Consider the following 131188-nt stretch of genomic DNA (forward strand, 5'->3'; position numbering starts at 1 on the left):
GATGCATATGCATAAAATAAGTATGGTGGTGGATCTTTGATGTTATGGAGCTGTTTTGCTTTCACTGGTCCAGGGTCCCTTGTTAAGTTCAACGGCATCATGAACAAGTATCAGGACATTTTAGTCCAAAACCTGGTTTCCTCTTCCATGAGGCTGAAACTTAGCTGCAAGTGGACAAGACAATGACCCAAAGCACACATCAAAATCCACAAATAAATGGTTAATTGACCACAAAATCAATGTTTTGCAAAGTCCTTGGACTTGCCCCCATTGAACACCTGTGGTTTTAATTGAAGAGTCCATAAGCACAGACCGAAGGATATCAAGGATCTGTAAAGATTCTGGATGGATAAATGGTCTAAGATCCCTCCCAATGTGTTCTCCAATCTCATAAAACATATACAGTGCATTTGGAAAGTATTCAGACCCCTTGACTTTTTCCACATTTTGTTACGTTACATCAATCTACACACAATATCCCATATTGACAAAGTGAAAACAGGTTTTTAGAAATGTTAGTACATTTATTAAAAATAAAAAACGGAATTACCTTATTTACACAAGTATTCAGACCCTTTGCTATGAGACTCCAAATTCAGCTCAGGCACATCCTGTTTCCATTGATCATCCTTGAGATGTTTCTATAACTTGATTGGAGTCCACCTGTGGTAAGTCTGCTAAATGACTAAAATGTAAATGTAAATGTAAGTCCAATTGATTGGACATGATTTGGAAAGGCACACACCTGTCTATATAAGGTCCCACAGTTGACAGTGCATGTCAGAGCAAAAACAAAGCCATGAGGTCGAAGGAATTGTCCGTAGAGCTCCGAAACAGGATTGTGTCGAGGCACAGATCTGGGGAAGGGTACCAAAAAATGTCTGCAACATTGAAGGTGCCCAAGAACACAGTGGCCTCCATCATTCTTAAATGGAAGAAGTTTGGATCCACCAAGACTCTTCCTATAGCTGGCCGCCCGGCCAAACTGAGCAATTGGGGGAGAAGGGCCTTGGTCAGGAAGGTGACCAAGAACCCGATGGTCACTCTGACAGAGCTCCAGAGTTCCTCTGTGGAGATGGGAGAACCTTCCAGAAGGACAACCATCTCTGCAGCACTCCACCAATTAGGCCTTTATCGTAGAGTGGCCAGACGGAAGCCACTCCTCAGTAAAAGGCACATGACAGCCCACTTGGCGTTTGCCAAAAGGCACCTAAAGGACTCTCAGACCATGAGAAACAAGATTCTCTGGTCTGATGAAACCAAGATTGAACTCTGGCCTGAATGCCAAGTGTCACGTCTGGGGGAAACCTGGCACCATCCCTACGGTGAAGCATGGTGGTAGCAGCATCATACTGTGGAAATATTTTTCAGCGGCAGGGACTGGGAGACTAGTCAGGATCGAGGGAAAGATAAACGGAGCAAAGTACAGAGAGATCCTTGATGAAAACCTGCTCCAGAGCGCTCAGGACCTCAGACTGGGGCGAAGGTTCATTTTCCAACAGGACAATGACCCTAAGCACATAGCCTCGACAACGCAGAAGTGGCTTCGGGACAAGTCTTTGAATGTCCTTGAGTGGCCCAGCCAGAGCCCGGACTTGAACCCGATCTAACATCTCTGGAGAGACCTGAAAATAGCTGTGCAGCGATGCTCCCCATCCAACCTGACAGAGCTTGAGAGGATCTGCAGAGAAGAATGGGAAAACTCCCCAAATACAGGTGTGCCAAGCTTGTAGCATCATACCCAAGAAGACTCGAGGCTGTAATCGCTGCCAAAGATGCTTCAACAAAGGACTGAGTAAAGGTGTCTGAATACTTACGTAAATGTGATATTTCAGTTTTGTATTTTAAATAAATTTGCTATAATTTCTAAAAACCTGTTTTTGCTTTGTCATTAGGGGGTATTGTGTGTAGATTGATGAGGGTAAAAAACAATGTAATCAATTTTAGAATAAGGCTGTAACGTAACAAAATGTGGAAAAAGTCAAGGGGTCTGAATACTTTCCGAATGCACTGTATATAGCAAAAGGCTAAGTGCTGTTTTCCTCAAAAGGGGATGGTGAACATTGAATAGTCATGAGCCTTCTTCTTTCCTAGAATCCTAATATGGCCAGATGGCCACTACATCTAATGTACTAATGTACACTCACTAATGTATTCTATACTTATTCAGGTTATTAGTTGTCATTTATACCAGTGCCCTACATTCAATAACCATTAAGCCCGGATGATATTTCAAAACAAGTATTTTGTTTATGCCAGGCCATCCCGTCTGAAATTCAAATCAGAAGGCCCCCTTTCCTCACAGTGTTGCACCCATCTGGTGTGGACTCATAAGAGATGCAGTATTTGGGGCATAAGTAGAAACAGCATTCTACTTTAGCCAAGGACCAATCAGCATGGACAAGATGGTGGCGCAAGTTAGAACTGCTGCTGAGAAACACTTAACCCGTCCAACTAATGTTTCTTAAATGATTATGAAGCTTTTAAAAGAACAGTCAAATCATAACAGACTTGTGACGCAAATGAGAGTTCGGGCACAGCATGACGACAGGGTCACCGCAAACAGTGAATCACAGCACCATAATTACTTAATTATTCACAGTTACTCACTGTAAGACATGACTCACACATGGATGCATCAGTGCCAATCAGCCTGCATTACCTCTTCAAGTGGGTGGTTGGGGTCATTTACATATTTGCTTTCATGTCTGATTAGCGTGTATTGATGTCAGGTGTACATCTGGCCTGGCTGGGACGTGACTGGGATGGGGATTAAAGTGTGTACGGCAGCCATATGCAGTGTCTGCAGCCTCTTCTGGGTCAATCTCATTACCCTTTCCTTGATTCCTTGCTTCCTTTCTCCTCACCTCTGAAGGGAAAAGAGAGGCACTGAAGGGAAAAGAGAGACGTGGTGGAGGATAGGTAGAGAGGAAGGCTGGAGACACCAGCAGTCCACAAAGCATTGGTCATCTTTTGTCAAGGCCTTGTGTGCCGAGAGGCATGGTTGGGTGAGTGAGTGAGTGAGTGAGTGACTTTGGTGCATCTACAATATCTCTACTATAACTCTCTAAAAGGTTATGTGGGGCACACACTGCCTCACAGCTTAACATTGGAAACCCATGTCATCCCTGTCAAAATGTAAACAGTAATGAAAAATCTGCGTACCAGAACAAAGTTCCTCGTTAGTTGTCGCATCCCACAGTCTGTTAGTCTGTCGACAGATGCTACTACCATTTGTGTTACGTGCATCTGTCCACGAGATACATACTGTATGAAGAGACGTCAGCTAAGCCGCTAAGGGATACCGCTGGCAATATGGACGGTGTCCCAAATGGCACCCTATTACCTATATAGTGCACTACTTTTGACCAGAGCCCAATGGGCCCTGGTCAAAAGTAGTGCACTATATAGGGAATAGGGTGCCATTTAGGATGTAAGACAAAGATCCTTGTTCATGCTCTAACCCTCTTTTTATCAGCCAGAAGTTTAGCTAAGGTTGTTAGCGTAACTTGGCAGAAGCACCGGCCCGTGTTTGGTAAGGAGGGTATTGGACACCACCATAAATACATTTACATAAACCGTGATGAAATAAAGAGATTTACACTAACTGAGATAAGACTGAGATCAATCTTCATCACAGGAAGATGCTGCCATGCCCACAGGAGGGGTGAGTGCGTGCATGTGTGAGTGTGTGTTTGTATGTACAGTATGTAGATGTAGAGTGCTGGAATGGTTCCAGAACACATTAAGTACACATAAATTCCAAAAACCGTTAGTTGAGTGTGAACTGAGTTGATACGATTACCTATATGATGATGGATTCAACACACCTGTCACCTGATTCCCTACATAGTGTATTAGTTTTGACCAGAGCCCCAGGTCAGAAGTAGTGCACTATATAGGGAATAGAGTGCCATTTGGGACATAGTCATTGTCTTGTCTTGTCTTTGTTCATGGCTTGCCATTTTCACCTCACAACTCGTTTCGTGACAATTCTGATCCCCTTCACTCTCCTCACCTGTCTTCCTCTATTTCCTCTCCTCCTCTATGTTTCTACACTGAGTGTACAAAGCATTATGAACACCTGCTCTTTCCATGACATAGACGGACCAGGTGAATCCAGGTGAAAGCTATGATCCCTTATTTATGTCACCTGTTAAATCCACTTCAATCAGTGTAGATGAAGGGGAAGATACAGGTTAAAGAAGGATTTTTAAGCCTTGAGACAGATGGGCAAGACAAAATATTTAGGTGCCTTTGAACGGGCTATGGTAGTAGGTGCCAGGCGCACCGGTTTGAGTGTGTCGGGAACTGCAACGATGCTGAGTTTTTCATGCTCAAAAGTTTCCCATGTGTATCAAGGATGGTCCACCACCCCCTTAACTGTCAATCATCCATGTCCCTGCTGCTGTGGGTCTCTGTTGTGGGTTGTATCTCTATCTATAGGCCCTTATTGATAATGTTAAGGAAAGACAAAGAGGCCGTCACTGGCTATGTCAGATGAAGGACAGCTCAGTGACTGGTCAGTGATTGAGAGGCTAGCCAGCTGTTCTGGAGGTGACTGGACGTGTTAGCAAGAGCAGCAGAGTATTTAGGAATCACCACTTTGTTTACATGCTATCAAGTTACAGCAGTTATTTTCAGGCAGTGTGTGTAACCTTGTCCCACTGATCTAAAAATATTCTGTTACTTTCCGCCACATGCATGCACATGCAGGGGCACACGTACACAGAAACACACAGGCACACACGCACACACACACACACACACACACACACACACACACACACACACACACACAATATCTAAAGCAATACTACAAATAGCCAACAATTGATAAATAAATTTATATCTCCAGTTCTCCATTCAATACCATAAATACAGAGAGCTGCCTATATGCCGGCTTCCCTTTCCATCCTCCCAATTAGCCTGCTGCTGTATGCTGCTTCTCTCCTGCGGGGTTGATGGTGAAGCGTTCGTGACAGAGATCGGCTTGGAGGGTAGAAACCACAGAGGGGTGAGAGGGGGAGGGCGGGTTGAGGGGGTTGTTGTTTGGGGTAAGGTTAGGAGATCCATGGGGGAGCTGTCGAGGGCATATGCTAAGTGAGGACGAGCACGCAAAATCCAAATATTTCCGAATGTACATTCTGTTGTTTGTGTGGTTCTCGTCTTATGTATTTATTTCGTGAAAATGTGTTTCTCAGAGTGCCAAATTTTACATTTTTGCATGCATATTTTTGCATACATATTTCTGTATATACTGTATATCTTATGACTAGACACATTTCTGTGCATGTTATCCCATTTCTGGTGAGTGGTCACAGATTACCAGAGAAGATCAGCTCACTCTCAACTCTACTGATTGTCAAACTTGCACAGCAATCAAGATCCAACGACACAGAGAACCATGAGATCTCAAATTACTAGACACCAAAGAAGAACCAAATAATAAATATCCAATTCATCCCGTACTGTAAGCCTTAAGCACCAACCATCTAATTTTAAGGCAACCACAATGATTTGGGAGGAGAGTTTTATGGGTGAGGGTGACCCGAACTAACCTCTGTTAGGCTTAGGGGCTGAAAACCCTACTAGATCTACGGACCAGGGGGGAAGGGGGAGAAGGAAAGTATCCTTCAGGGTGGTGGCTTTCGGCTGCCAGGATGCCAGGTCCACACCAGCAGAGGCTTTGGCCGGGGCCCAGTGGTAAACAAGTGCCCGGGCAATCAATGGCCCTGCTAGCAGGTCATACTTACGGGGTCAGTCCGGGACACCGAATCTCGGCTTGTTTAAGGCGAAGTCCTACTAAGGTTATTCAACGTCAGTAATCGCGGAGCGCAACGGAGACAAAAGTTTAACCCCTTGTGCTTTAATCATACAATCTGAGGATACTGACCCCCTCATTCATCCATATGGTGCCCGAACATAGTGCCAGTGTGGGGTGGGCTTAAATCCACACTGTGATCAGAACAAGGGACTTCACCCAGAGAGAGAGCGAGAGAGGGCGTCAAGGGGGGTGGCCATTTGACACAAGTCCATGGGGACCCTATGACATAATTTGGTTTTAAGGGGACCCTTGAGCTAGCGTAGTCGAAGATCTGTTTGTGTTGCCTTGCCAACTCCTATGGTCATTGTGACACCAAACATATCTGGGACCATGCTACTCTTGGGCCATTTCGCTCTGTATAATCCTACTGAGGAATTATAGGGCCAGTGCTAGACACTTGACCCCCGACCATAACTTCCTCTTCCTGCAAACCTCTGGGATTGGTCTATGGGGAGGGGGTATACAGAAGATAGCCCTATTTGGTAAAAGACCAAGTCCAAGAACAGCTCAAATAAGCAAAGTCCATCATTACTTTAAGACATGAAGGTCAGTCAATACGGAACATTTCAAGAACTTTGAACGTTTCTTCAAGTGCAGTCGCAAAAACCATCAAGCGCTATGATAAAACTGGCTCTCATGAGGACCATCACAGGAATGGAAGACCCAGAGTTACCTCTGCTGCAGAGGATAAGTGTATTAGAGTTACCAGCCTCAGAAACTGCAGCACAAATAAATGCTTCACAGAGTTCAAGTAACAGACACATCTCAACATCAACTGTTCAGAGGAGACTGTGTGAATCAGGCCTTCATGGTCGAATTTCTGCAAAGAAACCTCTACTAAAGGACACCAATAAGAAGAAGAGTCTTGCTGGGGCCAAGAAACACGAGCAATGGATATTAGACCGGTGGAAATCTGTCCTTTGGTCTAATGAGTCCAAATTTGAGATTTTTGGTTCCAACCGCCGTTGCTTTGTGAGGCGCGGTGTGGGTGAACGGATGATCTCCGCATGTGTATTTCCCACCGTAAAGCATGGAGGAGGTGTTATGGTGTGGGGGTGCTTTGCTGGTGACATTGTCTGTGATTTATTTAGAATTCAAGTCACACTTAACCAGCATGGCTACCACAGCATTCTGCAGTGATACGCCATCCCATCTGGTTTGGGCTTAGTGGGACTATCATTTGTTTTTCAACAGGACAATGACCCAACACACCTCCAGGCTGTGTAAGGGCTATTTTACCAAGAAGGAGAGTGATGGAGTGCTGCATCAGAAGACATGGCCTCCACAATCCCCCGACATCAACCAAATTGAGATGGTTTGGGATGAGTCGGACCGCAGAGTGAAGGAAAAGCAGCCAACAAGTGCTCAACATATGTGGGAACTCCTTCAAGACTGTTGGAAAAGCATTCCAGGTGAAGCTGGTTGAGAGAATGCCAAGAGTGTGCAAAGCTGTCATCAAGGCAAAGGGTGGCTATTTGAAGAATCTCAAATATAACATATATTTTGATTTGTTGAACACTTTTTGGGTTACTACATGATTCCATATGTGTTATTTCATAGTTTTGATGTCTTCACTATTATTCTACAATGTAGAAAATAGTAAAAATAAAGAAAAACCCTGGAATTAGTAGGTGTGTCCAAACTTTTGACTGGTACTGTACATATTAACAAACATGATCATCAAAATATAGTGTGCCATAGGCGCAGCACTTGTTCATTAATTAACAAATAACATTGAGTTCATATTTCCTATTTTACCATTATGAGTTCTTAAATAACCAGTTATTTATTCAGGCAGCCATATGCATCAGATGGAATAGGAAGCTTATGATTGTGTAATTACCCTGTATGTGTAGGCTCAATCATTATTATAATTGAAATTACGAATCTAAATGCCTTAAAAACATGTAACACGTAGCCTACCGATTGCAAGGTGCAGCCTGTGTCCAAAACATGGAGTCTGGTCCATTCAATGTGATGGCCTTTAAAACGTTTGCGCCGTTATCCTTATGCACACTTGTTGCTCCTCATTCAGGTCCCAGGCATTCTCTCAACCCAAGAGCAATGTTTTCTCCCGTGTGATCTCCGGGGAAGTAGCCTATGACGTTTGCAAGCACCGACCGTTCAGTTGAAACACCTCATCAATGAAGTCTACTGTCAAACTAATGTACAGTAGGGCTCTGTTGTTTTCCTAGACCAAAGGTCTGTTGTAGTCTCATAGCTTAATTATCAACGTGTGAGCTCTGTTTGAACTTCTCCCTTAATTTTGTTTTACAGTGTTGGGATGGTGACTTGGGAGAAATATGTGCGAGATGGAATCTTGTATCTGTCCTGTCCAGCTTGTTTATCATCTTCTTGAAGCTGTCATTGCTGACTGTGTAAATAGGAACCATTTCTTTGGCTATGTGACATCCACTGAGTATACCAAACATTAGGAACACCTTCCTAATATTGAGTTGCACTCTCCCTTTTACCCTCAGAACAGCCTCAATTCATGGGGTCAAAAGTGTTCCACAGGGATGCTGGCCCATGTTGACTCCAATGCTTCCCACAGTTGTGTCAAGTTGGCTGGATGTCCTTTGGAGGTGGACCACTGTTGAGGCTGAAAAACCCAGCAGAGTTGCAGTTCTTGACACAACCTGTGCGTACTACCTACCATACCCTGTTCAAAGGCACTTCAATATTTGGTCTTGCCCAGTCACCCTCTGAATGGCACACATACACAATCCATGTCTCAATTGTCTCAAGGCTTAAAAATCCTCCTTTAGGAAAGGAAGACCCAGAGTTACCTCTGCTGCAGAGGATACGTTTAATAGGGTTAACTGCACCTCAGATTGCAGCCCAAATAAATGCTTCACAGTGTTGTTTGTTTTTGGTCCCAGTCCGCCCCAGATTGTCAGGTAGGGAGCTTAGTTTAATCGGCTCAAGACACTGAAACAAACACCATCATATCCATGGCACAGTTTTAGACAGACACTCGGCCACGTAAACCTCTTACTAGAACACTTGTTCCAATGTCTAAGGTGACAGGTGAGTAAAGTGGCCCCAATAACAAGTCACTCAGCCCTCGTTGGGATTCTGAACATATCAAAATGTTTACGTTCTAAATTCCCAGAGAATCAAAATGCTCTAAGAACATTATTGAGAAGCGTATGTGTGAAAATGTTGGTTAAATGACGGACAGTAGTTTGAAATCTCATCAGTCACTCGGTCTCACCAGTACATTAATTCTGTTCTATTTCTTAATCATGGTGGCAACAGAATGTCTTGGGGGTAAAGAGGATCTTTTGGTTCTTTGGCCATATTCTTAGTCCTCCATATTCAATGGGAGCTCACTAAAAACAGTCTCTACAATACCCCCTGGTGGTAGCATTCTACACCATTATGTAGAATAACAACATTGTGCCTTCAAAATTAAAAACCATGTTATTCACAGAAAGCTGAAATTCAATAACCATTATTGAGGTAGAATGTGTTTAATTTAGGCAGATTGTAAACAAAGATAAAGTTTTATAATGCTATTCTACGAATTTTGTCATGAGGCTAAGAGAATATGTGGACATATACAGTTTTACATTTCCTGCAATTCTACACTTTTTGCCATTGGGCAGAGATTACTTTTTGGTATTTTATAGCTCATCTCATTTTGTTCACATTTTGCCATAAGGCTAAGATAATTTTGCAGTTTTAAAGTTAATTTCCTAAAATTCTACACATTTTGGTATCATATGCAACAAAAACATGAGTTGGGGGCCCCGGGGCACGTGCCCAGAGTGCCTGTTTGGTCATCCGGCCCTGCTGAACAGTTGAGCTCACTTGATGAGGAATCCCTCTGTATTAAAGTAGAAACTATGTGGGTGTACATACGTGTGTGTGTGTGTGTGTCTGTGAAAACCAACCCCCAACCCCAGGGGAGATTCTCAATTACATAGTCCTCGCCTCCATCTCAAAACCTATTGGAGGAGATGGTCAGAGGGGAGGGACCTCTGGCTTTCTCATCCAATGGGTTATGAGAAGAAGATGAGGAGAGAGGAGGCGAGGAGTATACAATTGAGATTCTCCCCAAGACGGCTTCCTTGTCATCTTCAGCAGGCTCTGGGGTAAACTTTCCCCAAGGTACAGATCTAGGATCAGTTTCCCCTCCCCCAATCCTAACCTTACCCATTTGTGGGGAAATGCAAAATAGACCCAAGATCAGCGTCTTGGGGCAACTTCACCCTACTCCGTTCAGCAGCAGCCCCCCTTGGTCTGCTTGCTGGACACCGGCCCATAGTCCTCCAGGTCTACGGTGGGTGAGGCCTCGCTCTCTGACCTCATCCTCAGGATGGACGGCAGCACCATGTCGAACAGCGTCTCGAATAACACGTCCACGTTGGCACCCGTCTTGGCGCTCGTCTCAAAGCACATCTTCTCTGCAGGTGGGCTCGAACGCTCATCCAGCAATTTGTACCGGAGGATACGCTGGTAGAGTGCCACGGCATCCTCCTTTCGAACCTCTCGGTTGGCCACGGGGGAGCCCGTAGTGGGGGAGACTGGAGGGGTGAGGTGGGAGGCATAGTGCGGTTTGTGGATGGGGCAACCCCCCTCATAGTCTTCTTCTTCATTGGGGGGGTCAGTAAGGTCAGCCTTGTTACCCACCACGGCGTAGATGCAGTCATGATTGGCCGTGTCGGTGAGAGACAGGAAGCGCTCCTCCAGCTCGGCCAGGCTCTGCCAGTTGGTCACGTCGTAGGTGAGGATGACAGCGGACGCGCCCCGGCAGTACATGGAGCCGAGCCCGTGGAACTGCTCCCGACCTGGTAGTGAAACATTAATCATGTTTAGATGGTTACATAGTGTAATGAAACAAGAAGGGAGATTATGCTTGTCCAAGGTGGTCTGCGAACCCTCAACCTTCTGGTCGAAAGACCTGCACGCTGTCAACTGCTCCAAGACACCGATCTCCCTTGGGGGAGTCAATATACGTGTTTATGAACGCAGGGTCACTCTACAATACAGTAAGAACAGACATAAACCAACAGAGATATACACATGGGCAGTCAGAAACTTTTACCATATATACCCATTTTCATTATGCTGTGGGTATTCCACACACAAAACCTACTGATTGCTGTATTGAATGGAAAAATCCAGTTTGGGATTGAGGAGCAGGGTCTAGTGAGGTTTGTCACTCAAGATAAGAGAAGGTTATCTTCAGTGTAGCTCTGTATGCAAAGTAGGCCTAACTACTATGTCAAGCACTAACCCCCCCGCCCCATTCATTCCCCCACTGAAAACAAATCCCCCCCAAAATTAGACATAAAATAAAAGTTCCAAAAATATTTTCTTGAAACCCTACTGTGAATTTGGAAAATATATATTGAAGCTTGGTTCTGTCAACAAATAACTCTTGATGTGTATAGCCTAATTTGTTGCAATTAGTCTGCCTGTGCATTTAAAAATGCAAAATAAAGGTAGAAATTCACACTGCACTTTCCCCATGTGCTATACTAGTAATGAAAATAGAAATAATAGATTTTATCATAAAAAATACCTACCTGCGGTGTCCCAAAGCGATATGTTGTAGGGTCCCCACTGCTTTAAGTAGAACGCACCGCCGACAGTACTAATGGTATCACTTAACTTTTTATCCATGTACCTGTGTAACAGGGAGGTCTTTCCAACGTTCATGTCCCCCAATATAACCAGTTTCACGTCGGGCCTCCTCGCCCTTTTCGTTTCAGGCATGGTTCTTTTCATTCTCTGTCTGGTTACCCGAACAGGCGACAATATCTCAAAAGTGCAATTGACTTTCATTAAAAACCTGTTTGATAAAATTGTCAGAACGCAAATTAAGCTTCACTACTGTTACAGTCTGTCATGTGGCCTTCGGTTTTGACATGCATATAACATGTGTAGGTCTAAAGCGAATGAATGCATAGGATTGACCAAACCAACCGTGAGTCAACTTCTACCCATTTAGCATCCCCCGCAGAATAAAAGGCATATGACTTGTTTCTACATGAACGGATATATCAATGAAATTGTGACACAGCTTGCTCAATGCTCAGAGTTCACTCAGAAAATGACGACTGGGGAAACTTGTGCGAAAGACTGCTGGACGTTTTATAGTATCTGGCCAACGAGCATGCAGGATCAATCAATCAAATAACTGAGATTTGATTGGAAAATGTAAATGTACTCCACCAAGCCAAAAAGGGTTTTCCCTTTATATATGCATGTGTGTAGCTATTGTATTTGTTTTGCTACATTTTAGTCTTGTGACCTTTATTTGATAACAATTAATAAACTGAGAATTGTAATCACAAAGGTTGGCATCCTTTTACTTCTATATTTCCACCCCCTCTAATTATGAAATCAGTAGCAAATTGTATAATGTAGCAACAACAGAAAGACAAATACTGAACAAACATAGCAGGCAAAAGCCATGGTAGAGAAATGAACATTCAATTATCTGGCAAATGCTTTGGTGGACATAACTGTAGTCAGCATGCCAATTACACACTCCCTCAAAACTGCACATTTTAAAGTGGCCTTTTGTCCCCAGCACAAGGTGCACCTGTGTAATAACCATGCTGTTTAATCAGCCTCTTGATACGCCAACCCTGTCAAGCGGATATATTATCTTGGCAAAGGTGAAATGCTCACTAACAGGGATGCAAACAAATTTGTGCACAACATTTTAGAGCAAATAAGCCTTTTGTGCGTATGGAATTTTTCTTGAATTTTCTTCTTCAGCTCATGAAACATGGGACCAACACTTTACATGTTGCGTTTATATATATTTTTTGTGTGTAATAATTTAAATGGCATTTTGCACAGGAATAATGTGACAATTCTGATTTAAAAATATGTACATATTTGATAGTCATTCCCCTGAAATACATTGTACTTTGAATCAAATAGCTTAAGGTGAAAAATATTTTACATGAACACAATAGTTAATACACTCTTCTATCAAGAACTTTCTGCAGACCTCAGTATCATTTATGATGACTTGAATGTCCATTTAAGAAAACAATGCGATCGTATCATATCCATTGCCAGTGTCATAGTCCAACCTGCCCTATGACTGAAATTCCATTATACCAATCCTTCCAAAGTCTTGAGTAAATCGTCAACAACATAATAGCAGCTCCAACCCACAATTCCATGTCTCTCAGTCTTTGTGGTAGTCCTCAATCTTCATCCAAACCAGGACATACAAAACTCAAAATCTAAGCACATTCTGTTTGCAATTCTGTTCTACTTTTCCTTGTCCTGGCCAGCTGACCTCTTCTGAGAAATCTCCCACGTGGAGTTGGGGCCTCTGTCCTGAATCCAGAAAAAAAGAACAACTTGAGTAATATGATGAAGGAATGTCACCCAGTTAGACCTCTTCATACTACAAACACTCACGTCTTCCAAGCAAGCTATAACAGTATGGTTTATTTTGCAATATCAGTACATAGCTAAATATGTTAATTTAATGTATAATAAGGCTTTATTAGATGAATGTGCTTCATTGATGCAGGATGTATTTTTGGACACTAGATGGCATAAAGTATCCAAGTGTTTAAATGTTTTACATTTGAGTAATTTAGCAGACACTCTTATCCAGAGCGACTTACAGGAGCAATTAGGGTTAAGTGCCTTTCTCAAGGGCACAGACAGATTTTTCACCTAGTCGGCTCGGGGATTAGAACCAGCGACCTTTCGGTTACTGGCACAATGCTCTTAACCACTAAGCTACCTCCCGCCCACTACTTGGGTTAGTTTTATCCTATGCTGCAACCTTTGAGGAAAAATATTTCAAGTGTTAAATGTTTTGTTGTTTTTTTCATTCAAATATTACTTGCCTAAAGGAACTCTGACTATTAAATGCTAATTTTTTTACGAGCATGGCCATATTTCTATTACAGCATATTGGATGACTGTCATTCACATTCCATTCAAACAGCTCAATGTAACATCGATAGGTTTAGGCTACAACATGATACTCAAATTTGCCTTATACCCATCATGAGGTTGCTACAACCTTCGGAAAACATTCAGACCCCTTGACTTTTTTCCATATTTTGTTACGTTACAGCCTTATTAAAAAAAATGAATAACATCCTCAGCAATCTACACACAATACCCCATAATGACAAAGCGAAAACCGGTTTTTAGACATTTTTGCAAATGTATTACAAATAAAAAAAGATACCTTATTTGCATAAGTATTCAGACCCTTTGCTATGAGACTCGAAATTGAGCTCATCTGGTTTCCATTGATCATCCTTCAGATGTTTCTAGAACTTGATTGGAGTCCACCTGTGGTAAATTCAATTGATTGGACATGATTTGGAAAGGCACACACCTGCCTATATAAAGGCCCCACAGTTGACAGTGCATGTCAGAGCAAAAACCTAGCCATGAGGTCGAAGGAATTGTCCGTAGAGCTCCGAGACAGGATTTTCTTGAGTCACAGATCTGGGGAAGGGTACAAAAAAATGTATGCAGCAATGAAGGTCCCCAAGAACACAGTGGCCTCCATTCTTAAATGGAAGAAGTTTGGAACCGCCAAGACTATTCCTAGAGCTGGCCGTCCGGCCAAACTGAGCAATCGGGGGAGGAGGGCCTTAGTCAGGGAGGTGACCAAGAACCTGATGGTCACTCTGACAGAGCTCTAGAGTTCCTCTATGGAGATGGGAGAACCTTCCAGAAGGATAACCATCTCTGCAGCACTCCACCAATCAGGCGTTTATGGTAGAGTGACCAGACAGAAGCCACTCCTCAGTAAAAGGCACATGACAGCCCGCTTGGAGTTTGCCAAAGGCACCGAAAGACTCTCAGACCATGAGAAACAAGATTTAACTCTTTGGGCTGAATGCCAAGCGTCAGGTCTGGAGGAAACCTGGCACCATCCCTACGGTGAAGCATGGTGGTGGCAGCATCATGCTGTGGGGATGTTTTTCAGCGGCATGGACTGGTAGACTAGTCAGGATCGACGCAAAGATGAACGGAGCAAAGTACAGAGAGATCCTTGATGAAAACCTGCTCCAAAGCGTTCAGGACCTCAGACTGGGGCGAAGAACAAGTCTCTGAATGTCCTTGAGTGGCCCAGCAAGAGCCCGGACTTGAACCCGATGTAACATCTCTGGAGAGACCTGAAAATAGCTGTGCAGCGACGCTCCCCATCTAACCTGACAGAGCTTGAGAGGATCTGCAGAGAAGAATGGGAGAAACTCCCCAAATACAGGTGTGCCAAGCTTCTAGCATCATACCCAAGAAGACTCGAAGCTGTAATCGCTGCCATAGGTACTTCAACAAAGGACTGAGTAAAGGGTCTGAATACTTATTTAAACGCAAACATTTCTAAAAACCTGTTTTTGCTTTGTCATTATGGGGTATTGTGTGTAAATTGATGAGGGAAAAAAACAATTGAATCAATTTTAGAATAAGGCTGTAACCTAACAAAGTGTGGAAAAAGTCAAGGGGTCTGAATACTTTCCGAAGGTACTGTATGTAAGTTTATAACGTATTAACTTAGGTGCATAGGAGGTTGAGCGACAAAGGTGACAGTGACACATTCAATAATGTATCGCACACTCTTGCCTGCACCTAGCTGATCTAGGTTGTAATCATTAGTCCAAACAGTTGTTCCGTTTTGCAACCAAAACAAGAGTTTATTGTCGGTCGGTCTTTACTTAGGTTTAAGAAATGTTTTGCAACAGAATCGGCAGAACGAATACACCCCTGATCACCCACACACACACTTCACTTTCATAGCAGCCACATTCAAACAGCATCATCACTTTGCTCGATGTATAATTCCTTCTCGCATCTATGAGCTCTCCTTCTCTCACCTTTCTTCTTTGCTTGTGGACTTCAGTGCACAACAGCTGTCTGTGACACAGCAAAAAAAACTCCAAGACAAACTTTCATAACATACCCGCTAACCGCTACACACAGTCTACATCATTGTCACCATATTAGCTAATGTCATAGTCAACATAGCTACTAGAAGTAACGCGTTAGTAAACCCGCTACAATCACGCAGTACAGTAAGCTTGGGCGTTATCTAGATTTCCATTCCGGGATTTACGTTATCACAAGCTTAGCATGCAAGGGGGCGCTAAAAATGCAAAAAGAACATTGGGCGTCTATTACCAAAATGCCAACAAAATTAGCACAAGTAATTTGCACAATTTCTCTTGTTCACTTTCGCTTGTAAATGTCCACACTTCTTTGATTGGTAGGATAACATGTCAGTTCATGTTGCAAGAGCTCTGATATGTTGTCATAATTACTGTGTAAATCTATGGAAGGGGGTGAGAACCATGAGCCTCCTAGGTTTTGTATTGAAGTCAATGTACCCAGAGGAGGACTGAAAATAGCTGTCCTCCGGCTACACCATGGTGCTCCCCGAGAGAGTGCTGTTGAGGCTACTGTAGACCTTAATTGCAAAACAGTGTGTTTTAATCAGCTATTTGGTGTAAATATATTTAGTATAGTTTTATCTAAAAAGGATAACTTTCTTAATGTTTCACTATTTTTATGAAATTCACTGATTAGGATGGTCTTAATCCTTTGAGGAGCCTCCACCGACCTACACACACTAACCCTTATGTGCACTCCCAAAGGTGCAAGGTCTTTCCGCAGGGTGTCGCAGGCCTTGAGGAGGGGTAACCTTTCTGAGCGTGGTCTTTGACTGGCAGGGACAGGCTCTCCAGGGGGCGTGTCTTCCACGGACAAAGCGAAGGCCCGCACGTCGCTACGGAAACGAGCCAACTGCTCCACCACGTTCTCTAGGGTCCCCGAAGAATCTACAGAATGAGCCTCCTGAAGATGAAGAGAGGTGAGATATGGGAACAAGTAAACCAGTTAGGGTTATGGTCCCTTATGGCTCAGTTGGTCATGCATGGCGGTTGCAACGCCAGGGTTGTGGCTTGGATTGCCACGAAAATGTATGTACTTACTACTGTAAGTCGCTCTGGATAAAAGCGTCTGCTAAATGACTAAAGTATGTCAAAAGTAACGTAAAATGGTTATAATTAACCTGATTTTAGGCCCATAATAGGTGCCATTTTAACCACAGAAGAAAAGTGTCACTTGCATCAAAAAGACAACATACTACCCCATACTACCAATAGAGCTGGCATTTACTTCAATGAGATGGTGGCAATCGTTTATGGACATTTACCATTAAAATGGTGCAGACACACAATGTACACAATCATATGTTGCACTGAAATAAGGCCGGATTCAATCCAATCAAGTGGTAGATCCGCGTAATAGTGCTTCTTGATATTTAACCTCTAGGGAATCGAATCGACGGTTGTTGCTCAATATGCGATATGTGACTAAAATGGTGTTGTAAACAACAGCCAACTTTCCAGGACATATAAATATCTTATATGGGCAGAAAGCTTAAATTCTTGTTAATCTAACTGCAGTGTCCAATTTACAGTAGCTATTACAGCTAAAAAAGACCATGCTATTGTTTGAGGATAGTGCACAACAACAAAACACTTATCACGGCAACTGGTTTGGTACATTCACCTCTGAAGGTAAATAATGTACTTACATTCAGTAATCTTGCTCTGATTTGTCATCCTGAGGGTCCCAGAGATAGAAATGTAGTGTAGTTTTGTTTGACTCCACACCCACCCCGCCCGGCCATCTAGATGTGTGAAGGTTAGTGTCTTTTCTGTAGGGAAGCTAATGATCCATCATTTATGACATTCCTTGGAGTGTGCAAAGTTACATTTTGTATTACCATAGCATTTTTGTATGTTCTCTATAGTTATGTACTTGAAAACCAATTCGGCACATTTGGGAAAACTCCTGGCAGACTTCATACAAAATATTGTGTAGTGATGTAATTATTCACTGGATCAGTCTGAAACTTTGCACACACACTGCTGCCATCTGTTGGACAACATCTAAATTACATCTAGAATCCTACATCACTGTCTGGCCTTTCTCTTGCATTTCAAAGATGAAAAAAAAAGTTTTTTGGTTTGTATTATCTTTTACCAGATCTAATGTGTTATATTCTCCTACATTAATTTCACATTTCCACAAACTTCAAAGTGTTTCCTTTCAAATGATATCAAGGATATGCATATCCTTGCTTCAGGTCCTAAGCTACAAACAGTTAGATTTGTGTATGTCATTTTAGGCGAAAATTGAAAAAAAGGGTCCGATCCTTAAGAGGTTTTAAATAGATTTCTGATTGAGCCGACATATACAGCGTTTACTGTGAATACAGTCTCCGCGAACGAGGGAACATTGCCTATAAAAAGGTGCAAAGCCCGATCGGATTGAACCCCGGCCCTGGTGCTGCGCTGAGTATTTGAGGTGATACACTCCTATTGTGTTGTCATGGTGTTGTCATAATGTCAGTCAGCTATGTGTTAACTATGAACTTTAATCTCTGACCTTTCTGTCTAGCAGGTCGACCCCCAGGACCTCAAAGGTTTCCCTGATGTAGGCGAGGATGGCCCCAAACACAGCTGGGGTCCTTGGTGATCCGTCAGGCTAATCAGACAAGGCACAATAAGGAACAATGAACCATTCACCATACAGTACAAGCCATCCCCTTATGAAACACAGGAAAATCTCCATGAGAAATTGTGTCATCTTTTAACAATTCAATGCAATGTGTGAAGGTATGACTAGGGCTGTTGCGGTGACAGTATTACCGCCACACTGGCGGTCACAAGTCATGAAGGCTGTCAAATTCCACGTGACCGTTTAGTCACGGTAATTAGGCTTCTCCAAGCTATGATGCTGCTGATGGTCATTAGTACGCTATCGTCCCTCTAATCACTCTGACATCAATACAAATGTATTCGAAAATCTAAATCAAATACTTAATGAGAGCCCATGAGCTCATGTTGCGCAACATTTCAGTAGGCTATGCAACTGCGCGAGAAAACAGAGTGTTGGCCTCTACTAAAAAGAGGAGGATCAGCTTTCTATAGGCTAGGCCTACTATATTTATTTTTCAACTTTCCTAATATTAAGCACATTGCGTATATTTACAACAGGAGTATAGCCTACCTGGCTGGCATGAAAATAAACCACGGGGAAAAGCGTCCTCCATTCGCTATTTAAGTGCATAGATTACATGTATTTTTTCCCGCTGCCCCTGTTTCGATTCAGGGGTATGATAATGGTCCATTCTAAATCAAAACAAATTTCACACATATTATTTAGTATACGTAAAGACATGATTAAATCAAGAATAGTCTGATGGGTGACAATATTAGCCTATCACTTGTGAATGATGCCCAGCATAAGAAACAATGTCTTTTTTTCAAATCATAGTCGCACACCTTATGTAGCCATATCCCATAGGCCTATATGTTTTAATAAGGTTTATATCACAACTTAAGTGGCCAAATATTTTTTTTTTATTAAGCACATTAATCTGATTTACAAGGGGTGTATTGCCTAACTGGCATACATAGACAGAGCGTGAGTTTCAAGTTTGGGGAAGATAATATTCACCATAAAAATGCACCTTTATAATAAAAGCATTACATGCATAAATTGCGGTCACTTTTGATAATGGTGTTTTCCGCTAATGGAACATTTGCGCTTATAGCCTACTACCATGTGCGCATTGCTGCGCTTATAATGTGAAGAAATAGCCTAAAGGTTTATTAACATTTTAAGCTAAACGTTCTGATCTGTTGCGTCAGCCACATTGCGTAAAAAATGTTTTTTGATGCTAGTGGTTGTATTAATTTGGGATCTATCGCATCCCACAACTGTCCCAGACTATGTTTGGAATATTTATTTCTCGCACAGAATAGGTCGACCTTTGTACTATAGTAGATTGACAGGCCTACTCATCTTGTTGGCTGATGAAAAGTAAATGTGGACAGTACTTCCAATATCTTCAATATGCATTACAGCCACACAAATGGGGATGCCGCCGTGAACTTCTAGTTGCTTGTCAAATTGTGAATGGTGTAGAGTGTACAGCCTGCGCAAAAAATAAAGCAGAGCTCATGCCTTTCAAGCAACTTTTTTCAAATCATCAGTCGCATCATGCAGCCTTACAATGTATTAAAAATCAAAACATTTAGCCCAATGTTTGTAGAACAACTAAAATTACATTAATAACTCTAAATTAATCATATAGGAATACCTACAGTGAGGGAAAAAAGTATTTGATCCCCTGCTGATTTTGTACGTTTGCCCACTGACAAAGACATGATCAGTCTATAATTTTAATGGCAGGTTTATTTGAACAGTGACAGACAGAATAACAACAAAAAAATCCAGAAAAACGCATGTCAAAAATGTTATAAACTGATTTGCATTTTAAATGAGGGAAATAAGTATTTGACCCCCTCTCAATCACAAAGATTTCTGGCTCCCAGGTGTCTTTTATACAGGTAACGAGCTGAGATTAGGAGCACACTCTTAAAGGGAGTGCTCCTAATCTCACCTTGTTTCCTGTATAAAAGACACCTGTCCACAGAAGCAATCAATCAATCAGATTCCAAACTCTCCACCATGGCCAAGACCAAAGAGCTCTCCAAGGATGTTAGGGACAAGATTGTAGACCTACACAAGGCTGGAATGGGCTACAAGACCATCGCCAAGCAGCTTGGTGAGAAGGTAACAACAGTTGGTGCGATTATTCGCAAATGGAAGAAACACAAAATAACTGTCAATCTCCCTCGGCCTGGGGCTCCATGCAAGATCTCACCTCGGGAGTTGCAATGATCATGAGAACGGTGAGGAATCAGCCCAGAACTACAAGGGAGGATATTGTCAATGATCTCAAGGCAGCTGGGACCATAGTCACCAAGAAAACAATTGGTAACACACTACGCCGTAAAGGACTGAAATCCTGCAGCGCCCGCAAGGACCCCCTGCTCAAGAAAGCACATATACAGGGCCGTCTGAAGTTTGCCAATGAACATCTGAATGATTCAGAGGAGAATGGGTGAAAGTGATGTGGTCAGATGAGACCAAAATCGAGCTCTTTGGCATCAACTCAACTCGCCGTGTTTGGAGGAGGAGGAATGCTGCCTATGATCCCAAGAACACCATCCCCACCGTCAAACATGGAGGTGGAAACATTATGCTTTGGGGGTGTTTTTCTGCTAAGGGGACAGGACAACTTCACCGCATCAATGGGACGATGGACGGGGCCATGTACCGTCAAATCTTGGGTGAGAACCTCCTTCCCTCAGCCAGGGCATTGAAAATGGGTCTTGGATGGGTATTCCAGCATGACAATGACCCAAAACACACGGCCAAGGCAACAAAGGAGTGGCTCAAGAAGAAGCACATTAAGGTCCTGGAGTGGCCTAGCCAATCTCCAGACCTTAATCCCATAGAAAATCTGTGGAGGGAGCTGAAGGTTCGAGTTGCCAAACGTCAGGCTCGAAACCTTAATGACTTGGAGAAGATCTGCAAAGAGGAGTGGGACAAAATCCCTCCTGAGATGTGTGCAAACCTGGTGGCCAACTACAAGAAATGTCTGACCTCTGTGATTGCCAACAAGGGTTTTGCCACTAAGTACTAAGTCATGTTTTGCAGAGGGGTCAAATACTTATTTCCCTCATTAAAATGCAAATCAATTTATAACATTTTTGACATACATTTTTCTGTTTTTTGTTGTTGTTATTCTGTCTCTCACTGTTCAAATAAACCTACCATTAAAATTATAGACTGATCATGTCTTTGTCAGTGGGAAAACGTACAAAATCAGCAGGGGATCAAATACTTTTTCCCCTCACTGTATTTCTTTAACCACTCAACACAGAACAGCCGCATGTGCGCACTCCCTCAAATCGTTTGGAGAAAATATCCTTTCTATTTTATTCAGCTTTGTTCAATTATATTCTTCATACTATAAAATAATGCCACGGAATTCTAAGCAAATCTTGTCTGCTAAATGAACTAGTGTAGCCCATAGCCATTTGGCATAGCCAGATCAGGACCTAACATAAGGACAACTCTGAGTATGCTATTCTGTTCTACTGAAATAGACTACATTTCCTTCATATCATGCTTCTTTAGACCTGTATAAAATAAATAATGGATTTTTTGTGAAGGTGTAGGCTATATTACATACATTTATTATACTTTTTAAAATGTAGATGTTCCAAAGGTCAGCATCAGTGGCTTGTAGGCTATGTGTGGAAGCCAGGATATGCTAAATGTGTTTATGTTAATTAACGGTCAATTACCGTGAGACCGACAGTTATTTGCTTGACAATCACCGGCTGACGAAATTTCGTGACCGCCACAGCCCTAGGTATGACTTGTGATTATGTAACATCTTATTCAGGTTAGTTGTGTGATGACATGCTGAGATGTTGACTTTCTTCACCTGAACCTGTTCCTCAGAGGGGTACGCTACGTTTGTCATGGTTCTCATCTTGACAGGTTACCTTAGTGATTGGCTGAAGATGGCAGTTCCCATAGTAAACAAGGCTCATGATGGCATTGACGACCCTCGGCGTATCAAAGTCATCTGCCAGTGCTCTGACGACGTTTGCTTTGGTTTCAGCTAACCTTGAAAACACAGACACCAAGGAATTGGTCAAGGTTTATTTGCTTTCCTTCATGTAAGGAAAATGAACTGTTCAACCCGACTAATGACAGTTAAACATAGATATAAGCGACCCACCTTGTGTAAAATATGCAAGCAAATATATCACCCTGACAAAGGCATCATGAGAACAGAAAATGGCAGTAGTGTCTCAATCAACTGAGAATTCATATGATTCTCCTGATGCTTCCTGATGTGACGTTCCTGCACTAAAATGAACTTGTGTGTATTCAACGCTGTACTACACTGCATATAAATATAATAGCAGAAAGGAGATATAGGCTCTACCTTTCCCATAGCGCCCCCTCCTGCACAGCCTGGCACTGTAGCTGGCCCCTCATGTAAGCCTGGGCATCATGAGTGAAGGCAGTAATGGTTGCCAGGGAGCTCCGGCCTTCGTTCAAGCTGGCGTCACTGTAGTCGATTGCTGTGAACAACAACAAAAATGACCCCGAGCACAACATCACTTGAGTAAAATGAAAACCATTTTACCATCATAAAAACAACCAAAAAGGGTTCAGACCTGATCTGTATTTGGTCAGTAGGCAGAACATCCGGAATTCATTGGCGGAGTAAGATTCTAGGAAATCCTACAAGTGAGAGATATGGATACACATGAGGTAGATATTACCTCAATTAGGAAGAATGCAGACTTGTTATAAAACAAATGACCTTTTCTATAGTGCAAGCCTGAAACCATTTACTGATGTTTATTTATTTAAAAGTAATAAATGTACTGTAGATCAACACTTTACCTTTATCGTTATATAATTATTCAAGGACTTTGACATTTTCTCAGCACTTCCTTTTAGATGTAAATGTCCTGCATAAGAAAATAAAGTAAAAGTAGAAATGCAGATATGAATTGTCTCCTTTTGCCATTCTCCATCATTACCCATGGAGGACTTAAGTAAAGCATCTTCCATATAAGTGGACAACACAGTCATGTTTATTATCTTTCCAACTAAATAAAACTGACTGACAATAAGAAACTCTCCTTTTCGTTTTGCTACGGTGTGCCCTACTGAACACGACCTACGTGTCACAGGACTGTGGAGTCCTACCTGAGTGCAGGAAGTAGTTCCCCCACTGGCCACACTGGTGGTAGGCCTCACACTGGGCGATCTCATTCTCATGGTGAGGGAAGGCCAGATCGATGCCCCCAGAGTGAATGTCCAGCTGACTTCCAAACACAGAGCTGGAGACCAGAGAGGTGAAAGTAAACCTTCAGAAACTGACCTATATGCATTCTCATATACTTTCGGTCCAAAGTGACAGACACCAGGGGGATTATTTAACTCCATACAGTGAACTCATGACATAACATTACAGGGTGATAATAAGATGCATATTCTTTCAGATTAACACAAGCCATCGTAGGTAGATATTTCTTGCTGTGACAGAGAATGAGTTGAAAACAAAAGCAAAGACTTATAATGATGACCTAAAAATAGCCTGCTTCCAGATCTATCTGTGCCGTCTTGCCAACTCCTGTGGTCATTTTCATTGGCAAGACAGCACAAACAGATCTGGGACTATGCTAGACCTAAATGATGAATATAGGGTTATTCTTCAATAAAGGGTTAGTAAAATGAGGTCGGCACCTGGCAATGGTGGAGCATTCGATGTGCCAGCCGGGTCTTCCCTTGCCCCAGGGAGACTCCCAGGAGGGCTCCTGCGGCTTGGATGCCTTCCACAGGGCAAAATCCCTGCTGTCCCGTTTCTCTGTGTCCCCTAGGAAACAGTATGTTAAAGCTTAGTTCCTACCAAAAACATGTATCAGTCAGTCAATCATTGCCTTCCCTATGGTTTTGAAAAAGCATACTGTAGACTGTAGTCTTCCAAACACAAAGGAAGTAAGAGTCACAGTATGACAAAAACATGCCACACTGAAGTGATGTAAACACGTACCAGGCTCACCAGCTACATCTCCAGCACCCATAAGTTTGCCGTAACGGTCCCCGATGGACCTGATATCGAAATACACGTCCCCTGCAGCAGAATGAACACACAGAATTCAGATCCTGCAACTATTTGCAAACTGATCTTGGCTTGAGAAAGTAACAACGAGAACGTATCAACAATGACTTTTACATATACCTTGTTTTGTGGCATAGGCGTGTTCATTTCTGATGATGCCCTCGATGAAAGCCACGATTTGAGGTATATTCTCAGTGACCCTCAAGTACACTGCAGGAGGAAGAACCTTGAAAAATATAAACAAACATGCATATCTTTGCCAACATATCAAATATACACTACCATTCAAAAGTTTGGTGTCACTTAGAAATGTCCTTGTTTTCTAAAGAAAAGCAAATTTTTTGTCCATTAAAATAACATCAAATTGATCAGAAATACAGTGTAGACATTGTTAATGTTGTAAATGGCTATTTTAGCTGGAAACGTTTGATTTTTAATGGAATATCTACATAGGCGTACAGAAGCCGATTATCAGCAACCATCAGTCCTGTGTTCCAATGGCACGTTGTGTTTGCTAATCCAAGTTGATCATTTTAAAAGCCTAATTGATCATTAGAAAACCCTTTTGCAATTATGTTAGCATAGCTGAAAACTGTTGTGCTGATTAAATAAGCAATCAAATTGGCCTTCTTGAGACTAGTTGAGTATCTGGAGCATCAGCAATTGTGGGTTCGATTACAGGCTAAAAATGGCCAGAAACAAATAACTTTCTTCTGAAACTCGTCAGTCTATTCTTGTTCTGAGAAATGAAGGCTACTCCATGCGAGAAATTGCCAAGAAAAAGAAGATCTCGTTACTCCCCTCACAGAACAGCGCAAACTGGCTCTAACCAGAATAGAAAGAGGAGTGGGAGGCCTCGGTGCACAACTGAGCAAGAGGACAAATACATTAGAGTGTCTAGTTTGAGAAACAGGCCCCTCACAGGTCCTCAACTGGCAGCTTCATTAAATAGTACCCGCAAAACACCAGTCTCAACGTCAACAGTGAAGAGGCGACTCCGGGATGCTGACCTTCTAGGCAGAGTTGCAAAGAAAAAGCCATATCTCAAGACTGCCCATCCTAATATTTTCTTTTTATTGGCCAGAATCTGAGATATGGATTTTTCTTTGCAACTCTACCTAGAAGGTCAACATCCCGGAGTCGCCTCTTCCCTGTTGAAGTTGATTTCAAGCACCACCCTCCTTTTAAAGCTTCCAGTCTGTTATTCTAACTCAATCAGCATGACAGAGTGATCTCCAGCCTTGTCCTCGTCAACACTCACCAGTGTTAACGAGAGAATGACTGACATGATGGCAGCTGGTCCTTTTGTGGCAGGGCTGAAATGCAGTGGAAATGTTTTTTGGGGATTAAGTTCATGGCAAAGAGGGACTTTGCAATTAATTGCAATTCATCTGATCACTCTTCATTACATTCTGGAGTATATGCAAATTGACATCATCAAAACTGAGGCAGCAGACTTTGTGAAAATTAGTATTTGTGTAATTCTCAAAACTTTTGACCACGACTGTAGATATTCCTTTTTTTTTTTTTTTTTTATCAGCCGTTTCCAGCTACAATAGCCATTTACAACATTAACATTGTCTACACTGTATTTCTGATCAATTTGATGTTCTTTTAATGGACAAAAAATATGATTTTCTTTCGAAAACAAGGACAAGTGATCCCAAACTTTTGAACGGTAGTGTATGTACAGTAATTAATGTATGCATGGTAAGTACTATATAGTACACAGCTTACAAAAGCTCAAATTTCTTCCACCCAGCAAATATTACATACTCACACACCTTCAGGGCTAACATGTCATTTTTAAATTCCTCCTCGTACATTCTGGCCAGGACTGTAGGAGATATGCTTTTCTGCAATGTCATCAAAAATATAATCAAAGTATGAAAAATACATCAAAATCATCCGCACAACAGCATCTCAATTATAGGGGCTGCATCGGAGGTATAATAAGCCTACCTCCAAAGCTCTTCTGATGATTTTATCATCGATGTCAGTGATGACCATGACATGGATGACATTGATGCCAAAGACCCTGGATAGAACCCTCTGGATGATGTCAAATCTGACATAGGAGCTATGAGCAGAGAAAAGTTCAGCGGTTTCAGTATAGCAAAATCATCTTATGACATTTCATTTTTGTATCATTGAAAAAATACTTTGAGAGTGGGTTACCATGCATGCCCCAGGTGAGCATGGTCATAGACAGTGGGTCCACAGCTATACCTGCAGTGACAGTACAAATAGTTACTACCCTCAATACCAGAAAGGTCAGTAGTAGTAGCTATATGAAATCCAATTTTTTCCATACCAAGTAGCAATTCCTTCCTGAGCCAATACCAGTGGTTCTTTCTGTTTGGTGAGGCTGTTGTAGGTCTTCAACCCCGTGTCGTATCCTGTTGGTCGAGTCCATTTCTTCCCCACCCCTGAACATGATGCACTGGGTCTAAAGATCAGTTTGCTTGGTGACACTAACGTTAGCTGAGTGTCCTTGGAGAAAGCATACCCGCTTCTTAATTTCAATAGAAGCGGCCTACATATTGTTATGCTGGGCCACATGGTTACAACTGAGTGCAAAATAATAGGATTTAGATGGCGGAAGAGCCACGCGTCCACAGTCTCTTGTGTCCAGTGTGACAGACAGATAGCTAGCTAGCTTGACAGTAAGCAATATAGCTAATGTTGATTAGCAGGCAACTCAACTGCCACCTCCAAATGTGTCGTTCAGTCGTCCGTTGTGCCTGAACGCTACGTCGAAATGCTTCAACATTGCATTGTAAAGCGCACGTGTGTAAATAGAATATTGAAAGCTGCTGTACTCAGAATTACAAAGTTCCATTCCGTTCACATCCAGCAGCGCGGTCACAACTAGCCTCGTACGAAACATCCAGATCTTCTTCTTCTTCAGTGGGGTTTATCGGCGGTTGGCATCCAACGTTATGGTGCATTACCGCCACCTACCATACTGGAGTGTGGGCCAGACACAGGGATAAACTAAATCCTACCTGCCAACCCCGTTTCTCTTAAAAAATATAACAAAATATTTGAGACTACTGTTATGTATGGTACGACGTGCTGTACGTTGTACTGTACGTTGTTATGGTTTACGACAGTGTGCTGCTTTACGGATGAATGGGTTGTCAGAATGTGTGGCACATGTCATTAAACGACAGAGTGATGTACAATGTGAAACTGTGCAGATGTCCGTTCTTCTACAGCTAGGCTAGATATAACATTGGCGACGAAGATGGCTGAATTCAGTTTACCACCGCCAGCACCATTCCTCGCCGTGCCTGGCGAACCTCCAGTCCCGTGGAATAACTGGCTTGATAGTTTTAACACTTATCTAGAAGCTATGGACTTTTCTAAAATCTCCGACAAGCGGAGGACAGCACTGTTCCGTCACTGCCTTGGTACAGAGGGACAGAGGATTTTCAGAGCGCTTGGATCGGCTCCTACATTCACTGCTGCAGTCAGCCTCTTACGGAACCACTTCGCCGGGAAAGAGCGAGTGCTCCTCCGACGCTACCGGCTACGGAAGAGACACCAACGGCCGGGTGAGTCCATTCAAAGCTACGTGGCTAATCTGAGGATTTGGCTAGCTCTTGTAACTACGGGACACTTCAGGGACGAGATCATCAGGGATCAGTTGATAGAGGGGACGTTATGCGAAAAGACAAGGGAGAAACTGCTTTTGGAATCGGATAATTTACAACTAGATGGAGCTATTAAAATAGCACTCCAGGTTGAAGCGGCGTTGGAATGCTCTTCTATGCTAACAGACAGCTCTGCAGCATACACTCGGCCCCCAGCCATTCTCACACAGCAGCTTCAGCCCGAGCAGGCGCACTACAACGATCACGCCGCTGCGCACGCCCTCCCGCGTCGATAGCTGCATGGACACAGACACCGACATGCCCGTGCAGCAGGCACACAGACAAACAAACAGAAGTAGCTGTGGCAACTGTGGGGCTAGCTCTCACAATTCAAGGGCTTCAAACTGCCCAGCCTGTGGGAAAATATGCAAGAACTGTTCAAAATACAATCACTTTGCGAAAGTGTGTCGTTCTGCCCCTGCTACTAGCTCCACCCAGAACAGGCCCTTAGTTTCATCTCACTCTCAACATGAACACACGGAAATCCGAACCGTCTCCACCAACCATGTGTCATTCAGGACATGCACTGTGCAGCTGGGTGAGGTGGGTTTGCCTTTGCTGCTGGATACTGGCGCTGCGGTGTCGTTGCTCAACCTTGCCACTTACTACAAGTTTTTCAGTCACCTACCACTCCAACAGCCCTCCACTGCCCTGTGTGGGTACAGTAGATCCAAGATAGACATTGTAGGCACCCTCCAGGTCCCAGTACACTACGGCACCAAACATCTGCCATCATTCACATTTCATGTTGCAAAGCGGGGCGCCAACCTCCTGGGCCTCGATCTCTTCACATGCTTGGGATTCACACTGAGAGATGAGAGTGGGTCAGCTATCTACCAGGTTACCTGCACATGGCAACAGAACTGGCCGACTCTGTTTGATGGACTGGGCTGCCTCACAGCCTTTACTCACAGGCCCCTAGTGAATCCGGAAGTGACCCCAGTCATGCAGCACCTGCGGCGCATTCCCTTTGCACTGCGTGATGACGTCACAAAAGATCTCCAGTCACAGTTGAATGCAGGCATCATTGAGCCAGTCAACGCTGCCCCCTGGATTTCAAACTTGGTCATTGCAACCAAAAAGTCAGGTGGAATCCGGACCTGTGTGGATCTCCTTGCTGTGAACAAGGCCGTTGTCACGGATAAGTACCCCTTGCCTACAGCTGAGTAGCTGACCGCACAATTCCATGGCTCCACGATCTTCACGAAGCTTGACCTTCGTCAGGGTTATCTTCAGGTACCCCTCCATGCAGCTAGCAGAGACCTCACGGCCTTTGTCACACATGCTGGCGTGTTCAGAATACACGCATGCCTTTTGGACTTAGCTCCGCCCCCAGCTGCTTCCAGAAGGTGATGAGCACCATCCTCGCTGGAATACCTGGGGTGGCGGTCTATCTGGATGACATCGTGGTCCACGGCCCTGACCTCAACATCCATGATTATCGACTCCACAGAGTATTCAGTGCTCTACTGCGGAACAACCTGACCCTTAACGGTGGAAAGTGCACCTTTGCAGCTCCAGCCGTCGAGTTTGTGGGCTTCCGCCTGTCGGCCAAAGGCATTGCCCCACTCATGTCGAACATTGAAGCCGTCCACCGGATCCCGGAACCGACCTCAGCCTCTCAGGTGGCCTCATTCTTGGGCATGACAGCTTACTACCTCCGGTTTCTGCCCCACTACTCTCAGACCACAGCGCCCCTTCGCCAGCTCCTCAAGAAGGATGAGCCATGGGCCTGGACGGCAGCCTGCTCAGACGCGGTCCGCTCACTGAAGAGCCAGCTCACCACAGCCCCAGTCATGGCTCACTTTGACCCCGTCTGCCACACCATTGTCACATGTGACGCCTCAGCTGGAGCACTAGGAGCTGTCCTCTCACAGCTGCAGAATGGCATTGAGAGGCCCGTCGCCTTCGCCTCAAGGGCCCTGAGCCCCACAGAACAACGGTACTCTGTGGGCGAACGAGAAGCACTGGCCTGTGTCTGGGCGTGCGAAAGGTGGCACCTCTACCTATATGGCCATCTGTTCACACTCCGAACCGACCACCAGTCCCTCACAACGCTACTGTCAGCATCAGGAACTGGCCACAAGCCACTTCGGCTGCACAGATGGGCCGACCGCCTCAGACAGTATGACTATCAGCTGAAGTTCACTCCGGGGAGGGATAACGTGGTGGCAGACCTCCTCTCACGCTCCTTTGACGCTCCTACTCCGACCGTCTTGCCAGACGACAACGAAACAGAGCTTGTACAAATGTTCTACGCTCCTCTTCAGTCAGTCGTCTCACTGGAGGAGCTGAAGCAAGCATCGGAACAGGATCCCACACTGTCTACCCTGCGCACCTACATACGCACTGGATGGCCAGCACATGTGCCGGAAGAGCTGGCGAGCTTTCGCCAGAGTGAAGCACGAACTTTCTTGCTGGGAAGAAGTCTGTGTCTCTCGAGGGTTTTGCACTGTGGTCCCGAGTGGCCTGCGTGGCGTGTTCTATCCATGGCGCCACGAGGGTCACTTGGGCATAGTGAAGGTCAAACAGCGATGTCGAGACCTTGTGTGGTGGCCAGGCATCGACCACGACATTGAAGCCCTGGTCAGGGATTGTGCTGCATGCCTCCTCAGTGGGAAAACAGGACAGTCCGCCCCACCCCCCTGCAGCCTCTCGCATGGCCATCCCACCCCTGGGAGCACATCCAACTGGACCTCTGTGGCGAGATCCATGGACACGCAGTCCCTCACCATCAGCGCTTCCTGGTGGTGGTGTATGACCTCCACTCTAAGTGGCCAGAAGTGGTTCCTGTCGGAACTGTCACAGCACAGGCCATCGTGGACATCCTAGACAGCCTGTTCACAAGGTGGGGCCTACCCCCTCACCCTTACCACGGACAATGGGCCCCAGCTAACCTCTGCCGAGTTCTCCTCATATCTCAGCAACAAGGGAATCAAACACATCCGCACGGCCTACTACAACCCACAAGCTAACTGAGGGGTGGAACGCTTCAACCAAACGCTGAAGAACGGCATCAGAGCGCACCTGGTCCAGGGGTGCACGTTCCAAACTGCTTTGAATCAAACGCTAATGCACTACAGAGCAAGCAAACACATAACAACACAGGTCTCCCCGGCATCCCTCATGCTAGGTCGTGAGATGGAACTGCCACTGGACAGACTCAGAACACAGAGAGTAGCAGAACCGGCGACTAGGCGCACCCCAAGAACAGCAGGCAGTGACCAGGCACCAAAGAGCAATGAAACAGCGTTTTGACAAGGCACACAGGGTGAAGAAGTCGATCATCCAAGTGTCAGACTGGGTCCGAGCCCGACGGCCTCAGCGGTGCAACAAAATGGCCTCATTCTGGTCGGACCCCTTGCAGGTCAGTCGACAACTGGGGCCCGCCACATTCACGATGAGCAATGGATCACGCTGTACGCCAGCCGCCTCAGAAAAGTCCCTGCCCCTCAAGGAACACGAAGGCACACAAAACAGACATGCAGGCCAGAGACGCCACCGGATGGACCTCCTCTACCACTACCACCTGAGCCCCAGCCTCTGTGGGTTCCCCAAGGGCCAGAGCCACAAGCGGTGGCGGTTGAAGAAAGGCCTATGCGGGCACGAACTTGCCCTGCTTATCTGGGGGACTACTTAACCCAGGGGTGTCAAACTCATTTTAGCTCAGGGGCCACATGGAGGAAAATCTATTCCCAAGTGGGCCGGACCGGAAAAATCATGGTATATATAACTTAAAAACAACAACTTCAGATTGTTTTCTTTGTTTTAATACGATCAACATACAACATAAAGCTGGAGCCTGAGGACAGTGTGTTCAAAATAGTACAAGCACAACATCACTATTAATCATAAAACACCTCAAGTTATTTGAAAGTTCTGAGGACAAAGAACACACAAACACACAATGCCTCAGTGATTAACATAACTGTTTCACAGATCACAGAACTATATCAGGGTGTCATTTCTCAGGCAGAAATGTAGATACAAATAATGAAATCATGTTCCCCAAACAAGTGCAAGAACCACAGAGTCAAGAATAGGTTAAATATACAAATAAAATAAAATCAATTAAAAACAATAGCACATCAACATAAAAACATATAAACATAAAGCTGGAGCCTGAGGACAGTGTCCAAAAGCACAACATCACTATTAATCATAAAACACCTCAAGTTATTTGAAAGTTCTGAGGACAAAGAACACACAAACACACAATGCCTCAGTGATTAACATAACTGTTTCACAGATCACATAACTATATCAGGGTGTCATTTCTCAGGCAGAAATGTAGATAAAAATAATGAAATCATGTTCCCCAAACAAGTGCAAGAACCACAGAGTCAAGAATGGGTTAAATATTCAAATAAAATAAAATCAATTAAAAACAATAGCACATCAACATAAAAACATATAAACATAAATCTGAAAGCGTTGCTCAAACTCCCGTAACAGTCCCGTTATTTTATCTTTGAACCGCTTCATGTCTGCCACATGTTGGGTCGCGCACACATTTTTCAGACAGGGGAAGTGAGCTGCATCACCACCGGCAAGTTGCGTCTCCCACAATGACAGCTTCAACTTGAAAGAACGTATGCTGTCATAATACTGCGTGACAACTTTGTTGCGCCCTTGCAGCTGTTTGTTCAAGTTAATCAGGTGCTCTGTAACATCCACCATAAATGCAAGGTCCTGCATCCATTCTGCAGAATGAAATTCTAACACTGGTTTGCCCTTTTCTTCCATGAACTGTTCAATTTCTTCTCGTAAATCAAACGCCTCAGCACAGCACCTCGGCTTAACCATCTTACCTCAGTGTGGTATGGCAGGCCATAGATGTGGTCTTTCTCTCTGAGAAGGCTGTCAAACTGACGGTGATTCAGGCTTCTGGATCGGATGAAATTAACAGTTTGGATGACCACCTTCATGATGTTATCCATCTTTAATGACTTGCAACACAAAGCCTCCTGGTGCAAAATACAGTGAAAAGTCCAAAAATCACGTCCTCCATTTGCAGATTGCACTTTCTCTCTGAACTTTGTCACAACGCCTGCTTTTTCCCGATCATTGAGGGCGCACCATCTGTAGCCAGGCTGACAGCGCGGGACCAGTCCACTCGACCCTGTCCAGCGCGCTGGCGAGTGCTGGTAACAATATCAGCTGCTGTCGTTGTATCTGTCGTCGGCACCAACTCCACGAACTCCTCGGTGACGGTCAATGTGTCATCAACTCCAGCGGATGAAAATGGCCAGTTGTGCAACATCTGTAATGTCCGTGCTTTCATCAATTGCAACCAAAAACGCAATAAATGACTTTACTTTTTGCTTCAACTGGCTGTCCAAATCCACTGAAAGATTGGAAATCCTGTCTGCAACTGTGTTTCTTGTCAGGCTGATATTTGCAAAAAGCCTGCCGCTTTTCAGGGCACACAATCTCCGCTGCCTTCATCATGCATGTTTTTACAAATTCACCCTCACTAAATGGTTTTGAAGCCACTGCGATTTCATTAGCAATGAGGTAGCTAGCTTTCACTGCAGCGTCAATGATGTCTCGGCTGTGAGTAAACACAGACTGCTGTTTCTTCAGACCCGCCACCAGTTCATTCACCTTCTCTCATCTCAGCTGTCCTTGAAAGTTGTCATATTTGTCGGCATGAAGACTCACATAGTGGCGACGAAGGTTATATTCTTTCAGCTCTGCAACATGCTCTGAACACACCAAACATACAGCTTTCCCATTCAATTCAGTGAATAAATAGGATGACCATTTTTCTTGGAACACTCTGCACTCTGCGTCCACTTTTCTCTTTTTTGACAGAGGCATATTGGGGCAATGAGGGTGCCAAAGCACATAATGTTAAAAGTAGAAGCCGTAATAAATATCGCGGGCAAAACAAAGTAGCTCATTGGCTGCACGTGCTTGACCTACTTGCTCTGCCCCGGTATAAACAGTTTGCTTGCTTAACACAATTGCTATTGCGCCATCCAGTGGACGCAATTGGAACAGCAGTTTATTTTATTGAAAAATTGCAGCGCATTTTTATACTTTACAAAATTATTATTATTATTTTTTTATTTTTTATTTTATTTTTTTCGAAATCATCTCGTGGGCCGGATTAAACCCGTTTGCGGGCCTGATCCGGCCCGCGGGCCGGATGTTTGACACCCCTGACTTAACCTCTTTTCATTCTTAGGCTCCGTTAGGTGTCTTAGTCAACCTCCAGGTTAATGGACTGAACTGGCTAGTTTGGAGAGTCCATCCGTTTAAGGGTTAATGTTTATTTCTTACAGGTATCACTCTAGGTTCTTGCCCTATGGACATTTTATATATGGTACCAGTCCCTGGTTTTGGAAAGGGGGGGGAAATGTTATGTATGGTACGACGTGCTGTACGTCGTACTGTACGTTGTTATGGTTTACGACAGTGTGCTGCTTTACGGATGAATGGGTTGTCAGAATGTGTGGCACATGTCATTAAACGACAGAGTGATGTACAATGTGAAACTGTGCAGATGTCCGTTCTTCTACAGCTAGGCTAGATATAACAACTACATCTAATGACGCTCTACTCAATATACTCTTTAAACTAATTTCCTGTATCCCCTTCTCCCTCATACTAAATCTCATCCTCCACAGTCTCCTGACAATAATCACACTTTCCTGATGGATGCTTTCCTATCACGTTTAATGTCTTATTCAACTGGCTGTGTCCCACCCTTAATCTTGGAAAAATAGCCTCCTCTCTTCTGTCCCTTCCTGCCGTCCTCCCCGACTTTCCTCTGTACTTGAAATAAATGCCTTCCCTTATTATTTCTATTCCACTGCTCCTGCCATCTCTTCACCATCACTGTATATATGAGTCTTTTTGCCTCTGCCTTGCTCATTGACACTTCAACACCAGATCTTCTTCTTCTTCTGTGGATTTTACTGGCGGTTGGCAACCAACTTTAAGGTGCATTACCGCCACCAACTGTGGACTGGAGTGTGGACCAGAGACCGCGAAGGTCTAAATCCTACCCAATAATCTTGTCTCCCTAAGGAAACGAAATACATAATTAAATACTACATCCCCTGAAGATTTCCCCAGCAGTTCACTTAATCCTGGCTCTTCAACCCCATTACTCCTCAAATCTAATAACAATCGCTCCCTTTCTCTCAAATATTTCTGGCACTGAAATAAAACATGTTCCACTGTCTCCATCTCCTCCTGACAATGATCACACCTCCCATTCTGATGTTTCCCCACCACTTTCAATGTACTATTTAGCCTTGTGTGTACCTATCTCAGCCTTGTGACTACACTTTCCTCCATTCTCTCTCGGCCTGAGGACCTCCCTGCCCCCACCATTTCCTGGATCTTATACAGGTGTCTTCCCTTACTCTCCCTGTTCCACAACTCTTGCCACTTATTTTTAACCACTGTTCTTATTAATCTCTTGGATTCTGCTTTACTGATTGACAATTCCATCTCAACATTATGATGTTTAAGAGCCTGCTTGGCAATAATATCCACATCCTCATTCCCCTCTACTCCCACATGAGCTGAGGAACATCACAAATACCCCCATCTGTTTCACCCTATACAAACACTGCAAAACCTCATACAATACATCCTGTCTGCTCTGAGACTCACATTAATTTAAGCTCATCAGTGCTGCACATGAGTTAAATTCAGGAACACTAAAAGCTGCTCCTGTCCTCCCTGTTTTAGGGTCCTTAGATCCATCTGTGAATATATTCAAGAAAGCATAATAATGTGTTCTTAAATGTTCACTTACAACTGACTCTACTCCTTCCTCAACATCTCTTACCCTCTCAAGCAACCCTAGATCTATCACTGGTTGAGGGAGAAACCAAGGTGGGATAGCAGGAAGAACCACAGAGGGGCTAAACTCTCTCCCAAACAACCCCATCTCTCTCGCCATGCAATTGCTTATCCACCCAAAGCTTGTATTCAGATTTTGTCAGTGGTGTAAAGTACTTAAGTAAAAATACTTTAAAGTACTACTTAAGTCGTTTTTTTGGTTATCTGTACTTTACTTTACTATTTATATTTCTGACAACTTTTACTTCACTACATTCCTAAAGAAAATTATGTACTTTTTACTCCATACATTTTCCCTGACACCCAAAAGTATTAATTACATTTTGAATGCTTAGCAGGACAGAAAATGGTCAAATTTGCACACTTATCAAGAGAACATCGCTGGTCATCCCTACTGCCTCTGATCTGGCGGACTCACTAAACAACAATGCTTAAAATGATGTCTGAGTGTTGGAGTGTGACCCTGGCTATCCATAAATTAAAAAAAAGAAAATTGTGCCATCTGGTTTGCTTAATATAAGGAATTTTTAATTATTCATACTTTTACTTTCACTTTTGATACTTAAGTATATTTTAGCAACTACATTTACTTTTGATACTTAAGTATATTTAAAATCAAATACTTTTACTCAAGTAGTATTTTACTGGGTGACTTTCACTTTTACTTGAGTCATGTTCTATTAAGGTATCTTTACTTTTACTCAAGTATGAGAATTGAGTACGTTTTCCTTCACTGGATTTTGTTCATGTTCCCAGCACTCTAGGAGCACCTTTTTTTGTAGGATGTGTAACCTTATGTCCTTGTAGATTTACCCAATATGTCATGGCTAGCTATTGTCTTCTTAACTTTAACGGCATCTCTCCCAACTCTACCTGCATCGCTGCCACCGGGGAGGTCCTGAGTGCTCCGCAACATATTCTTAGGGCTTGGGCCTGGATAACATCTAACTTTTTTAAAGATGTCTGAGCTGCTGATCCATATGCTATACTTCCATAATCCATTGATGACCTTAACAGCGCTATATATATCATTTTCAACGCCATTCTATCTGCCCCCCACTCCATTCCTGACAAGCAACGCATCACATTCAATATTTTATTTCCTTTGACAACTACTCTGTTAATATGCTCCGCCCATGTCATTCGTGTGTCAAACCAGACCCCCAGGAACCTAAACCCTCCCACCCTCTCCAGATTCCTTCCATACAACTTCAAGTATATTTCCTCCCCAACCTTCCTTCTAGAAGAAAACACAGTGTTTTCTCAACTGAAAACTTCAAGCCCCACCTGAGGGACCACTGCTCTACTTCACTAATCACTTCTTGAACTCTTCTGGCTGTATGGGTAATATTTCTCCCTCTCTTCCACAGCGCACCGCCATCTGCAAACAATGACCTCCCAATATCAGGTCTCACCTGAGAGAAGACATTGTCAATCATAATGGAGAACACCAAAGGACTAATGACACTTCCCAGGGGGATACCATTATCCACCTCATAGCTTTCTGACATAGCGCTCCCCACCCTCACTTGTATTGATCGCCCAAAAAGAAAATCCTTTATCAAGTAAAAAACCCTTCCTTCAACCCCCATGTTATCCAGCTTGATAAGTAGGCCTTCCTTCCATATCATATCATAAGCCTTCTCTACATCAAAGAAAACGGCTACCACCACCTCCTTATTTGCCTGTGCCTTCCGTATGACTGACTCAAGGCACAGTACAGGATCCATCGTTCCGATGCCTTTCCTGAACCCACCTTGATCTGGTGACATTGATCTGGCGCAGTGGTCTAAGGCACTGCATCGCAGTGCTAGCTGTGCCACTAGAGATCCTGGTTCGAATCCAGGCTCTGCTGTAGCCGGCCGTAACCGGGAGACCAATGGGGCGGCGCACAATTGGCCCAGCATCGTCCAGGGTAGGGGAGGGAATGGCCGGCAGGGACGTAGCTCAGTTGGTAGAGCATGGCGTTTGCAACGCCAGGGTTGTGGGTTTGAATCCCACGGGGGGCCAGTATAAAAAAAAATTAAAATAAAAAGAATAATGTATGCACTAACTGTAAGTCGCTCTGGATAAGAGCGTCTGCTAAATGACGTAAATGTAAATGTAATAGTAGTAGTCCTCTACTCTCCAGAAAGTAAGTCAGCCTTTCCGTTATCATCCTTTCCCATAAGTTTACATACGTGAGATGTCAATGCTATAGGCCTATAGCTTGAAGGACTAGTAGGGTCTTTCCCAGGTTTCCATATTGGCACCACTATCGCCTGCTTCCAACTTCCAGGAGTTTACATCCAGATCTCGCGAGCTCTTGTTCTTGTTCTCCTTGTTCTTGTTCTTCTTCTTCTTCTTCTATGATATAATGGCGGTCTGCAAACCAACGTTAAAGGTGCATGGCGCCACCTACTGTAATGGAGTGTGTGGTCAATCACGGTTTATAACATTTCTAAATCCTCCTACCTAACTCAGTACTTCTGAGAAAATAAAAAAGAGCCCTACTAACATCTAATAGACCCTCCCCATCCCCAAAATCCCTTCCAACCCCCCCCAATCCCATCCAACCTCAATGACCCTGCAATTCAATCTTTCCCTCTTTTCAACATACTTACAACAATATAACAACACATGCGCCACCGTTTCATCGACCATACACTCCAGACACAAACCATTCACATAGCTTGAACCAGATGTAATGACGAGTTCAAGGTACAATTTCTTAAGCACAATCGAGCAAACACCACCTCTTCCTTCCTAATCTGACCTTTGAATCTTGGTCCACTGATCTTTCTTTGGAGGGCATATACAGTGCATTAAGAAAGTACTCAGACCTCTTGACTTTTTCCACATTTCGTTACGTTAAAGCCTTATTCTAAAATTGATTACATTGTTTTTTCCCCTCATCAATCTACACACAATACCCCATAATGACAAAGCAAAAACAGGATATTAGAAATGTTAGCAAATTTATTCAAAATAAAAAACGGAAATATCACATTTACATAAGTATTCAGACACTTAACTCAGTACTTTGTTGAATCACCTTTGACAGCAATTACAGCCTCGAGTCTTCTTGGGTATGACGCTACAAGCTTGGCACACCTGTATTTGAGGAGTTTCTCCCATTCTTCTCTGCAGATTTTCTCAAGCTCTGTCAGGTTGGATGGGGAGAGTTGCTGCACAGCTATTTTCCGGTCTCTCCAGAGAAGTTTGATCGGGTTCAAGTCCGGGCTCTGGCTGGGCCACTCAAGGATATTCAGAGACTTTTCCAAGAGAGTTTTCATCTATATTTTTCATAGCTGTCTATTTACCACCACAAACCAATGCTGGCATTAAGATTGCACTGAATGAGCTGTATAAGGCCATAAGTCAACAGGAAAACGCTCATACAGATGCAGCGCTCCTAGTGGCCGGGGACTTTAATGCAGGGAAACTTAAATCCGTTCTACCTAATTTCTCCCAGCATGTTAAATGTGCAACCAGAGGGAAAAAAAACTCTAGACACCTTTACTCCACACACAAAGACGCATTCAAAGCTCTCCCTCGCCTTCCATTTGGCAAATCTGACCATAACTTTATCCTCCTGATTCCTGCTTATAAGCAAAAACTAAAGCAGGAAGCACCAGTGACTCGGTTAATAAAAAAGTGGTCAGATGACGCAGATGCTAAGCTACAGGACTGTTTTGCTAGCACAGACTGGAACATGTTCCGGGATTCTTCAGATAGCATTGAGTCACTGGCTTCATCAATAAGTGCATCGATGATGTCGTCCCCACAGTGACCGTACGTACACACCCCAACCAGAAGCCATGGATTACAGGAAACATCCGCACTGAGCTAAAGGGTAGAGCTGCCGCTTTCAAGGAGCGGGAATCTAACCCGGACGCTTATAAGAAATCCTGCTATGCCCTCCGACGAACCATCAAACAGGCAAAGAGTCAATACAGGACTAAGATTGAATCGTACTACACCGGCTCTGACGCTCGTCGGATGTGGCAGGGCTTGAAAACTATTACAGACTACAAAGGGAAGCACAGCCACGAGCTGCCCAGTGACACAAGACTTCCAGGCAGGCTAAACCACTTCTATGTAGCGCCGAGGCAAGCAACACTGAAGCATGCATGAGAGCACCAGCTGTTCCGGATGACTATGTGATCACGCTCTCTGTAGCCGATGTGAGTAAGACTTTTAAGCAGGTCAACATTCACAAGGCCGCAGGGCCAGACGGATTACCAGGACGTGTACTCCGAGCATGTGCTGACCAACTGGCAAGTGTCTTCACTGACATTTTCAACATGGCCCTGACTGAGTCTGTAATACCAACATGTTTCAAGCAGACCACCATAGTCCCCGTGCCCAAGGACTCTAAGATAACCTGCCTAAATGACTACTGACCCGTAGCACTGACGTCTCTAGCCATGAAGTGCTTTGAAAGGCTGGTCATGGCTCACATCAACAGCATTATCCCAGAAACCCTAGACCCACTCCAATTTGCATACCGCCCCAACAGATCCACAGATGATGCAATCTCTATTGCACTCTACACTGCCCTTTCCCACCTGGACAAGAGGAACACCTACGTGAGAATGCTATTCATTGACTACAGCTCAGCATTCAACACCATAGTGCCCTCAAAGCTCATCACTAAGCTAAGGATCCTGGGACTAAACACCTCCCTCTGCAACTGGATCCTGGACTTCCTGACGGGCCGCCCCCAGGTGGTAAGGGTAGGTAGCAACACATCTGCCACACTGATCCTCAAAATGGGGGCCCCTCAGGGGTGCGTGCTCAGTCCCCTCCTGTACTCCCTGTTCACCCATGACTGCATGGCCAGGCATGACTCCAACACCATCATTAAGTTTGCCGACGACACAACAGTGGTAGGCCTGATCACCGACAACGATGAGACAGCCTATAGGGAGGAGGTCAGAGACCTGGCCGTGTGGTGCCAGGATAACAACCTCTCCCTCAACGTGATCAAGACAAAGGAGATGATTGTGGACTACAGGAAAAAAAAGAGGACTGAGCACACCCCCATACTCATCGATGGGGCTGTAGTGGAACAGGTTGAGAGCTTCAAGTTCCTTGGTGTCCACATCACCAACAAACTATCATGGTCCAAACACACCAAGACAGTCATGAAGAGGGCACGACAAAGCCTATTCCCCCTCAAGAGACTGAAAAGATTTGGAATGGGTCCTCAGATCCTCAAAAAATTCTACAGCTGCACCATCGAGAGCATCCTGACTGGTTGCATCACCACCTGGTATGGCAACTGCTCGGCCTCCGACCGCAATGCACTACAGAGGGTAGTGCTTACGGCCCAGTACATCACTGGGGCCAAGCTTCCTGCCATCCAGGACCTCTATACCAGACGGTGTCAGAGGAAGGCCCTAAAAATGATCAAAGACTCCAGCCACTCTAGTCATAGACTGTTTTCTCTGCTACCGCACGGCAAGCGGTACCAGAGCGCCAAGTCTAGGTCCAAAAGGCTTCTAAAAAGCTTCTTCCCCAAGCCATAAGACTCCTGAACAGCTAATCATGGCTACCATGACTATTTGCATTGCCCCCCCCACCACACCCCACCCCACCCCACCCTACTCTTTTACGCTGCTGCTACTCTGTTTATTATTTATGCATAGTCACTTTAACTCTACCCACATGTACATACTACCTCAATTACCTTGACTAACCGGTGCCCCCGCACATTGACTCTGTACCGGTACCCCCTGTATATAACCTTCCTACTGTTATTTTATTTTACCGCTGCTCTTTATTTATTCACTTTTTTCTTTTTTTCTTAAACTGCATTGTTGGTTAAGGGCTTGTAAATACATTTCACTGTAATGTCTACACATGTTGTATTCGGCACATGTGGCAAATACAATTTGATTTAGGTCACTTACCAGATGATAAACTATTCAATGCAGACAGAGAATCTGAGCATACTATAATTCTAACAGGTTGTACGTCCTCCACCCACTGGAGGGCAACTATTATCGCCAACAGTTCAACTGAGTATACTGACAGTTCATCTGTTAGTCTTCTACATATCTGCACATCAAATTAAGGAACGTAAACGCCTGCTCCTGTGCGCCCACTATCTGGGTCCTTGGATCCAGCTGTGAAAAGCATAAAAACGTATACCAATGTAATTGTCAACCAGTTTCCCTAGATCACTGACCTCTGACCAATCGTTCCTTTTCTCTACCAAGGTTAGATCACCAACAGGATCTGGGAGTAACCATGGAGGAACATCCCCTATCACCACAGAAGGGCCAACCTCCAACTCCGTCAAAGGACTCATCAGCAAGCTTTCCAACTGTCCAACCAACACCACTGCCTTGTCTACTAGTACAGTGGCTTGCGAAAGTATTCACCCCCCTTGGCTTTTCTCATATTTTGTTGCCTTACAACCTGGAATTAAAATGGATTTTGGGGGGGGTTTGATTTACACAACATTTGATTTATACAACATGCCTACACTTTGAAGATGCAAAATATTTGTTTATTATGAAACAAACAAGAAATAAGACAAAAAAACAGAAAACTTGAGCGTGCATAACTATTCACCCCCCCAAAGTCAATACTCTGTAGAGCCACCTTTTGCAGAAATTACAGCTGCAAGTCTCTTGGGTATGTCTCTATAAGCTTGGCACATCTAGCTACTGAGGTTTTTGCCCATTCTTCAAGGCAAAACTGCTCCAGCGAGTTTTGGTGGGCGGCCTTCTCTTGGCAGGTTTGTTGTGGTGCCATATTCTTTCAATTTTTTTATAATGGATTTAAATGGTGCTCCGTGGGATGTTCAAAGTTTCGGATATTTTTTTCTAACCCAACCCTGATCTGTACTTCTCCACAACTTTGTCCCTGACCTGTTTGGAGAGCTCCTTGGTCTTCATGGTGCCGCTTGCTTGGTGGTGCCCCTTGCTTAGTGGTGTTGCAAACTCTGGGGCCTTTCAGAACAGGTGTATATATACTGAGATCATGTGACAGATCATGTGACACTTAGATTGCACACAGGTGGACTTTATTTAAGTAATTATGTGACTTCTTGTCACGCCCTGGCCTTGAGAGGCCGGTTGTCTTTAGTTGGTTTGGTCAGGGCATGAGGATCTACAGTGAGGGAAAAAAGTATTTGATCCCCTGCTGATTTTGTACGTTTGCCCACTGACAAAGACATGATCAGTCTATAATTTTAATGGTAGGTTTATTTGAACAGTGAAAGACAGAATAACAACAAAAAAAATCCGAAAAACGCATGTCAAAAAATTTTATAAATTGATTTGCATTTTTAATGAGAAATAAGTATTTGACCCCTCTGCAAAACATGACTTAGTACTTGGTGGCAAAACCCTTGTTGGCAATCACAGAGGTCAGACGTTTCTTGTAGTTGGCCACCAGGTTTGCACACATCTCAGGAGGGATTTTGTTCCACTCCTCTTTGCAGATCTTCTTCAAGTCATTAAGGTTTCGAGGCTGACGTTTGGCAACTCGAACCTTCAGCTCCCTCCACAGATTTTCTATGGGATTAAGGTCTGGAGACTGGCTAGGCCACTCCAAGGCCTTAATGTGATTCTTCTTGAGCCACTCATTTGTTGCCTTGGCCGTGTGTTTTGGGTCATTGTCATGCTGGAATACCCATCCACGACCCATTTTCAATGCCCTGGCTGAGGGAAGGAGGTTCTCATCCAAGATTTGATGGTACATGGCCCCATCCATCATCCCTTTGATGCGGTGTAGTTGTCCTGTCCCCTTAGCAGAAAAACACCCCCAAAGCATAATGTTTCCACCTCCATGTTTGACGGTGGGGATGGTGTTCTTGGGGTCATAGGCAGCATTCCTCCTCCTCCAACACAGCAGATGCCAAAGAGCTCGATTTGGGTCTCATCTGACCACAACACTTTCACCCAGTTCTCCTCTGAATCATTCAGATGTTCATTGGCAAACTTCAGACGGGCCTGTATATGTGCTTTCTTGAGCAGGGGGTCCTTGCGGGCGCTGCAGGATTTCAGTCCTTCACGGCGTAGTGTGTTACCAATTATTTTCTTGGTGACTATGGTCCCGGCTGCCTTGAGATCATTGACAAGATCCTCCTGTGTAGTTCTGGGCTGATTCCTCACCGTTCTCATGATCATTGCAACTCCACGAGATGAGATCTTGCATGGAGCCCCAGGCCGAGGGAGATTGACAGTTATTTTCTGTTTCTTCCATTTGCGAATAATCACACCAACTGTTGTCATCTTCTCACCAAGCTGCTTGGCGATGGTCTTGTAGCCCATTCCAGCCTTGTGTAGGTCTACAATCTTGTCCCTGACATCCTTGGAGAGCTCTTTGGTCTTGGCCATGGTGGAGAGTTTGTAATCTGATTGATTGATTGCTTCTGTGGACAGGTGTCTTTTATACAGGTAACAAACTGAGATTAGGAGCACTCCCTTTAAGAGTGTGCTCCTAATCTCAGCTCGTTATCTGTATAAAAGACACCTGAGAGCCAAAAATCTTTGTGATTGAGAGGGGGTCAAATACTTATTTCCCTCATTAAAATGCAAATCAATTTATAACATTTTTGACATGCGTTTTTCTGGATTGTTTTGTTGATTTTCTGTCTCTCACTGTTCAAATAAACCTACCATTAAAATTATAGACTGATCATTTCTTTGTCAGTGGGCAAACGTACAAAATCAGCAGGGGATCAAATACTTTTTTCCCCTCACTGTATGTTAGTATTTCTATGTTTAGGATCTAGATGTGTATTTCTAGGTTTGGCCGGGTGTGATTCCCAATCAGAGGCAGCTGTCGCTTGTTGTCTCTGATTGGGGATCATACTTAAGTAGCCTGTTTGCCTACCTTAGTTGTGGGATCTTGTTCCGTGTTTAGGCTTGTATGTGTATAGCCTGAGGACTTCACGTTACGTTGTTTCTTGTTTTGTTTATGTTTATTGAGTTTAATAAACATGTTCGCATACCACGCTGCACCTTGGTCTGACCCGTCTCTCAACGATCGTGACAGAAGATCCCACCAAACGAGGACCAAGCAGCGTGGCCAGGAGCAGACATCCTGGACATGGGAGGAGATCCTGGATGGTAAGGGATCTTGGACATGGGAGGAGATCCAAGCTGGGAAGGATCGCCGTCCTTGGGAACAGACTGAGGAAGCCCGGGTAAGAGAGGAGCAACGGCGACACCTACGGTGCCGGCCGAAGAGGAAGCCCGAGAAGCAGCCCCAAGAAAAACATTTTGGGGGGCTCACGGGGTGGACGACGAGGCAGCAGGAGGCTGTGAAAGGGCTGACTAGAGAGGAGGAGGCCGCTATTTTAGAGGTCCTCCAAGTCCTGCGGATCGAGACTCTGAGAGAGGAGGCCACCACGTTACGGGGGCTGTTAGCTCAGAGGGAGCAGGAGTTATCCGTCCAGAGGGAGGCACTACAGGAGGCTCAAAGGGAGAAGGAAGTAGTGGAGGCAAGGAGAAAGGAGCTGGTCAGGCAACAGAAGGAGCGTGTGTTCATAGAGGAACCTAAGTATGCGGAGATAGGCACTGTGTCGCCAGTGCGCATGCACAGCCCAGTGCGTCCTGTGCCAGCGCCCCGCACGTGTCGTGCGAAAGTGGGCATCCAGCCAGGACGGGTTGTGCCAGCTGTACACTCCAGACCTCCAGTACGCCTTCACGGTCCAGTATATCCTGCTCTGGTTCTACGCACTGTGTCACCAGTGCGCCTCACCAGCCCGGTAAGCCCCATACCTGCTCCCCGCACCAAACCAGTGGTGCGTGTATCCAGTCCAGTACGACCCGTACCTGCTCCCCGCACCAAGCCAGTGGTGCGTGTTCCCTGTCCGGCCCGGCCCGTTCCTGCTCCTCGCACCAGACCTGTGGTGCGTGTTCCCAGTCCGGCCCGGCCCGTTCCTGCTCCGCGCAACAGACCTGTGGTGCATGTCCCCAGCCCAGCCCGGCCCGTTCCTGCTCCTCGCACCAGACCAGTGGTGCGTGTCGCCAGCCCGGTACGTCCCGTACCTGCTCCCCGCACCAGGCCAGTGGTGCGTGTCGCCAGCCCGGTACACCCCTTACCTGCTCCCCGCACCAGACCAGTGGTGCGTGTCTCCAGTCCAGCCCGGCCCATTCCTGCTTCTCGGACCAGACCTGTGGTGCGTGTCTCCAGTCCGGTCCGGCCCGTTCCTACTCCTCGCATCAGACCAGTGGTGCGTGTTCCCAGTCCGGCACGGTCCGTGCCCGGTCCACCGGTGCCTGGTCCAGCACCGGTCAGCTGCTCCATTCCGGAGCCAGAGCAGTCCGCTCCACCGGGGTCCAGTTCAGCTCCGGTCAGCGACTCCACTTCAGACCCAGAAGTGAGCCCCTCTCCAGTGTTGGGGCCTCCCACACCAGGGTCCAGACAGGGCTTGGTGCATCGTGGGGGGATTGCCGATCCAGGCCCAGACGTCAACCCCTCTCCAGGTTCGGGGTCTCCCACACCAGGGTCCAGACAGGGCTTGGTGCATCGCGGGAGGATTGCCGATCCAGGCCCAGACATCAGCCCCTCTCCAGGTTCGGGGTTTCCCACACCAGGGTCCAGACAGGGCTTGGGGCATCGTGGGAGGAAGGAGAGGGGAAGCATCGCGCCGAGGTCCAGACCAGACCAGGGGCGCAACGGGGAGGCAGAGAGGGAGAGGTCGTCACGCCCGGAGCCGGATCCGCCTCCGAAGCTGAATGCCCACCCGGACCCTCCCCTAATGAGTCAGGTTGGTGCGGCCGGATTACGCACCTTTGGGGGGAGGGTACTGTCACGCCCTGGCCTTGAGAGGCCCGTTGTCTTTAGTTGGTTTGGTCAGGGCATGAGGATCTATGTTAGTAGTTCTATGTTTAGGATCTAGATGTGTATTTCTAGGTTTGGCCGGGTGGGATTCCCAATCAGAGGCAGCTGTCTCTTATTGGGGATCATACTTAAGTAGCCTGTTTGCCTACCTTAGTTGTAGGATCTTGTTCCGTGTTTAGGCTTGTATGTGTATAGCCTGAGGACTTCACGTTACGTTGTTTCTTGTTTTGTTTATGTTTATTGAGTTTAATAAACATGTTCGCATACCACGCTGCACCTTGGTCTGACCCGTCTCTCAATGATCGTGACAATTCTGAAGGTAATTGGTTGCACCAGATCTTATTTAGGGGCTTCATAGTAAAGGGGGTGAATACTAGGGGTGTAACGATCCATCTACTACATCGATGTATCGATTTATATTCCTATGATCCAACTACATCGATCTGTGCTCGGCGAGTTGGCCTTTTGGACAACATATATCAATCTAACATCGTTTTAAAATGCAATAAATCGATTGTATCGATACTAGGAAATAACCCATTGGATTTAAGCACGTCAGACTTTATATGGATGTTTTTACTTAGCACTTTTAATGATAAAGGCTTTAAACATTACTCGATTCAGTCTGCCTATCCGTGACGTCATCGCCCGCGACCAGCAGCAGCGCAAAGGCGCAAAGACAACAAAACATAGCATGGCCCGGACGACAGAGGAGAAGCCGACGAGCGAGAAATTATCACATATGCACGCACCCACTTTTCCGTTATTTATTTTGTAGAATTTTTTGAAACAAGTTATTTTTTTCATTTCACTTCACCAATTGACTATTTTGTGTATGTCCATTACATAAAATCCAAATAAAAATCAATTTAAATTACAGGTTGTAATGCAACAAAATAGGAAAAACGCCAAGGGGGATGAATACTTTTGCAAGGCACAGTGGGGGAAAAAAGTATTTAGTCAGCCACCAATTGTGCAAGTTCTCCCACTTAAAAAGATGAGAGAGGCCTGTAATTTTCATCATAGGTACACGTCAACTATGACAGACAAATTGAGAAAATTTTTTGGGGTCAAAATGATCACAAGAACGGTGAGCAAAAATCCCAGAACCATACGGGGGGACCTAGTGAATGACCTGCAGAGAGCTGGGACCAAAGTAACAAAGCCTACCATCAGTAACACACTACGCCGCCAGGGACTCAAATCCTGCAGTGCCAGATGTGTCACCCTGCTTAAGCCAGTACATGTCCAGGCCTGTCTGAAGTTTGCTAGAGTGCATTTGGATGATCCAGAAGAGGATTGGGAGAATGTCATATGGTCAGATGAAACCAAAATAGTAAAAACTCAACTCGTCTTGTTTGGAGGACAAAGAATGCTGAGTTGCATCCAAAGAACACCATACCTACTGTGAAGCATGGGGTGGAAACATCATGCTTTGGGGCTGTTTTTCTGCAAAGGGACCAGGACGACTGATCCGTGTAAAGGAAAGAATGAATGGGGCCATGTATCGTGAGATTTTGAGTGAAAACCTCCTTCCATCAGCAAGGGCATTGAAGATGAAACGTGGCTGGGTCTTTCAGCATGACAATGATCCCAAACACACCGCCCGGGCAACGAAGGAGTGGCTTCGTAGAAGCATTTCAAGGTCCTGGAGTGGCCTAGCCAGTCTCCAGATCTCAACCCCATAGAAAATCTTTGGAGGGAGTTGAAAGTCTGTGTTGCCCAGCGACAGCCCCAAAACATCACTGCTCTAGAGGAGATCTGCATGGAGGAATGGGCCAAGATACCAGCAACAGTGTGTAGAAAACCTTGTGAAGACTTACAGAAAACGTTTGACCTGTGTCATTGCCAACAAAGGGTATATAACAAAGTATTGAGAAACTTTTGTTATTGACCAAATACTTATTTTCCACCATAATTTGCAAATAAATTCATAAAAAATCCTACAATGTGATTTTCTGGAAAAAACATTCTCATTTTGTCTGTCATAGTTGACGTGTACCTATGATGAAAATTACAGGCCTCTCTCATCTTTTTAAGTGGGAGAACTTGCACAATTGGTGGCTGACTAAATACTTTTTTCCCCCACTGTATTCCCAACAGTCATCTAGAACAGTAGCAGTGGGATGCTCAACCTCACAGCTTTTCAACCTAACCCAATAAGCTAATGACCATTTTTTTATCTGTATATCCAAAGGCATCTCACCTGCCTCGAATAGTAAGGCACATACAGATGTTGATTTAAATGCACCAATACATATCCTTAAAGCTATATACTGTCCAGCTTCTGAAGCCAAGTCTTCGCCGCTGTTATCTCGCGAGCTCACAATGACACTAGTAACCACATCACTTCGCTGACGTCACGAACGTAGCTGACGGGGGACCTTAGTTAAGCCAACCCATGAAGCGAAGATTATTCCAGACACAGAATTTTAGCAAACATTAGGTACACCTTCCTAATACTGAGTTGCACTCAATCTTTGCCCTCAGACCAGCCTCAATACGCCAGGGCATGCTCTACAAGGTGTCTAAAGTGTTCCACAGGGATGCTGGCCCATGTTGACTCCAATGCTTTATGCTTCACACAGTTGTGTCAAGTTGGCTGGATGTGGACCATTATTGATACACATGGGAAACTGTTGAGCGTGAAAAACATTGTAGCGTTGCAGTTCTTGACACAAACCGGTGTGCCTGGCACCTACTTCCATATCCCATTCAAAGGCACTTAGATTTTTTGTCTTTCCCATTCACCCTCTGAATGGCACACATACACAATCCATGTCTCAATTGTCTCAAGACTTAAAAATCCTTCTTTAACCGGTCTCCTTCCCTTCATCTACACTGATTGAAGTGGATTTAACAAGTGAAATCAGTAAGGGATCATAGCTTTCACCTGGATTCATCTGGTCAGTCTGTCATGGAAAGATGTTTTGTATACTCAGTGTATATGAATAGTCATGGAAAATGCAATAATTACAGCAAGCTGTAAAATATTTACCATAAAACGTGTATATGACTCCTTTACTAATAAACAACCTGAAAAGGTTTCCTGTGTTGTTTCAACAGATTTTCATCCCCAAATAAGGTCACAATTGTGTTGCTGCACTGGTGCCCTCTTTTGTGTTTTATACTTAACTAGTTCTGATATTATTAGCATTACATTTACATTTACATGTTAGTCATTTAGCAGACGCTCTTATCCAGAGCGACTTACAGTTAGTGAGTGCATACATTATTTTTCATTTTTCATACTGGCCCCCCGTGTGAATCGAACCCACAACCCTGGCGTTGCAAACGCCATGCTCTACATTTACATTTACATTTACATTTTAGTCATTTAGCAGACGCTCTTATCCAGAGCGACTTACAGGAGCAATTAGGGTTAAGTGCCTTGCTCAAGGGCACATTTACGTCATTTAGCAGACGCTCTTATCCAGAGCGACTCACCAATTGGTGCGTTCACCCTATAGCCAGTGGGATAACCACTTTACAATTTTGGGGGGGGTAGAAGGGATGACTTTATCCTATCCCAGGTATTCCTTAAAGAGGTGGGGTTTCAAATGCCTCCGGAAGGTGGTGAGTGACTCCGCTGTCCTGGCGTCGTGAGGGGAGCTTGTTCCACCATTGGGGTGCCAGAGCAGCGAACAGTTTTGACTGGGCTGAGCGGGAACTATGCTTCCGCAGAGGAAGGGAGCCAGCAGGCCAGAGGTGGATGAACGCAATGCCCTCGTTTGGGTGTAGGGACTGATCAGAGCCCGAAGGTACAGAGGTGCCGTTCCCCTCACTGCTCCATAGGCAAGCACCATGGTCTTGTAGCGGATGCGAGCTTCAACTGGAAGCCAGTGGAGTGTGCGGAGGAGGGGGTGACGTGAGAGAACTTGGGAAGGTTGAACACCAGACGGGCTGCGGCATTCTGGATGAGTTGTAGGGGTTTAATGGCACAGGCAGGGAGGCCAGCCAACAGCGAGTTGCAGTAGTCCAGACGGGAGATGACAAGTGCCTGGATTAGGACCTGTGCCGCTTCCTGTGTAAGGCAGGGTCGTACTCTCCGAATGTTGTAGAGCATGAACCTGCAGGAGCGGGTCACCGCCTTGATGTTGGCGGAGAACGACAGGGTGTTGTCCAGGGTCACGCCTAGGCTCTTCGCACTCTGGGAGGAGGACACAGCGGAGTTGTCAACCGTGATGGCGAGATCATGGAACGGGCAGTCCTTCCCCGGGAGGAAGAGCAGCTCCGTCTTGCCAGGGTTCAGCTTGAGGTGGTGATCCGTCATCCATACTGATATGTCTGCCAGACATGCAGAGATGCGATTCGCCACCTGGTTATCAGAAGGGGGAAAGGAAGATTAGTTGTGTATCGTCAGGCGTAGCAATGATAGGAGAGGCCGTGTGAGGATATGACAGAGCCAAGTGACTTGGTGTATAGGGAGAAAAGGAGAGGGGCCTAGAACTGAGCCCTGGGGACACCAGTGGTGAGAGCACGTGGTGCGGAGACAGCTTCGCCACGCCACTTGGTAGGAGCGACCGGTCAGGTAGGACGCAATCCAGGAGTGAGCCGCGCCGGAGATGCCCAGCTCGGAGAGGGTGGAGAGGAGGATCTGATGGTTCACAGTATCAAAGGCAGGAGACAGGTCTAGAAGGACAAGAGCAGAGGAGAGAGAGTTAGCTTTAGCAGTGCGGAGAGCCTCCGTGACACAGAGAAGAGCAGTCTCAGTTGAATGACCAGTCCTGAAACCTGACTGGTTTGGATCAGCAAGAGAGTTGGCTAAAGACGGCACGCTCAATAGTTTTGGAAAGAAAAGAAAGAAGGGATACTGGTCTGTAGTTGTTGACATCAGTGGGATCGAGTGTTGGTTTCTTGAGAAGGGGAGCAACTCTTGCTCTCTTGAAGACGGAAGGGACATGGCCAGCGGTCAAGGATGAGTTGATCAGCGAGGTGAGGTAGGGGAGAAGGTCACCGGAGATGGTCTGGAGAAGAGAGGAGGGGATGGGGTCAAGCGGGCAGGTTGTTGGGCGGCCTGCAGTCACAAGTCGCAGGATTTTATCTGGAGAGAGAGGGAGAAAGAAGTCAAAGCATAGGGTAGGGCAGTGTGAGTAGGACCAGCAGTGTCATTAGACTTAACAAACGAGGATCGAATGTCGTCAACCTTCTTTTCAAAGTGGTTGACGAAGTCATCCACAGAGAGAGGAGGGGGGGGGGGGGGGGAGGATTCAGGAGGGAGGAAAAAGTGGCAAAGAGCTTCCTAGGGTTAGAGGCAGATGCTTGGAATTTAGAGTGGTAGAAAGTGGCCTTAGCAGCAGAAACAGATGAAGAAAATGTAGAGAGGAGGGAGTGAAAAGATGCCAGGTCGGCGGGAGTTTAGTTTTCTTCCATTTCCGTTCCGCTGCCCGGAGCTCTGTTCTGTGAGCTCGCAATGAGTCATCAAGCCACGGAGCTGGAGGGGAGGACCGAGCCGGCCGGGAGGATAGGGGGACACAGAGAGTCAAAGGATGCAGAAAGGGAGGAGAGGAGGGTTGAGGAGGCAGAATCAGGAGATTGGAGGGAGAAGGATTGAGCAGAGGGAAGAGATGATAGGATGGAAGAGGAGAGAGTAGTGGGAGAGAGAGAGCGAAGGTTGCGGCGGCGCATTACCATCTGTGTAGGGGCAGAGTGAGTAGTGTGGGAGGAGAGCGAGAGAGAAAAGGAAACAAAGTAGTGGTCGGAGACATGGAGGGAGTTGCAGTGAGATTAGTAGAAGAGCAGCATCTAGTAAAGATGAGGTCAAGCGTATTGCCTGCCTTGTGAGTAGGGGGGACGGTGAGAGGGTGAGGTCAAAGAGGAGAGAAGTGGAAGGGCGGGAAATGAGTCAAATGTGGACATAGGGAGGTTGAAATCCCCCAAAACTGTGAGGGGTGAGCCATCCTCAGGAAAGGAACTTATCAAGGCGTCAAGCTCATTGATGAACTCTCCAAGGGAACCTGGAGGGCGATAGATGACAAGGATATTAAGCTTAAATGGGCTAGTGACTGTGACAGCATGGAATTCAAATGAGAAGATAGACAGATGGGTTGGGGAAAAATTGAGAATGTCCACTTGGGAGAGATGAGGATTCCTGTGCCACCACCCCTCTGACCAGATGCTCTCGGGGTATGCGAGAACACATGGTCAGATGAGGAGGGAGCAGTAGGAGTAGCAGTGTTTTCAGTGGTAATCCATGTTTCCGTCAGCGCCAGGAAGTCGAGGGGACTGGAGATTAGCATAGGCTGGGATGAAGTCAGCTTTGTTGGCAGCAGAACGGCAGTTCCAGAGGCTGCCTGAGACCTGGAACTCCAGGTGTGGGGTGCGTGCAGGGACCACCAGGTTAAGAGGCAGCAGCCACGCGGTGTGGGGCGTTTGTGTAGCCTGTGCGGAGAGGAGAGAACAGGGATAGGCAGAGGCATAGTTGACAGGCTGCAACAGATGGCTACAATAATGCAGAGGAGATCGGGATGAAATGAACTGAACATCAGGGAAAGGAGAGAGCAGGCCTCCCTCACCAAAAAAATAAATAAATATATAACTCTCCCAACTTCCACCTCAGAAACTATAGTTGTTTCACTGAACCACCCGAATAAAACTCTCCCAACTTCCACTTTAGAAATTAGAATTGTTGTAAGCTACAGCAGACTGTTATCAGTAGCTGCAATTAAGTACAGCAGCTACCAACCACCTAACGTTAATGCCTCGGATGAGGTTAGAAAAACAGCTGAATGGTAGCAGCTAGCTGGCTCAATCACAGGTACTCTCAAGCATGAAATAACATTGGAAACAGCTAACCACAGTTGCTAAAAGTTACCCACAGTTGCTAAAAGTTACCGGTAGCTACCCTCTAGCTAGCTAGCTTTGTTGGTCCAGGTAGTGGGTAAGCTAGCCTCGTCTTCGCCTGGGCTCCGCCGAATAAAATCCTTACCTACAATAATTACCTACAGTAATAACCTACAATAACTACCGGAGTAAGCTACCTATAATACCAAACTACAATACCTACCTACAATCTAAATACATGGTTTAAGCTTAACTCAACACCATATAAGAAGCCAAGCTTACCTTTCATAACGCAGCAATGATTAAACGTTGGGTAGCTAGCACAAAGACATTGTATTTAGTTACCACAGCCTGCTGGTAGTGTTGGCTAGCTAGCAATGGCTACTGTGTTGACTTTGTTTGAAAAAGCGGGCGTCGCTGTGAGCGAATGTAGCTGGCTAAAAGGATATTGTTTTTAGTTGCTACCGTTGCTAATAGCTACTCGCCAGCTAATCCAGGAGGTGAGTTAGCTAGCTAGCCGTGCTACATCCGGCACCGCCGAATACAAAAGTAACCTACAATAATTACACACAACAGCTACCCGCAACAGCCCACGATGCCTACCTATACTACTTAATAATATACAGCCCACGATGCCTACCTATAGTACCTAACTACAATCTAAATACATAGTTTAAGCCTTAGTCGACAAAGCCCAAGCTATGTATAAAGCCAAACTGGCAGACTGCAATCAGTAGCCGAAATTAGGTACAGCAGCTACCGACCACCTAACGTTAATGATAATGAGGTTAGAAAAAACAGCTGAAGGTGGCAGCTAGCTGGCTCAATTACAGGTACTCTTAAGCGTGAAATAACATTGGAAACAGCTAACCACAGTTGCTAAAAGTTACCCACAGTTGCTAAAAGTTACCGGTAGCTACCCTCTAGCTAGCTAGCTTTGTTGGTCCAGGTAGTGGGTAAGCTAGCTTCGTGCTTCGCCTGGGCTCCGCCGAATAAAATCCTTACCTACAATAATTACCTACAGTAATAACCTACAATAACTACCGGAGTAAGCTACCTATAATACCAAACTACAATACCTACCTACAAACTAAATACATGGTTTAAGCTTAACTCAACACCATAAACGAAGCCAAGCTTACCTCTCCTGCTAGAGAAAACACAACCTCTCCCGTCAGGAGTCAGGAGACTCTACCAACTGAGCTATATCCCTGCCGGCCAATCCCTCCCCTACCCTGGACGACGCTGGGCCAATTGTGCGCCGCCCCATGGGTCTTGTTACAGTTGAAGTCGGAAGTTTACATACACTTAGGTTGGAGTCATTAAAACTTGTTTTCAACCACTCCACAAATTTCTTGTTAACAAACTATAGTTTTGGCAAGTCGGTTAGGACGTCTACTTTGTGCATGACAAAAGTAATTTTTCCAACAATTGTTTCCAGACAGATTATTTCACTTATAATTCACTGTATCACAATTCCAGTGGGTCAGAAGGTTACATACACTAAGATGACTGTGCCTTTAAACAGCTTGGAAAATTCCAGAAAATTATGTCATGGCTTTAGAAGCTTCTGATAGGCTAATTGACATCATTTGAGTCAATTGGAGGTGTACCTGTGGATGTATTTCAAGGCCTACCTTCAAACTCAATGCCTCTTTGCTTCACATCATGGGAAAATCAAAAGAAATCAGCCAAGACGCCAGAAAAAGATTTGTAGACCTCCACAAGTCTGGTTCACCCTTGGGACCAATTTCCAAATGAACAAACAATAGTAAGCAAGTATAAACACCATGGGACCACGCAGCCGTCATACCGCTCAGGAAGGAGACGCTTTCTGTCTCCTAGAGATGAACGTGCTTTGGTGCGAAAAGTGGAAATCAATCCCAGAACAACCGCAAAGGACCTTGTGAAGATGCTGGAGGAAACAGGTACAAAGGTATCTATATCCACAGTAAAACGAGTCCTATATCGACATAACCTGAAAGGCCGCTCAGCAAGGAAGAAGCCACTGCTCCAAAACTGCCATAAAAAAGCCAGATTACGGTTTGCAACTGCACATGGGGACAAAGATCATACTTTTTGGAGAAATGTCCTCTGGTCTGATGAAACAAATATAGAACTGTTTGGCCATAATGATCATCGTTATGTTTGGAGGAAAAAGGGGGTTGCTTGCAAGCGGAAGAACACCATCCCAACCGTGAAGCACGGGGGTGGCAGCATCATGCTGTGGGGGTGCTTTGCTGCAGGAGGGACTGGTACACTTCACAAAATAGATGGCATCATGAGGAAGGAAAATTATGTGGATATATTGAAGCAACATAATAATATAATAATATGCCATTTAGCAGACGCTTTTATCCAAAGCAACTTACAGTCATGCATGCATACATTTTGTGTATGGGTGGTCCCGGGGATCGAACCCACTACCTTGGCGTTACAAGCGCCGTGCTCTACCAGCTGAGCTACAGAGGACCACATCTCAAGACATCAGTCAGGAAGTTAAAGCTTGGTCGCAAATGGGTCTTCCAAATGGACAATGACCCCAAGCATACTTCCAAAGTTGTGGCAAAATGGCTTAAGGACAACAAAGTCAAGGTATTGGAGTGGCCATCACAAAGCCCTGACCTCAATCCTATAGAAAATGTGTGGGCAGAACTGAAAAAGTGTGCGGGAGCAAGGAGGCCTACAAACCTGGCTCAGTTACACCATCTCTGTCAGGAGGAATGGGCCAAAATTCACCCAACTTATTGTGGGACGCTTGTGGAAGGCTACCCAAAACGTTTGACCCAAGTTAAACAATTTAAAGGCAATGCTACCAAATACTAATTGAGTGTATGTAAACTTCTGACCCACTGGGAATGTGATGAAAGAAATAAAAGCTGAAATAAATCACTCTCTACTATTATTCTGACATGTCACATTCTTAAAATGAAGTGGTGATCCTAACTGACCTAAGATAGGGCATTTTTACAAGGATTAAATGTCAGGAATTGTGAAAAACTGAGTTTAAATGTATTTGGCTAAGGTGTATGTAAACTTCCGACTTCAACTGTATGTGGTTTTATGTAGCCATTTGTAATATGCATAATGTGCAGCAAAGTGAATGTTGCTCTTTTCACCTGATCTATTGTGGGTTACACAGTGGATCTAAACAATTAACATTCCATATAATATTTATTTAAGATTAATGGCAAAATTAGATGGTCGTTAAAAATATAACGTCGACGTCAGCTCAATATCTCAATCTCTGCATTACATCCTGGTATTTCTCGTTTTGAATAAAGAAAACAAAATGCTTTTTTATTATATATATATATTTTTTTTAAATAAAGGTTGCCCTTTTTATTACAAGTGCAGAAAAAATGACATTTTAAAAACCTGTACATGAAGTCAGACGTGTTCTCTTGAGACAGACATACACTGCCGGAGGCATTCGGGCATAAACACAGGGAGTATGGCGTGGCGGGTTGTGGATTGCATGTGGGTCAATCAAGTCTATGGGGTACATTCTGAATGGGGGCAGGATAGTAACAGTACATGTCCAGTTGATGCTACACTGAGGAAGAGCTGCATCTCCACCTCCCCAAAGTATGCCCTTGCATATCACTGATCACGTTTACATGCACACCAATATCCCATTATTATTCAGGATACTCAAGTATTCTGTTTTTGAGTTATATAAACACATAAACATCATATCCCGTTTACAATATCCCAAAAATGCTTGAATCACAGTTATGAGAAACCTGGATAAGATGCCTGGGATATGCTGATTTTAGACAGGATACGGTGGCATGTAAACATCTTATCCCGTTTACTGTTGTTTTTCACGGTCTGCGAGGCTGTTTCACATATCATGGGTGTTGTGTGATGTTTTCATCTGATTGTCCAAAGAAATCACTTCAGAAAGTAGGCTACCTGCGCAGTTCTATCCACCATAATAATTTATTTTGCTGATACTCTGTACTTGACCTTGTACCTACTGGCTTAGGCTACTTTCACCCCTAATTTAGATACATTTCTGATTATAATTTCCGACATTTGGTAGGCCATATTATAATTTCTGACATTTGGTAGGCCATTTATTTGTCAACTATAGTTAGATACATGCAGGTTCTCTTCTGTCATAACTTGTTGCCCTAGAATACTAAATCAAGCAGTGCTCACCAGAACAATGTCTTACATCGATATAATGAATGCATTAGTAATCTATTTAACACTGATTAAGTTGTATTTCGTTTAGGGACCGGAAAAAAATGCAATAACTCCAAAACAGTGGAAAGATCAGTTTGACCGGTTTAACGAAATGAGAAGCTGAGAAAATGATGAAACACGTTTCTGGTAAGACTTCAATTAATCTTGGGTGCATATTGCATGTGGTTTAAATACTGTCTGCATGCATAACAGTGTCAAAGATAACATGTTACACTCACATTCGCATTTTCTTAAGAGATGCTGAAAGAAAGAAATCATATTGTCTCCACTTCCTGAGACAAAATGAACATTTGTTCATTTTACTGCAAGAAACGCATAGTTCTGCAGGAGTTAATATTATATTAGGCTACATTTGAGAGGTTATAGGCCTACAGTCAGTGTCCAGATTTCTGTTACTATTCCATTTAACGCATATGAACTTAAATTAGGAATGTTCTGTTTATTCATGGTTTACAGGGATAGTCGTGAGTGGGATATCAAAGGTACATGTAAACAGCTTATCCCGAATAAGACCTTAAGCAGGATATAAGCTACTATCCGAATACTGTGCGCATGTAAATGTGGTCACTGTCATTGAGTCCCGACCCACATCTCGGACCAGTCCAACTTGATTGATAGGTTAGTGGGAGAGTAAACTGATGAAGTAAACGAGGGGTGACAGAAGAACCTGCAAGATACCCCCCTTGGTAGAACAAACCATTAAAGTGCACATGATTTCTCAAAAACAATGGAGAGAAAGGAAAGTAAGAAATGCTTCACCAATCACTCAGCTATGCTAAACCACACAACGTTCAAGAACGTTCTTTGGGAGGTGAGATGTCGTTCCGGAGGGGTCAGCGGTCCCTCCAGCTCTGCTCGACGATGGCTGAGACTCTCTTCGTACTCCGTTTGTTTTCCTGGTACAGCTGTGCCGCTTGGCTGTTTGCCGGACTGTTGGGATTTGGTTCGTCCCAGCAAAGACTGGAAAGACAAGGAAGAAGTTCCATGACCGAACAGCAACAATGAAACATGATGCAGGTAAGTTTAAAACTGTGTTTGGATCATAGACATTATGGATAGATTACACTATTGCAGGGTTCTCCAACTCTAGTGGAGCTACTAGCTGTGCAGGCTTTTGTTCCAGCCTTGCAGTAACACACCTGACCCAGCTACTTATGGTCCAGACTACAGAGAGAAGACCATGATTAGTTGAATATTTCAAGCAGGTGTGTTACTGCAGGGCTTCACAACCAGTAGCTCTCTAGGACAAGATTGGATAATCCTGCGCTAGTGTCATTGTCCACTGTACATGAGTTATGCATGTCACTTCCTTGAGCTACGCAAACACACTGTGTAGACATACTGTGCATATGTGGTCAGTTAACTTTGATAATGAGGTTGTCCATACAACATACCTGGATAGAGGTGAGAATTGATGATACATCATAGGTTGGACTCCAGCGATTCTGAAGAATATCGAGACATATACTGCCACCAGCATACACTGGGGGGATATAGGAAACCACAAGAACAGGATCAAAGCACAATAGTAACAAATTAGATTCCTAAAAGGAAAACAAGACAAATGGCATACCATTTGGATGAAACATCTTGGAGACGAATCTGACTGTGGGTGGTTTGTTTGGATACTCTTCCGTGAACTCCACTGTAAGTTTAAATGTGCCTGTAATGGATGGGAGAGTTGTGAGACGAAGAGCTGCAGCCAGTGAACCAACACCAATGGTATTTGACATGACATGTATAGGCTTCAGATGTCAGAATGCAGGCTGGCCTACTTACCATCCTCAAACGGTGTTCCCTCTGGCCTGCAATGAAAATAATGCATTGAATTACTTACTCTCAAAGAACCTACACGAAGTATCGTGAGGTTCCTGGTTGGAGGTTGTCGGAGAGGAGGAGGTTGTCGGGTGAGGTCGTCGGGTAAGCTTGGCTTTATACATAGTTTGGGCTTTGTCGAGTAAAGCTTAAAGCTTAAAGCTTAAACTATGTATTTAGATTGTAGTTAGGTATTGTAGGTAGTTATCGTGGGTTGTTGTATGTAATTATTGTAGGTTAGTATTGTATTCAATGAGCACGGTGAAGCACGAAGCTAGCTAGCTAACCCACTACCTGGACTAGCTGGCGGGTAGCTGCTGGCAACTATTAGCAACGGTATAGTTGTTTCAGGCCTGAGAGTGCCTGTAATTGCGCCAGCTGGCTTCCTACAATAATTACATACAATAATGCCTACCATTCAGCTGTTTTCTAACCTCATTGTCTGAACCGTTAACGTTAGGTAGTAAGTGGCTACTGTGCTTGAAATTTAGCTAGCTTGTTGCTACCTGGATAGCTACTAGTAAACAATAGCTGGAACGACCCTAGCGAACAGACGCTGAACTGGCTGAGTCAATTCAGTGGCTTGCTTTGCACTTGGCTAGCTAACAGTAGCTGCTAGGGGTAAGTTATAACCTACATTTGTGTTTTGTTTTTTCATATTGGTAGCCAGAGTCGTTCAAGGAATTCGGGACATGGGTGACTAGTTAACGTTAGCTTGGCTCTCTCTGTGTGTTCGTGCTGTGAAAGGAGGGGTTTCTCCTAGTAGCTAGTATGCTAACTATTCTAGCTAACTAACTGGCTGAATAAGTTGACAACGGACTCGCTCAAGCTGTCGGGACTAACCCACAACGTTAGACACGGACACGAACGATCTGCTTGGCGTGTTGACACACTGGTGGTTTGTTGTGGCCGAGTATTGGTGCTAAACCGTGTTGTTGGAGTCCGGCATGCTAGCTGGCTGTTGCGTCTTATGACTAGGTGCCCTGGACGATTTTCACGGAAGAATACTGTACCAAGTTAGCTAGCTGAATAAACTAAGTTAGTCTATTCCTAGAAAACATTGAACCGCTGTAGTTTACAACAATTATAGTTTCTGAGGTGGAAGTTGGGAGAGTTATATTTGGGTGTTGTGGTGAGGGAGGCCCCGCTCTCCTTTACCAGATGTTTAGTTCATTTCATTCCGATCTCGTTTGCATTATTGTAGCCATTTTCTGTAGCCTGTCAACTATGCCTCTGTCTATCCCTGTTCTCTCCTCTCCGCACAGGCTATACAAACGCCTCACACCACGTGGCTGCTGCCTCTCTAACCTGGTGGTCCATGCACGCACCACCCACGTGGAGTTCCAGGTCTCAGGCAGCCTCTGGAACTGCCGTTCTGCTGCCAACAAGGCAGAGTTCATCTCAGCCTATGCTTCCCTCCAGTCCCTCGACTTCTTGGCGCTGACGGAAACATGGATTACCACTGAAAACACTGCTACTCCTACTGCTCTCTCCTCGTCTGACCATGTGTTCTCGCATACCCCGAGAGCATCTGGTCAGCGGGGTGGTGGCACAGGAATCCTCATCTCTCCCAAGTGGACATTCTCTATTTTTCCCCTGACCCATCTGTCTATCTCCTCATTTGAATTCCATGCTGTCACAGTCACTAGCCCATTTAAGCTTAACATCCTTGTCATTTATCGCCCTCCACGTTCCCTTGAGAGTTCATCAATGAGCTTGAGCCTTGATAAGTTCCTGTCCTGAGGATGGCTCACTCCTCACAGTTCTGGGGGACTTCAACCTCCCTACGTCTACCTTTGACTCTTTCTCTCTGCCTCCTTCTTTCCACTCCTCTCCTCTTTTGACCTCACCCTCTCACCGTCCCCCTACTCACAAGGCAGGCAATACGCTTGACCTCATCTTTTACAAGATGCTGTTCTTCTTCTAACCTCACTGCAACTCCCCTCCATGTCTCCGACCACTACTTTGTATCCTTTTCTCTCTCGCTCTCCTCCAACACTACTCACTACTCAGATGGTAATGCGCCGTTGCAACCTTGGCTCTCTCTCTCTCCCGCTACTCTCTCCTCTTCCATCCTATCATCTCTTCCCTCTGCTCAATCCTTCTCCCTCCAATCTCCTGATTCTGCCTCCTCAACCTCCTCTCCTCCCTTTCTGCATCCTTTTACTCTCTATGTCCCCTATCCTCCCGGCCGGCTCGGACCTCCCCTCCAGCTCCGTGCCTTGATGACTCATTGCGAGCTCACAGAACAGGGCTCCGGGCAGCCGAGCGGAAATGGAGGAAAACTAGACTCCCTGCGGACCTGGCATCTTTTCACTCCCTCCTCTCTACATTTTCTTCATCTGTTTCTGCTGCTAAGGCCACTTTCTACCACTCTAAATTCCAAGCATCTGCCTCTAACCCTAGGAAGCTCTTTGCCACCTTCTCCTCCCTGCTGAATCCTCCTCCCCCTCCCCCCTCCCTCCTCCCTCTCTGTGGATGACTTCGTCAACCATTTTGAAAAGAAGGTTGACGACATCCGATCCTCGTTTGTTAAGTCAAATGACACTGCTGGTCCTGCTCACACTGCCCTACCCTATGCTTTGACTTCTTTCTCCCCTCTCTCCAGATAAAATCTTGCGATTGTGACGGCCGGCCGCCCAACAACCTGCCCGCTTGACCCTATCCCCTCCTCTCTTCTCCAGACCATCTCCGGTGACCTTCTCCCTTACCTCACCTCGCTGATCAACTCATCCTTGACCGCTGGCTATGTCCCTTCCGTCTTCAAGAGAGCGAGAGTTGCACCCCTTCTCAAAAAACCAACACTCGATCCCTCTGATGTCAACAACTACAGACCAGTATCCCTTCTTTCTTTTCTCTCCAAAACTATTGAGCGTGCCGTCTTTAGCCAACTCTCTTGCTATCTCTCTCAGAATGACCTTCTTGATCCAAACCAGTCAGGTTTCAAGACTGGTCATTCAACTGAGACTACTCTTCTCTGTGTCGCGGAGGCTCTCTGCACTGCTAAAGCTAACTCTCTCCTCTGCTCTTGTCCTTCTAGACCTGTCTGCCTGCTTTGATACTGTGAACCATCAGATCCTCCTCTCCACCCTCTCCGAGCTGGGCATCTCCGGCGCGGCTCACTCTTGGATTGCGTCCTACCTGACCGGTCGCTCCTACCAAGTGGCGTGGCGAGAAGCTGTCTCCGCACCACGTGCTCTCACCACTGGTGTCCCCCAGGGCTCAGTTCTAGGCCCTCTCCTATTCTCGCTATACACCAAGTCACTTGGCTCTGTCATATCCTCACATGGCCTCTCCTATCATTGCTACGCAGACGACACACAACTAATCTTCTCCTTTCCCCCTTCTGATAACCAGGTGGCGAATCGCATCTCTGCATGTCTGGCAGACATATCAGTATGGTTGACGGATCACCACCTCAAGCTGAACCTTGGCAAGACGGAGCTGCTCTTCCTCCCGGGGAAGGACTGCCCGTTCCATGATCTCGCCATCACGGTTGACAACTCCGTTGTGTCCTCCTCCCAGAGTGCGAAGAGCCTTGGCGTGACCCTGGACAACACCCTGTCGTTCTCCGCTAACATCAAGGCGGTGACCCGATCCTGTAGGTTCATGCTCTACAACATTCGGAGAGTACAACCCTGCCTTACACAGGAAGCGGCACAGGTCCTAATCCAGGCACTTGTCATCTCCCGTCTGGATTACTGCAACTCGCTGTTGGCTGGGCTCCCTGCCTGTGCCATTAAACCCCTACAACTCATCCAGAATGCCGCAGCCCGTCTGGTGTTCAACCTTCCCAAGTTCTCTCACGTCACCCCGCTCCTCCGCACACTCCACTGGCTTCCAGTTGAAGCTCGCATCTGCTACAAGACCATGGTGCTTGCCTACGGAGCTGTGAGGGGAACGGCACCTCCGTACCTTCAGGCTCTGATCAGTCCCTACACCAAAACGAGGGCATTGCGTTCATCCACCTCTGGCCTGCTGGCTCCCCTACCTCTGCGGAAGCACAGTTCCCGCTCAGCCCAGTCAAAACTGTTCGCTGCTCTGGCACCCCAATGGTGGAACAAGCTCCCTCACGACGCCAGGACAGCGGAGTCACTCACCACCTTCCGGAGACATTTGAAACCACACCTCTTTAAGGAATACCTGGGATAGGATAAAAGTAATCCTTCTACCCCCCCTTACCTTTTTGGGTAAGGGCTTGTAAGTAAGCATTTCACTGTAACCTGTTGTATTCGGCGCATGTGACAAATACAATTTGATTTGATTTGATTTAAACAAACTTCCGAGTTGAGATACGATGAGTGTCGGCGGAGTGTACCACCGATGACATCGAGTCACTATCAGTAAATACTTGTAAAAATGTCCATTCTTTAATGCTTTCCTTATACCTATGTTTGCCCTGTGTAACTGCAAGCTTTCTTTTGGTGCTGAAATCCATAGTTTTTTATAAAAGTAGCATTTTACACGACCTCTGCCAAGGAAGCCATTGTTTGTTAAAGGAGAAGGAGCAGGCCGTCTTTGCACGGCAGATTTCTTTGTTTGGGCAGGGGATGCATAGAATGCAATATACAGTATTTAAAAATATGGATTCCAAATCCAACTGACAACTCTATAACAATTAGGACAAGCACAGGTGCACAGTAAAGATTCAAGAATGGATATTTATAAAGGTATCGAGTGGTAGTGCACGTTTGAAGTCACTTTCTACTCCATTGGAAAACAGTGGATTACGGGGGGCAGGTTGACAAAAACTACAGATTTCAGCACCCAAAGAAAAACATGCAGTTACACAGGACAAACATATGCACAAGGAAGCATTAGAATTGACTTTCCTTTACAAGTATCAACTTGACATAGTGGTGGTACACTCTACTAGGCGCATCGCGCTAGAACCCTGTATGGAAGATATCCATATTACAGGGAGATGAACTAGAGATAACTTTGGGCTAGGTTACAACTGCCAACTTGGTGAGTCATGTAGGCAATAGTAGGTAGTAGTTTACTGGTACATCTAATTGTCCAGGTCTCTCTTGAAAAATAGATTTTTATCTCAATGAGAAAAACCTGTATAAACAATGGTTAAATAAAGAATATAAAGAATATTTTTCCATTTACATCGGTTACACTAAACTGTGCATAATGGATTAAGCACGTAGCTGGTAGAAGAGACTATGCTTCCTATAAAACTCCAGTTTCACCCTGTTGTTTAGATAACTACATTTTGTTGGGCTGCATCACCGCCATGTACAGCAACTGCTCCGCCCTCAACCGCATGGCGCTCTAGAGGGTGGTGAGGAAAGCCCAACGCATCACTGGGGCCACGCTGCCTGCCCTCCAGGACACCTACAGCATCCGGTGTCAAAGGAAGGCCAAGAAAATCATTTCGGCCCGGCTCCATGAGGGGGTTAAAGGGGGGGTTAGCCCCCTCAGTTCAAACTTGAGCCCACTCAGTTTTAGTTTAATGTCCCTATATAAAAATTGCTAAAATGTTTAAATGATTGAGTGACAGGTTGGCACAGAAAATATCTGTATCCCCGCTGCGCTGTGTCAGCACAATGGACAGGGCGCACCGTGGTGTGTGTAAGGGGGTTATGGAAAGCCACTGGGTGATTAGGTACGACTCCTTTGGGTTTCCATAAACAGCTGGAAAAAACGCTTCTCATCTCTGTGGTAGGCTAAGTGAATAACATGATATGCCTCCACCTCTAATATTTGATTTTGATTTATAAGGGCGGGCCTGCTGGGTCAAGTTTACTGTTGAAGCTGCTTCACTCAACTCTGCCTCACGCCCCACCATTACAGAGTTTAGTTAGCTTCTTAGCTAGCTGTAAAAAGGGTTAGTGTTATTAGCCTTAGCCTATTTAGCTAGCGCAAATACAGCTAATCTGCCACGATGATATCAGAAATTGGCTTCGCCAAAATACCCAAACAAAGGAAAAGGATAAGGAGAGCAATGAGCAGCAGCAGCAGCATCAAACCACGAGGTTGCCGCCAAGCCCAGCAGCGATGATGCTGCCGAGTTCCAGCTAGCTCCGTGTGCAGAGCCTACCCACCCTTTCACAAGTGGCGCCACGATAATGGCTCCATAGCTGCCTGATGATCTTGGAACAGTGGAGCTGCCCAGGTTAGCCTAGAATCCTACCCTAGCCACAGGTTCTGTCCAAAAACGTTAATTTAATAGCAACTGGTTCATAGGAAGAGAGTGGCTGGAATACTTGGTTACTGCAGATGCTGCATTTTGTTTCCCATGTCGAATGTTCTTTGTTGGGTCCAATGCTAACGCAGACAAGGACTTCACTCAAGCTGGGTATTCTAACTGTAAGAATGAGAGTACCAAAGGATTTGCTAGGCACACATCAAGCAATATTACTAAATGATTTGCTAGGCACGCATCAAGCATTTGAGACTGTTCTTGGATGCTGTCATTGGTGAAATGTCAGAACGATTCAGCGAACACAACAGCCAACTGGTGGAGGCCCTGTGTGCCCTTGACACAGAGAGCCATGACTTTCTAGATGTGAGAAAGGTGAAACCACTGCTGGATCTAAACAAAACAGATTTTGTGGAAGCTGAGTTTAGCGTTGCTCGCCTGTTTTTGCAGACTGAAATCGCCTGCTCTGGTTCTAATGAGGACAAATGGACCCCACTTGATATCCTGCAATGATTCTCTGGGCCTCTCTCCTCTACGCCGACCGTGGTTACTGCACTGAAACATGGACTGACTTTTGGGGCGTCCACAGCTACATGCGAGAACTCATTTTCCACTTTGACAAACATGTTCAGTCAGCACAGAAGATGCATGCAACACCCGAGGGAAGCTAATATAATCCAACTGGCATTTGATGGGGATCTTACAAGAAGATTTCTGGGATTATGAAATGATTGATTACTAAGGAAGTTCCACAGAGCATCAAGGAGGCTGCAACACTTTTGAAAGATAAGATTGAAACAATTTAGCTGGCTGGTTTTTAACAAAATCTTGCTTTAGTGTGTAGGGCGCTGTCCATGGAGCTGATAGAGTGCAGTGGAGATTGTGTGCCATTGAACCTGTCACTTCTTGGTCAAAAGCATTTGAACTTTCATGTTTATTGTGGTATAGCATGATAAGCAGTATTCAATATAATTCCAATGCTGGAACCCAAATGATGCCCCTGGGTATAGCTACATGTTGGTATGTTTCATCATAGAAATAGATACATTCTATTATGGTTTACTTGGTAGCCTATTGATTTTCGTTGCTGTAAATGTAACGGTGCGTATTGGAAAAGTGTTTGTTGAACTCTTGAGCTAGGGGCATGATTTTCCATGTTTGAAGCGGGCCTGTATAGGCCTACACTACCGGTCAAAAGTTTTAGAACAGCTACTCATTCAAGGGTTTTTCTTTATTTGTGTGCAAAGCTGACATCAAGGCAAAGGTGGCTATTTGAAGAATCTCAAATATAAAACATATTTTGATTTGTTTAACACTTTTTTGGTTACTACATGATTCCATATGTGTTATTTCATAGTTTTGATGTCTTCACTATTATTCTACAATGTAGAAAATTGTAAAAATAAAGAAAAAACCTTGAATGAGTAGGTGTTCTAAAACTTTGACTATAGTGTATTTATTTGGGAAGACAGCTGTGCATGGCTGCATCTCACTGTAGTAGGCTTTAGGCTGTGTTTTGGTTATTTGGATCTCTATTCGCCTTTAGTTTACTTAGTGTTTGTTTACTTTTAACTAACTTTATCGATCTGATATTTTGTTTACTAGGCCTACTACTTGGTACCATTGTTTTGTTCTGTTCACATTCGCAGTTGTGTCGGTATTCTAAGCCAAATTGCTATTCTGTTTTTTTGTTTCATGCATGAATAACTAGGCTACTACTTTCAACATTTAGTTTGCATTATTTTGGTAAGACAGCTGTGTGTATGGCTGCATTCACATTCGGCAATTCACCTATTACAAACAGCCAATCTATCTTGTAGTATATATTCATTACCAAAACGGCCTTGCTGTTGCGTGCTGTTCATTGTGCTGATACAGCGCAGCAGAGATAGGCTACAGATTTCAAAAGCACTCAATGATCTCGGAGTCTCGGCATTTGAACTTTGTTTATTGTGGTATAGCATGATTATATAAGCAGAATTCAATATAATTAAAATGCAAGAACCTCCAAAAATGTAGACCCCTTGCCGATTTCAACTGCCCCCTTTGTCACTTTATACTGGCGCTGGGTCTTCAAGGACCTCAGTCGCCCGAATTCACTCCGCTACGGTTAGACAGATTGAGACGTACAGCTGCATCAAAGCCAAGACCGAGAGACTAAAAAACAGCTTCTATTACCAGGCCAGACTGATAAACAGCCATCACTAGCCATCTACCGGGTGATGCACACTCACACAAGCTAATCACATACACACACACATCATACTCACGAACACACGTACATACACACTCACCACTCCTACATACACACTCACAACGATGCTGTTCCATGTTATAGAGACATTGAACCACTGGCCACTTCCCGTTTCACACTATGTATTTAAATGTTGTATCCCCGACATAGCTTATTCTAATATTTCTACTACTGTAAATTGTATTTTAGTTACACTGTTTATACACACCGCATATTTATTTATATACTGAATTATTGACGCTCACTGTAATATATCTACTGCTGTACATATCATTCTTAGTTTATCTTGTGTAAATTCCCCCGGTGTACATATGTATAGATTGCATTTTGATACTGCTACAGTGCTATTTCTGTTCATTGGATTCGTCCCACCGTTCCTGATTTCTTGACTTTTTTTTTGGGCTACATTTTAATTGTTTTACATTTGACTGCATTGTTAGGAGCTAGTAACGTAAGCATTTCGCTGCACCACTACAAAACCTGCTAAACTGCGTACGTGACCAATAAACTTTGATTTGATATGCAAATATAAGCAACTTTTCATACCCAAATATAACAGCATTCCACACCATGATGTTGTTCTCAGAGGGAGCGCCACTGACGCCAGCTGGGGGATCTTCTTGCAATCTGTCAGATGCATGAGAAGAGAATAAATCAATACAAAGTGACTAGGGGACGGAGTGTTACGATGTATCAACATATTTGTAAGCAGCGCTGTATCCAGATCACTATGTAGGTTTGTCAAACAGTAAACAAGCTCAATGCCTTGACACCCCCGCAACAAATCACCTTTTGAAATCCCTCATGAGTCGCCTTCTCGCTGGAGTGGACATCACTGAAGATTATGCACGTATCCTTTCGGGTCTATAATGTTTACATGCACTATCAACGCATATACAGTAAAGTTATGTTTTGACATGAATTTCACCCCTTCTTCCTGACAACAAAACACCTTTTCTTTGTATACCCCATTAGAGAATTAGCGGCGATACCACATTCTCAAAATAGGTAGCAGGAGTTTTCTGTGGTCGTTCACAAAGGCGCACACAAACGCACAAAAAATACATTATTGGAATGTATTTTCAAAATAAAGCATTGACAAAATCTACAATAATGTCCATCAGCGTGGCTAATATTACATGCCTAGAGATACTTCTAATGCACACCCCTATTTCTAGGTGTAAAATGGAACGGACTCCGCTGGACGCGTGGCTTTGGAACGTGAAGGGTTGTACAAAAAGGTTGACCGCAGAGGCGACAAGGTGACGCGCACGAGTGCATAGACATTCAAGATTGCTCTCAAGGGATGGCATGTACTTTTAGGACTACACTTAGTATGCATGGGCAGAACAACTTGAAATAGATTTCAAGTCACACCTTGGAGGATGGCCTGGTGTCAAGAAGGGCACCGAGGAAGCCACTTCTCTCCAGGAAAAACATCAGGGACAGACTGATATTCTGCAAAAGGTACAGGGATTGGACTGCTGAGGACTAGGGTAAAGTCATTTTCTCTGATTAATCCCCTTTCCGATTGTTTGGGGCATCCGGAAAAAAGCTTGTCCGGAGAAGACAAGGTGAGCGCTACCATCAGTCCTGTGTCCTGCCAACAGTAAAGCATCCTGAGACCATTCATGTGTGGGGTTGCTTCTCAGCCAAGGGAGTGGGCTCACTCACAATTTTGCCTAAGAACACAGCCATTAATAAAGAATGGTACCAACACATCCTCTGAGAGCAACTTCTCCCAACCATCCAAGAACAGTTTGGTGACGAACAATGCCTTTTCCAGCATGATGGAGCACCTTGCCATAATGCAAAAGTGATAACTAAGTGGCTTGGGGAACAAAACATCGACATTTTGGGTCCATGGCCAGGAAACTCCCCAGACCTTAATCCCATTGAGAACTTGTGGTCAATCCTCAAGAGGCGGGTGGACAAACAAAAACTCACAAATTCTGACAAACTCCAAGCATTGATTATGCAAGAATAGGCTGCCATCAGTCAGGATGTGGCCCAGAAGTTAATTGACAGCATGCCAGAGCGGATTGCAGAGGTCTTGAAAAAGAAGGGTCAACACTGCAAATATTGACTCTTTGCATAAACTTAATGTAATTGTCAATAAAAGCCTTTGACACTTATGGAATGCTTGTAATTATACTTCAGTATACCATAGTAACATCTGACAAAAATATCTAAAAACACTGAAGCAGCAAACTTTGTGAAGACCAATACTTGTGTCATTCTCAAAACTTTTGACCACGACTGTACATCTGCACATTGATCTGCTACTCCCTGCTACTCCCATTCTTGTGTATGTTATTTTATTCCTCATGTGTTAGTTACTATTTTATTTTCAAAACACTACATCATGGGGAAAGGTTCGTAAGCAAGCATTTCACTGTAAAGTGTACACCAGTTGTTTTCGGTGCATGTGATCAAATTTGATTTGATTACAGTAGTATCTCATGAAAGCACATGATTGTACATCTTCAGACATGATTGACTTTGTGTTATTAAGTCCAACACAGCACTATAATTCCCATTTGAAAGAAATGCTAGTTGCACAAGCAAGATAAGACAAGATAATTCAAAAAAATAATTCTCATATTTCAGCAATGTCATAGAAGCAAAAGGGAAGACATGGTCAAGCATGCAATTTGATCTCATTTTTATTTCAGTAGAACCCCAAAAATGAGAAATACTTGTTTGTAGTGCTCCGAGTAGACAAAGTCAGTAAAAAAATACTTTTTTTGTGCCATAATAGATTTAACATAAGTGTTGGCGCACAGAACCTACATGCCAAACACAAGTCATTTAGCCTTTTGGTCTAACACAAAAATCAGGCATCGCCGTCTTATCATAACTCATAATTCTAATAACCAGCACCTTTGAGAAACAAACAAACAAATGCATTGAATGCAATACCATCACCAGAAAAACTAGGATCAGCTTACCACAATCACATCTTGCGCTACAACACAAACAGACAGTAATAATATAAGGATTTCAAATATCAAATACAAAAACAACAATGCTATTTGTTCCCTTTGGTAGATGGGCCAATGTGTCTCTTCTCTCCATCCCCAGTGCAACAACGATATTATGGTAACCATTGGGTTTTAAGGCAGGCTAGCGGCTGTAGGCACAGTTGTGCCTCCGCCGGGGCAGGTAGCTAGACGGACTACTTATTTGGGAAGGGCCAGCCTCCCCCTATTTAGGATCCGTGATAGAAGTGCATGGTACTGAGCACGGCCTGGTCGTAACGCTGCTCCACGCGCACCGAGCTGCTGTGCTCCTCAGCCAGGTCCTCTGCTGTGTCCCCGAAGCCATGGTAGTGTCCGTAGTGCAGGGTGTCCCCCGGGTCGCTGGCCATGGACTCCCAGGAGGGCCGGTGGGACACACAGCTGCTGGGGCTTCCCGTCAGGTGTAGCGAGCCGCACATCTCGTGGGCTGAACGCCGCCGGGTCTCCTCCGCCTCCTGATTCGCTAGCGGCGATGACGCCAGTCCGTTTTCAGTGGAAGGAGCCAAGGCCGGCAATCCCCATCGCGAGAAGCCGGTTGACAGCACGGCAGCGTTGGCCCCATTGAGGTGTGTTGGCATGTGGCCATTGGTGGAGATGGCACCGTTCTGTGGCCCACCGTTGCCGTTCATCTGACCCATGGTGGCTTTGGGGTCATCTGCCGTTGAAAACAAGACATGACTAGTCATATTCAATGTTGGATGGCACATAGAAGGAACACACTTGGCAGGTTCATGAACAGGATTTGGAAGCAACTCTCCAAACACATGAATGTGGTAAACATCTTGATTTTGTTTTGCAAACACGTCCTTGTCCGATTCTCATGATACGTTTACCATTGTGGCTCTGCTCTGCTTGCAAAAGTGCACACTTTTCGTTCAATATTGATTTTCCTCCAACAGCTGAATTTGTTGTATTTTGGAGTTTATAGAATGATTTAGGCAATATTGATTATAGCGCAGAATAGATTAAGTTTGAAAATGTGCATATGCTACAGAAGCAGTGATCATGTCAGTCTTTCCTATGGCCACTAGAGGGGATCACACAACAATAATAGACCTTTGAATATGACCCAGACAATTACTTTACCCCATTTCAATGTAATTAAATGCCTATGATATTTCATCACATCAAGGTAATCAAATAGGTTAATTAAAATATATTACTTTGAGTATACATTCTCTCTCGATGTGCCTTTCAAACACACATGACAATGTACCATAAATACCTACCCCTGGCCAAACTATATATGTACTTACAACGATTAATAATTTTATGGACACACTGTAACAAAACATTAATAGAATTGTCAGAATCAGAAAAAAAATCTAGGCGCACTATAAACATGGGTAATTATTTCTACAATGTACAGTTGAAAGATACTGTGTCAGATTAATCACTACCATACTGTGCATATAAAATTGAGAATGTATTATTGGCTATGGTTTGTCAAATACAGCTGCACAGTACAAATGCTTAATTAGCCCATTATATAACGCAATCCATATTGCTGTATGTTTCATTGAACTGATTAAACTTAATTCAAATCTCAACTGGCCAACTTTACAGTACAAACAAGTTCATTTGTCATCGCTTCCCTTTGGAATTTTGAATCAGTCAGAGGAGTAAGAAGTCTCTTAAAACCCAGAATTTACAAGGAGTTAAACCAAAGCATCAGCTAGTATCTCATTATTAATTTGCTTTAGATCAAACAGGGTATGGGACAAGCTTATTATAGTTGTGTGATTTTCTATTTTTTCAATTTTTATTTGAAATTCAGTTGTTTCAGTTAGTTTTCAGACTTAATTTGACTAGTTTTTATTTAGTTACGAGCTTTATAAAATCATATCTATTTTGTTTCAGTTTGAGTTTTACAGACAGAAAGTAGCTCATGTGTGGGAGGCTAGGAGCCATTTATGTGTTTTGTTTTTTGGGGATGTCACATCTTGCCACTGTGGGCAGTAATACATAAGGTGATGGGTCAGGTCATAGGTTTGACTATGTTTAAAGGATCTTAATGTGACTTGGATTTAAAAGGATAATCGTCGGTGTCTGACTCAGATTCAGACATTTCTGCGCGCCGTTCAGTCACGGCCAGCTGTGGTTGTTGGTGGTCACGGTCATTCTATTGCCTGTTTGGAAAGCTTGATAGCTATGTTCGCCCCGTTGTCAGATACAAGTAGGCTCTTCTGCTATGTCCTATGCGTTCAATGTGCAGTCAATTACCACTCCGGTGTGTGGATGTTAAATCCAATGGAGGCTGAGAAACATGTGGTGTCTTGTTGGAGGGGTAATAGAAGCAGGCTGATATGCACATAAACAAAGCAGTCAGTCCTTTCTTGCTTCAGCCATCTACACACAGGGTTATTTTTCATGCCTCTTTCAGAATCTCCTTAACTTTATGGATTGCTGTATCCATTTGCAAAGCAATCAACACATTTACTCTAGCAGCGGCATGAGTTTTACATTTGCGATTAAGTCCCACTGGGCACAGAAGTCATTTCAGCGCTATTCCACACTGGTTCAACGTCATTTCATTGAAATGACATGAAAACAACATTGATTCAACCAGTGTGTGCACAGTGGGGTGTTTGGTTGAATTGTCTGAAGGCTGGTTCATCGCACTGTCTTGTGGACTTGCCAGACTGGATGAATAAATTAACCAGATCTTCTTTTATTTATATTTTTACTCATTTGAATGAGGTTGTCATGTTTCTGCTCTGTTCATTCAAAGTGCTAAAGTTCATTCAAAGTGCTACTAATAGCTTCTGGCTGTCTCACCTTGTCTTTAGCCTGAAATCGTTTGTATGATTCTTTGTGGGCACTGTTCAGATTAACTTTGAGGTTGGTTGGGTTTTCCCTTTTATCTCTGTTCAATACACGCTGCTGACACTACAATACATTGTCCTTTCCAGCAATGTACTCAAAACAATCCCATACAGGGCTTTACCCTTTGCTGCCACCATTGTTCACGCTCACCCTCAGATTTCTTCCCCGTTAGCTTGTGATAGTGTTGCACAAGCTAGGCCTATTTGAAACATCGCCATCTACTGTCAGCATTTATCCACCAGATTCAGAAAACTAAAACTGTTTTTTTTCCCTACCCATTTTCAAACTTGTCTCATCGCTGCAACTCCCCAACGGCCTCGGGAGGCGACGGTCGGGTTATGCGTCCTCCGAAACATGACCCGCCAAACCGCGCTTCTTAACACCCACCCGCTTAACCCAGAAGCCAGCTGCACCAATGTGTCAGAGGAAACACCGTTCAACTGACGACCGAAGTCAGCCTGCAGGCGCCTCAAGCACTGCGATGCAGTGCCTTAGACCGCTGCGCCACTCGGGAGGCCGATGGTTTTTATTTTAATTCTTTATGCAGTCAAAGATAGTTTCAGTATTTTTCTAAATGTTCTTAATTATTTTATTTTAACTAAAATTGGAAAAACTATTTAGTTTTGTTTACTATAATAACCTTGGTATGGGAGGAAGGGAATATGTAGGGGGCGAACTTGGAAGAAATAACATTACACCACGTAATTTGTTCATTCTAAGGCTGGAATGTCACGCAATGGCACTTATACCATGCAATCAGTCAAAATTGACTTTCATAAACACCCTCTTTCACGAAAACCTTAATCTACAGGATACATTCATTAAAGCCTTACAGTTTTAGTCCAGGTAGGGATTCTGCCATTGGGTTGTTGCCAAAGCATAAATGACACACAGGGATGTGGATATAGCCATATTTTCTACACAGGTTTCGACTAGGGCATAACCAAATTGTGGATGACAAAGTCGGTTGTAGCAAAACAAATGTCAAATTTTTGAGGTTCATTCACACAACTACCAAATAGTCGAGGCTTATCAAAAACAAGGGAAATCATTCAAACTGAACAGTAAGGAAAGAAATGCTCATCTTGAGCATTTAGGTACACATGCAATGGGAAAATGCATAAATGGATTCCATTCATAAAATATGCATGTCTGGATTTGAGTGCATTCCTACATCTTGAACATGAACGTGCCAGAAATGCAGAAGGTGTAGAATGAGCTTCTCAGAGATAGTGACAGAGAAATAACATTGACATTACTAGAAGCTTAATACATTTCTGAACCATTGAACATTTTCAGATGCCTTGATCTTGACAAGATATTAAAGTCAAGACCATAAAAACCTAGCTTATACATACACAAGAAACTGGCTTTTTAAGAAAGGCCAATACAAATAGGCGCAGTAGTTAGTGCAGCGGCAGTAGGATCTGCATGGAGGCCACAGTAGAGATATCCAGCTCTTTGGGGGCTGTGGAGGGGCCAATCCCACCTGAGACGGGGTCCGGGGCTGCAGACTCCATATACATGGTCTCCAGCTCCTCCCCGCAGCCATGCTGCATCCACGTGGGCAGGTCCACACCTGAGGGATGACGGACAGACAGAGAGCTGCATTAGACATTGTTAAGGACCTACTTTAAGAATGTCTACAGATAAAATTGTTCTCATATGGTATCTAGACGGGTTTGCCGTTTGGACTTTAATGCCCACTGACATGCCAGGCAATTACGATGTTGTAATAGCTAGAAAGATAGACCAACTGATTCATATCGAATCAGCACATTAGCAAAGATAAATACACACATTTGAACATTTCGCAGGCCCTGCGACAGACTAGATAGGCCCCTACCGTCTGTTCTGGCCTTCTTGATGTGATTGGGCTCCATGCCGTCCAGAAGCCTCTTTCTATTGGCCAGCCCTTTGAGGAGACCCCGGCTTTGGCCGAGGGAGCAGTGGCCGTTTAGCGCCCCGTTGGCATGGAAACCATTGAGCTGGTTGAGGTGGTTTTGAGCGTTGGAGAGCAGCTGGGCGCACTCCCAGAAGCCCTGGGCGTGGGCCAGGTCTGCCGCCGTCAGGTCATTAGCGTTCCTTAAGCTGCACGGTGAGAGGGGACCAAAGTTAGCAACGTCCGCAAGCTAAGGCAAGCATGTACAAGACAAGTCACACAACCCGCTCTATGTCCAACCCTGTCTGCTCTACTTCTGCTATCATCCTACAGATCGTTACACTGAAACTGACCCAATTATTTTCCTGAAATAACAAAACAAAAATAGAGGAAGGACGGTAGAAACCAACACTGCAGTAAGAGATGATTAACGTCCATCTATGGGTAGCATTAAAGGTGACAATCCAGGAAATATAATTTGTATAATAGTAGTTCATTAGATAGAATAGTTCTAGCTAGACAGAAGAGGACCAGAGCTTCAACTGCAAAGTCATCCAAAGTGAGGTTTTAGAGAATGCAGTCCCAAAAGGTAAAATTGTGAAAAAAACCAACTGGTAGAAAAAGTGTTCTGTTTCCATATTTTCTGGATAGCAAGGTAGACTGCATAGAATGTCACACAATGTAGACAGAGCATCTTAGTTGTTCATAAGGATTCAAAGATTTTGCATTTCTCTGCTTTGAAACTCACTAGAATACTCAAACAGTTGATTGTTGTAATTAATAATTCATTGACTCCATGGTAAGACGAGTTAACACACGTAAGAAAACTATCATTTTAAAGCACAGGCTTGAGAATGTAGGCTACTGCAACAACCTATTGGTGCTGGGTGACTGAACTACCAGTTAAAATAGAAGTCAACATTTATCTGGGCCCTACCAACAACTTATGTTCAAATCGTCTTGCCAAGAGGATGTCATGCCAACAAGCTCCACAAAGTACAGCTCTTCATGATGTGGTTGATGACGGAAAAATATGATAATTTGCAGAGTAAATAAGAGTGGGATCCATCGAGAAAGTGAAGACACGGTGTGGTGTCCCTTCAATATAGGCATCACAGAGAAGCACAGATCTTCAAGCTTTCTGGATATGGACAGGAGAATGTTCAAGTGAAAGGCCCTGCCGGAATGTAGATCTGCGTCAGCCATGATCCCAGATGGTATTTCAGGCATTGAATAGGCCTAGAAGTTCAGTCCATATTCATAGCTAACAAGGTGGTTAGATATTCCAAAGGTCTAAGCAGGAACAGAGAAGACCAAAATAGAGTTTAATTGAAGTTAAGGAACTGTATTCCTTCCCCCTAAATGGATAATGTGAAAAAAGTAAGGCTGTGTTTACACAAGCAGCCCAATACTAATCTTTGCCCATAGTTGGGCTGCCTGTGTAAACACAGCCTGAGTCAAAGGAAAGGCATGTTGGCCAAGTGACTGTTTGGAATGGACACAGCATCAACATGGATTGTAGCATGCTCACTTTAGACTTGACCATCTCCCACTGCAGTGTGAGCTAATCCTGGTCCGAATTCATGAATGAACAAAACCCTTTAATTAGTCACTCACTTGTATGAGGCAAGGCCTCCCAATACTATTCATTGAAGAAACCATGTAATAAAGTGCATGTCATTAGTATGGGTTGTCTGTGCCACAATACATCAAGATGTTCAGAAATATAATGAAATATATTTGTATATTTTTAATATGACTGGTTGGAAATGTAGAAGATATAACTTTTTGTTTTTTATCTTGTAATTTAAGAAAATATGTTCTGAGAAGAAACTAACTAAAATAACCTTGGTTTTCATGATGGGAAGAAAGTAAAAATCGATATAGTGACATATCGGGGTATTATTATTTTTGACGATATATCGTATGGTATCAATTTGACAATATTGCAATATTATTTGTGCGCTAGTTGGCTGTACTTGCACCAAAACTCTGCATAGCTTGTTCTCCATCTTATAAAAAAAAAAAAAAAACTTGAGGCTGTAATCGCTGCCAAAGGTGCTTCAACAAAGTACTGAGTAAAGGGTCTGAATACTTATGTAAATGATATTTTTCTTTTTTCATTTGCAAAAATGTCTAAAAACCTGTTTTTGCTTTGTCATTATGGTGTATTGTGTGTAGATTGATGAGGGGAAAAAAACAAATGTAATCAATTTTAGAATAAGGCTGTAACGTAACAAAATGTGGGAAAAGTCAAGGAGTCTGAATACTTTCAGAATGCACTGTATTTTCCACAGGTGGTAAATGTCAAACTTCTTTGGCATCACTGGGGTTGGCACTCAGTGGGCTGTGGGCAGAACATTGTTTCTGGCAGGGAAATTCTGCTGCTGGCGATAGCTTCTGTAATTATATTGAGAGTAGGGAATGTTAAGACACTGGTGTCTACCAAAACTACATCAACAGTCAATTCTACAGGATTACTCATTATAGCAGCCTATATCAATGTCGAACATCATTTTGGGTGGATTGTAACAAAGACAAGGAACTTCACATTGAGCCCCGTGTTAGCGCTGGTTAAAAAATAAACTATACTACCAGACGATTACAAGCACATGCATACTAAAATAAGCTTGATTGCAACGAATAAACTTGTGATTTAGCTGATCTTACGTTGATACCAGACAGCTGTAACTTATGTTGTCTAGGTTCTCTATTCCTGCCCCCAATGAAATAATAACCTATCAGGAGCATCGGAAACTGTAAGCCTGATGAATGTAAAATACTTATTATAAGAATATAGGAGTAGTAGTATACTTAAAATAATATAGGAGTAGTAGTAGTAGTAGTAGTAGTAGTAGTAGTAGTAGTAGTAGTATACTTCATTCAAACGTTTCATCTTAAATTGCAAAATAATGTGTGCCATTTGAAATAACTGTATTAGACTATTTTCATTTGATAAATTATAGATATGTAACTCATCATGACTGACTTGATTTAGTTACACATTTCAAATATGGACAGTGCAGGGATATTTCCCCCCCGGTTTTGATAATTTAAAAGTATAATAATTTAACGCGAGTATACCAAAATGTAGGGTAAATTACCATAGTAGATTTTTCCGTGGTAATTTAGGAAATACTTTATTTCAGTTGTACGGCATGATTGTGAAATTGATAAATCGCTTTTAGGATTAATTTGTTTCCGATGATAATAACCAGAGGGTGAAAGTCTTGAAATGTTGGCAGCAATCAGGACTAAAAGATAACCTTGGCATCTGCTTTAGGGAGCGGTAAATCGGTGGCCAATGATAGTTGTAATTGAGATCAGCTGTGCGGGAGATAACCTTGTGTTAGTACGCTGGCCAATGTTTGTTGCAATAGGCCCTACAGGTCTTATGTGACATTTGGTCATTACTACTACTTATGGAGATTGATCATTTATGAATTCAGACAAATGCGACATATAGGCCTAGCTCTACCTTATTCCTCATCACTTTTATAACAAGCTCAAATAATGTAGTAAAATAAACAGCAAAATGCAATTCGTTGTAAGTTACAGAATTTCAAGCGCACAATCCTAACACATTACAAATTAAATGAACAGATTATTTGCATTCAGCTATTTCCCCAGTATCCACTAGCTATCCACTACTTAAAATTAAAATGTTTCCAAACATGATCAGATTTTTTTGTTTAACTGTCTCATAACAGACAATAGTATTGGGGAGTCTCCTGAAGGACAGTCTCTCTCAATGCCAGGCAACCTGCAAGGACTGACCCTAACCCAACACTTTTGAATGGTTTGCTCATCTATTTTCCAATCAGTTCACCTATTTGTGATCAGTTGGAGGTTGGTTGTAACCAAATCTGTAGATCCTAATAAATCACAGTTAGGAAAGCACCATTTAGGCTCTGTCCAAAATAACTTGGGCTTTCTTTCAGCGTGGAAAGAATAGGCCTACTGTTTTGCCTTGCACCGCTAACATCTGGATACCAGGGGTCCATGAAAACAGACCAATATAGCAACAGTCTTTGCTATTAATAGAGATGTCTGTGTATGCAATATCCTATGATGGACTTGGGCCTGGTGCACATTGTTTCAGATTGTATGTATGCCAGTGGCTACTGTTGTCATTTAGTCTGATTATAAAATAATGAACAAGATGCTTATCAGGCTTCTTGTAAACAAGGATTGATCTTTTTCTAATGACATTGATTGGGTCTATGGGATTTATACCATGTATTAAATTAGGCCTACTTCTCTTGTCTGGCATTGAGAGTAAGACCTGTAACAAAAGTTGGAAATGTGATGACAAAATCAGTTCAATAGAGTTTCAAGAACATTCCCAGATAGCAATAAATAATTAAAGATCGTGTTTGAGGAAACAATTCATTTTTGAAAAATCCTGAAATGCTTTGCTTCTACTGTCAGAACACACCTGTCACAATTTAACCCTGGCTTGCTACTTCCACTAAGATATGTCAAAATGCATACTAATGACTCAATTGGACTGCATTCTGCACTATTTCTGATTTGTACATCCTGAGCTTGACCAATAATCCTATGGTTAGTTAGCAAGTATCTGAATAAGATTAGATTAACAAGTAGGTATAAACTAAACATGCAGGTCTAGACATGACTATGATGACTACTCTCCTAGCATTAAAACCAATCACTCCAAGAAATACCTCGACAGTTTGCCAGTGTGTAGAAACCAAGCGATAGTGAGAACACTCAATGCCACAACTGTAAGATGTTCGCTGTAGCACTTGTGGCAGATTCTGCAGTGCCTATTTGGAATGCTCCCCCTTTCTGGGATTACTTGAGAAATTCAAGTTCAAATTCAATAGCTGCAAAACATCGAAACGTGTAGGGGATTTGTTTTTTTGTGACAGTACAATTTTTTTGCAATCAATTCTTACAGATGGCCATTTAGCAAATGATTTCAAACATATTTAAACATTCAAAACAGTTAAACAATCCTACATAAACATGGAGACATTAATGAATCATTGTTATGCTGTAATAAGTAAGCAACCTAAAAACTCACGCATGAACTGCTGTCCTAACATATCTATCTCTATTTTCATCCCTTCACTGACTGTCCCACTAAATTCAGGAACCTGAAAGCTCATGATGTAGAAAAATATATTAATATAGCAGTCACTTAAATGTATATGTATACATTTCGAAACTATGCATTTGGTTTCTCTTGAAAATGTATCTTTAAATTAATGAGTAATTCTTGCAAAGACATGGAAGTTAAAAAGTCTAGTCAAAATCTGGTAATTATGGCACTTGGAGGATTGTTAATAAGTTGATAAGAAATGACAAAAAGAACTGCTCCATGTCCGGTGAATCTGGCAGTATAAATAATGGAAAGAAAGACGCCAAAGTGGAAAATGGAAGCAGAATAGGAACGTAGGGGGTAGTTAATAAAATAAACATTTGATTGGTGCTTATATTTGTCCTGTTTCACACATGTACAAGTGTGTATTATAGGCATGGAATGGAAATGTGTTTTTTTGCATATCCCAACTCCACGAGACACCTTTGGAGAATGAGGTCACGGCCAGGGTCAGCCATTATCAAATGCAACCCTGGAGCAATTGGACTAAGTGTCTTGCTCAAGGGCACGTCGACTTGTTTCACCTTGTTGGCTCGGGGAATCGAAATGGCAACCTTTCGGTTACTGGCCCAACGCTATAACCGCTAGGCTACCTACAGCCCGGTGATCAAGGCATTGGCACATAGACAACTTGATTTCGGAAAAGTATATGCAAGAATTTGGAACAATGGGCCTAACAATTGCTAACATTTAGCTCCATCAGAGTTAGTGCCTTGCAAAAGTATTCATCCCCCTTGGCGTTTTTCCTATTTTGTTGCATTACAACCTGTAATTGCAATGGATTTTTATTTGGATTTCATGTAATGGACATACACAAAATAGTCAATTGGTGAAGTGAAATGAAAAAAAAATAACTTGGTTCAAAGAATTCTACAAAATAAATAACGGAAAAGTGATGCGTGCATATGTATTCGCCCCCTTTGCTATGAAGCAAAGCGCCACAGCGGAGATTGGAGTATCTGTCCATAGGACCACTTTAAGCCATACACTACACAGAGCTGGGCTTTACGGAAGAGTGGCCAGAAAAAAGCCATTGCTTAACGAAAAGAATAAGCAAACACGTGTTTTTTGGTGTTCGCCAAAAGGCATGTGGGGGACTCCCCAAACATATGGAAGAAGGTACTCTGGTCAGATGAGACTAAAATTGAGCTTTTTGGCCATCAAGGAAAACGCTGTGTCTGGCGCAAACCCAACACCTCTCATCACCCCGAGAACACCATCCACACAGTGAAGCATGGTGGTGGCAGCATCATGCTGTGGGGATGTTTTTCCATCGGCAGGGACTGGGAAACTGGTCAGAATTGAAGGAATGATGGATGGTGCTAAATACAGGGAAATTCTTGACAGAGATTTGAGACTGGGACGGAGGTTCACCTTCCAGCAACATTTAAATGGTCTTGGAATGGCCTAGTCAAAGCCCAGACCTCAATCCAATTGAGAATCTGTGGTATGACTTAAAGATTGCTGTACACCAGCGGAACCCATCCAACTCAAAGGAGCAGTTTTGCCTTGAAGAATGGGAAAAAAAATCCCAGTGGCTAGATGTGCCAAGCTTATAGAGACATACTCCAAGAGACTTGCAGCTGTAATTGCTGCAAAAGGTGGCTCTACAAAGTATTGACCTTAGGGGGGTGAATAGTTATGCACGCTCAAGTTCTGTGTGTCTTATTTCTTGTTTGTTTCACAATAACAAATATTTTGCATCATCAAAGTGGTAGGCATGTTGTGTAAATCAAATGACACAAACCCCCCAAAAATCCATTTTAATTCCAGGTTGTAAGGCAACAAAATAGGAAAAATGCCAAGGGGGGTGAATACTTTCACAAGCCTCTGTATACAGCAAGTAACTGCATGCTTTTCATGATCAGTAAACAATTGATGATGTATTTTCAGATACGCGAGGGTAGCCTATCCATTTGGCATACGGCATGTAGCTAGCTATCTAAGCAACGTGTCATTTAGCTTGCTTTATCAGAGATTAGGCTTTGGAAAGAGCTTGACATTGGCAAATCCTCGTCCTGGTAAAGTTGTCAGTCGGACTACTGTCATCACCACTATAGATTCCAAGCAAATCAAACAACATTTGGATATAGCCATCTAGTTTATCCCCTGATGTTAGCTTGTTAACTAGCCATATTGACCTGATCTGTTATTAGTTAGCTAGCCAATTTGATGTGGTCCATCAATAAATTAAACCTATGATGTCTGTCAGCAGCAATCATTATTAACACTCTTAAAAACTATGTTGAAAAGGGGATAATGTTAGCTAACATATCCAATTAATGGTGGCCAATATTGAGAGATCTCGTGAGGCTACCCTCATGTATCTGAAATTACATGATCAATTGATGTTTACTGATCATGAAAAGCATGCAGTTACTTGCTGTATAACTCTGATGGAGCTAAATGTGAGCAATTGTTTTGCATGGAATAATCTGAAATGTGTAGTTCTGACTATGCTCTTCAAGAGATGATGATATTACAACCAAATAGTTCAATAATGTTAACAATCCCTTGAAAACGTCATGCAGTTGTCAATGGTTTTAGCAGAGCTTGGGGTCTCCTTGTGCCCCAGCAGGCAAATCTAATGCTCTGCACCTTATTGAGATGTTTTATTGATAACGACATATTCAAGATGGATAAGTTGTTCAAGCTGTTTTCAGGTATGAGGAGGGTGTTATAATTTTTTTGATGGCGTAATTTGGGTAAGGAATGTTAAGGTTTGTTCTGCTCAGAATGTTCTATTTGGAGTTAAGATTTCTTTCAAGAGAAAAGCTGAGTAATCATGTGGTCTAGGACGGAGTCATCCTCACACAAAAAAGCTCCAAGTTAAACCCATGACTTTGAGAGATGTCCAATAAGATCAATACGAAAGGTCTCTCCATGGACACAATGTGGAATGAATTATGAACAAGTAAAAATCTGCCTCCAGCTAATCTCCAAGCTTTGAACGAGAATGAATATGGTGTAACAAGGACATAACATTTAATAATTGTTCAATGGTGGCTTCAGGTGGTACGTGTTATTTTTGGAGTCATGATAATAAGGGATTCAAGAGAAATCAAAAGTTTCCATCTTTTGTAACACACTACAGTCCTGATTGAGTGTGGTGAGGAAGGATACACTTTTGAGAGACATTATTTAAAACCTCAGCTCTTATTGTGCCAAAGTTGGAGACAATATCAATCCTTGAGGTATAAACAGTTGAATAGTCTCAGTTTTTCATGGAAGCAGCTAATCCAGTATTTTGGCTCAATTGGCTTGGGGAAGTCAGTACAGAGGCATTGACCATTACAATTCGCACCGATCCCTGCTACAGAAATGAAGGTAGGTTTGCCAGGCTTTTGAAAGCCATAGAAATGTTGAGTTCTTATTGTTCTTATCTTATAGCCATATTCTAAATTGGTGGATGTGGAATAAATATTGGATTTAAGGTTAACTTAAATTGGCACAATACGAGCAATTTCAAGGAATTACCGTGCATCTTTCCTTTTCAAGATAGTTCAAAATAGCTCAAACACTAATGTTGAGAGGATATTGTGAGTGTCATCTTCTTGAGTGACTGCGAATTAAAATATAGTCTACAAAACATGAGCTTCCCTCACTTTACTACATTCACTATACATTTTACCTCAAATTTTCACTAACATAAGGACTAAAATACTAGATCTTAGTAGCTGTTAAAGGCATGAAAAAGCATGGGCAATACATAATGCTATAAATATACACAGATGCAGACAACTAAGACCACATTTCTTACAATTCATTTTCATTGATAGTTTTGGAAGGAAACATGGACCAAATGCACATTTCCTCATTTTAAATCTTAACATGATTCAATAATCCTAGTGGAGATTTGTGAAATTGTGACAAAAACATGACAACGAAGTGAAATCTTCATTGTGACTAATGGGCTTGACTGTGAAACCTTGGACAGTAAATGCTGTCAAATCAATTAGGAGAAGTGTCCAGGGACGATGCTTGTTATCAAGCTGACAGAATACTCAACACTTGAGGAATGTAGTGTTGAGACGGGCATACACGACTTACTACCAGCAAACATACTAAGTTAGTACAGGGCCTAACTGTTTGTGCCATCTACAGGTTCATACGTTTACACTAATGAGAAAAGCATCCGATAAGATGCAGTTAAGCAGTTTAAAGCAGATAAAAATTCACCTACATGACAACTGAATAAATTCAAAAGACGCCAAAGTAAACACTTACGCTTTGATCACACCGATAGCATCATTGCGCAAAATGTTACGCAGCATCATCTGGATATGTGTGCAACAAACGTTCAACATTCATCTTCTGCTACGATTTCTGTCAAGCCGTCTACGCATACAGTTTGACGGATACATTCGATAAATCCAACGTATGCGCCACACAGAACGCACTGCAACTGCCTCTGCAACGCAATGTTGCAAGGCAAACACAGCGCTCCATTGTAAATTAATGTACTTCTGGTGTGCCAAAATGCAATGACGCCATCGGTGTGATCGAGGCGTTAGGTTAAGTTAAGTTATAGCGCTGTAGTTCCGTAACATAGGTTAAGTTAAGTTATAGCGCTGTAGTTCCGTAACACTATATATAGGCTATAGTTTGGTTGTCACATCCCTCACATGGTGAGATAATTATATGGCACTAGCAAGGAGGGGGAGAAATCCACACTGTATAAGCCAGGAGGAAATGTGCATTTGCCCTATGCCCTGCTAAGAGAAGTACACTCTAATAGTATAGCCTAATCATCACAGACATATTTTAAACTATTTCAGTTAGCGTAACATTACATTAATTAACATTATTGGGCTATAATAAAAGACAATGAAACGTAAACAGAAACATTGAAATAACCAACACAGCAGCAGATTTACTGAAGAGGAACGCCACCAACAAACATTCTCCAAAAGCCATGTGTATCGCACAAACACCAGTAGACAACTGGGACAAAAAGTCACCTAAAACAAGTACGAGAGAGTGGTTGTGGTGGCAGTTTTTAATTCAAGGCCATAATTTGGAGAGGTTCAAGTGGATGGCACATGGTAATGATAGGTTGGGAACTGACTAATTGGCACTGCCATAGCCAACCAAGCTGTTTTTTAATAAATCACACAGAGAAACAAATGACTTCCTCATCAACCCCTCGGGAAAGGGGCTTTATCATGAGTCACCTTATGGACACAGAGGATTTGGATGTCCCCCACCGAAATGCAAATGCGCTTATGGCCCAGCCTAACAGCCAAATCCTTACAAAGCTCCATTTGGTGACGAAGCACCCCGTCCGAATCGTCAGCCAGTTCAGGCCTTTCATTACAGAGCCATCTGGCTCCTGTGCTGTGACAATTATGTGTGTCAATTAGTGATTTAATTCAAAAGAAAACTAGGTCCTTTGTGTCACTCAGAAATGATCAAATTGATCATTAGTTTGTGTCATGTTTGTACTAATTTGGTTCATAAAATAATTTGTTTGAGCAAGCATGCTTGTAAAGACATTTGTAAACATTTTCTACAACACAACCCAGCACAGAAGTGGCACAAAGACAATTATTGAGCAATACGGGGTGCCAAATTCACGCAGTTAAATTGCCTTGACTTCAAGGGGGGGCAGAATGCAGAGCGGAAGCCACCTGGTGGAGTTCCACTTTTCAACAATAATGTTGTTGCCATGGTAACAAAGTATTGTGTGGTACAGTTAGGTGTAAATGGGCACAGTGCAGTGGGGGACTTACTCTGGTTTAGCACTCTGTATCAAGAGGGCGTTGACACACTCCATACTACCAGCCCGGGCTGCCTTGTGGAGGGGGGTCTCACCTACATAGTCCTGGAACAAGACACAAGGCAAAAACACATCACTATACAAAATGATAGAGAACACTGTGTAGATGGATTAACCATGCTCTCAACCAGTACAAATGGGGAGAATGGAAAAACATTATGGCTTGCAATATATACATTTTACCAAGGCATTGTTATTACATTTTAGTCATTTAGCAGACACTCTTATCCAGAGCGACTTACAGGAGCAATTAGGGTTAAGTACCTTGCTCAAAGGCACCAACAGATTTTTCACCTAGTCGGCTCAGTGATTCAAACCAGCAACCTTTCAGTTACTGGCCCAACGCTCTTAACCGCTAGGCTACCTGTCGCTTATGTTGATATTGGCCACTCATAAGTAAGGCCCCCAGTGTCTGCTGAAAGGTGACATTATCGGTGCAGCATGCCCAGGCAGTTCAGCACAGCTGCAGACAGCAGCAACAGTCCTCCAGAGGGACTAATCACAGAGAGAGAGGCTGTGAAAAGGTGTCTGCTGGCAACAGAGACAGTGGGCACTGGAGACAGCCGCTGAACTCCTCACCCCGCTAACTCCTCACCCAGTTCTCCGGCACCCCCTCAAGCCAAGGAGAACTGACACATTGCACTCTAGCTAGCAAATCCGCCCTCGGGCTACCATCCCATTCTGCTCCATGCAGCCGGAATGTAGGTCAGGCTGCACAATTTCACTGCCAGTGAACAGTTTCAAGGGTGGTGAAGGGAGGAGGGGCTCTGTGTGTATGTATTAGGAGGTAACATTCACTGATATGCATCGGTCCCAGATTCAAATGTTTAAGATACTAATTTTAAGATACGACTGTGTCGGTCCTCGGACCCCAAACTTATCCGAATTAAGCTTGTGTCGGTCCGAAAATCAATTCAAGCGTTACGAAATCGATGACTGTTGCTCATATCACTTTTTCTACCTTCTGAAAATACCTAATATTTTGTGACAACTGATGCGTTTTCTCCTCCAGTGTTGAACTAAGCATGTAACTGTGTTGACAGTTGACAGTGTTTTAGCGTAATAAAAAGTAAGCTACCGGAGACAACTCTCAGCTGGCTATACCTGCTGAATGGGGCTTACAATAGTTTATTTATTTATTGTTTTATAGGTTCACCATCAGCAATAGTTTTGTTCGTTTTGCTTTAAACAAAATCAGGGTATATGGTCATTTTTAGATACACAGGGTAAAGTTGATAATTTCATAACGAGGACAGGAATCCCTCATATGTATGTATGTTTGTTTTAGGGCAGTGTAGCGATGCTCCCCCATAGCTCTGCGGCGTCACAATCCTCTCCTACTCGCCCCATTACAATGGATCAGCCAGCTGAACTTGACCCATAAAACCTCTAAATGTCACAGCAGCGAGAGCCAGGGGGAAAGGATGGAGGATGGAGCAGTAGAGTGTTACGCAATCTTGACCTCCTAATCTGATTTCCTGAGCAGAACTTCCCTAGCTGCTTCCTCTAGGTGCATTTAGAACAGTAGTCATAGACAAACAAACACCGGCAGGCCGGGGCAGACCCTATTTGAGATGTGGTCATGACACGGCTGCCTGCCTGTTGGCTCTATGATCTGACTCAGAGGCCACACATACTCTCTAGTCAGTCTGGTGTGAGTTAAAGAGACGTAGTCTCAGACAAACCCACACACAGCATGAACTATAGCTCTGTCTCCCAGTCAGCCTGATCCCTCCCTAGTAGGATAATTCTGGCCTACGTGGGCCGCATGGAAAAGATTGACATATAGAAGGTGAGACCCACTTTTGCAAACAGGGAAAGAGACATCAAATCATGTAGCTCTTGTAGTCTGTCTTTACTTTTTGTCTATCCAGTCATGAGTGCCATTGTCATGTAACCTGTGAGAAGGTAATGTCTGAGACCCCATAGTAATAGAATGACATAATGCATTTCTATGTAAGACTGAGACCCACCTGTCTGTTGATGTCAGCCCCGGCCTGCAACAGCCACAGCACACACTCTGGGTGGCCTCCAAAAGCCGCGATGTGGGCGGGCGTCTGGGCAAACCTCGTCGTCATGGCGTTCACCTCACAGCCCACCTGCACCAGGCGCATGACACACTCCAACTGTAAAGAAAGTGAGAGTGAGTCAACATACTGTAGATTCAAAATGACCAATCACAAAGCCTTGCTGTTGAGAGCAGCGTTAATGATTGACAAGACACAGTCATTACGCAAATCACAGTGAGAGTCAGTATCACTACACAGACTGTTGTATTCAGAGCTCTATGTCATTACAGACACCAAACCACAGCAAAGGAAGTGTATTTGTTTGGGATAAACCAAGGCCACACTAACCAACCAGTGGCATCTTTATTGGGGCCAGGACGATACCAGTATCGCAATATTGTTTTCATGCCAAAAATGAAAACACGAAGCAGACCAAACTCTTCCGTCCTTTAAAAACCTGCTGTATGTAAAATATTGTGTGCTATAGCTTGGAAAATGAGACTCTGGATGACAACATAATGATGTTTGTTTCCAACATTAGGGCTGTTTTCCTAAAGCAGTTCAATCCACTTCGTGTTTTGTTTCCTTGCCACCATACTAACGAGTATCGCGATACCGGCATTGTCCCGACCCTAATCTTGATGGTCTCCTACTTTTTTTCCTGTAATGAACTCCTTGTCCCTAAGCCCATATATGTCACAGTATAGAGGTTTCAACTGCAGTCACTCCCACTAACTGTGCTCATGTTCAGGCCAGCCTCTGTGTGGGCAGAGTGGGCACACCCAGCCTAAGCACATTTGGCGGTACATATAGTTTAAAAAACAAGATCCAAGCAGCTGTTCAAAATGTGTATGCTTGACTGACTTAACTAAAGATTGAGAAGTGCAGATATGATAAAGATGAGATGAAGATATGAAAGTCCGGATGGCCATGTTATGGACACAGATGGCAGAGAACGCAGCTGTTTCATTGTTTCGCCTTTGGGCACAATAGTAACTAATAACTGCCTCATTCCTTTCCTCTTCTGCCCTGTTCCATCTCCAACATCTGTGGAACTTTCTCCAGACCAACAGGGGAACCTTGCCAGTGACATACACAGGGCTCTAAAGTGTGACCAATTTGGTCGCATATGCGACGAAATATGCTTACAGTGCATTCGGAAAGTATTCAGACCCCTTGACTTTTTCCACATTGTTATGTTTCAGCCTAATTCTAAAATTGATTTCAATTGTTCATTTCAATTTACACACACACACACACACACACACACACACACACACACACACACACCCCATAATGACAAAGCAAAAAGAGGATTTTAGACATTTTTGCTAAATTGAAGGGGGAAAAAATATGGAAATATCACATTTACATAAGTATTCAGACCCTTTACTCAGTACTTTGTTGAAGCACCTTCGGCAGCGATTACAGCCTTGAGTCTTCTTGGGTATGACAAGCTTGGCACACCTGTATTTGGGGAGTTTCTCCCATTCCTCTCTGCAGATCCTCTCAAGCTCTGTCAGGTTGGATGGGGAGATCGCTGCACAGTTATTTTCAGGTCTCTCCAGAGATGTTCGATCGGGTTCAAGTCCGGGCTCTGGCTGGGCCACTCAAGGACATTCAGAGACTTGTCCCGAAGCCACTCCTGCGTTGTCTTGGCTGTGTGCTTAGGGTCGTTGTACTGTTGGAAGGTGAACCTTTGCCCCAGTCTGAGGTCCTGAGCAGATTTTCATCAAGGATCGCTCTGTACTTTGCTCCGTTCATCTTTCCTCGATCCTGACTAGTCTCCCAGTTCCTGCCGGCTGAAAACATCCCCACAGCATGATGCTGCCACATCCATGCTTCACCGTAGGGATGGTGCCAGGTTTCCTCCAGACGTGACGCTTGGCATTCAGGGCAAAAAGAGTTCAAACCTGGTTTCAGCAGACCAGAGAATCTTGTTTCTCATGGTCTGAGAGTCTTTATGTGCCTTTTGGCAAACTCCAAGGCCCTTCTCCCCCGATTGCTCAGTTTGGCCGGGCGGCCAGCTCTAGGAAGAGTCTTGGTGTTTCCAAACTTTTTCCATTTAAGAATGATGTAGGCCACTGTGTGCTTGGGGACCTTCAATGCTGCATAAATGTTTTGGTACACTTCCCCAGATCTGTGCCTCGACACAATCCTGTCTCGGAGCGCTATGGACAATTCCTTCGACCTCATGGCTTGGTTTTTGCTCCGATGAACTTGTGGATACCATTTTTATGTCTCTGTGTCCAGTATGAAGGAAGTTAGAGGTAGTTTCGCATGCTAGCAGATACCCATGGACTTCCAGTCATTGCACTAGCCAATGCTAACAATGCTTTCTCCAGACCACCTCACTCAGGGAACCTTGCCATTGACATACACAGGGCTCTAAAGTGTGACCAATTTGGCCTCATTGCCAAAATCCCAAACCATCCCTTTAAAAAGATCTGACCCATACTACCAGCGCAAAGTTTTTTTCCCCTTCCTATCAAGGATTGGGGTCATGCATTTTACATTGAGGGAGCTCTATTACGCTGGCCCAGGTTGAACCGAGCAATGGCCCGTCACGTCATTGAGCAAAAGCAGGGAGGGAGGAGCGCCCTTCTCAAATCAAACCGTAATCTGCACTGCTCGGTCATGTTGTCAACAAGGCAGCATGGTGCATCTTCCAGAAACATACAACATAGTAACTAATAACTGCCTCATTCATTTCCTCTTCTGCCCTGTTCCTTCTCCAACGTCTATGGAACTTTCTCCAGACCACCTCACTCAGGGGAACCTTGCCATTGACATACACAGGGCTCTAAAGTGTGACCAATTTGGCCGCATATGCGACGAAATATACATACAGTGCATTCGGAAAGTATTCAGACCCCTTGACTTTTTCCACTTTTTGTTACATTACAGCCTTATTCTAAAATTGATTACATTATTATATTTATTATCTACACAATACCACATAATGACAAAGCAAAAATAGGTTTTTAGAAATTTGAAACTTCAAACTAGTTTTCATTGGGAAGGCAGATAAAGCGTTTTTCTCTAAATCAATCACTTTTGCATATGAAAACACAGAATCCTACTCATCACTTAATTATGCAGTGGTGGAAAAAGTACCCAATTGTCATACTTGAGTAAAAGTAAAGATAACTTAAATAGAAAATAACTCAAGTAAAAGTCACCCAGTAAAATACTACTTGAGTAAGTTTAAAAGTATTTGTTTTTATAATAAACTTAAGTATCAAAAGTAAATGTAATTGCTAAAATATACTTAAGTATCAGAAGTATAAATAATTTCAAATTCCTTATATTAAGCAAACCAGACGGCACCATTTTCTTTTTTGTAAATTTACAGATAGCCAGGGGCACACTCCAACATAATTTACAAACTAAGCATGTGTGTTTAGTGTGTCCGCCAGATCAGAGGCAGTAGGTTAGACCAGGGATGATCTATTGATAAGTGCACAAATTTGAGCATTTTCATGTCCTGCTAAGCATTCCAAATGTAATGAGTACTTTTGGGTGTCAGGGGAAAATGTATGGAGTAAAAAAATACATTATTTTCTTTAGGAATGTAGTGAAGTAAAAGTAGTCAAAAATATAAATAGTAAAGTAAAGTACAGATACCCAAAGAAACACTTTAAAGTATTTTACGCCACTGTAATTATGTCTCTTTTGTTTTGAGCAGACTTCGCCATCGGCCAGAGCGGGGCACCTGGCTCACGCCCGGGAGGCAGCAAGGCTCTAAAAAGAATGCAATCACATTTCACCCGGCTCAAACTGCTCCCACCGGGGTAACCCATGCCAGAAAAACGAACCCCCTCATTCATTAACCATGTCATTCATAAACCATGTCACAGGTCATTCTAAAACTATTCGCGGGCAGTTTAACCATTTGTTTTAAACCTTGTTCAGTCATGTTTATTACCTCATTAGCTAGCTAGCTAACAACCTGGTAACATTACCAGTATATCCAAACTTTTGGGGGCACAGAAATAAAATAAAAGCTTCTTCAGGAGATCTATGATCATAGCAATATATATGAATGACAGATCTCTTGCATGTTGTCGTTGACGTTCTTAAAGAGACAGTGTAAATGTTCTATGTAATGTATCGCAATAGGAACATTTTGATTTTACATGTAGAAACCTCATATTACACAAAATACAATTACACAGTTAAATATTAGTTTATAGGGCACAGCATGTGCTTCAGAAGTAGCTATTATTACTATATATGCTATATCTCAATTTATAATTTAGTTTTTTAAAATTTAATATTGTGTTCTTAAATTCTTAAAGTTGTGAGTACCAGTGATCCCAGTTGGGAGCCTGTCAGTCCATTTCAATTAAAGAAATCAAGAGTTTGAAAGATATGTAAAAAATGTAAGTTTATATTTTTTTATGGGATATACTTTTAAAACAAAATTTGAATAAATCAATTCCACAGTCATGCAATACTTTTCTTTAGAGTTTGGTTTACTCCATGAGCACAGCACAGACTATACATGTATACATGGCAGGTACGTGCAAGTTTTGTTTCAACTGTTGATATTGTTAGCGGGTTGTTTGTTATTGGCCCATGCACAGCCAATAGAAAACGATGCAGTACTTTATAGAATATTGGACATTTCCTGAAATAAACTGACAGTAAGGGAAGGCTAGCTACTTTCTCGAGAAGACTGACGTTAGCTCTTTGGCCCAACTGAAATACTGACAACAAGGCTTCAACAGCAGCCAGCCGGTATTACATGCACTATTAGGCCAATCAATGTCGATATTACATAGCTGTACATTCACACAATATTTGCTTTCAGGTGTGAACGCAAGCATGTACGCGACATTAGGTGATAACATGTGATTTCACATTGTGGAGAAAAAAACATCTGACAATTAGAAAATATTCTTATGCGTGTTGTGACAGAGATGACGTAAGTCGCTGTTCAGATAAAGATAGATAGTTAGCTACATTGTAACGTTTTAGATCGATACATTGATAGAAAGATAATTTATTTAAGTATGTATCGGATTAGCATCACAAATCGGAAAAATGTATCTAGCTATCTTGCTAAGGAGTGAACATGTCCGTTTTTTTAGCATTATTCACAGCATTTCTAGCTAGATTTACGACTGCTAACAATGTGAAAGGATGAATCATCTCTCCCTATTGGTTTAAGACTGTTAGCTAGTTTGCTACCTTTCCAACATGTGCTGCCCAATGAATGGGAGTCCAGCCATAGAAGGAGTCTTCCGTGATGAGGTCCGCTAGGTTTGTTGTGCACTGAAGAAGCGAACACAAAGCACCAACGTCTCCATCCCTGCACGCCCGGTGGAGAGGGTAACGAATATTCAGCACCTCGTCGTTTGAAAATCCACACTCTACGCGGACGGACATGGTTGCGGTACGATGTGTACGGTACGATGTGTACAGCTGTTTGGGTTGCCGTATCAAGTTGCTATGACCGCAAATAACGCAACTCACTTCGAACTCCTTTTGCACGCCCGTCCAGGAACGTGCACAAGTCGTACACAAAGAAAAGGAAGAGACGAGAGCTCGGCCTTTCAATTTGGCGCGAAACGCAAAACCCAGACTGGAGTTTTCTTGGCTGCTTGGTTCTATTAAAACCCGTCATGGAGCCCTTTGTTAAATCTTCTTCTTCTTCGATTAGGTTTAACGGCGGTTGGCATCCAATAAATATTGCATTACTGCCACCTACTAGACTGGAGTAGGCCTATAACTCCCTTATACTTCGCTTGAGAAAAATACATAATAATAAACAAACAATAAATAAACAAATACCCTACCATCTAACCCTACAGTAACTAAAAACCCACCACCCTACTCCACTATTTAAATCTATTTAGTCCTACCTCAGGCCAACAGCCTGAAAGGATGGTACACCACCACTTAACACACTCTGTAACTCTTCTGACGTCAAGTCTCGCTCACCCAAATACCTCTCTGCAGCTGCCACCACAACCTCAATTTTCTGCAACTTAAGTTCCATCCCTGCAGTACAGTTGATAACCAATGCTATAAATGCAAAAAATCAAATCTTACTGAAACATATACAGTGCCCTCCACTATTATTGGCACCCCTGTTTAAGATGTGGTCGAGGACTTCCAAAAATTCTCATTTTTTTTTAAACAACATAGAACCCAAATGCAAAAAAAGAGAAAAATCCAACCTTTTATTTAAGTACATTACTTTGGTGGTAAAAAAAAATCACACATTTAGAAAAAGAAAAACTTGAAATCATGTGTCCCACAATTATTGGCACCCCTAACAATTCAGCTGAAATTTTTAATTGATTTTTAAAAAAATATATTTTTCTGTAGTTGCTAAAGTTGGTCAGGGTATCTAGGAACTTTTAATATGTAATTCATGACTTCCTGTTCCCCTGGGGTATAAATATGACGTGACACAGAGGCCTAATTCTCTTACCCATTTGTCAACATGGCAAAGACAAGAGAACACACCATTCAAGTAAGGCAGATTTGTGTCGACCTTCATAAGTCAGGCAATGGCTACAAGAAAATAGCCACTCGCCTTAACTTGCCCGTATCTACAGTCAGAGGAATCATTAAGAAGTTTAAAACAACTGGAACAGTGACAAACAAGGCTGGAAGAGGTCCCAAGTTTATCTTGCCACAACGCACAGTGAGGAGGATGGTAAGAGAAGTAAAAAAAAGTCCTAAGCTCACTGTCACAGAATTGCATCAAAGAGTGGCATCTTGGGGTCACAAAGTCTCCAAAACAACCATCAGACACTCTCTACATGCCAACAAGCTGTTTGGGAGGCATGCAAGGAAAAAGCCTTTTCTCACTAACACTCACAAACGTAAACGTCTGGAGTTTGCTAAGTGGCACTGGGACTTCAACTGGGATCGTGTGCTTTGGTCAGATGAGACTAAGATTGAGCTTTTTGGCAACAAACACTCTAAGTGGGTCTGGCGTAAAACAAAAGATGAGTATGCCGAAAAGCACCTCATGCCCACCGTGAAGTATGGTGGAGGATCTGTGATGCTGTGGGCCTGTTTCTCTTCCAAAGGCCCTGGGAACCTTGTTAGGGTGCATGGCATTATGAACGCTTTGAACTACCAGGACATTTTAAATAAAAACCTGATGGCCTCTGCCAGAAAGCTGAAGATGGGTCGTCATTGGGTCTTTCAGCAGGATAATGATCCAAAACATGTGGCAAAATCTACACAAAAATGGTTCAGCAGTCACAAACTCAAGGTCCTCCCATGGCCATCTCAGTCCCCAGACCTCAACCCAATCGAAAACCTGTGGGGCGAGCTAAAGAGGAGAGTGCATAAGAGAGGACCCAGGACACTGGATGATCTAGAAAGATTGTGCAAAGAAGAATGGTCAAAGATCCCTCTCTCTGTGTTCTCCAATCTTGTGAAATGTTATAAGAGGAGATGAAGTGCTGTCTTGTTGGCAAAAGGGGGTTGTACAAAGTATTAACATCAGGGGTGCCAATAATTGTGGGACACATGATTTCAAGTTTATTTTTTTTCTAAATGTGTGATTTTTTTTTACACCAAAGTAATGTACTTAAATAAAAGGTTGGATTTTTCTCTTTTTTTGCATTTGGGTTCTATGTTGTTTAAAAAAAAGGAGAATTTTTGGAAGTCCTCGACCACATCTTAAACAGGGGTGCCAATAATAGTGGAGGGCACTGTATGACTTGTTGGCCTATCCTTCTTGTGGTACAGCTCTACTACTCACACCACTCCTCTCAGGATCCTTGACCCATCTTCCTCTACTTTCTTCACTGCCTCAGCATACAACAACTTCTGCACTACTCTAACCCTGGAAACCTCAATCTGCCTCTCTCACAACGGACGTTTCTGATTCCCAGCCCCATGGGCACCCCTACAATTAACACATACCACTACTTTCCCCAATGCTACACATTCCTTTGTCTCATGCCCTTCTGCACATTTCACACACCTAGGAACCTCCCTCCTACACACTGCTGCCACATGCCCATAAGCTTGACACCTGTAACATCGTAATGTATTCGGCACAAAAGCTTGTACTGGATAACTTATATATCCTAACATCACTTTGCCGGGCAAAGACTCAACATCAAAACTCAAAAGGACAGACAACGACTCTTCTGTTTCACCACTCATGCCACCCTGTTTGCATCGCACCAAAGGACGAGCATCACAAACACCATGACTCTTCCACTTCAGTTGGCCAACTTTCACATTTACCGCTACCCCAGTAATCACTCCTCTCAATGGCGCCCTTTCCTTGAGAGCAAAACAATTCACATCTCTTGTCCCCATTTGTTTAACGCGGAGCACCTGCTTCCTCTGACAATCAGAAACTCAAACAATTATCACAAGACCACTTCTGGTTACCTTCACCAATTCCACAGCACCCAACTCTGTTTTCACCCACCCTGAAACCACAAATGGATCAGCCAAAAGGCAAGGGTCCACTTTTCACTCCTACTGTCACACTCATCTTTATCCTGGGCTCCGAGAACTTCACCACACCTACCACCTCTGATACTTTGCCCTCATTCACTTACATTTCTCCTCCTGTCTTCGATCCGGCGTACAGCTCACTCTGCTTACACTTTCTACTATTCTTCTTTAACAAATCATCTCCCTTTTTCTCGCCATTTTTAACCTACTCAAGCTCACCCTCTTCCTCCCTCTCTTCAACCTCCTCTGCCTCTCTTTTTCTCTCCATTCCGCATCCGTATTCCAAGTATATGTATCCTTATGATAATACTGCACTTCTCCTGACATACATCTTGTTCTTGCCCTCTCAAGGGACGCCATTTAACCGGCTGTCACAATCTCTGTACAATCAGCACAAACCCCTCGGGATGTAGCGCTCAACAGTGCATCCCACTTGTAAAGCAGCTGCTTCATCTTGATGTTCTTCTTTGTCAATAGCAACCGAGAAGCTTTTCCATTTCAAACCAGAGCGCTCTTCCAACCACCATTCACAGACACTTCCTGCGGTACGACCAGTCCGCGAGCCTCCTCCCTTCGTTTGCTCCTTCATTGCTACTGCTTCTTCTGTCCCTTTGTTGAATCAGGCTATACAGTGTCTTTAGAAAGTATTCACACCCCTTGACTTTCTCCACATTTTGTTGTGTTGCAGCCTGAATTTAAAATTGATCAAATTGAGATTTTGGGTTAGATTTTGGGTTACACAATACCCCATAATATCAAAGTGGATTTATGTTTTTAGAATTTTTTACAAGTTAATAACAAATGAGAAGTTGAAATGTCTTGAGTCAATAAGTATTCAACCCATTCTTATGGCAAGCCTAAATAACTTCAGGAGTAAAAATATGCTTAACAAGTCATATAATAAGTTGCATGGACTCACTTTGTGTGCAATAATAGTGTTTAACATGATTTTGGAATGACTACCTCGTCTCTGTATCCCACACATCTGTAAGGTCCCTCAGTCGAGCAGTGAATTTCAAACACAGATTGAACCACAAAGACCAGGGAGGTTTTCCAATGCCTCGCAAAGAAGGGCACCTATTGGTAGATGGGTAAAAATGAAATAAAACCAGACATTGAATATCCCTTTTTGCACTGTGGAATTATTAATTACACTTTGGATGGTGTATCAATACACCCAGTCACTACAAAGATACAAGCGTCCTTCCTAACTCAGTTGCCGGAGAGGAAGGAAACCGTTCAGGGATTTCACCATGTGGCCAATGGTGACTTTAAAACAGTTACAGAGTTCAATGGCTGTGATGGGAGAAAACTGAGAATGGATCAACAACATTGTAGTCCCTCCACAATACTAACCTAAATGACAGAGTGAAAAGAAGGAAGCCTGTACAGAATAAAAATATTCCAAAATATGCATCCTGTTTAAAGTAAGGCACTAAAGTTCAACTGGGAAAAAAAAGTGCCATTTTTTTCTTTTTATTTATGTCCTGAATATGTTTGGGCAAATTAAACACAACACATAACTGAGTACCACTCTTCATATTTTCAAGCATGGAGGTGGCTGCATCATGTTATGTTAAGGTAAAACCAAAGTGCAACCAAAGGAAAAAAAACTCTAGACCACCTTTACTCCACTCACAGAGACGCGTACAAAGCTCTCCCTCGTCCTCAATTGGAAAATCTGACCAAGATTATATCCTCCTGATTCCAGTTTACAAGCAACAACTAAAGCAGGAAGTACCAGTGACTCGCTCAATACGGAAATGGTCAGATGACGCAGATGCTACGCTACAGGAATGTTTTGCTAGCACAGACTGGAATATGTTCCGGGATTCATCCAATGGCATTGAGGAGTATACCACCTCAGTCGCTGGCTTAATCAATAAGTGCATCGACGACGTCGTCCCCACAGTGACCATACGTACATATCCCAACCAGAAGCCATGTATTACAGGCAACATCCGCACCGAGCTAAAGGCTGGAGCTGCCGCTTTCAATGAGTGGGACACTAATCCGGACGCTTATAAGAAATCCCGCTATGCCCTCAGACGAACCATCAAACAGGCAAAGCGTCAATACAGGACTAAGATTGAATCCTACTACACCAGCTCCGACACTCGGATGTGGCAGGGCTTGAAAACTATTACGGACTACAAAGGGAAACCCTGCCGCAAGCTGCCCAGTGACGAGATCCTACCAGACGTGCTAAATGCCTTTTATGCTCATTTCGAGGCAAGCAACACTGAAGCATGCATGAGAACACCAGCTATTCTGGATGACTGTGTGATCACGCTCTCCGTAGCCGACATGAGCAAGACCTTTAAACAGGTCAACATTCAAAAGGCTGCAGGCCAGATGGATTACCAGGACGTGTACTCAGAGCATGCGGGGACCAACTGGCAAGTGTCTTCGCTGATATTTTCAACCTCTCCCTGACCGAGTCTGTAATAACTACAAGCTTCAAGCAGACCACCATAGTCCCTGTGCCCAAGAAAGCGAAGGTAACCTGCCTAAATTACTACCACCCGTAGCACTCACGTCGGTAGCCATGAAGTGCTTTGAGAGGCTGGTCATTGCTCACATCATTATCATCATCCCAATGATACCGCCCCAACAGATCCACAGATGACGCAATCTCAATCACACTTCCTTTTCCTACCTGGACAAAAGGAACACCTATGTGAGAATGCTGTTCATTGACTACAGCTCAGCGTTCAACACCATAGTGCCCACAAAGCTCATCACTAAGCTAAAGACCCTGGGACTAAACACTTCCCTCTGCAACTGGATCCTGGACTTCCTGACGGGCCGCCCCCAGGTGGTAAGGGTAGGCAACAACACATCTGCCACGCTGATCCTCAACACGGGGGCCCCTCAGGGGTGCATGCTTAGTCCCCTCCTGTACTCCCTGTTCACCCACGACTGTGTGGCCAAGCACGACTCCAACACCATCATTAAGTTTGCTGATGACACAACAGTGGTAGGCCTGATCAACGACAACGATGAGACAGCCTAAAGGGAGGAGGTCAGAGACCTGGCAGTGTGGTGCCAGGACAACAACCTCCCTCACCGTGAGAAAGACAAAGGAGATGATCGTGGACTACAGGAAAAGGAGGGCCGGACACGCCCTCATTCACATCGACGGGGCTGTAGTTGAGCGGGTCGAGAGTTTCAAGTTCCTTGGTATCCACATCACCAACAAACTATCATGGTCCAAACACACCAAGAAAGTCATGAAGAGGGCATGACAATGCCTTTTCCCCCTCAGGAGACTGAAAAGATTTGGCATGGGGCCCCCAGATCCACAAAAAGTTATACAGCTGCACCATCAAGAGCATCCTGACCGGTTGCATCACTGCCTGATATGGCAACTGCTCTGCCTCCGACCGTAAGGCTAGATGTGCCAAGCCAATAGAGACATTCCTCAAGAGACTTGCAGCTGTAATTGCTACAAAAGGTGGCTCTACAAAGTATTGACTTTGTCAAAGACTCCAGTCACCCAAGTCATAGACTGTTTTCTCTGCTACTGCACAGCTTCCCCAAACTTTCTTCATCAATTTGAAGGATTCTGTATAAATTTGGAATTCATGTTGGAAAACAAAGTTGGGGGAAGTCTTCATAAATGTCACTTTGTGAATGAAACATTTGGCAAGATGTATTGGTCAGAAATTCCATATTCGAAAATTTTTGAATAGCACCAAATACAGTATATTATATAATTTCTCGAAAACGCTATCTCTGGTAGTACAAGGCCAGTCTTGAAGAGCAGTCCTGGATGTTTGGTTGAAGGTACAGAAGAATACATGGTCCATAGTTTTGACCAAGGTTGAAACGAAGCGTTAGAAATTAACTGGATAGATAAATATTATTGGGAATTTTAAAATGCACTTTAGTTTACAGGGGAAGCTAAGGTAAATAGTTTTTATTGCAATGTACTGGCCGCCTACTCGTCTTCTTTCTTGGATGACCTGCCAGTTACAGGCCTACCTTCCCACTTCCCTCATATCACCAAAAGTAGGGGGTATGAAATCACAGCGATTATAGAGCTCGCCAGTTTGTAGTCCTAAAACCCTATGGGAAAAATTAATGGGGAAAGAATAGGGTTTTTGGAATAAATGCCGAAAATAAGGTCTGAGGTTAACACAGGTTTAGGAGATCTTATACGTTTTGTTGTATGAGATAATACGCGGTTCGTTTTCCACATAGTCTTTGTCCAACGAACCATGGCGTAGTGCAGACAAAAAGACGCAATTACTATTTCTGTCTATTCCATGTAGGATAATTATTGAGTGTAAAGTTGTGTTAGTAAAGAAAGCATCTAAATCAAACGAGAGCTTGTATTTTGAAGGCTCAAAATGGAAGTGACGCGATTTTGTGCCGCCAGCAGTCTAGCAAGCAACATTTGTTTACAAATGTAGCTAGCTAGGTAGAAAGCAATCAGCTGGCAATCGGCTATTCAACGCTAGTTCAATAACAAAATGAACGGAATTCACCCTGTGTTGTTGTCTGACGCATAGTCATTCACATGGCATTATCTACTGTGAGATTAACATATATCTTTAGTTTGGTTTTAGCTAGCTTGCATCATGAAGTTGGCAAGCTAAATGGCTTGCTAGCTTTGGTATCAGTATTAGGTAGCGACGAGATTTTGGGGGACAAGTGGGTCGTGTGGTATTTCTGCAAGCACATTATGGAAGGAGTTCTCTATAAGTGGACAAATTATATGACAGGTAACGTTATGCATTGAATGTGTTTGGTCTATAGTTTATCTAGCTAGCTTGACTCTCGTTAGCATAGCTGTCATACTGGCATTAAATGTAGCTTCAGCAAGCTAACGTTAGCTCAAATACACAGCCTACATCTGATTGTCTGCCCTTCATAGCCCTTTCTGTGTAATTTGATATGTCTAAGGTAGCTAATTTATAAGATGCAACCTACACTTATGTAAGCTGGCTAACTCTGCCCTAACCGACAAAACTCAACTCCACGATTTACGATGGAGTTGAGCTGTGACTAGCGTTGTGGGCGGACTGGAGCGCAACTGTCACATTCAATTACCAATGTCGTGTGTAATTGCGGACTATTCTTTGGGTGCTGAAATCAGTAGTTTTTAAATAAAAACTTCATTTTATGTTACATTGGAGTGCCAGTCTGCCCACACTAGTCAATTGTGTGTGATTGCGGCCCGCAATTCGGGGTGTTCCTGCATGTGGGCGTGCCTGCATTTGCAGAAACTACCCATCCCCCGAGCGTCCCATTGGTTCCTGCATGAACAGCCCGTCTCGAGCACGCTATCTTCATGCTTCTGTGACTCTTTTGATATTTTGGATTTTCCCTGATTGTCTATGTGATTAAAATGTGGTCAAAAGGGAAATAAAAGTATTATCTGAGTTTTTCGGGGGTGAAGAATACCGGTGGCCTAGCTATCTACTGGTGTTGCCCCGCCTGCTGTGTACTGGAGTCCTCCTAGCTGGGTCATTCCTACATGGCGGTAGCTTTTGAACCTCATAACTTTAGGGAAAAATATATTTTTCATTTGTTAGATCCATTTTAAGTGCATAATCCCATACAGTTATTGCATAATAATAACAGGGTGGATCCTAGCCTGAAGACCCGACGTTGAATTGCATTGAATTCTATGTCGGGCAGAAATTAGCGTTCGGATCAGGAAAGTTTCCTCTGACGACCTCTACAAGCCAGAATGCTGAATATAATCATACTTTACCAGTTGTCCGTGTGGTTGGTCCTTTTGTAGATAGGAATGTGAGACAAAATATCCACAGTGTAGTGTTATCCAGCCGACCTTAAGTAGGCCAATGCTGGTCTGTTTATCGTTTTTATTTTCAATACTGATGCTTTTCGCATGTGACAAACACTTACACGATTTGGCCGAACCTAACCGAACGGCAAACACTTCCAGCTGATTGCGAGGAAATGTGCTTCGGTCGACTACATTCGGTTATGTTCGGCTATTGTTTACACATTGAGCATCACGTGCAATGCATCAACAGATTGAAAATACAAGCGACAGAACCCACCGACGCCACAAAAAGTGGGGTAAACAACGCTTTCCTGTGGATATCTCCACCTCCTACCACCAAAAGGACCAACAGCATGTACAACTGGTAAAGTAAGTGTAAATATCAGTTTATTCAAACTCCAATTTCTTGTTAACAAACTATAGTTTTGCAAGTCGGTTATGACATCTACTTTATGCATGACACAAGTAAGTTTTCCAACAATTGTTTACAGACAAATTATTTCACTTATATTTCACTGTATCACAATTCCAGTGGGTCAGAAGTTTACATACACTAAGTTGACTGTGCCTTTAAACAGCTTGGAAAATTCCAGAAAATGTTATCATGGCTTTAGAAGCTTCTGATAGGCTAATTGACATCATTTGATTCAATTGGAGGTATACCTGTGGATGTATTTCAAGTCTACCTTCAAACTCAGTGCCTCTTTGCTTGACATCATGGGAAAATCAAAAGAAATCAGCCAAGACCTCAGGAAAAAAATGGTAGACCTCCATAAGTCTGGTTCATCCTTGGGAGCAATTTCCAAACGCCTGAATGTAACACGTTCATCTGTACAAACAATAGTACGCAAGTATAAACACCATGGGACCACGCAGCCGTCATACCATTGTGGTCCTCTGTAGCTCAGCTGGTAGAGCACGGCGCTTGTAACGCTAAGGTAGTGGGTTCGATCCCCGGGACCACCCATACACAAAAAAAAAAAATAATAATGTATGCACGCATGACTGTAAGTCGCTTTGGATAAAAGCGTCTGCTAAATGACATATTATATTATATTATATTATTATTATTATACCGCTCAGGAAGGAGACGCGTTCTGTCTCCTAGAGATGAACGTACTTTGGTGCGAAAAGTGCAAATCAATCCCAGAACAACAGCAAAGGACCTTGTGAAGATACTGGAGGAAACCGGTACAAAAGTATCTATATCCACAGTAAAATACGTATTATATCGACATAACCTGAAAGGCCGCTCAGCAAGGAAGAAGCCACTGCTCCAAAACCACCATATAAAAGCCAGACTACGGTTTGCAACTGCACATGGAGACAAAGAACGTACGTTTTGGAGAAATGTACTCTGGTCTGATTAAACAAAAATAGAACTGTTTGGCCATAATGACCATCGTTATGTTTGGAGGAAAAAGGGGGCTGCTTGCAAGTCGAAGAACACCATCCCAACCGTGAAGCATGGGGGTGGCAGCATCATGCTGTGGGGGTGCTTTGCTGCAGGAGAGACTGGTGCACTTCACAAAATAGATGGCATCATGAGGAAGGAAAATTATGTGGATATATTGAAGCAACATCTTAAGACATCAGTCAGGAAGTTAAAGCTTGGTTGCAAATGGGTCTTCCAAATGTACAATGACCCCAAGCATACTTCCAAAGTTGTGGCAAAATGGCTTAAGGACAACATAGTCAAGGTACTGGAGTGGCCATCACAAAGCCCTGACCTCAATCCTATAGAAAATGTGTGGGCAAAACTGAAAAAGCGTATGCGAGCAAGGAGGCCTACAAACCTAACTCAGTTACACCAGCTCTGTTAGGAGGAATGGGCCAAAAATCACCCAACTTATTGTGGGAAGCTTGTGGAAGGCTACCCAAACGTTTGACCCAAGTTAAACAATTTAAAGGCAATGCTACCAAATACTAATTGAGTGTATGTAAACTTCTGACCCACTGGGAATGTGATGAAAGAAATAAAAGCTGAAAGAAATCATTTCTCTACTATTATTCTGACATTTCACATTCTTAAAATAAAGTGGTGATCCTAACTGACCTAAGACAGGGAATTTTACTAGGATTAAATGTCAAGAATTGTGAAAAACTGAGTTTAAATGTATTTGGCTAAGGTGTATGTAAACTTCAGACTTCAACTGTATATTTGGAATCACATTTTAAAATAAGAACAAATATTTCCTGGCAACAGAACAGGCACCACATTGTAGGATTGACCCAGTTAACTAGCTAGCACACGGTGTCCTTTTGATCCGGCTGCCAAACACCTGGCCTCGCCATCGTTAACAGAACTGCGTCAAAGCAGTGCCTGCCAGGTAGGGTCGAGGGATACTGTCTACCGGTGTGCTAGCTAGCCACCTATCCCACTAGCTAGCTAGTGTATAGTGTCCTTTGCTCCCGCTTGCTGAACACCTGCCCTCGCCGTCATTAACAGAACTGCTGGAAAACACTACCCAACAGGCGGGGGCGAAGGACACTGTCAACTGGTGTGCTAGCTAGCTACCTATCCCGCCTCCTGTTTGCTGTGTACCGGAGTCCTAGCTTGCTAACTAGCTACAGTGAGGGAAAAAAGTATTTGATCCCCTGCTGATTTTGTTTGTTTGCCCACTGACAAAGAAATGATCAGTCTATAATTTTAATGGTAGGTTTATTTGAACAGTGAGAGACAGAATAACAACAAAAAAATCCAGAAAAACGCATGTTAAAAATGTTATATTGATTTGCATTTTAATTAGGGAAATAAGTATTTGACCCCCTCTCAATCAGCTGAGATTAGGAGCACACTCTTAAAGGGAGTGCTCCTAATCTCAGCTTGTTACCTGTATAATAGACACCTGTCCACAGAAGCAATCAATCAATCAGATTCCAAACTCTCCACCATGGTCAAGACCAAAGAGCTCTCCAAGGATGTCAGGGACAATATTGTAGACCTACACAAGGCTGGACTGGGCTACAAGACCATCGCCAAGCAGCTTGGTGAGAAGGTGACAACAGTTGGTGCGATTATTCGCAAATGGAAGAAACACAAAATAATTGTCAATCTCCCTCGGCCTGGGGCTCCATGCAAGATCTCACCTTGTGGAGTTGCAATGATCATGAGAACGGTGAGGAATCAGCCCAGAACTACACGGGAGGATCTTGTCAATGATCTCAAGGCAGCTGGGACCATAGTCACCAAGAAAACAATTGGTAACACACTACGCCGTGAAGGACTGAAATCCTGCAGCGTCTGCAAGGTCCCCCTGCTCAAGAAAGCACATATATAGGCCCGTCTGAAGTTTGCCAATGAACATCTGAATGATTCAGAGGAGAACTGGGTGAAAGTGTTGTGGTTAGATGAGACTAAAATGGAGCTCTTTGGCATCAACTCAACTCGCCTTGTTTGGAGGAGGAGGAATACTGCCTATGACCCCAAGAACACTATCCCCACCATCAAACATGGAGGTGGAAACATTATGCTTTGGGGATGTTTTTCAGGACAACTTCACCGCATCAAAGGGACGATGGACGGGCCATGTAGAGTCAAATATTGGGTGAGAACCTCCTTCCCTCAGCCAGGGCATTGAAAATGGGTCGTAGATGGGTATTCCAGCATGACACAAAACACACGGCCAAGGCAACAAAGGAGTGGCTCAAGAAGAAGCACATTAAGGTCCTGGAGTGGCCAAGCCAGTCTCCAGACCTTAATCCCATAGAAAATCTGTGGAGGGAGCTGAAGGTTCGAGGTTGCCAAACGTCAGCCTCAAAACCTTAATGACTTGGAGAAGATCTGCAAAGAGGAGTGGAACAAAATCCCTCCTGAGATGTGTGCAAACCTGGTGGCCAACTACAAGAAACATCTGACATCTGTGATTGACAACAAGGGTTTTGCTAAGGGGTCAAATACTTATTTCCCTCATTAAAATGCAAATCAATTTATAATTTTTTTTGTTGTTGTTGTTATTCTGTCTCTCACTGTTCAAATAAACATACCATTAAAATTATAGACTGATCATGTCTTTGTCAGTGGGCAAACGTATAAAATCAGCAGGGGATCAAATACTTTTTTCCCTCACTGTATCTAGCACCTATCTGCCCCCGCCCTCGTTAACAGAACTGCAGGAAAACATTGTCCGACAGGCGGGGGCGAAGGACACAGTTTACCATGGCCAGCTACCGTTGTTGCCCCCGCCTCTTCTTCTGTGGGGTTTATCGGCAGTTGGCATCCATCGTAATGGTGCATTATTGCTACCTACTGTGCTGGAGCGCCCCTGCCTCCCGCCTGTGTACCGGAGTCCTTGCTTAAAAATGGACCAATAGAAGTATAAAGAGGGTTTCCTGCAAATGCAAGAATGCACACATGCATAAATGCCCCAAATTGCAGGTCGCAATTGCACCCTTCTCACACTAGTCGCCGCTCAACTCCATCGTAAATCGTGGAGTTGAGTTTAGGCTACCTGGAAGAGAGTGTTTGACTAGGTGTTCTTGGTAATAATGGTTGGTTGTATTGATATCTAGCTAGGCTGATTCATCAGTTGTCTGCACAGGGAAGATAGCTAGCTAGCTACCCTGTAAAACAGAAGTTGTCAGCGCAAAAAGAACTAACCAGGCTAATCTGAAATGATTGCAGGGTGGCAGCCGCGCTGGTTTGTTTTAGACGATGGGATCATTTCCTACTATGATTCTCAAGATGATGTCTGCAAAGGAAGCAAAGGAAGTATTAAGATGTCCGTCTGTGAAATCAAAGGTATGATTTGTTTCTGAAAGGCCTATATTGTGCCACTCACCCTATGAATATGATAGTGGTTACATTTCTCCACTCCCATCCCTCAGCTGTTTACCAAAACATTGGTGGGGTTTCTGCTTTATTGTTGTTTAAATCCCAGATTGCCCAGTTAAACCCCTCTAATCTCAGTACAGGTAGTATTTGCTATTGCATCTTGATTTATGGTTGATTCTTGTACTGTAGTGCTGAAGGGTTGTGTTGACATCTTTTCATTAGTTCACCCCACTGACAATACCAGACTGGAACTGATCATACCAGGAGAGCAGCATTTTTACGTCAAAGCTGTCAATGCTGCCGAACGTCAGAAGTGGCTTGTGGCACTTGGAAGTTCCAAAGCTGGCCTTGCTGACACGAGGGCAAAGAAAGAAAAAGGTACTGACCCAGCAGTGATTTCTTATTCGTCATTACCTCCCCTGTGCTTGTCTCCCTCTCACATTAACATGCGTTGTCATTCAGTGCCCTAATCGAACATGTACTGTATAGGCCTATCCTTTAGGGTGTTTTCACATATTGTCCTCTTTAAAATAACTGATCTCAGTCCTCTTTAAAGTGAACTTTGGCGTAAAAAAAAAGCTACATAACTCAGTTCTCTTTGTATTCACACTGCCCTTGCCTTTGAATGAGGACTCAACTCCAGTTCACTTCACCTACACTACCAGTCAAAAGTTTGGACACACCTACTCATTCAAGGGTTTTTCTTTATTTGTACTAATTTTTACATTGTAGAATAGTAGTGAAGACATCAAAACTATGAAATAACACATATGGAATCATGTAATAACCAAGAAAGTGTTAAACAAATCAAAATATATTTTATATTTGAGATTCTTCAAATAGCCACCCTTTGCCTTGATGACAGCTTTGCACACTCTTGGCATTCTCTCAACCAGCTTCATGAGGTAGTCACCTGGAATGCATTCTGAAAAGTTAATTTGTGGAATTTCTTTCCTTCTTAATGCGTTTGAGCTGACCAGTTGTGTTGTGACAAGGTAGGGGGAGTATACAGAAGATAGTATTTGGTAAAATACCAAGTCCATATTATGGCAAGAACAGCTCTAATAAGCAAACGGAAACGACAGTCCATCATTACTTTAAGACATGAAGGTCAGTCAATATGAACAATTTCAAGAACTTTGAAAGTTTCTTCAAGTGCAGTCACAGAAACCATCAAGCGCTATGATGAAACTGGCTCTCATGAAGACCGCCACAGGAATGGAAGACCCAGAGTTACCTCTGCTGCAGAGGATAAGTTCATTAGAGTTACCAGCCTCAGAAATTGCAGCCCAAATAAATGTTTCACGGAGTTCAAGTCACAGACATCTCAACATCAACTGTTCAGAGGGGACTGTGTGAATCAGGCCTTCATGGTCAAATTCCCTGCAAAGAAACCACTACTAAAGGACACCAATAATTAGAAGAGACCTTTGAGCCAAGAAACACGAGCAATGAACATTAGACAGGTGGAAATTTGTCCAAATTTGAGATTTTTGGTTCCAACCGCTGTGTCTTTGTGAGACGCGGTATGGGTGAACGGATGATCTCCGCAGTGTAGTTCCCAGCGTAAAGCATGGAGGAGGAGGTGTGGGGGTGCTTTTGCTGGTGACAATGTCTCTGATTTATTTAGAATTAAAGGCACACTTAACCAGCATGGGTACCACAACATTCTGCAGTGATACGCCATCCCATCTGGTTTGGGCTTAGTGGGACTATCATTTGTTTTTCAACAGGACAATGACCCAACACACCTCCAGGCTGTGTAAGGGCTATTTTACCAAGAAGGATAGTGATGGAGTGCTGCATCAGATGACCTGGCCTTCACAATCCCCCGACCTCAACCCAATTGGTTTGGGATGAGTCGGACTGCAGAGTTAAGGAAAACCAGCTAACAAGTGCTCAGCATATGTGGGAACTCCTTCAAGTCTGTTGGAAAAGCATTCCAGGTGAAGCTGGTTGTGCAAAGCTGTCATCAAAGCAAATGGGGGCTATTTGAAGAATCTCAAATATACAATATATTTTGATTTGTTTAACACTTTTTTGGTTACTACATGATTCCATATGTGTTATTTCATAGTTTTGATGTCTTCACTATTATTCTAAAAAGTAGAAAACAGTAAAAATAAAGAAAAACCCTTGAATGAGTAGGTGTGTCCAAACTGTTGACTGGTACTGTATTTTGTGGTCCGAGTCCTCTTTGCATTCACATTGCTATGTTAAGAAAGGGACCAGGATCTTTTTCAAACATTCACTCAGTGCATTTTGAGTTTTTACAGTGCAGGACATGCAATTCCATCAGATCGTGTTATCGGACAGCTAGATATATGTACTTACAGGTACGAGGGACGCAAAAAGACAATAGACTCAAACATTAATTCATGTTCGACAACTCAGACTCGCAACGCATGTGGCAAGCACTACAGACTATCACAGACTACTACAGCAAATCCAGCTGTGCAGTGCCCACTGACGCCTCCCTCCCAGACGAGGTGTACAAATTCTGTGCTCGCTTCGAGACAGACAATATCGAGCCATCTAGGAAGACTCGCTGCTCCGGACGACCATGTGCTTTTGCTCTCCGAGGCTGACGTGAGGAAAACTCTCAAAATACTCACAAAGCCGTCGGCGCAGATGGCATCTCTGGTCGTGTCCTCTGAGTGTGTGCTGACCAGCAGGCGGGCGTCTTGTCTGACATCTTCAACATGTCCCAGACTGTAGTCCCCAACTGATTTAAGCCCACCATGGTCCCAGTGCCCCAAAAAAACAAGGTGACATGCCCAAATGACTATCGTCCCGTCACGCTCACCTCTGTCATCATGAAGTGCTTCGAGAGGCTGGTCATGGCTCACATCAAGGCCAGCATGCCAGACACACTGGACCCTCTCCAATGTTCCTACCACTCCAACAGATCCACGGAAGATGCCATTTTCATCACTGTTCACACGGCCGTAACACATCTGGACAAGAGAAACACCTATGTGAGAATGCTGTTCATTGACTACAGTTCAGCATTCAACACTATTGTTCCCTCCAAGCTCGACACCAAACTCAGAGCCCTGGGTCTGAACACCACCCTCTGCAACTGGATCATGGACTTTCTGACGGCCAGACCACAGGCTGTGAGGGATTGGCAACAACACCTCCTTGAAACTTACACTTTGGAAGCTGATAGATTGCATTTAGTTAAAAGATTAGACATAATAATTATAATTAGAAGATAATATTAGCATGTAAATATTATTGGTAACAGAATAAATAGCAGAAGAATACTGCAGATAAAATAATGCTGTAATGGCAAAGGTGCATAATGATGGAGGAATTCAGATATGATGTCTTTGTTTGGGCGCTATCCAAATACTTTTTAAACTACGGCGCGACATGGTTCATTCAATGTGCCTATAAATCAGCACAATCTACTTTTCCATTTTTTTCTAATTACCGCTGTCTTGGAACTAGAATTGGGATCATGTACAGTGCCTTCAGAAAGTATTCACACCCCTTGACCTTTTCCACATTTTGTTGTGTTACTGCCTGAATTTGTAGGCTATAAAAATAGATAAAGAGAGCCGCACACTCAAGCTCCCAGTAATTTATTGGGTAAACCTGAATTTAAAAAGGATAGAATTTAGATTTTTTTGACATTGGCCTACAAACAATACCCCATAATGTCAAAGTGGAATTATGTTTTTTAAATTTTTTACAAATTGGCTTGAGTCAATAAGTATTCAACCCCTTTGATATGGCAAGCCTAAATAAGTTCAGGAGTAGAATAATTGCTTAAAAAGTCACATAAGTTGCATGAACTCACTCTGTGTGCAATAAGTGTTTAACATTATTTTTTAATGACTACCTCATCTTTGTACCCACACATACAATTATCTGTAAGGTCCCTCAGTTGAGCAGTGAATTTCAAACAAAGATTCAACCACAAAGACCAGGAGGTTTCCAATGCCTTGCAAAGAAGGGCACTGATTGGTAGATGATTACAAAATAAAAAACAGACACTGAATATCCCTTTGAGCATGGTGAAGTTATTAATTACACTTCGGATGGTGTATCAATACACCCAGTCACTACAAACATACAGGCATCCTTCCTAACTTAGTTAGGTCCTCTATAGCTCAATTGGTAGAGCATGGCGCTTGTAACGCCAGGGTAGTGTGTTCGATCCCCGGGACCACCCATACGTAAAAATTTATGCACACATGACTGTAAGTCGCTTTGGATAAATGCGTCTGCTAAATGGCATATTAATTTTAATTAATTTTACCGGAGAGGAAGGAAACCGTGCAGGGATTTATTTCACCATGAGGCCAATGGTGACTTTAAAACAGAGTTTAATGGCTGTCATAAGAGAAAACTGAGGATGGATTAACAACATTGTAGTTACTACACAATACCAACCTAATTGACAGAGTGAAAAGAAGGAAGCCTGTACATATTTATTTTTTTCTTCTCCAAAACATGCATCCTGTTTGCAACAAGGCACTAAAGTAATAATGCAAAGTGTTATGTTTGAGGCAAATCCAATACAACACATTACTGAGTACCACTCTCCATATTTTCAAGCATAATGGTGGCTGCATCATGTTATGTGTATGCTTGTAATCGTTTATGACTGGGGGAGTTTTTCAGGATAAAAAATAAACAGAATGGAGCAAAATCCTAGAGGAAAACCTGGTTCAGTCTCCTTTCCACCAGACACTGGGAGATGAATTCACCTTTCAGGAGGACAAACTTAAAACACATGGCCAAATCTACATTGGAGTTGTTTACCAAGAAGACAGTGAATGTGGCTGAGTTACAGTTTGACTTAAATCTTCTTGAAAATCTATGGCAAGACCTGAAAATGGTTGTCTAACAATGATCAACAACCAATTTGACAGAGCTGAAGAAATTTGAAAGAATAATGTTGCACAATCCAGGTGTGGAAAGCGCTTAGAGACTTACCAGAAAGATTCACAGCTGTAATCGCTGCCAAAGGTGTTTCTACCAAAGTATTAACTCAGGGGTGAATACTGATGTAAATGAGTTTTTCTGTGTTTAATTTTCAATAAATGTGCATACATAAAAAACAAACATGTTTTCACTTAGTCATTATGGGGTATGGTGTGTAGATGGGTGAGGAAAAACAGTCAATTTAATCCATTTTGAATTCAGGCTGTAACACAACAAAATGTGTAATAAGTCAAGGCCTATGAATACTTTCTGAAGGCACTAATTCCAATACAAAAAAATAGTAACGGAGAGCACTTTACATTACGGCGAACTCAGCAAATGAGGAGTTTGTTGTAAGTACATGGGGGCCATCTTTGGTAAGTACATGGGGGCCATATTTATGCACCTTCACCATTGAACATTTTACACCCAATGTAGGCTACTGCCCCTTTAACAGCTAGCATTGATTTTGAGGTTAGTGGTATCTGTGATCCTTGGGAGGTCCCTACCCTAAATCCTACCCTTAACCTTAACCATTTTAAATGTCAACTTCAATGGGGTAATGTCAGAGTTGGGACATCCCAAGGTTCCCAGGTAGCGAGGACCTTCATTTTGTACCCTATGTTGTGAATCTCACTAGCCCAAAGGCTGGCAGATGGCGATATTGAGTCTTTGGATATTGAGTCGTTTTCAACAACTCAATATCGCCATCTGCTGGCATTTGGGCTAGAATTTGACCAAATAGGTTGTCTTCTCACACAATTCAAACCCCAGAATCAAATAAACAGCGTAGGAAGCTCTCTTAACCTAGGAAATCACATATTGCAAACAAATAATCTGAACATCGTGTCAGTACAAATCTCAACACATATTTGGGAATTTCTCTCCATCCTTGACAATCGCTAATCAATATCCAAAACAGCACACGTTTTTTTCCACAAACCTTCACATCATCATCTCTCTTTTGTGGCACCAATGTGAGGGGTATGGCAGGGGAAACAGTGTTGCAGTAGTCTAGTGTGTGGTCCGGGAATAATGACAAGCGAACCTGGGGAGCTTTGTGTTCACATTGCCCTAAAAAAGGGAACCGGACTAAAAACAACCTTAAATGAGTGATCATGTGTTACCTTAGCCTGGATGCCAGTCTGTTTATGCTCTCTTGCTGAGTACTCCTTATGGAATTGTGATGCCAAATTACAGCAATGAAGTTGGCAAGAGCAGTGTTTCCCCTTTATGGATATCGCAATCGTGGCCGCAACTGTAAAAAAAATGTATGGAGATGTATAGATGTATGTCCCAGAAAGACCCCATCTCCCCCGCAGGAAGACCCCCCCCACCGCTAACTATGCCACTGCTGCTGAAAAAAATCCTAGAGGGAAGAGGACCAACAGATCTAGGACCACTGACCAGGTTAGAGTTACAGTACCTTACCTTAAACGGCCTATCACTAAAATAACAGTGTTCTATTTTTTTTGATTGGAAGAAATAACAGAGACGACAGAATCTCTGAAAACGAAGATGTCTGAGCTGCGTCTCTACTGTGACTTGCTAATGCAGCAGGTCCACACAATAAAGGAGTCTGTGGACCAGGAGGACCAGGAAGGAGACCACTTCAATTCCAGCTCGGAGGTAACTATACCTGCATTGTTTCAGCTAGGCTGTGTCCCAAATGGCACCCTATTCCCTACATACTGCACTTCTTTTGACCAGAGACCTATGGGCCCTGGTCAAAAGTAGTGCACTGTGTGGAATAGGGTGCCATTGGGATGAAGCCCGAGTGTTGGCTGTCAGAAATCACCAGAGTGGGTGTGTTTGTTATTTTACTCTTCATCTACCCCAAATTAAATGGTGGTAGTGCCACTGTACTCGAGATCAGAGCGACAGGCCAAGATCTGGAGGGTTGCCGGTGCAAATCCCTGGGCTGGCGAGAAAATATCTGGTGAAAGCTAGTACTGCAGTTGTGCCCTTGAGCAAGGCACTCATCGTGTTTTGTGTCTGGGGTTGGGAAATAAAAACAGACAACAAAAATATGTATACATTTTGTTTTGATGGATACAGAAATTAAGTTAATTATGTTAAATCAGGGCTCCAGACTAACATTTCCACATGGTGGCACTGGTGCCAGTGACTTTTTCAGTTTTCAGCCCACGATTTGGTCGCACCCCCAACATTTGTTTTTTGAGGGGGTCACGCAATAGAAAAATTATCTAGAAAGTAATTTCAATGTACAATGCTTTATTAAGAAGTGTAATAGACTGATATAGTGTTCAATATATAAGTTGTTACATATAACATGTCCAAGCAGATATTTTGATATGCAACATAATCCAGTGATTGTCATGAATTTGGGGTTGATAATTAGGCTATTATTGTTATGTTTTACTGTCAAAATAGGACTCCAGAATAAAAATGTTTTGCCTTCATGTTTATGTTCACTAATATGACATACAGGCCTAATTCAATTGGTACTAATTCACAAAATTTCAAACACATTAGCTAGATTGCTAACTCAAAATATAACACCTACTGCTAGTTGCCATGTATTAATCTAACAGTAAATTAAATGTCCTAAAAAAACGTACCCAATGAGACCTAGTGCACTCGCGATGGACGATGTGCATTTCGCGCGCTCCGTATTTCAAAGTCATATCAGATATCTTGATTGTAAAAAAGTGTGTTTTGAGCTAAATATTGAGAGTTGAGAAATAAAAAGTATACCTACAGAAAGCAGAGACCCTCCTCTCTTTTGCATGGACAACAGCTTGCTTCCAATGTTGTGTTTACATGTTTTAATGCTTTTTTCGGGGGTGCACGAGGAGAAGAGGGGTGAGAGACTCACTCATTTCATCAGCCGGCCCCAGCTAAACAGGCACAGTGGCAGGGCACTTTCATTACAGGAACCATGAGGATAATGCACTTTACTGTTTGACAAAAGCATGGTTTTATCCACCCAAAACAGTTGAAGTGTTGATTGAGGTGACCAGGTAGAATGTGCAACTTGCACTGGTATGTCCAATTAAAAATATAACCTGCACAGCCAAGTCAAAGGGTCGGTCACCAAATGTGTCGCCAATTTAAACAGAGCAGTTTCTTCACACCACCTAGGAAGGTCTGAGACACGTCAGTGTAGTATCAAGCTAATATATTAGGCTTAATATTGTGTATATTTAGGTCTTTATTTTTGTCTGTGCCCAATCTCCAATTGTAGTTGACTGATTCGCCTCTCCTTGTGTTTTCTTTGTTGCTCCAGACTCTGAATGAAGCCTCCTCTTTACTGGAGTGCCACGTGTAACACCTTCATCAAAACACTGGAAGAATGTATGAAGATGGCCAACTCCAAGTTCAAGACAGACATGGTGCTGTTGAACCCTCCAGATGACATGATGATGTCCCCTGTTTCTCCGTCCCCAGTACAGATGGCCCGGGTAGGATGGTATTCAACGTACTGTCTAGCTCCGGGGTGAAGTTTCCCCCTAGGTACAGATCTAGGATCAAGCTTCCCCTCCCCCAATCCTATTAGTTGGGAAAATGCTAAAACTGACCCGTGATCAACGTCTAGGGGCAACTTCACCATTCTCCGTACAGCTGTCATTACAAGGGTGTGTTCATTAGGGCATGCAACAGACAGTGTTTTAAAACGGATTGCAAATGAGCATTTCATATTGGAGAAATTCCAGGTTGTCACTCCTGTTTCAAACCGTTTTCTCCCATTTGATACCTAATGAACACTACCCAGATGTCTTATCTCTTTTTCAATGTGCTGCATCCTTGCTTGACTTAATCCATAGCATAGCCATACATACCCCTATGTATGCTAAACCAAAATATGAATGCAACATGCAACAATTTCAAAGATTTTACTGAGTTACAGTTCATAACCCCTATGTTAGGAATAACTTTACCCGCTCTGAGAAACAAGCCCTTAAATCTCCAGAATGACACATCTATAGTCATCCACCCAGTGGACAAGGGAGGTGCTGTTACTGTACAAGAATATGCTGTCTATAAAACTGAAGTACTCAGGCAACTGAATTATCAAACATTCTATAAGAGACTCACTACAAACCAGCTTTTGCCTGTAATCGAACACACTGTCACCAAGGGCATGCACAATTTGTGATATCACCAAAAGAGAACATAGATTATGTGCGTAAAAACAGCTCCACCATGGTAAATCTGCAGTCGCTAAAATACTGTTTTAATTACATTGCCTTCAGAAAGTATTTACACCCCTTGACTTTTCCACATTTTGTTGTGTTACAAAGTGGGATTAAAATGGAAACGATCTACACTAAATACTTTGTAATGTCAAAATGGAAGAAAAAATTATAGCATTTGTAAAAATGATTGGTAAATAAAACACTAATTTATCTTGATTAGATAGAGTATTCAACCCTGAGTCAATACATGTTAGAATCAACTTTGGGAGCAATTACAGATGTGAGTCTTTCTGGGTAAGTCTCTAAGAGCTTTCCACACCTGGATTGTGCAGTATTTGCTCATTATTATTTTCTAAATTCTTCAAGCTCTGTCAATATTGGTTGTTGATCATTGCTAGACAACATTTTGAGGTCTTGCCATAGATTCTCAAGCAGATTTAAGTCAAAACTGTAACCGGCCACTCATGAACATAAACTGCCTTCTTGGTAAACAACTCCAGTGTAGATTTGGCCTTGTGTTTTAGGTTATTGTCCTGCTGAAAGTTGGATTAATCTCCCAGTGTCTGGTGGAAAGGAGACTGAACCAGGTTTTCCCTCTAGGATTTTGCCTGTGCTAGCTCCATTCCATTTCTTTTATCCTGGAAAAAACTTCCCAGTGCTTAATGATTACAAGCATACCCATAACATGATGCAAGCCACCAGTATGCTTGCAAATATGGAGAGTGGTACTCAGTAATGTGTTGTATTGGATTTGCCCCAAACATAACACTTTGTATTCAGGAAAAAAGTTAATTGCTTTGCCACATTTTTTGCATTATTACTTTAGTGCCTTGTAGGCCGTCATTGTAAATAATAATTTGTTCTTAACTGACTTGCCTAGTTAAATAAAGGTAAAATAAAAAATAAAATAAAAAAAACAGGATGCATGTTTTGGAGAAAAAAAAAATCTGTACAGGCTTCCTTATTTTCACTCTGTCAATTAGGTTAGTATTGTGGAGTAACTACAATGTTGTTGGTCCATCCTCAGTTTTCTCCTATCACAGCCATTAAACTCTGTAACTGTTTTAAAGTCACCATTGGCCTTATGGTGAAATCCCTGGCAACTAAGTTAGGAAGGACGCCTTTATGTTTGTAGTGACTGGGTGTATTGATATACCATCCAAAGTGTAATTAATAACTTCACCATGCTCAAGGGATATTCAATGTCTGTTTTTTATTTTATATTTATCCATCTACCAATAGGTGCCCTTCTTGTGCGAGGCATTGTAAAACCTCCTGGTCTTTGTGGTTTGAGCCTGTGTTTGAAATTCACTGTTCGACTGAGGGACCTTACAGATAATTGTATGTGTGGTACATAGATGAGGTAGTCATTCAAAAATCAAGTGGATCCCTGCAATGCGAGGATTTATTTTGCAACACTTCGCCAAATCCATCCATTACGCATGGTTCTCCCTCTCAAGCGCCCTTCTCAAGGATGCTTTCAAATCAATATTTTATGCTTTGCCTTATCATCAAGTTAATAGGTTATTGTCATCGGTGCTATTGAAAATCGGATAGCCTCCTTGTTTCAGTAAACCATTAGCCAACACTTTAAAGATTAAACGAAATGTCATGAAAGTTGACTATTTCTTCATTTTATTTCAGTGATTAAATGTATTTTCCTCTTATTGTAAACTGTAGGCTATAACAATTAAATTCAATTAAAGGCCTATCACAAACCTATGTTTGTAGGTGATTCTGGTAGGCTAATAAAAGCATGTTGTTCGTAGCATAAACCAGCCTATTATCTCTAAAGTTGGTGATGGATACTTTACTTTAGGCTACTGTTAAATCACTTACAGGCTATTTCTCTGCCAGATCACATAAGATAACTAGTCCCTACCGGTAAATGCGGTCTAAGCAATTTATGATATCACGTTACCTCCCTACATTGATGGAAAACTGTTGTTTACCTGTTGTGTCGCATACATTTTAATTCAACATTTAATTTTAGCTCACAATCAAGGACGGCTGTGTATTCCCTCCAGAAGTGTAGCCCTACGACTATGTAGCCTTGTGACACTGTCCTGCTGCCGGTCCAGACTTAAATGTAATAGATTTTTTGGAAATAGCATCCACATACGGTGGCGGCTTCATCTCAATGTATTTTTCCATTTTAGACTTTTCAAATATATTCCATTCTTCTTTCTCTTGTCTATATTATGGCTATATTCTCACTAATATTCCTTTATGTAATTAAGCTTTTTACATGTGGATTTTTCTGTCTTTATAATAATTATAAGACATTTGTAGAGACATTTCCCATGCTCAGTGCACATGTGATGTTGTTCATGCTTGTTGCTGTCGCAAATCATTTGACCACGGCAGTTTGAGATTATTACCTTTATTTATGAAAAGAAGCTCATAGTGGCTTTTATTATTTACAATTTATTTCTGATATTTTAGCTTAATTAAATTGATTTATATTATGGTGTTTCTATTCCAGGAAAAAAAATTACTACCTAAAACATCTGTTAATACATTTGAAGTCCTTCAAAATTGAAACGACATTTCCTATAGTTAGAAAGTAGAATATAAACTAGATATAGGCTACTGTGGTGAGGTAGGCTAAATAATAAACGAAAAATGCTAGGCAGAGCATGCCCAGAGTTTGGCTGAGCAGTACCATAGTGACATTGGAGCGGGAGAGAAGCCCGACACAATTTTTTTTTTATCTGCTCAAATTAAGCTCTGCTCCACGGCCTACATATGCTCTGGCATTCAAAAGCAGCCCTGCTTTAGGCTATAAAATAACTGTCAATTAATAATCATATCAATGGTTGAAATGGCTGCAGCAACCATTACACGGTCTGAAAAGCTGCATAAGAAATTAGACCTAATTAGACAAAATTAATTAATGATAAACGAGATACTAAGTAATTCGAACGAGATACTAAGTCGTTCTAATGAGAGAATTCCAAGAGTCTATGTTTTTAAACTTGTTTGCCTCAGGCTTCAGGGCTTCTGTAGACTTGAACAGAGACAGTGTTTTAGTTACCTATGTTACTTACTTTTTAGACACCGGTTTTGGAATGTACCACAATTGTGGATGTTGTTAACTTTTATGCTGCTGTGAATAGGCTCAATGTAGGAATCATATTTTGTCATTTTAAAGTCCTTGATATTCAGTGATAGGCACAGGTACTAACGGTGTCCATTTCCTTTTTTCATTTGCAGATGAAGTGGTCCATAAATCATCGGGCACGTACAATTTCGACAGGTATTCTTGCTGCAGAAAACATTCCACTGTTTCTACTACAAACAAAGGTCCTTGTCATTACCCGTGTGCTTCTAGGTGTAGGGGTGAATTTGCCCTTAGACGCTGATCTTGGGACAGTTTGATATTTCCCCACTAACGGTTAGGGTTGGGGAAGCTGATCCTAGATCTGTATCTAGGGGAAACTTCATCCCGGAGCTGTGTTTCTAAGTGAAGCCTTTGTCATTTCCAGGTCTGGCCTCCCGCCAAAGGAGGGTGTGTTATCAGGTCAAGGTCACCAGAGGAGGACACGGACTTGTTCGGACACAGAGGCTCACAGTGACAGCTGTGTTTATAGAGATGGACCGTAAGGGATATGAACAAACACACACACACACACACACACTGCTCCCCTCAACCATTACAGTAATTACCAAATTATGTCACTCCTCAGACTCAAAGTTTGTGAATTCAAATACCAGACACCTTCCATATGTTTTCATTTATTTATTCATAAACCAGAGTGTATTTCTTTAGCATTTTGTTATTTATGTTAGTTCAGTATTTTATTGCACACATACATTCCCTTTTTATAAGATGTTAGTCATGGGTGGTATCTAGTAGGTCAGGGCACAACGTACAAAAACACCTTTTTGGGTTCTAATTGGTCAAGTTCATGTATGATATGGCACCTCCGTTTCAAAATACTTTATCCTGTTATCTCCTGCTGAAAATGAGCATGGTCTCCATTTTGTCTCATCCATACAGGCGCTGCTGTGCTGTGTCTCAATGCCAGTGTGAACAGGGACTCCTCCCACAGTATCCCTGAGGGAGAGTGGTGCCATCAGTCCTACCAGTCCCAGAGCCATGTCAGACACAGACACTCCAGAGACTGACCTGTCTATCTGACCCTGTCCTGTCACTCACCAAATACATTACAGTGGCTTCAGATAAAGAGAGACTGGGCCCGAATTCACAAACTTTCATAAGAATATATTTGAGAGGTTCTAAGAAAATCATGAATTCTTACGAATATTTTTGAGGAATTGCACTTATGAACAATATTATGGACTTTTTAAAAATTTTCTTAAGAAGCTTATTTTTTCTTTAGAAGTGTTTTTAATCCAGGCCTTGGAGTTGAGATTGGTAGTCTACTGTCAAGTAACTGGTCCGTCTGGTCAATAGGCCTGTGTGCAAACTTGTAGGCATAGTACTGTATATATTTTATGAAGAATTAATAATGACTTGGCTAAAGCGTAAATAGTTGTGAATTCTGCAGAGCTGTATGTAATCAGATACTTCAGTTACTCCACTGAAGTTAGACTGATATGAGGCTACTGTAATGTGAGGTGTTACCAGGGTCGTGTTCATTAGGGCACGCCAATGGAAAAAGTTTTAAAACTGAAAAAGAAAATGAGCGTTTCTTATTGAACGACTCATTTGTCGTTTTCTTCCCTTCAGTGCCTAATGAACACGCCCCAACTTTTATTGCTCACATACTGCTATGCAGTCACTGCTTAGCATTGCATTAATGATATTTTCAAAACGTATTATATTATTTCCTGTGGAAGCATTGCTTTGCACTTTAAGAATTATGGATAAAAACAAAGTCCTTTTTTGAATGTTTGTACTATTCCAGGAAGTTTTATGTTATTATTGTAGAATAATATGTTTGGTTTTGTTTAATATGCAAAGTTACTGTTCATTCACTATGGAGTAAAATTGCGCTTTGAAACACATTAGCCTTTAACTGAAACCCTTAAATGTCAGGTTTCTAACTGTTCCAAGGACCAATTCAAAATGTGTGTATGTGGTGACATTTTCATCAATGGGCCGAGTTCGCTTGCATCGCCTGGGACCCCCGGGTGGCAGAGTTTGTCTATTTTAGACCCTTCCATTGGTCCTAAAGTGAAATCTCCACCCAACCAAGTCACCGGGGATGCAAAACAAACTCGCCCAATGTTTTAAACTTGGCATGCCCCCCAGTGATCACTATATTGCTGTGAAAGGCACTTTCTATTGTTCTTTTTCAAGTGATCATGTTTGCCCAATGACGTCACCAAAAAAAATAGTTAATGCCTTAACGAGATTCTGGGCATGGAAGGAGTTCTGTGACTGTATGATATGATGTTGATGTTTGAAATTTTAAAGATAGGTCTTAAAAAATGAAGTGAAATCACTTGTTTGTATATCATTTCCACAAATTGATTGTATCATAATACTGTGTTTAGTCTGACAGAAGACAAAGGGAAACGTTTTCGTAGTGCAAAAGAATTGTGCAAAGTGCAAAAATACTGTAAACCTCATACTCTTGCAGGTGTTAAATTTTTTTAACTGAACAATGCATAAATAATCGCCTCTTTATAACACACATTGTTGAATAAAAGTTCCTAATTAAACTATGCTGCCAGATTATATCTTGAGGTTATGGCAATTTTGGCACTTTCCACAATTCTTTAGCACTACGTAAATGTCCTTAGGAAATCTGTTGCAATGAGAAGCAGGGCTCATCTTCATAATGTTTCAGAGTAGAAGTGCTGATCTAGGATCAGTTTTGCCTTTTAGATCATAAAGAATACAATTATATGGGTAGGAGGGTGCCGACTTTAGATCAGTACTACTAGTCTAATATGTTTTATGAATATCGGCTTGGTGTATCTGACAGAAACCTGCTTCTATTGGACAGTTGTCCCTCTATTCTGAAAGGCTGTCACAAATAGCCTAACCCATTTTAATCTTAAGAAATACGATGAATTATGCAATGTATTCATTATCTCTGAAAGAATTTCAGATGCCAACAGTTTCAGACTGAAAGCTTCTCAGAATGAACTGACAATGAAGTGACACAGCCACATATCTATGCCAGCAGGTGGTGCTGGACTGACATATTGACCCATTTCCAAGCACCTGACCCCCAGGGTTGCAAGCACCTGCCACCGTGAAAGAGACCAATTTACTAAATGTCACTATATGATTTCAATTGCATTTACTTGATTCCTTGCTTCTCTCTCCTTGCCTCCTTTTCAAACCCAACTGGATGAGAAGGTCAGAGGTCCCTCCCTTCTGATATTCTCATCCAATGGGTTTTGAAAAGGAGGCAAGGAAAGAAGGTGCAATGAATCAAGAAATGCAATTGAGATTCTCCTATGTCAGTGTAGTGACTGTAAGGATCCCCACACTGAGGATGACCTCTGTGGCCCATTCTTCCATTGACAATAAATGTGGTCCTCTGTAGCTCAATGGTAGGAAAGAGCATGGCGCTTGTAACGCCAGGGTAGTGGGTTCGATCCCTGGGACCACCCATATGTAAAAATGTATGCACACATGACTGTAAATCGCTGGATAAAAGTGTCTGCTAAATGGCATTATTATATGTAGCATCATCACCACTTTTTGCTTTTTTACAAAAAATGGTCTATCATAACTTTACTGCTGACATGCTCAATTTTGGGACCATATCAACAGTGGACAAATATTATTTTTTGTAAAGTGATCCTTTTAAGAGTGGAAGCAAGCAGGTCAAAGCATCACCTTTGACATGGAACTAGGCCTACTTTAATGCAATGAATGAGGTAGTTTAAGGGAATTGTACAGTAGGTTGTGTGTAGGACAGTGACAAAAAATCGAATTTAATCATTTTTAAATTCAGGCTGTAGCACAACAAAATGTGGTGTGAATACTTTCTGAAGGCACTGTTGAGTGACTGTCAGTGACTGACAAAACAAGAGAAAAACTGCTAATGCACAACCAAATTTCTAACTTCCAGCTTCTATCGCTTATGCCTGGAGCCGCCCAGAAAGCCATTCTAAAATGTCTAAAAAAGAGTTCTCACAGCCTTTCAAGTTTAAGATGTCAGTTTATTTAGAAGTAGTGTAAATTCAACTAGGCCTAGTTTGTAATCTCCAAATACTCTCCCCACTTTTCAGGGAATCTATAGGAATAGTCTCTTGTGACAGAAAATACATTTTCTTGGATCTGGGTTCTGAGGTTACCACAGGATGCAACTCTGAGGAGAACCCCAGTCTCTAGTAACAGTAGCCTACCGCTCAAGTCTCCAATGGTAACAACCCGGCTACAGCTCCATCTCTTGGTTCCAAAGTCAAAGTCTCTTACCGTGCTGGAACTGCTGACCGATGCAAGGCTAAATTCCTCTGGGAGTCCATCCTGTGTGTCAACCCTAGAAACCCCGCTGATGATTCGTGAGGGAGGTTGACCGTCCAGGCTCATCTCAGAAGGTTGTGTCGGATCCCGAGCTGAACCAGCAGGCCTTGCAGCATCCGGCCTGACCCAGAGTGCTGTGCATCATGTGCAGGCCAGAGCCAATGCCAGTAAAGTGTCTGGGTTCCTTTTCTGCCCCTGACAGGGGAGTGGTTGAAAGGATAATCCTCCTGTCAATCAGGAGGTGAGCAAGCTCAAGAGGCCTGAACTGTCTCTTGAGGATTGCAACGTCATATAATTTTTGTTGAAAAATAAATAGCTATTTTTATTAGCAAACAGTCAGTCAGCCATGTGTTTTTATTCACCTTTATATTTAGAGTTACACCAATGTTAACATCTGTCATGGAGACTAGTCTTTAGGGCACATAGATGACAACAGTTGATTTTATTTCCAAGAAATGTGAGTCAAACACCCACAAAGGCCAATTAAGTGAACTGAACATGCTGTTACCCTCAAGATGTAGTGCAGAGGAAAAAAAAGGATTGCTGTCAATTCAATTAATTTCCTTATTGATTTTCCATTTTATTTTATTACCAACAGGTCCTTATTGTTTTACGGGCCACTTACTGGAATGTCTTTCCTTCCGAAAAAAAAAGCTGGTGTTTTGTGGTGATACATGCTCTTTGCATTCTAAATCAGATCTTTCACCTGAAGTTTGTACAGAAAGCCAGTCAAATTAAAAAGTCAAACTTTAAAAGCGCATTTAAAATAATTTAAAATTGCAGTACATTTAAAATCGCAAATACGTTACGGTAAAACAATCAAACAAAAGAAGTAAACACAAATAAGAAGCATTAAAAGGGAATAATAAAATAACATAAAACACAAGTACAAGGCTCAGTTCCAAAATCATTCTCTTTCGCAGTTGAGATGTCCTGTAATTCTGGTGTGACAAGATCATTTGAACTGGTGTTGTCATTATCCTATCATACACCTCACCTCACTACTTACAGACGCTGTGGAGCAATTGAGTGTAGAGAATGTGAATGGAAATAGTTTGACTGGAGTATGTTAAGCTGAGAAATGAGCCTGCAAACTTTTTTACTCTGAATTGCATTATACTGATTGGCTGTAAATTGCTCTAAATCAGGAGCCATCATCGAACAAATGTGGAAGCAAAAAGTGATGTAATTAAATGCATGAGTTACACCATAAAATGATCAGCTACACATTCATCCAAGAGCTGTAATAAACTGTCATAGATCTTTGAGACTGCAGCTAATGGTGGTCTCCCTAATATGCATTTCAAAATTGATTTATAGAACCTCAGTAGCAATTTTCTAGAAACAAACCACAGCTGGTTTACATTTAAACTTGAAGTGATTTACCAGCTAGTTTTTACACTTGCAACAAGTCGTTACCTCTCTTTAGGCTTTGAATAAAGGTCTGTAGGCCCTATCCAGAAACAACTCCTTGCCCGCCACAAAGACTGTGTGAAGCTAGCCACAATAAGGATTAGCCACAATGGTGGAATTTGAGGTTCGCCTGCAAAATAAAAGTCTCCCATTGAAAATGATTCAAACGAATAGAAATAGTGGAATCATATTTGGACTAGATAATGATAAACAAGGTCAGAATGTTGTTATATAAATTCAACAAAGACAATAATTAGTTAATTTGACACAAAACATTTTAAAAATCACACTGTGGATTTAGGGAATTGCATTGGGGGCATACTTATATAAACGGTACAGCATAACCTATGGATTGTGCACCCATGAAGTGGGTATCAGCTTACTCAGTGACACCATTGTACAGCACCTCTGGAGCAATTAGGGCCTTGCTCAAGGTGACAGATTTTTAATTTTACCTTGTCGGGTCTGGTATTTGAAAAAAGCAACACTTTCAGTTACTGGTCCAACGCTACCTGCCGCCTCCCTGTGTCTATTGAACTATACAACTGTACAGCTAGAGATTGGAGAAACCATGAAATGGGGTATCAGACTGCTCAGTGACACTCACAGAACACAACTGTGTAGCCTTTACACAAATATTAGCTTCTTAGCTCTTATTGGTTGCTGGTCCTGCTCACACTGCCCTATCCTATGCTTTGACTTCTTTTCTCCCCTCTCTCTCCAGAGTGAAATCTTGCGACTTGAGACGACCCGGCCGCCCAACAACCTGCCCGGCTTGACCCTATCCCCTCCTCTCTCTTCTCCAGACCATTTCCAGAGACCTTCTCCCTTACCTCACCTCGCTCATCAACTCATCCTTGTCCGCTGGCTATGTCCCTTCCATCTTCAAGAAAGCGAGAGTTGCACCCCTCCTCAAAAAACCTAATTCGATCCCTCCGATGTCAACAACTACACACCAGTATCCCTTCTTTCTTTTCTCTCCCAAATCTCTTGAGCGTGCTGTCTATAGCCAACTCTCTTGCTATGTCTCTCAGAATGACCTTCTTGATCCAAACCAGTCAGGTTTCAAGACTGGTCATTCAACTTTGAGACTGCTCTTCTCTGTGTCACGGAGGCTCTCCGTACTCGCTACAAAGCTTAACTCTCTCTCCTCTGCTCTCATCCTTCTAGACCTATCTGCTGCCTTTGATACTCCAGACACCATCAGATCCTCCTCTCCACCCTCTCCGAGTTGGGCATCTCAAGCGCGACTCCTCTTGGATTCGCGTCCTACCTGACAGGTCGCTCCTTATCAGGTGGCGTGGCGAGAATCTGTCTCCGCACCACGTGCTCTCACCACTGGTGTCCCCCAGGGCTCGGGGTTCCTAGGCCCTCTCCTATTCTCTCTATACACCAAGTCACTTGGCTCTGTCATATCCTCACATGGTCTCTCCTATCGTTGCTACGCAGATCGACACACAATTAATCTTCTCCTTTTCCCCCTTCCCGTGATAACCAGGTGGCGATCGCATCTCTGCATGTCTGGCAGACATATCAGTGTGGATGTCGGATCACCACCTCAAGCTCAACCTCGGCCAAAAAGGAGCTGCTCTTCCTCCCGGGGAAGGACTGCCCGCTCCATGATTTAGCCATTACGGTTGACAACTCCGTTGTGTCCTCCTCCCAGAGTGCAAGAACCTTGGCGTGACCCTGGACAACACCCTGTCGTTCTCGCTAACTCAAGCGGTGACCCGATCCTGTAGGTTCATGGCTCTACAACATTCGCAGAGCAATTTCGACCCTACCTTGCTACAGGAACGGAACAGGTCCTAATCCAGGCACTTGTCATCTTCCGTCTGGATTACTGCAACTCGCTGTTGGCTGGGCTCCCTGCTCGTGCCATTAAACCCTACAACTAATCCAGAACGCTGCAGCCCGTCTGGTGTTCAACCTTCCCAAGTTTTCTAACGTCACCCCCGCTCCTCCGCACCTCCACTGGCTTCCAGTTGAAGCTCGCATCTGCTACAAGACCATGGTGCTTGCCTACGGAGCTGTGAGGGGAACGGCACCTCCTTACCTTCAGGCTCTGATCAGGTCCCTACACCCAAACGAGGGCATTTGCAATCTTCCACCTCTGGCCTGCTGGTCCCCTACCTCTGCGGGAAGCTTCGGTTCCCGCTCAACCCAGTCAAAACTGTTCGCTGCTTGCACCCCAATGGTGGAACAAGCTCCCCTCACGTACGCCGAGACAGCGGAGTCACTGATCACCTTCCGGAGACACTTGAAACCCTACCTCTTTAAGGAATACCTGGGATAGTATAAAAGTAATCCTTCTACCCCCACCCCCCACCCCACCCCCCCACCCCAAAAAAAAAAATATTTATATATATATACAGTGGGGAGAACAAGTATTTGATTCACTGCCGATTTTGCAGGTTTTCTACTTACAAAGGCATGTAAGAGATCTGTATTTTTATCATAGTTACACTTCAACTGTGAGAGACGGAATCTAAAAGAAAAATCCATGAAAATCACATTGTATGATTTTTTAAGTAATTCATTTGCATTTATTGCATGACATAAGTATTTGATAAGCATCAGAAAAGCTGAACTTAATATTAGTACAGAAACCTTTGTTTGCATTACAGAGATCATACGTTTCCCGGCTCGGTCTTGACCAGGTTTGCACACACACTGCAGCAGGGATTTTGGCCCACTCCTTCCAGGTTTCGTGGGCTGTCCTGGAAGCAATCTGGACTTTCAGCTCCCTCCAAAGATTTTTCTATTGGGTTCAGGTCTGGAGACTGGCTAGGCCCTCCAGGACCTTGAGATGTTTTTATGAGCCACTCGCCGTTGCCCTGGCAGTGTGTTTCGGGTTGTTGTCATGCTGGAAGAGCCAGCCCGCGACCCATCTTCAATGCTCTTACTGAAGAAGGGAGGTTGTTGGCCAAGATCTCGCGATACATGGCCCCATCCATCCCTCCCCTCATCACCCAGTGTCATTTCTGTCCCCTTTAAAGAAAAGCATCCCCAAAGAATGATGTTTCCACCTCCATGCTTCCGCAGGTTGGGATGGTGTTCTTGAGGTTGTACTCATCCTTCTTCTTCCTCCAAACACGAGTGGAGTTTAGACCAAAAGCTCAATTTTTTTTCTCATCAGACCACATGACCTTCTTCCCATCCCTCCTCTGGATCATCCAGATGGTTGTTGGCAAACTTCAGACGGGCCTGGACATTCGCTAGCTTGAGCAAGGGGGACCCTTGCGTCACACAACAAGTTTTTAAATCCATGGCCAGTAGTATGTTACTAATGGTTTTCTTTGAGACTGTGGTCCCAGCTCTCTTCAGGTCATTGACCAGGTCCTGCCGTGTAGTTCGACAGTCCTCACCTTCCTCATGATCATTGATGCCCCACGAGGTGAGATCTTGCATGAATTATTTGAACCCGAGGGTGATTGACCATCATCTTGAACTTCTTCCATTTCTAATAATTTCGCCAACAGTTGTTGCCTTCTCACCAAGCTGCTTGCCTATTGTCCTGTAGCCCATCCCAGCCTTGTAAAGGTCCTACAATTTTATCCTGATGTCCTTACACGGCTCTCTGGTCTTGGCCATTGTGGACAGGTTGGAGTCTGTTTGATTGAGTGTGTGGACAGGTGTCTTTTATACAGGTAACGAGTTCAAACAGGTGCAGTTATTTCAGGTAATGGGTAGAACGGGCTTCTTAAAGAAAAAACTAACAGGTCTGTGAGCCGGGAATTCTTACTGGTTGGTAGGTGATCAAATACTTTATGTCATGCAATAAAATGCAAATTAATTACTTAAATATCATACAATGTGATTTTCTGGATTTTTGTTTTAGATTCCGTCTCTCACAGTTGAAATTTATTGCCTATGATAAAAAGTACAGACCTCTACATGCTTTTGTAAGTAGGAAAACCTGCAAAATCGGCAGTGTATCAAATACTTGTTCTCCCCACTGTATATATAAAACAAATTAAAATTAAAAATATATAAAAAATTAATTGTGAGTGGTTGTCCCACTGGCCTTTATCATAAGGTGAATGCACCAATTTATGAAATCAGCTCTGGATAAGAGCGTCTGCTAAATAGCGTAAATGTAAATGTAAATGTTATTGCAGGACTTTGACTGTGGAAATCACCTTTCCAGTCCAGTCTGTTATGTGCATTGGACATTCATATTGCACTGTACTTTATGGATTATGCACCAATGAAATGGGGTATCAGCTGCTCAGTGACACTCACTGAACTTTGCTTTGTAATAAGTTTACACAAATATTAGCGTCTTAGCTCTTATTGCAGGAGCTTTTTCATTATGGGTGCACAATCATATACAATAAAATTTATATAACAACATTCCAACCTTGTTTAGCATTATCTAGTCCAAACATGTCTTGATTCCACTTTCTTGTAACCATTTTTGCATCCACTTCCAATTAGTGATTTTTATTTTGAAGGCTAATCGCAAATTCCACTATTGTGGCTAATCCTTATTGTGGCTAGCTTCACATAGGTGACCGCCACTGCCCCTGAACACTTGAGGGATGTGAGAGGATTGGACAGGTGTTTATTCCACCTAGCCTATCAGAGAGCAAGGAGTAGAGCTATTAGCATATCCTCTCAGATCTTCAAGTGTCTAAAGTGGAAGAAACTGGGGTTGTTTCTGACACGATGAACATTGGCAGTAGGCTCTATGATGCCAAACACCCTTACCTCACTACTAGACAGAATAGACTTCCCCTGCAGAGAAATTCTTGAGCCAACTCAATAAGACTAACAGAGAGCTTCCTATAGATCAGGACCAAGTGAGCAGCCAGCCCAGATTAACTGTCTGTAGTGATGCTCTTCTCAATGTTTATGTCCATATGCAAACTACTGTATTTATTTCCCCAATTTTTTATAACAGAGTCCATTCTCCCTTTCCTACCTGAACAGTATCATATTCTGAGTATGTTCAGTACATGTCAGTGTGATATTAGCTCTGAGAGAAACGGAGAGTTCCATGGTGTCATGTTTCATAAGAGAAGGCTAAAGTCAAGCTATTTGCTCCCAATTTCCCAAGGATTAACTGAATAATGGTTGTGCATACAAAGCACTCCAGGCAGATTGAAAACAAAGTGTTTGTGTCCCAAATGGCACCCTATTCTCTACATGTGCACTACTTTTCACCAGGGTCTATGGGGCTCTGGTCAGTACACACTACATATGGAAAATGATGCCATTTGAAGTCCTTTTCATAGAGAGGGAGAAATTGTGTTTCAGGGCATAGCATTAATATTCAGTAGCCTACATACTGTACATGTTTCTAGGATTTTCTATTTGGATTATTTGCCAAGGTAATTTTCAAGTAGGGCCAACCATAAAATTATATATTAGAGAACTGCCCATTGTTATTTGCTATTTAGTATTTACTATTCATTTCTCACTACAGTAGCACAAGCCAGCTATCATGCTGAGATCAAATTAGCCAGTTAAGTACTGACATTTAAAAATATGAAAGGAAAGGACTATGTTTTCTACAAATCTGGCATTAACTGCAATCAAAGGAGATGTGTGACACTTGTTCCACTTGTGTTCCTCTTTCAATTGCTCTTGACTGTAATGACTTGCTTTCAACATTATGCATGGTGCCTGGGTGTTAAGTGGGATCACCGCATCAGCGAGCAAAAGAGTGGATAAGCTGACATAAGGCCTTCATAATACTATGACAACCCGCGGTTTTAACCCGGCATTGCACTTCAAAGGAAAGGGAAAAGACTTAAGGACTTGAGTCTTTCTGCTGCTAAAATACTTTCCCAAGATT

At 43.2% G+C, this 131188-nt stretch overlaps 4 protein-coding genes and 1 pseudogene across 5 annotated transcripts; 1 reads left to right on the top strand and 4 right to left on the bottom strand.

Moving 5' to 3' along the window:
- Positions 1-8717: 8717 nt before the first annotated feature.
- LOC121558840 (ras-related protein Rab-20-like) lies at positions 8718-12324 on the bottom strand. The gene is made up of 2 exons (XM_045210093.1): positions 11365-12324; positions 8718-10623 (listed from the first exon to the last, which is right to left on the bottom strand). The coding sequence occupies exons 1-2, from the start codon at positions 11621-11623 to the stop codon at positions 10055-10057; spliced, it is 828 nt and encodes a 275-aa protein (XP_045066028.1). The 5' UTR covers positions 11624-12324; the 3' UTR covers positions 8718-10054.
- A 261-nt stretch (positions 12325-12585) lies between these two features.
- Positions 12586-27266, bottom strand: LOC121558839 (cysteine--tRNA ligase, mitochondrial-like). 2 transcript variants are annotated; one of them, XM_045210094.1, is made up of 15 exons: positions 26674-27266; positions 26538-26588; positions 26322-26439; positions 26144-26215; positions 24480-24585; positions 24291-24371; positions 23984-24113; positions 23444-23577; positions 23135-23202; positions 22903-22969; positions 22668-22806; positions 22219-22342; positions 18236-18334; positions 16415-16633; positions 12586-13141 (listed from the first exon to the last, which is right to left on the bottom strand). In XM_045210094.1, the coding sequence occupies exons 1-15, from the start codon at positions 26919-26921 to the stop codon at positions 13073-13075; spliced, it is 1725 nt and encodes a 574-aa protein (XP_045066029.1). In that variant the 5' UTR covers positions 26922-27266; the 3' UTR covers positions 12586-13072. The 2 variants fall into 2 exon arrangements, with proteins under 2 accessions (XP_045066029.1, XP_045066030.1); XM_045210095.1 differs by lacking the exon at positions 18236-18334.
- A 31198-nt stretch (positions 27267-58464) lies between these two features.
- LOC121558901 lies at positions 58465-69294 on the bottom strand (annotated as a pseudogene).
- Positions 69295-70499: 1205 nt separating this feature from the next.
- On the bottom strand, positions 70500-94131 carry LOC121558724 (ankyrin repeat domain-containing protein 10-like). Its single transcript, XM_045210096.1, has 6 exons — positions 93692-94131; positions 88460-88612; positions 86440-86531; positions 75544-75788; positions 75187-75276; positions 70500-71526 (listed from the first exon to the last, which is right to left on the bottom strand). Exons 1-6 carry the CDS (start codon positions 93887-93889, stop codon positions 71063-71065), a joined length of 1242 nt encoding a protein of 413 aa, XP_045066031.1. The 5' UTR covers positions 93890-94131; the 3' UTR covers positions 70500-71062.
- Positions 94132-101234: 7103 nt separating this feature from the next.
- On the top strand, positions 101235-120707 carry LOC121558725 (pleckstrin homology domain-containing family A member 3). Its single transcript, XM_045210028.1, is given in 9 exon segments — positions 101235-101673; positions 107329-107445; positions 107701-107856; positions 113900-114045; positions 115667-115693; positions 115695-115841; positions 119793-119820; positions 120065-120178; positions 120580-120707. Coding segments are annotated over 9 exon segments (1068 nt in total). The 5' UTR covers positions 101235-101468.
- The last annotated feature ends 10481 nt before the right edge of the window (positions 120708-131188 follow it).

Source organism: Coregonus clupeaformis, chromosome 33 (genome assembly GCF_020615455.1).
Source record: "Coregonus clupeaformis isolate EN_2021a chromosome 33, ASM2061545v1, whole genome shotgun sequence".
NCBI lineage: Eukaryota > Metazoa > Chordata > Actinopteri > Salmoniformes > Salmonidae > Coregonus > Coregonus clupeaformis.

Excerpts from the sequence above, each read along its gene's own strand:
- LOC121558840 (XM_045210093.1), bottom strand. The coding sequence starts at position 11,623 with ATGAAAGTCAATTGCACTTTTGAGATATTGTCGCCTGTTCGGGTAACC. Across the intron at positions 10,624-11,364 it reads ATCGCTTTGGGACACCGCAG|GTCGGGAGCAGTTCCACGGG; the intron begins GTAGGTATTTTT and ends TTTCACTACCAG.
- LOC121558839 (XM_045210094.1), bottom strand. The coding sequence starts at position 26,921 with ATGTGGCCCAGCATAACAATATGTAGGCCGCTTCTATTGAAATTAAGA. Across the intron at positions 23,578-23,983 it reads GAATGCTCCACCATTGCCAG|CTCTGTGTTTGGAAGTCAGC; the intron begins GTGCCGACCTCA and ends TCTGGTCTCCAG. Across the intron at positions 13,142-16,414 it reads CTTTGGGAGTGCACATAAGG|GACAGAGGCCCCAACTCCAC; the intron begins GTTAGTGTGTGT and ends TTCTGGATTCAG.
- LOC121558724 (XM_045210096.1), bottom strand. The coding sequence starts at position 93,889 with ATGTCCGTCCGCGTAGAGTGTGGATTTTCAAACGACGAGGTGCTGAAT. Across the intron at positions 86,532-88,459 it reads GGGCTGACATCAACAGACAG|GACTATGTAGGTGAGACCCC; the intron begins GTGGGTCTCAGT and ends GTCTTGTTCCAG. Across the intron at positions 75,277-75,543 it reads CAAGAAGGCCAGAACAGACG|GTGTGGACCTGCCCACGTGG; the intron begins GTAGGGGCCTAT and ends GTCATCCCTCAG.